General features: G+C 43.8%; 1 protein-coding gene across 1 annotated transcript; it reads left to right on the top strand.

Annotated features, from left to right (window-relative positions):
- Nucleotides 1-13,409: 13,409 nt before the first annotated feature.
- On the top strand, nt 13,410-67,844 carry MRPS31 (mitochondrial ribosomal protein S31). The gene is made up of 7 exons (XM_069972104.1): nt 13,410-13,571; nt 16,196-16,507; nt 17,678-17,836; nt 19,716-19,814; nt 50,855-50,925; nt 61,137-61,280; nt 67,448-67,844. The coding sequence occupies exons 1-7, from the start codon at nt 13,504-13,506 to the stop codon at nt 67,678-67,680; spliced, it is 1,086 nt and encodes a 361-aa protein (XP_069828205.1). The 5' UTR covers nt 13,410-13,503; the 3' UTR covers nt 67,681-67,844.
- Nucleotides 67,845-111,626: the final 43,782 nt, after the last annotated feature.

Raw genomic sequence — 111,626 nt, 5'->3', positions numbered from 1 at the left:
GGTCAGATGCAGGAGGCCCAGGGACCTCAATTCTGGGAAAAGTCATTGGGAAATATTTTATTATAATATATTAAAGGGAACACGTCATCAGTATTATGCTGCCCGAACTATGTGCGGCATGTAACACTAACATGCTCTCTTACTACATTGACATATATTTTGCCCTGAAAGCTTACATATAGTTATACAACAGGCTGGGACCAGGGCTCTAAATTACCAGAGTGGTTTTTCATCTGCTTCTCCTCGTCCCACAGACCCCTACTGATCGCTCCCTGTTTGAGTATAGTGAGAGATCAATCAATCAGGGCCTGGTGGGTGGGGTAAAGCCACTAGGGACCCCCCTGGTGACCCCCCCCCCCCAGATGGCTTTATAACTATGGTTGCCCTGAAATGCTCAGTGTTTCATCTATACAGATCACCCACACGTTCGCACTATACCATACATTGGAACTCATTTACTAAGATTGTCTGGTTTTCAACAACCCAACACAATTTTTTAGTTTCCCCAAATGATAGATAGTAAGTAACTTTGTCGGGTTTTTCACATGACGAAAGTTAAACCCACATATACCACCATACTAAAAGTGGCTCATATTTAGAATGGAAAACCTGACAAATTTGATAAATTTATTGCCAATAGTGGGTTTTAAAGAGAAACGGCCACAACATGTCCACTTTTTTAGTTTTAAAGCACAAAATAACTGGTGTATCGGTTTCTAGAGAGGTTTTTGGCTAGATGGTGAAGTAGATGGTAGTGTCCTTTCCAGCCTTACTACACGTGATGCTCTTTATCCTAAACATCAACATGCACGTCGCCATTTCAGCTATTTTTTATTGGAGCTGCCTACAGGGCAATCATCAGCCTCCTCATCGGCCACCTCATCGGCCACCTCCTCAGGCAAGACAGGGTAATCATCAGCCTCCTCATTGGCCACCTCATCAGGCAAGACAGGGCAATCATTGGCCACCTCCTCAGGCAAGACAGGGCAATCATCGGCCTTCTCATCAGCCACCTCCTCAGGCAAGACAATGTAATCATCAGCCTCCTCATTGGCCACCTCATCAGGCAAGACAGGGCAATCATCAGCCTCCTCATTGGCCACCTCATCAGGCAAGACAGGGCAATCATCAGCCTCCTCATTGGCCACCTCATCAGGCAAGACAGGGCAATCATCAGCCTCCTCATAGGCCACCTCATCAGGCAAGACAGGGCAATCATCAGCCTCCTCATTGGCCACCTCATCAGGCAAGACAGGGCAATCATCAGCCTCCTCATTGGCCACCTCATCAGGCAAGACAGAGCAATCATCAGCCTCCTCATTGACCACACCCTCAGGCAAGACAGGGCAGTCATCGGCCTCCTCATCAGTCAAGACAAGAGTTGAGGATCTTCCATTCAAGACAGGTGTCAGGAACTTACCTTGCCTGGCTCCAGCGGCGTCTCCTTCCTAGCAACCGGGGACGCCGTGGTGTCACGTGACTGTCAGCCGGCCGGCCGGCACGCAGCTGCTGTGTTTTGCACTCAGGCTGAGTGACAGGTCGCCCGGCCACTCAGCCTGCAGTGCACCAGCTGCAGTGAGACTGGACTCAGGAGGCCGGACCAATCAGCCTCTGGTCCGGGCTCCTGGTCCAGTATAAAGTTTCAGTATTGCCAGCAGGTTATCGCTGGCTATTAGTTCTACTAGTCCCAGCTCCCCTGCTCCTTCCCAGCGTTCCCTGTCCTAATTCCCTTCTGCCTGTTTTCTCGTGTTCTTGACCCTCCGCCTGACCTGTGACTATTCTTTGCTTGCCGATTCTGTACTGCGTTGCCCGTGTGGTTTGACCTGGCTTGTTCACTACTCTCTATTGTGTCTTGTCCGTCAGTCGTGTTTTGTGTCCCACGTATTCAGTACAGGGAACGTCTTCGTGGTTGTCCGCGACCGCCTAGGGTCGACTGAGGCAATTAGGCAGGGACAGTGGGTGGATTCAGATTAGGGCCCACTGTCTGGTCGTGTTTGTTTCTGCTGACAGAATAGCCAGCCACCATACTGCCATTTGCCCCATGGACAACAGGACCGCCATGTCCAATATCGTGGACCAAATGCAGCAACTTAACACCATGGTCCAGGAACTTGCTATAAGAGTCCAGGATCAGGAGACGGCATCACGACAGCTTACTGTAACCTCCCCATTACCTCCCGAACCACCCGTCCAGCTCCCCGACAAGTTCTCGGGGGACCGTAGTAAATTCCGTACTTTTCGGGAGGGGTGCAAGTTGTTTTTTAGGTTACGCCCACGTTCCTCAGGAGATGAGGCCCAGAGAGTGGGCATTATCATGTCCCTCCTCCAAGGACCACCGCAGGAATGGGCCTTTTCTCTACCACCTGACTCTCCTAACCTAAGGACCACCGACCAGTTCTTTTATTCACTGGGATTACTGTATGATGACCCGGACAGTGCAGCCAATGCCGAACGTCAGCTAACTGGGTTGAGACAGGGTCGCCGTCCAGTGGAAGAGTACTGCTCTGAGTTCAGGCAGTGGAGCTGTCTCTCCACGTGGAACGACTCAGCCCTCCGATTTCAGTTTCGGGGGGGTCTTAGTGACCGACTGAAGGACATGCTAGTAGCATACCCCACCCCCGACTCGCTCGAAGAGAGCATGACACTAGCGATCAGAGTTGACCGTAGATTAAGGGATCGACAAAAGGAGAAGGGTACCCCTGACCATCACAGAACCCCTATCTCTCCTGTCCCGTCCTCCAAACCTCCCTTTCCTGTCTCACCCACTTTCGAGGAGCCAATGCAGGTAGACTCCGCCGATGCCAAGGCCCGACGAGCCTATCGCCTGCAGAATAAGCTGTGTTTTTACTGTGGGAAGACAGGACACCAGGTTCGGCAGTGTCCCAACAAGCCGGGGTCTCCGACGGAAAACTTCAACGCCTGAGAGACTATCGAGGGGGTCTCTCAGGCGCACAGGTATCCTTCAAAAATAAGCTGTTGTTGCCCATTTCTTTGGTGTTGGGAGATAAAAGTATTAGTGGGTATGCCCAGATCGATTCTGGATCCTCAGCAAATTTCATTAACCCCATGTTTTTTTCAGGCTTAGAGGTATGCCCCTTGCTGCTCCAGCGTCCAGTTAATGTCACTGGAGCAGACTCTGCTTCCTTTGCCCAGGGTGATGTACGGTATAGGACCCCCTCCATGGAGGTTAAAGTAGGGTCTGTCCATGTTGAAAATCTTGATTTTCTTATTATGCATAATCTATCGTCTGCTGTTATCCTGGGGTTACCCTGGCTGGATGCTCATAACCCAGTCTTCGATTGGTCCAATAGGGAACTTGTGCGGTGGGGGCCTGGGTGTGCTTCCCATTGTATCGCTGTTTCCCTTGCAGAATGTTCCCCGGCGGAGGGAGAAATTCCCGAATTCTTGTTGGATTATTCTGATGTATTTGATGAAAAAGCGGTGGACGGGTTGCCACCCCATAGGCTGTATGATTGCGCCATTGATTTAGTTCCCGGTGCCAGATACCCCCGAGGTCGAATATTTAATTTGTCCTGCCCTGAGAGAGAAGCCATGCGAGAATACATAAAGGACAGTTTACGCAAAGGCCACATACGTCCATCCTCTTCTCCTATGGGTGCAGGCTTCTTTTTTGTAGGCAAGAAAGATGGGGGTCTCCGGCCTTGTATCGATTACCGGGAACTAAACAAAATTACTGTTAAAAACCAACACCCCCTACCGTTAATTCCAGACTTGTTTAATCAAATTGTGGGCGCTAAATGGTTTTCCAAGGTTGAATTGCGGGGGGCTTATAATTTAATCAGAATCAGGGAAGGTGACGAGTGGAAGACCGCCTTCAATACCCCAGAGGACCACTTTGAGTACCTCGTTATGCCCTTTGGGTTATGCAATGCCCCGGCGGTCTTCCAACACTTTGTTAATGACATCTTCCGTGAGCACCTTGAACGTTTTCTTGTTGTCTACCTTGATGACATTTTGATCTTCTCCTCAGATTGGTCTTCCCACGTAAAGCAGGTCCGCACGGTAATGGAGCTTCTGAGACAAAATAATCTTTACGCCAAGGTGTCAAAGTGCCAATTCGGTATCCAGGAGGTCTCGTTTTTGGGCTATAACATCACCCCCAATTCTTTTGGTATGGACCCCCTTAAAGTAGTGGCTATTGTAAATTGGGAACGACCTAGTAACCTGAAAGCCTTACAAAGGTTTTTAGGTTTCGCTAATTATTACAGGAAATTTATTAAGGGGTTCTCAGTTATAGCTAAACCTCTCACAGATCTTACCAGAAAAGGGGCGGATCTGGTCCACTGGTCCACAGAGGCAATCATGGCATTTGACATCCTTCGGCAATGTTTTTCAGAGGCTCCAGTACTGGCCCAACCCGACTTCAAGCGCCCATTTATTGTTGAGGTGGACGCGTCCGAGGTGGGTGTGGGAGCGGTTTTATCCCAGGGAACTGACACTCTTACTCATCTTCGGCCAGTTGCGTACTTCTCGAGGAAGTTCTCCCAAGCGGAGCGCAACTACGATATTGGGAATAGGGAATTACTGGCTATAAAAATGGCATTTGATGAGTGGAGGCATTTCTTGGAAGGTGCTAAACATAGAGTCACAGTGTTGACGGATCATAAGAATCTCATTTATCTCGATACTGCCAAACGGCTCTCTCCACGTCAGGCCCGATGGGCCCTATTTTTTACTAGATTTGACTTTGAGATCACATATCGACCTGGCTCTCGTAATATCAAGGCTGATGCCCTCTCTCGCAGCTTTGATTCCGGGAACATTCCTGAGAAACAGGTCGATACGATCTTAAAACCAGGGGTTGTGGTATCCATCCTACAACCACACTTGGTTACTCTTGTTGCTGAATCTCAAGATTTAGCCCCCCATAACACTCCTGATTCCCTCCTATTTGTGCCACCGAACCTTCGCCTCCGGGTCCTGGAGGAAATCCATAGTTCCGTTTTGGCAGGACATCCAGGGATAGCAGGCACTAAATATTTGCTCTCGCGCCATTTCTGGTGGCCAACTTGGGCCCGAGATGTTAAATCATTTGTTGAAGCATGTGAGGTCTGTGCTAGGTCCAAGGTTCCCCGTAGGCCACCGGAGGGATTGTTACATCCCCTGCCGATTCCTACGAGACCTTGGACACATATATCGATGGACTTTATTACCGACTTACCAGTATCTAGGAGTAAGACTGTCATTTGGGTAGTGGTGGATCGGTTTTCCAAAATGTGTCACCTTATTCCACTGCGTAAACTCCCTAGTGCTCGTTTATTGGCCGCGTTATTTATCAATCATATTCTGCGGTTACATGGTGTCCTGGAGAACATTGTTTCCGATAGAGGTGTCCAGTTTGTGGCCAAATTCTGGAGGGAGTTCTGTGGGAAGCTGGGAATCTCTTTGTCCTTCTCGTCGGCTTTCCATCCCCAGACGAATGGACAAACTGAGAGAACCAACCAGTCTTTGGAACAATTTCTGAGATGTTTCGTAGCTGATACGCAGGATAAATGGCGAGATTTCATTTCTCTAGCTGAATTTGCTATTAACAACCATGAACAACGTTCTACTAATATGTCACCTTTTTTTTGTAATTATGGTTTCAATCCCAGGTATTCGTCCGTTCACTCTGCAGAGTCTGTTAATCCCTCAGCTGAGACAATCTTTTCTAAACTGTGCACAGTTTGGGCCCAAGCTCATCAGAGCTTGGTTAAAGCCCAAGAGTCTTACCAAAAATTCGCTAACAAAAGACGCATATCTGGCCATCAATATGTAGTGGGTGATAAGGTCTGGCTCTCTACTCGAAATCTTAAATTAAGGGTACAATCGGGGAAACTGGCGCCCAAATACATTGGGCCGTATACTATAGTAGAAATCATTAATCCGGTTACTTTCAGACTTAAACTGCCTGCATCTTTTAGAATTCATTCTGTGTTTCACAAAGCTCTGTTAAAAAAAATATGTGCCGCCGGTGTTTCCATCACTTTCTCCTGCCCCCCTGGTCGTTCAGGGTGAATTGGAGTATGAGGTGGAGAAAATTCTGGATTCCCGTTGGGTACAGGGATCATTAAAGTACTTGGTCCACTGGAAGGGCTATGGACCAGAGGAGCGTACATGGGTGGCACTTAAGGACGTGCACGCTCCTCAGCTGATCCGACGATACCATACTCAAAACCCGTCTAAGCCCGGTCCAGTGGATAAGGGTCCTGAGGCCCCTCATAAGAGGGGGGGTAATGTCAGGAACTTACCTTGCCCGGCTCCAGCGGCGTCTCCTTCCAGCTCGGCTCCGGCGGTTGGCTCGGGAGCGCGCCATTGCTCCGCCCGCCGGAGCCGAGTGACGTCACGGAGACCCGACGGCGTCCCTAGCAACCGGGGACGCCGTGGTGTCACGTGACTGTCAGCCGGCCGGCCGGCACGCAGCTGCTGTGTTTTGCACTCAGGCTGAGTGACAGGTCGCCCGGCCACTCAGCCTGCAGTGCACCAGCTGCAGTGAGACTGGACTCAGGAGGCCGGACCAATCAGCCTCTGGTCCGGGCTCCTGGTCCAGTATAAAGTTTCAGTATTGCCAGCAGGTTATCGCTGGCTATTAGTTCTACTAGTCCCAGCTCCCCTGCTCCTTCCCAGCGTCCCCTGTCCTAATTCCCTTCTGCCTGTTTTCTAGTGTTCTTGACCCTCCGCCTGACCTGTGACTATTCTTTGCTTGCCGATTCTGTACTGCGTTGCCCGTGTGGTTTGAACTGGCTTGTTCACTACTCTCTATTGTGTCTTGTCCGTCAGTCGTGTTTTGTGTCCCACGTATTCAGTACAGGGAACGTCTTCGTGGTTGTCCGCGACCGCCTAGGGTCGACTGAGGCAATTAGGCAGGGACAGTGGGTGGATTCAGATTAGGGCCCACTGTCTGGTCGTGTTTGTTTCTGCTGACAACAGGTGAGAGTCCTAGGATATAAAGGTATCTATAGGGCATTTGTTTATCTAGGTGGTTGCACATGGCCAACCCTCGGCTCCATTGTAACTAGAGTTAGGATTCCCATTCTTGAGGCTGGTGGACCCTCCTGGTAGGAGATAACTTGGAAAGATGGAAAAACCCCTTTAAGGGCATATAGTACATAGCATAATGGCAGAGGCCCTTAAAGGGGTACTTCAGCGAAAATCTTTTTCTTTCAAACCAACTGGTTTCAGAAATGTATATAGATTTGTAATTGACCTCTATTTACAAATCTCAGGTCTTCTCATACTTATCAGCTGCTGTATGTCCTGCATGAAATGTTTTTTTTTTTTCATTCTGGCACAGTGCTCTCTGCTGACATCTCTGTCCGAGACAGGAACTGTCCAGAGTAGTAGCAAATCCCCATATAAAACATCCACTGTTCCGGACAGTTCCTCTCATGGACAGAGGTGGCAGCAGAGAGCACTGTGTCAAACTAAAGAGAAAAAAAAAATTCCTGCAGGACATACAGCAGCTGATAAGTATGGGAAGTATGGGATTTTTAAATAGAAGTAAATTAAAAATCTATTTAACTTTCTGAAACCAGATCATATGAAAAAAAAGAGTTTTGCTGGACAACCGCTTAAAGACAGTAGGCCTCGCTCAGTTGGTCCAGTCCTATTTCCTATTTGCCACCGGGTGGGAAGAACCTAAGAAGGTCTTGTGTCTATAGTGTCTTGAGTCAGCAAACAAGGGGGTAGATAAATGGCCCAGGAGCCACAGAAAGGGTTAGGAGGAAAAACAAAACAAGTAGCAACCAATCAGATTTCACCTTTCATTTTCCAAAGAGTCTGAGAGGAATGAAAGGTGGAATCTGATTGGTTGCTAGGGGCAACTGAGTCAGTTTCAATTTACACCATGTTTGATAAATCTCCCTCATAGTATTTTAGAAACTTACATGATCCAGTAACACATAATAATGAGTTCACTTACCCCATGCGTATTGGACATATACACGTCTTCAGTCCTGGCAGTGCATTGTACTTGCTCCCTCCTAAAGTGAGAGCTGATAAGAATGCAGGGCTGGCTGGTGGGCGTTCCCAGTAGCACTGTAATATTATATTTAGGTTGGTGAACGGCTCCAGTTTCAACTGTTATACAACTTATGCAACTTTCTCATGAAGGTTGCAGTATATTCCTATGAATAGTAACTGTGGCAATGGCATGGACACTGAAGCCACATTGCATTACAAAAGCATCCCAGCCTTCAGCTTATGTAGTATGATAATATGGCTTACAAATTGTTGCCAATAGCATAAAACTTGGTAATCTACTAGTTGTATAAGGCAGTTAGTCTCCCAGCTGATCCTTGGCTCTGGATCAGCTATCTTGGCGGGACTGGGATAGTTTATTGTAGAATTGCTACTGTTTAAGGGAACCTGTATCATGCTGTCCGAACCATGGGCAGCATGAAACAGGGATAGGTTCTCTTACTCCAGTGATGAATGATTAGTGTAAATGGTGCAGTTTTTTAAAGGAATCAAAATTATAATAGTGACAATGATCATTGTCGTCCTCCCACCACCAGCCTCCACAGATAGATAGATAGATAGATAGATAGGAGATAGATAGATAGATAGATAGGAGATAGATAGATAGATAGATAGATAATAGCAAAAAAGCCACAGCACTCGTGGTAAAATAATATGCAGGTGGGTGCACACCGCGTACCCCGATCCAGGTGTACTCCAATATAAATTCAAATATGCGGCAGCACTCCAACTTGGAGTGCTGCCGCATATTTGAATTTAGATAGATAGATAGATAGATAGATAGGAGATAGATAGATAGATAGATAGATAGATAGATAGATGATAGATAGATAGATAGATAGATAGATAGATAGATAGATAGATAGGAGATAGATAGATAGATAGATAGATAGATAGATAGGAGATAGATAGATAGATAGATAGATAGATAGATAAAAGAGAAAACAAAGGCAGCACTCCTTCAGCAAAATGTGTTGGTGCCCGTAGTGTGCACCCCTGCGACCACAGGTGCTGTGGTAAAAAGTAACGGATTTGCAGTGATTCTGTTACTAGATAGATATGTGGTGCGCACGCCTTGGTCCACCTCCTGTGAAGTGTGACGCCAGTTCTATGGTGGTTGGCAGAGATAAAGCCGGGCCCAGTGATGTTATGTTGTGACGCCAGTGCTGGTTGGGCACACAGGTATGGTGGCACACCTGCTTTTATTTTAAAGGGCCGGCTATACCTTGTTCCCCTGTGGTCAGTGACCAGTGGTTGTTGTGGGGTCCCTTGGGTACTTATCACGGTGGTCTGGAGTGGAATAATGACCCACCCGGACTATTGGCACTACCACTCACAGACAGGGGAGATGACCCAAGGAGTGTGTGTGTACTGTGTCGGTGCATGACGATGAATACTGAGTCTCTTTATCACAAATAAAATCTGGTTTACTCTGAAGATACTTTTATGCAGCAGATCATACAGCTTTGCATTGATAGAATACTTTACGCTTGATACTTGAGGATACAGATCTGTATTGAGAGTAGAAAGAGTGGTACAGTAGTGCGGACTGGGTTGCGTGCTGAGAGGTTTGAAAGAGGATCAGAGGAGTAGAGAGGAGGATGTTGTGACAGTCCCAACCCAAGTAGTGCTGTATTCTGCCAGAACTTCAGAAGTAGAAATAGAAGAATACTTGAGAAGAGACAGAGAATACTTGTGCCTGTGTTTTGACTCTTTTGTCTTTGAAACCACCTATTGCCCTACCAGTGTCGGGGGACCCTTTCTAGTGGGTGACACAAGCCCCAGACCTTGTTACCTGGGATGAGCGGAATGCTGAGGGTTCCCTGCTTACACCCGTGCAGTGAGATAGCAACTTTTCTCTATTGAGATTAGTTCCTTTACTTGCTTTTGGATACTGTCCTGCACTGTCTCTCCTGGTCCACGGCGTGGGTTAGGATGATCTCTGACTTGTCCTCTCTAGTTGAAGCTTAACACTACATAGTGTTGAATGGAGTTACACTATGGACCGCTGTAGAGAACGTACTGGCTGGTGTCCTTCCTCTACAGAGTCTAACAACAAAAAGACCCTACACTTTCTCTAACCATGTGACTTCTTTCCTACAGCCCCTGTAAGGTGTGCTGTGAGTGGGTGAGGAGAGGGCATGTGTAAAGAGAGAGACGATAGCATAGAAGAAGAAAGTACTCTCATTGGCCTACAGATCCATGTGACATACAAATAAACAACAACCCCTTCAGTACTACAGGTGTGCAATAACTGAGCATAAATACTTGAAATAGCGACATCTTGTGGCGAAACCTTGGTACTACTACATCACCACTTACAATGAAAAAGTACAGGCTTTTACAAAGGCTGTAACCAATAGTAACACCCGTGGTGGGACACCATAGATAGATAGACAGACAGACAGACAGACAGACAGACAGACAGATAGATAGATAGATAGATAGATAGATAGATATTCCTGCTTGGCCATAGAGATGGCACATGTGAGGGGATCTTGTCTTGTGTTTTATGCTTTCAGTGGTCGGGTAGTATAAAACTGATGACAAGTTTCCTTTAAGGCCCCTTTAAGACACTCTTTTAGTTGATGTGGCATGTTTGGGTTGCCTGCCATCTTGATTCCGATTTCCCCTCTGATATGGCTCTCGTAATGCAGCCTACATTTCCCATGATCTCACCACTTCGAGTTTTAAGTGAAGCAAATGATAGATCAGGGACATAGAACTTGCTTGTATCCTGGAAACCTCTGGTAAGACATTTTCCTAAAGTAATAAAAAGAAAACATGTATGTAAATGGCGCAGTAATTGTGTAATTAAAAAATCATTGTTTGTGAGCAGCACTTGTCCCTGTACAGATGGGACGGGCTTCTGACAGTAATGTAAGTGACCCATAAACACCATGTGTAAGTTAGCTATTCAACGAGCACTTATTAACTTATATAGTCAATATGCACTCCTATAGGAAAATTTTACGGCAATCTAAAAGGTGCCTAAGTCTAAGTTTGCTAGGAGCTTCCAACAGATGGACCTTGTAATCAGCTTACCATCAGGGGATCATTTCATTTAAAGGGATTTTTGTCTCTCTAAAGTATATGTTAGTTTTACATTTCAATGTCCTTACTGCAATAAAGTCCTTACTGTAATAAAGTTGTACCATAAGGACTCATTTCAGAGCCGAGTTTTTCTTGCAAAGGTGAGCTCTGTGGCTATTATGTTCCATTGACAACAGACTTGCATATCTGTGATATACATTGGGATACTGTATTAATGCATGCCAACTTATGGCATGGTATACCCTTGGTGGGCCTATTTGAATAGACCAAATGTAGTCTACAATGTCTACTAATAGCCATGTTTGGTCTGTTTCTGAACATATATAGTAGAATGAGCTTTAGAGTCCCACAAAAATGAATAAATATTCAAGAGAGAGTCTGAACATATAAGTCCCTTATCGGGTGTATACGGTCATCGGCTGACAGCTGTCTTAATTACACAGACCAATGATCTGCCAAATCGGCCTGATTGGGAAGATTATCGCACTGTGGAACAAGGCCCTTTGATGACAGTGGGCTACCTGAAGGTTGAAGGGTACTATCTAGACACTCAGGTACTCAGCTGTAGGGACTTGAAAGAAGAAGTACCTGCATCCGCGGCTATGGAGATCCGCATAATGCTGTCTGTGGGCAAAGAGTAACACAGAACCAGGAACACAGGCCCCACCTAGTGAGTAAAGCTACCCTAAGGAAATCTAGTACATTGCAGTACAGTTCTCTGCTTTAACTACTCTTACTTAACTGCTGCTGGCCCCTGTCTCAGTTATCAGAAGGTCCCCCAACGTAGATAGGCCTTGATCCGCTTATACAATAGCCTCACTGTGGATTTCACTAGCCCAATATGGCTATGGTGGAGGATACTTGAAATAAAGAATACAGTCCCCACAGATGGGCCCTGGCTGGGGATGGTCCGAACTCTCCGAGGTTCGGGTTTGTATGAACCCGAACGCTCGGCATCAGATTCCCGCTGTCTACCCGCTCCGTGGAGCGGGTAGATACAGCGGGAGGACCGCCTGGAAAACTGGGATACAGCCTATGGCTATGGCTGTATCCCAGTTTTCCAGACGGTCCTCCCGCTGGATCCGCCCGCTGCATGGAGCGGGCAGACAGCGGGAGTCGTTACCGAGAGTTCGGGTTCGTACGAACCCGAACCGAACTCGGTTCGGACCATCCCTAGTCCTGGCCTCTAGGCCAGGCCCTGTAAGGTCTCTTCAGCAGGGATACTCTTGCTTCCTCTCACTAAACCAGGATACTGAACTGAACTCCCTCTCTATTTACTCTACCTCACAATAATTACCCTTTGTGGAGCTGTTTGGTTTGGAAGGGGTGAACACATCAGGAGACACTGAATCACACTTCTGATAGGCTTAAGGAATAGAGGCAGGATGGCCATGAGAGCTCAGTCAGGTTTTCAGTCAGCAGCATACACAGATAAATACATGTCATACATTCTCATTTCTTACTGACTAGGTGAGCAGGCCTGGTAGTCACTTTTTTATTGATTCTTTTCAGCAAAGTAAAGATAAAGAGGTAGCTCTCCCTAATGAAGAGCTCTCCCTGGGCCACATAGTCCAATAGAGAGGGCTGTGTGCATGCACAGCAACCTCTTCTATATGTGGTCGCTATACAATGTCAGATGGGGTCTTGGTGCCAGTGGTGTTAAAGGGAATCTACACCTATTAGGAGAACAATGGGAGTCCCTTATTCCACTAGGCAAGGAGGTTCCTGCATCCAAGCAGAGAATAACTGCTACCTTTATGGTGCGTTCACACCTACAGGATCTGCAGCTGATATTCTGCAGCACATTTCATTTAAATAACTGAACACAGCATCAAATCTGCTGCAGATCCTGTAGGTGTGAACGCACCCTAAAGGGGTTTTCTGGGGAGCAAAACAGGAAAGACCCTTCTGTTCCCCAGGCAACCCTTTTAAAGGGATTCCAAGTTTAAAGTCTGGGGTCCGACCATTGGGACCCCCAGTGACCTCTAAACTTCACTTTCAGTGTATCACTGATGCCAACTCATGACCCTCCAGCTGTTATATATATATATATATATATATATATTTTTTTTTTTTTTTTATTTTTTTTTTTTATTTATTTATTTATTTATATATTGCTGGTGGATTTTTTTTAACCAATTTAAAATGGTTATGCTGATGCATACAACAAGATGACCCTGTTTGGACATCTATTGGGTATTTATGGGCAGGTTTAGCTTCTGCCCCAGGTTCCTGGCAGTATTGGAGAAGAGGGGCCGCCCTACTGGCTGTATCTGCTCCTGACATTGCTGGCATCTCCAATCTCACAGTCTAATCCAGACTTCCCTACAATGCAGGAGGAGATTACAGAGGGAACGCTTTCACACGGTTCCTGTTTCCAGCCGGGACGGTTATAGCAGGGGACACGTGTGCCCTTCGGGTTGTGCTCCCCCAGGTCACGGTCACGTTGTGTAGCAGTAAGGGCTGGAGATGTATCGGCGGGCTGTGCTGTCACTGTATGGAGGCGGCGGCCCCGGCCTGCGGCTGACCGGGAACAGGTAGGTGTCCTGCTATACCATAGGCACCGGCGGGCGGTGATGGCGGCCGCACACGGCAGAGGGCACCTCTGGGGGCAGCACCTAAAGTCCCTGTCACATCCACTTATTCCCGGTCCCTTCATTGTTACACTATGTTACATTGGGGGGACACTTCTTAAATAAGTGGAGTAAATAAAGGGTTAAGTGGGTATTTTCCCTCATTGTATGCTCCTGGGTCATGGTAGTGTTGGGGGGCTGCATTGCCTCCCTACCCCCTGTAAGTGCCCAGTATAGTGTATATGCTGCCCCCTGTCAGTGCCCAGTATAGTGTATATGCTGCCCCCCTGTCAGTGCACAGTGTAGTGTATGTGCTGCCCCCCTGTCAGTGCCCAGTGTAGTGTATGTGCTGCCCCCCTGTCAGTGCCCAGTGTAGTGTATGTGCTGCCCCCCTGTCAGTGCACAGTGTAGTGTATGTGCTGCCCCCCTGTCAGTGCCCAGTATAGTGTATGTGCTGCCCCCCCCTATCAGTGCACAGTGTAGTGTATGTGCTGCCCCCCTGTCAGTGCCCAGTGTAGTGTATGTGCTGCCCCCCTGTCAGTGCCCAGTGTAGTGTATGTGCTGCCCCCCTGTCAGTGCACAGTGTAGTGTATGTGCTGCCCCCCTGTCAGTGCCCAGTATAGTGTATGTGCTGCCCCCCTGTCAGTGCCCAGTGTAGTGTATGTGCTGCCCCCCTGTCAGTGCCCAGTGTAGTGTATGTGCTGCCCCCCTGTCAGTGCACAGTGTAGTGTATGTGCTGCCCCCCTGTCAGTGCACAGTGTAGTGTATGTGCTGCCCCCCTGTCAGTGCACAGTGTAGTGTATGTGCTGCCCCCCTGTCAGTGCCCAGTGTAGTGTATGTGCTGCCCCCCTGTCAGTGCCCAGTGTAGTGTATGTGCTGCCCCCCTGTCAGTGCCCAGTGTAGTGTATGTGCTGCCCCCCTGTCAGTGCCCAGTGTAGTGTATGTGCTGCCCCCTGTCAGTGCACAGTGTAGTGTATATGCTGCCCCCCCTGTCAGTGCACAGTATAGTGTATATGCTGCCCCCCCTGTCAGTGCACAGTGTAGTGTATATGCTGCCCCCCCTGTCAGTGCCCAGTATAGTGTATATGCTGCCCCCCTGTCAGTGCACAGTGTAGTGTATATGCTGCCCCCCTGTCAGTGCCCAGTGTAGTGTATATGCTGCCCCCCCTGTCAGTGCACAGTGTAGTGTGTGATCCCCTGTCAGTGCACAGTGTAGTGTATATGCTGCCCCCCTGTCAGTGCCCAGTGTAGTGTATATGCTGCCCCCCTGTCAGTGCCCAGTGTAGTGTGTGTGCTGCCCCCCCTGTCAGTGCCCAGTGTAGTGTATATGCTGCCCCCCTGTCAGTGCCCAGTGTAGTGTATATGCTGCCCCCCTGTCAGTGCCCAGTATAGTGTATATGCTGCCCCCCTGTCAGTGCCCAGTATAGTGTATATGCTGCCCCCCCTGTCAGTGCCCAGTATAGTGTATATGCTGCCCCCCCCTGTCAGTGCCCAGTATAGTGTATATGCTGCCCCCCCTGTCAGTGCCCAGTATAGTGTATATGCTGCCCTCCCTGTCAGTGCACAGTGTAGTGTATATGCTGCCCTCCCTGTCAGTGCACAGTGTAGTGTATGTGCTGCCCCCCTGTCAGTGCACAGTGTAGTGTATGTGCTGCCCCCCTGTCAGTGCACAGTGTAGTGTATGTGCTGCCCCCCTGTCAGTGCACAGTGTAGTGTATGTGCTGCCCCCCTGTCAGTGCACAGTGTAGTGTATGTGCTGCCCCCTGTCAGTGCACAGTGTAGTGTATGTGCTGCCCCCCTGTCAGTGCACAGTGTAGTGTATGTGCTGCCCCCCTGTCAGTGCACAGTGTAGTGTATGTGCTGCCCCCCTGTCAGTGCACAGTGTAGTGTATGTGCTGCCCCCCCCCCTGTCAGTGCACAGTGTAGTGTATGTGCTGCCCCCTCCTATCAGTGCACAGTGTAGTGTATATGCTGCCCCCTCCTGTCAGTGCCCAGTGTAGTCAATGTGCTGCCCCCCCCCCCGGTCAGTGCACAGTGTAGTGTATATGCTGCCCCCCCTATCAGTGCACAGTGTAGTGTATGTGCTGCCCCCCCCTATCAGTGCACAGTGTAGTGTATGTGCTGCCCCCCTGTCAGTGCACAGTGTAGTGTATATGCTGCCCCCCCTATCAGTGCACAGTGTAGTGTATATGCTGCCCCCTGTCAGTGCACAGTGTAGTGTATATGCTGCCCTCCCCTGTCAGTGCACAGTGTAGTGTATGTGCTGCCCCCCCCTGTCAGTGCACAGTGTAGTGTATATGCTGCCCCCCCCCTATCAGTGCACAGTGTAGTGTATGTGCTGCCCCCCTGTCAGTGCACAGTGTAGTGTATATGCTGCCCCCTCCTGTCAGTGCACAGTGTAGTCAATGTGCTGCCCCCCCCGGTCAGTGCACAGTGTAGTGTATATGCTGCCCCCCCCCTATCAGTGCACAGTGTAGTGTATATGCTTTCCCCGCCTGTGCATAGTTATAGTTCCTGCTTCTTTATTATATATGTAATATAATAGCATGCCACGTGTGATAGTTCTGAGTTCTGTCCTGTTCCTGTAGGCTCGCTGACCTGGTGTGTAGGCGACTCTCTGTAGGCCATGTCCTCTGGTCTGAGACGTCTCCGTCTGATAATGATGGCAAAGGTAAACCATCTGGTGAGAAAGAGGACAAGACACCGCACAAGGAAGAGCCGCCAAAGCAGGATACCTTAGCTGGCTTACTTAGTGGCATGAAAGTTGAAGTGACCTCAAAGAAGACGTTCCAGGCGATGAAAAAGAAAAAGGCAAAACAACAAAGTCAAGAGAGTGCGGACAACATAGAAAGTGCCAGCAGGATGTTCCAGATGGTGGCAGAAGAGAGTCATCCCAATGAGTAAGAAAGCTGTCTTGGTGATTGTTTTGTGATTAGTGTAGATCTAGGTTCACATTAACCTTATATGTTTTATATTATATTAAACACATTGAGTAAACACCCAGAGTGCACAGAGAAACGTATGTGAACCTGTGTGCACACAATGTCCAATAGCTGCGTAGTGCCTCCGCAATATTGTATGTACTGTGCAGCTATTTAACATCACATGTGGGCGCAGTATTGCTTGTTCGTGACGTAGCCTCCTCCTCCCATCCTGTGAAATCTCAAGAAGTGAGTGCCGGGAGCAGAAGGCTACAGCTATCTTCTGCTCCCTGGACAACCCCTTTAAAGGAGACGTCTGGCAAAGTTTTTTTTTAAAGTATTGTATTGTCCCCCAAAAGTTATACAAATCACCAATATACACTTCTTATGGGAGATTCTTATAAAGTGCTTTTTTCCCTGCACTTACTACTGCATCAAGGCTTCACTTTCTGGATAAAATGGTGATGTCACGACCCGACTCCCAGAGCTGTGCAGGCTGTGGCTGCTGGAGAGGATGATGGCAGGGTGATACTGAGGGACACAGGGCACTGGAGGGACACTGAGCATCCCTCTGCCATCATTCTCTCCAGCAGCCACAGCCCACACAGCTCTTCGAGTCAGGTTGTGACATCACCATGTTATCCAGGAAATGACATCACCATTTTATCCAGGAAGTAAGGCTTTGGTAGGGTTTCCCTAGGTTGAACCTGATGGACTCTTGTCTTCTTTCAACCTTATATACTATGTTACTAAGCACTTATGCAAATTAGGCGATAAAGCCTACAGGGTGTTCCCCTGGGTTGCAGAAGCCCAGCAACATTTAACTCCTAACAGTGCTATACCTGAATGTAAACCCTCATTTAAAATTGACAGGCTGATCATTGCTGGGCTTTTGAAACCCAGGGAAACACCCCATAGGCTTTATCTTCTAATTGGCTTAAAACACTGCTGTTATATTTTAATAGTTTTGACAATTTCACGTGTGGTGATACCAACTTTTTCCTTAGACAGGGGCCTTAACTTTTTTTTTTTTTTTTTTTCTTGCAGCTGTAGTTCCTTTGTGTCCTGTATAGAGGAGACATTTAGTTTAGTTTTCACCCCTTGTATAGTGTTGTTTATGATTTGACACTAATCTCTTATCTTTTGTAGGGAGAAGCCGGTGAGCAAAGAACTTGCTGATGCGGCATCTGCAGTGGCATCGACTTATCCTTCCCAGCAAAAACAAGTGGAGTCTGAACTCCTTCGGCAGTTGCGTTTGCACAAGAAAATGGCTGAGGAAATCAGAATGAAAGGAAGTGATAATATAAGGTTAGGAATATTGTATGTTATACACTTAATGTACTGTCATGTGCACTGTATCCTAGGAGGCTGATGTATCCAGATATGCTTGATTTTCTAATGGAATCAATTTAGACACCAGCTTCCTGAATTTTTTTTTTTTTTTTTTTTTAACATTGTGTAGATGGACCTGACATGGTTCATGCACATGGCTGATTTACTAACAAACTGTTAATTTTATGCCTTTATGCTGTTTGTTGTGCCGTTTTTTTCGCGTCAAATTCACTAAGGTGGCGCACGCCCTTTATTGGGTTTTTCACAGAAGAAAATTAAAACCTGACCATCCTGCCCGCCGGACTATAAGCAGCTGATTTTCAGAAAAGAAAACCAGTCAAAAAAATTACAGTTTGCTTTATAAATCTGTCTGTTGTGGCGGGTTTTAAAGGATACACCCATGACACACCCACAACACGCCCATTTGATGAGTTTTTGGCCAAAAATGGCAGGTTTGTCATGTGTTTTGAAAAATTGTACAGCACACTTTCAGTAAATATGTTGTAATGCCAAACTGACAGGGAAATTCCGACAATTTGCCCGGGAACATATTAGTAAATCAGCCCCTATGTGTACTCTATTTACTCTAGGCTACTTTGTCTTTTTGCAATAAACAATGGCTGTGTTTTATTGACAGCAATCAATTACATTAATGTGTATGGAACAGCTAATGTAGTGTGTACACCCTGTATACACTACAGCCGGTGTTCTGTGCGGCCACACAAAATAATTGACAGGTCTATTTTGTGCACCCATTATTCAGTAAACAGTGACTGTACAAAAAAAACTGTGCTCAGAGTGTAAAGTATGGCTCCTGGTCATACTTTCCGTTGTGGTCTATGGCAAATTGGAGCCGGAGCACACCTGAATGTGCCTGCATTCCAATTCAAATCAAAAGATGTTCATCCGACTGATACTGCAGTATCGGCGGGGAACATCTCAGACATTGGCTGTTGTTTAACATGCCTGTGTTAAACAACGGCCGATGTTTTTACACTGTGTGAACATGGCCCTAATATGTATTGGAGACCAATCTAATTCAGAGATGGATGAACTGAAAATAATAAATTCCATTTCCACCACTAGAGGTCAGTGTTGCTCCACCACTATGAAAATTGAAATCAAATTCCGAGTGCAAGGGTTTCCTTTTGTGCTTGTAAATAATACATCTAATGATGAGTGAACATCAGAAAAATATCTGGGTTCGGCTGCGTGGCTGAACACAAACACACAATCTAAATTCCAAATTAAGTTACTAGTACATACTGGTAGAGCTTGTAGTGTGAGGATGGAAACCCACACAAACATGGGGAGAGAACATACATACATACCCTTTGCAAATGTAATGTCTGGTGGGATTCAATCCTAAGACCCCATAATTGCATGGCAACAATGCTGACACTCAGCTGCAATTCACATTCCAAACTGCTGATACTGTTAGATGCTGTTAGGTCAAGGAGACACATGGTACCTTTCATATATCCAGCTGTGCTTCCAAAATATAGTAAAATATCTTTATTATTCAGTGCAAATAGTCAAAAAGGCTCTCCTAAGTTACTGATGTGCTGCAGGCTGTAACACCTCCTTGCCCCCCCTTCTATCTATGCCCCCGCATGATTGACAGTCAAGGCCTATTCTCCAACTGACTGACATTCTAATAGGGCTGGGAAGGGGAGCGAGTTGGTGTCACCGCCCTTAGCACTTCAGGAGCTCGGGAAAGCCTCTTTGAAGATCATTTTTCTAAGTTATGGAAGCACAAACTGATAAATGAAAGGTACCATGTGTCTCCTTGACCTAACAGCTGACAAATTTCTTTTAACTTTTGCTTACGTCTCATTTATTATTTAACTTACAGCAAAGTTATCTCTGGGATGAAAGTTACAAAGCAGCGCTCCAAAACTAGCAAACAGGTTTCGCCTGAGGAGCGAGATTTTATGAAAAATGCCGCCAAAAAGTAAGTAACCCTTAACCTTTCAAAACTTAGCAAATATAATAATTCTGACAAGGACCTGTCCCTAGGACACTAAACCATCAGCCTGTCTGGTGGTTACATTTTTTACCATTTATTTTAATGCCATTGATTATGTGATTTAATGGCGGTGATGAGCAAGTGTGTATTGCATCAAAAAAACTGAGGATCGCACACCCAGCCTCACTATTCACCATACATAAAGGAAAACTGCAAACAAAGCAAGACACCTGTGATATAGAGGGGTCAGCCATAGTGATATAGAGGTCAGGCATAGGCCCTGATTTATCAGCCCCCTGTTGGCGTATGCGTTCCTGAATCATTGTGGCCCCACAGGAACTACCCGTTCAGCCAGTCAGTGGCTGCAGCTGTGTCCTGCCTCACTCAACGATTGGCTGAGCAGGCATTTTTAAGTGGGCCTGTGACATCACAGAATGAGAAGGTTTCATACATTCTTGGCAGTCAAAAATGTAAAGGGATTGTTTTGTAAAGGTGATCCCCGTCCATGCGTGCTATTAGGTGGACTTCAGCCACATTAGTTTTACATTGGCAATTTGTCATCTGCATGGCTTCCGTGTAATGTTAGATGTATTAAAGGAGGGATCCCTGGCCAGCTATGGCTTCCACTAGCAAACCGTTTACTGTGGAACCCCTGAGCATTATGGCATACCGGTACCTCATAATGCAGGACGTCACTGATTTCCATGATACTTCATATTTTGGGAAGGGGTTAAAGTGAATGTAGGTATTAGGTAAATAACTTTTTTTTTTTTTTTTTACATTACTTGGTCAACATCAGCGCGGGGGTACCTGTGGCACATTTTGTTTTTTTTTCTTAAAAACCCTGCCCAGTTCACGTTCTTGATGCCGTTCTCTTCTCGTGCATTGGCCGGGCTACATGCACTGGAGGTGGTCCTGGCGCTCCCCGGCATTCTCCGGTGTATAAGACGATCCCCCAACTTTTTCGGTTAAAATATAGAGTTTGGAACATACTTGCTGAACTACTACCCCTCTTCACACACGCCAAAATTATTTTAAAAAATCAACCCATTAGACTGCAGCGAGAACTGGGAGGTGTAGTAATACGGGTAGGATACAAGGGAAGGCCAGACGGGTGTTTTTCTGGGCACAGCCCCACTCTGCCGGATCTCCCTTTCCATACCCTGGGTGCCTGCAGCTTGCTTTGCCCTTCATATAGTCGCCGCATACGGCGTAGAATCAGCCGTTTTTGAGCTCCCCCCACCTTATGCGGCAACCGCAAATTCTCCAGTCAAATTCCGAAGTTTTTCAGCACCCGCCCTATAAGACGACACCTGGCGTATAAGTCATCTTTTGACTTAAGAAGATTTTCCTGTATTAAAAAGTAGTCTTATACGCAGGAAAATACTAATATATATTATAACACCATTTATAAAAATCTAAATATCCCCCCTTTTCCTATTTTACATATATAAAATAAGAAAAATGTGCATATTGGGTATTGCTGTGGATTTAATTGTCCGATATATTAAACTAAAGTTATTTATACGGTATGGTGAGTGGGGTACGTGGCAATTTTTTTTTTTATAAAATGCTATAAAATGTTTTATAAAAAAAAATCAAAAAGTCCTATTTACACCAGTATGGTACTGTTCAAATTTGACAATTTGAACATTTTTGTTTTGAAAAACAAAAAAAAACATGGGTATCATTATAATCGGACCAACCGGCAGAATCAAGATGACATGTCGGTTTTACTGTAAAGTTAATTGCACTACAGTTTGATGCAAAATTGTATGATGGTGCCCACAATTGTGAATTGTCCACAACCTAAAAAAAATCATGAGGCTGGGGGGGGGGGGTATATACAGTATGTAGCGTTGACATGGCCTGTAGGTGGCAGTCACGTATAACCTGTCTGACAGTCCTGAGCCGGGCCATACTGAAGGTAATTATTTACTCCGGTTAAGTGCAGGAGACAGGATTCTCAGCAGCGGTGGGGATGGTATAATTTTGGGTTGTTTCGGTTCTAACCTGTTGCAGCTTATTATAAGAAACAGTCAGCCTTGTCCTTGGATCTCTTGTGTAGTGTGAGCCGGGAGATAGAGACTGAGTTTACTGTGTTCACACTAGATAGAAAAGTAAATCATTGCAAATGTGGCACAATAATACTCAAGACTGATATTTAAGTCGATGCGAAAACTTTTCTGTCTGGATAAACAAAGAGGTTTTGTTGGAATGATAAGCGTGAACACTTTACAGCTCCGCGATTATGGCAGAGGCTTAACAACAAAGTGCTGCAGCAGAGAGCCAGCTTTGCTTTGTGTGATCCACAGCAGGGAGCCAAGGGGCTTCATCTGCATAAAGATTTAACAATTTAACCCTCCAATAACAAGAATACATAAAAGCTCTGATACCATAAGTCAAGCGCATTGGTTTGTAGTTTAAAGGGAAATCCATTGGTACGCTTCTCCTGTCTAGCGATTAGTAGGAGTCTGCGCACCCAGAGACCCTGCAAGAATTTCAGCATGTCTGTACAGGGGTCCAAAACATATCAGTGCATGTACAATTTAGATGTAGATCTGTGTAATTTTGATATTTATTTATTTTTTTGATTTATCAAACCTGGTGTAAAGTGAAACTGGCTCAGTTGCCCCTAGCAACCAATCAGATTCCTCCTTTCATTTTCCAAAGAGTCTGTGAGGAATGAAAAGTGGGATCTGATTGGTTGCTAGGGGCTACTGGGCCAGTTTTACTTTACACCATTTTTAATAAATTAAAACTATGGGGGAGATCTGTCCCATTGTTCACAGCACTCTGCCATTGACTTGAATGGCGCTTTAGGGTCCTATTCCACAGGCCGAGGGGGGCCCGATCAATAATGTAAATGAGCGCGGGTCTGCTAGATTAGTGCATGTTTACTGGGCCTATTCCACGGCCCAATAATTGTTTAGCGAGGGCTGCAGGGACATAATTACAGATGTCCTTGCAGCCCTAGTTTAAACACTATACATTACCCAACCATGCTGCAGGGCTTCTCCTGCGCTCCTTCTTCCTCCAGGTCCCGCGTGCAGCAGCAGCTTGGGTGCGGCCTGTCTGAGCTGACAGACCGCTCAACCAATCACTGGCCATGGCAGTCCTGGTTAGTGATTGGCTAAATGGTCTGTCAGCTCAGACAGGCGGCACTGAACTTGCTGCGGGATGGGGAGAGAAGGAGCGCAGAAGAAGACCTGCAGCCTGGTTAGGTAAAGTATGGTGTTTGTGAAATCGCCGGTCGCCGACTGCACACCACTATTCCAAATAAAAACACCTAAATAAACGATCGGCTGATGACACCATCATTGGCTGATCGTTGTCTCTATTCCACAGAGCGATAATCAACCGAATCAGCCCGATTTAGCCGATTATCGCTCCGTGGAATAGACCCCTTACTTAGAATGTTGTTTAGTATCAGAAATCTCTAAGCAGTGCCAAAGACTCATAAAGAGAACCTGTCACCACTCCTAAGCTGCAAATACATACCCATGCACTAATATTCTAGATCATCGGCTTTTATAACTTTGTGTTGTGCGTCTGTTGTTCTGAAACTATCCAATCAGAGTGTCGGAGAGCGCAGGGACACGCCCCCTACTGGAAACACCCAGTTGGTCATTAAGGCATATAATTCTAGTAAGAACAGAGGAACATCTCACCGCACAGCTATAAAAACAGGGGACATAGAATTGTTAATTCATGGGGAATACAAGTACCGTATTTTCCGGCGTATAAGACGACTCCCGACTTTTCCAGTTAAAATATAGGATGCGGGATATACTTTCTGTACTACTACCCCTCTTCCAACGCACACCAAATAAAAAATGAATAAAAACCATCAGACAGCAGGGAGATCTGAGAGGCAGAGAAGGAGGTACAGTAATACCAGTAGGATACAAGGGCGGCCAGACGGGGGAAAGAGGTGTGTTTTTCTGGGCACAGCGTGATTCTACCCTATCTCTTTTTTTTTTTTTTCCATAACCCGGATGCCTGCAGCTTGCTCTGCCCTTCATATGGTCGCCGCATACGGCAGGGATGCGGCTGTTTTTGAGCTCCCCCCACTGTATGCCACCACTGCAGATTCTCCAGTCCAGTTCCGAAGTTTTTCAGCACCCGCAGTATAAGACGACACCCGACATATAAGACGACCCCTGACATTTCAGAGGATTTTCCTGGGTTAAGAAGTAGTCTTATACGCAGGAAAATACAGTATTTACTAACACAGACAGGTCAGGACTGCTGACAGGTTTTCTTAAACCATTTAATGACTGCACTGTTTTTAGATTCTCCTTTTTTTTTTTTTTTTTCCTTCTAGGTTTATAAAAGCCTTAAGGCTTATTTTTCCATCAGCAGAGCAGTATGATTTTCGTTTCTTTTTTTTTTTTTAAAGGGCAAAAGGCGTTGGGTACCTCGTAGAGTACTTGAATGTGTGACCCGATAATTGACAATGGTATTGCAGTTAACTGCATGAGCACACAGTGTACTGGCAAAGTGCCTGTCTCCTATTACTCTCTGCCTATGGCTGATTGTAATAGGAGATCTCTCATGGCAGCCATGGAGGCCTTTAGAAAGCTTTTGGCTGCAATGACAACTGATCGTCATGTGTGGGGCCCAATCAGACACATCACTGGACTGTTACCCGACAAATAACCACCTAGATGCCACAGGCACTACTGGCTAAATAGACTACAGATTAAAGTAATTAACCCTATCCTGAATCTTTCTACAATTTGAGTGTTATTTATTTGTGTGTGTTTATGGACCTACAGACATTGGGGAATGATGCTGCAGAATCAGATTATTGTTCATTGCCTTTGCATTCTGTAGATTCTTTCGACTCCTAGACAGGAGGCATGTGTTCACTGTTCAGGTATATGGTCAGTATTCAAGTATATGGTCAGTGTTCAGGTATATGGTCGCCTTCTCTTTAGTGCATTCATTGCATTCAGATCCAGGTGAAAATTTAGTTAACCGCTAGTAATTTTAGCTAAATTGTAGTAACAAGAGCTTTTAATCCTGACTGAAGACATGCAGAGGCGACCATGCCAGCTGTGGGTAGGCAGGAGTGCCTGTGGCACAGCTCACTGATCCCTGTAACCTCACATTGTGCTGGTGGTACAGAAGCCTCTCTCCTGCGCTGAATGCACTGCAGGTGAACTGAACAGAATACATCCACGCTGGAAGTCTCTCCACATCTGTCGTATTGCTGGCATGAGTACAGGGCACAGCTGATGAGATCCCCAGGTGCCAGGCTAAATGCTTTGGCTGATGTTCCGGGTGGACATGTCTCATCTGGCCGATCCATTATTGCAACGTTAAACCATATTTATATTCTGCGTAGTTACTGAGGTGTTCTGCTGGTACGCATTAACCTGGCTATGGACTTGTTTAAGGGTTGTAAATGCAATAGGTAACCTGCATACGTTTTATCATAGACTCTGTTGAACTCAAGAAAAAAGCCAGTGCCATTAACTTATACAGAACAGGAAGAATCAGTCAGCGAGAGTAGATAGCAGCAAATGAAGGCAAATGCTTCTGTCCCCAATAGCAGTACATAAACATTTACCTGGTAGGATATAACCCTGTCCACCGAGTGATTTCTGATCTGTAGTGTTACAGTACCTACAGATAACACATGCTGTGTGTGGGGAGTAAACCAGGCAGAAATCTTCACCTATACCTGCTGTGGAACAGTCCTGCGTGTGGAACGTGTGCATCTCCTGCTGGCTTTATTTAGAGGAGTGCTCCGAATCCAAACAGGTCAATGAGTCTTGATAAATGTCCCCAAGTTTTTTTTCTGCATAGAACAGAAGTAGTTTCCCAGCATTTCAAAGTACCACACCCAGGACCACAGCATTTATTGTTTTAAAGGGGTGCTCTGGAGAAAAAAAAAGTTAAATAATTTTATTTATTTGAAAAGTTTAAAAAAAGAAAACTCTTCCAGTACTTATCAGCTGCTATATGCCCTGCAGGAAGTCGTTTATTCCTTCTAGTCTGCCACAGTGCCCTCTGCTGCCACCTCTGTCCATGTCAGGAACTGCCCAGCAGTAGCAAATTCCCATAGAAAACCACACAAACCTTCATTGTTTTTTAATTTTTTTTCTATTTATACTCTCGGTATAGAAAAAAACATGCAAAGTCAGCTCAGTCTAGAGTTTATGTGTGTTCAAAGAAGTCCGGCCAAAAGTATTTTTTAATATGTTATTACTTATGGAAAGTTAGACAAATTCCTGAAGTAAATTAATTATGGGAAATGCACATACAGGGCTATTTCCCTTAATTTATTAGATCAGGCAGGCTTCAGATTCCCTAAAAAAACGTGGTCACGATTTAGGTGTAATTCCTATGGAGTGTCCAGCAGGGGGCGAACTATATGTAGAAGTTTATGTAGTGTATTGTACAGTCATGGCCAAAAGTTTTGAGAGTGACACAAATCTGATATTTTCACATGATCTGCTGCCCTCTGGTTTTTATGTGTGTTTGTCAGATGTTTTTATCACATACAGAAATATAAGAGCAACCATATTATGAGTAACAAAAGCTTATATTGACAGTTAGAATGAGTTAATGCAGCCAATATTTGCAGTGTTGACCCTTCTTCTTCAGGACCTCTGCAATTCTCCCTGGCTGCTCTCAATCAACTTCTGTACCAAATCCTGACTGATAGCAGTCCATGCACAATCAATGCTTGCATTTTGTCAGAATTTGTTGGGTTTTGTTTGTCCACCTGTCTCTTGATGATTGACCACAAGTTCTCAATGGGATTAAAGGGAACCAATCACCTCAAAAATGCATATATAGCTTTTTAAATGTGCTGTTAGAGCACACAGCACACTTTCCATAGATGTTTCTATATACTCCCTGCCTCCCCCGTGTAGTCCATAAAGTAACTTTATAAAACTGGCGCCCGGTATGCAAATTACATCAGGTAGTCACCTGGGTGGTGTTCAGCTAGATGGAAGTCACAGTCAGTCCGGGTCCCCTGGGCGTTCTTCGGCAGTAATCACGCCCCTCGACGTCACTCGGGAGCGTGCCGTGCACGACGTCTGCGCACCTACGTTCTTACGCCGCCACGCATGTGCAGCCGCTCCCATTCTGACTGTACTGCGCCTGTGCAGAATAGCCTGAAACTCAGTGCGAGCCGGAGTTCGAGGCTATTCTGCACAGGCGCAGTACAGCCAGAATGGGGGCGGCTGTACTGCGCATGCGCGGCGGTGTAAGAACGTAGGCACGGTGCGCTCCCGAGTGACGTCGGAGCTACTGGGTGATTTGAATTACGCCCAGAGGGGCGTGATTACCGCCGAAGAATGCCCAGGGGACCTGGACTGACTGTGACTACCATCTAGCCGAACACCGCCCAGGTGACTACCTGATGTAATTTGGATACCGGGCGCCAGTTTTATAAAGTTACTTTATGGATTACATGGGGGAGGCAGGGAGTATATAGAAACATGTATGGAAAGTGCTGTGTGCACATTTAAAAAGCTATATATGCGTTTTTGAGGTGATTGGTTCCCTTTAAGATCTGGGGAGTTTCCAGGCCATGGACCCAAAATATATGTTTTGTTCCCTGAGCCATTTAGTTATCACCTTTGCTTCATGGCAAGGTGCTCCATGCTGGAAAACGCATTGTTGATCACCAAACTGCTCTTGGACGGTTGGGAGAAGTTGCTCTTGGAGGACATTCTGGTACCATTCTTTATTCATGACTGTGAGAGAGCCAAATCCCTTGGCTGAGAAGCAACCCCACACATGAATGGTTTCAGGATGCTTTACAGTTGGCATGAGACAAGACTGGTGGTAGCGCTCACCTCGTCTTCTCCGAATAAGCTGTTTTCCAGATGTCCCAAACAATTGGAAAGGGGATTCATCAGAGAAAATTACTTTACCCCAGTCCTCAGCAGTCCACTCCCTGTACCTTTTGCAGAATATCAGTCTGTCCCTGATGTTTTTTCTGGAGACAAGTGGCTTCTTTGCTGCCCTCCTTGAGACCAGGCCAAATAAACAACTATATAGGTCATATGTATTTCATGTAAATAACCTAAATACCCCTAAAAAGTTGGTCCAATCTGAGTGTAGCAGTTATTAGATCAAGGTGTTTACAAGTGGAGAGCCTGTTCCAAGATGAGGACTGTAACAGAATATGCATGCTACCATAGTGATTGTAGCAGGAGCCGCTTTCTTTTGGTCTTGCACCCCTTACATCACACAGTACCTGCCTGCACTGCACTTCAGTTTAGGCGCTGACTAAGTATAGCAGGAGCTGATTTCCTTTACACTGGTGGCTGACTCAGCATCATTCACCCTAAACCCTCTCCCCCTAGGAGAATGCGGGCCACTAAAAATATACTGTGAAACCTTGGATTACAAGTAACTTGGTTTGAGAGTGTTTTGCAAGACAAGCTAATAATTATAGTGCTTGAAAATCCCTATATTGTAATCCGTATTCTTCTTCTTCTTCCGTTTCTTCTTCCAGCCATTTTTCTGCGCGTAATACAGCCCGAACCGCTTTGCGCACAGACTCCGTTCAAAGTGCGTTTCGAAGCCCTCGGCGGTGTGTGGTGTGCTATCTATTTTTCGTTTCGATCGGATTTGTCGTTTTTAAGAAATTTACGTTTAAAGACCCCAAATTTCCCATAGAAAATAATGGCCCATTGCAAATAATGGCCACACTCTAACTGGTGACAGCCAATCACAGCACATATGCAAATAGCTGAAATATAGCAGCCAATAGGAACTCTAAGGTCTCGTCATGCATTGTATCACACCATCCACAGTCACATGTCCACTATTGGCCAATAGAAGATGTAATATATGGAAGGTCCTTAACCATTTTGTCTCCCTGACATGAGTAAGATTGTCATGGTAACCGAGCAATGGTCTTTACCATTATAAGTAGCAGAGGTCAGTCAGTAAAATAGCAGAGCTGAGGCAGCCATGTAGCAGGTACGGGATCCAAGCTGCTCTTAAAGGGACGGTAACCAAGCCGCTCTTAAAGGAACGGTACCCAAGTCGCTCTTAAAGGGACCCAAGCCGCTCTAAATGGGTCCCTTTAAGAGCGAACTAAGTACCTATAAGAGCGACCTGGGTCCCTTGAGGGGGTAAATGGGTCCCTTTAAGAGCAAAATATGTCCCTTTAAGAGCGAAATGGGTCCCTTTTAAGAGTGATCTGGGTCCCTTTCAAAGGAAATATTTCGCTCTTAAAGAGACTCGTTTCGCTCGAACTGGGTTCCTTTGAGAGAAATATGTCCCTTTTAAGAGCGACCTGGGTCCCTTTAAGAGCGACCTGGGTCCCTTTAAGAGCGACCTGGGTCCCTTTAAGAGCGACCTGGGTCCCTTTAAGAGCAACCTGGGTCCCTTTAAGAGAGAAATATGTCCCTTTAAGAGCAAAAATTGGTCCCTTTAAGAGTGACCTTGGTCCCTTGAAGAGCGAAATATGTCCCTTTAAAAGCAAAATGGGTCCCTTTAAGACCGACCTGGGTCCATTTAAGAGCAAAATATGTCCCTTTAAGAGATAAATTAGTCCCTTTAAGAGCGACCTTGGTCCCTTTAAGAGCGACCTTGGTCCCTTTAAGAGCGACCTTGGTCCCTTTAACCCCTTAACGACATCGGGCGTAAACTTACGCCCTTGCGCCCTGGTACTTGGCGCATCAGGGCGTAAATTTACGCCCGATGTTTCCCCGATCGCTGCGTGTTCGCACACAGCGATCGGGGAAGATGGCCTGCTATAAATCATAGCAGGCCATCTTAGCTTCACGGCACGGGGGGTGGTTAACACCCCCCGTGCTTACGATCGCCGCTATAGGCTGATCAATTCATTACTCACCTGTCCCGGGCTCCTGATCGGCGTCTTCCAGGTTCGCGGCGTCCTCGTGTTCGTTCGGGTCTTCGGCTTCCTCCGTGACGTCACGTACGGCTTCTCTCGGCTATTTTCAGCTCCAGCGTCGGCTTTTTCCGTATTTTGCGCTCTGCTGCCCTCTAGCGGCTGATATGTGTAATACACTGCTAATCAGCAACTCATCCTTTTTGGCGTAGGGTGGTTTTTTTTTTTTCTATATTCTACTGCCATGGTCTGCTGATAAGTGCCGCACATAAGTGCGGCATTTATCAGCAACTCCTTTGTTGGCGTAGATTTTTTTTTTTATACTTACTGTAATAAAAAACACTACATTACACCACACTACGTTGAATAAAGTTTGACACTACACCACTACATACCCCATATACTAGTCCCCGTATAAAGATGGCCCCCAGGGTGTTTTCGGCGTCAGAGGGATACGTTATTATTGCCTCAGACACCGAAACAGCCAGTGAGGATGAATGGGGGGATCCTTCTTTCCTCCATTCATCCTCATCATCCAGTGACGTGTCTGGGGGTAGCGTAGCGTACGCTGCCTCCCAGACACGTCTTTTCCGCCAGTACCGTCCCAATAAGAGATGACTGTATGGCGTGAAATTCTACACACTCTGTGAGCGTACCTCAGGGTACACTTACAGATTTAGAGTATGTGCACACTGCGGAATGGCGAAGGATAACCCTTTGTGCATTCCGCAGCTGGCACCCGCCGGCGGACTGATGCGGGCGCGTGTCTCCGCCCGTGTCATAGACTCCATTCTATGCACGGGCGGATTCCATCGTCCATCCAAAGAATGAATACGTTGGACGGAGAGCAGAATCCGCCCGGGCATAGAATGGAGTCTATGACACGGACGGAGACGCGCGCCCGCATCAGTCCGCCGGTGGGTGCCAACTGCGGAATGCACGAAGGGTTATCTGTCGCGATTCCGCATTGTGCATGTACCCTTAGAGTGTATGAAGGAAGGGACATCCGAATCCAGCCCCCAGATGCCCCCTCCCCCCCCATCCTCCGAACAAGTGGGAAGATCGTCCGGGAACTGATCTTCCCACTGCTGGATAAAGGTCACCACCTGTACGGGGATAACTTTTATACCAGCACCCCCTCTTCCGGTCCCTCGCTGCCCGAGCTACTGTAGCTTGCGGCACGATACGAAAATATCAGAAGTAGTAATAGAGCCATAATATTTAGCAGCCATGGAGCTGACCCAGCGCTTCTGGATATGAAGGACCCCATATCGCACCAGGACAACATTTTCCAGGTGACGTCCCCCACACTGGAGAAAGGGAGACCCCAGAAGAAGTGCAGAGTGTGGCATAACAGGGGGATCAGGAAGGACACCATTTTCCAGTGTGACACCTGTCCTGATCCCCCCGGCCTCTGCATACTGGATCGCTCCAAGGTGCACCACACGTCATTGGGGTTCTACATTATCTAAATTCTGTCCCTTATTCCTATTTCAGGGGTCACGTTGATCCAGGGATTATTCTGATCGCCATTATGGAGTCGGGAAGGAATTTTTCCCCTGTGATGAGGCTACTGTCGTCTGCCTCACAAGGGTTTTTTGCCTTCCTCTGGATCAACACAGGTTGAATTTGATGGACACCTGTCATTTCCAACCTTATAAACTAATAATTGGCCTAATACCCCCAAATAAATTAGAATTGTCCCTTTTCCCCAGCTAAGTAGGTATGGCTGCCATTCCCATTAGAGGATGCCATGATGCAATTACAAAGCCTCTGTGCGGCCAGGACAGTAGAAACCCCCCACAAGTGACCCCATTCTGGAAACTACACCCCATAAGCAATCTAACAAGGGGGGCAGCGGGGATATGGCCCCCTGGTGACTGCCACATTTGGGACGTGAAAATGAAAAAAATGGTATTTTTTATTTTCTCGGCACATGTTCTACGTAAGTGCCCGTCACCAGTGGGGTCCATATGCTCACTGCACCCCTTGTTAGATTCCTTATGGGGTGTAGTTTCCAGAATGGGGTCACTTGTCAGGGGTGTCTACTGACCTGGCAGCACAGGAGCTTTGTAATTGCGACATGGCCTCCATCCTCCATTCCAGCCTCTAAATGGCGCTCTGTCCCTTTGGTGGCTTGCCCTGTGCCCATATGGCACATTATGTCCACATGTGAGGTATTTTCGTACTCAGGGGAAACTACCCTACACGTTTTGTGTTAATTTTCTTTTTAACCCCTTGTGGAAATGGAAAAAATCAAGGCTAGACCAACATTTAGTGTAATTTTTGTAAAATTTTTACTCTAAATCATTAATCTTGTCATGATTTTTTCATTTTCACAAGGGGCTAAAAGATAAAAAAAAACACTAAATGTGCAGAGCAATTTCCCCTGAGTACGGAAATACCCCACATGTGGACATAAAGCGCCATGCGGGCGCAGGGTAAGTCTCCAAAGGGAAGGAGCGCCATTTGGTTTTTGAAGGCTGGATTTGGATGGAATGGATTTCGAGGGGCCATGTTGCATTCAAAAGGCCTCTGTGTTGCCAAGACAGTTGAAACCCCCCACAAGTGACCCCAATATGGAAACTACACCCCTCAAGGAATGTAACAAGGGGTGTAGTGAGCATATGGACCCCACTGGTGACGGGCACAAATGTGGAACAATGTGGCGTGAAAATGAAATATTAAATTTTTTACACTATAATGTTGGTTTAGCCTTGAATTTATCATTTTCACAAGGGGGTTAAAAGAGGGGAAAAAAAACAAAATGTGTAGAGCAATTTCCCCCGAGTCCGAAAATACCCCACATGTGGACATAAAGCGCCGTGCGCGTGCAGGGCAAGCCTCCGAAGGGAAGGAGCGCCATTTGGATTTTGGAGGTTGGATTTGGCTAGAATGGATGAAGAACGCCATGTCGCATTTACAGAGCCCTCGTGCTGCCAAAACACTGGAAACCCCCCACAAGTGACCCCATTCTGGAAACTGCACCCCTCAGGGAATCTAACAAGGGGTGCAGTGAGGATATGGACCACTTGATGACGGGCACATTTGTGCCATGAAAGTGAAAAAATGAAATTTTTTACTTTTACGTCACATTGTTCCACATTTGTGCCCGTCACCAGTGGGGTCCATATGCTCACTGTACCCCTTGTTAGATTCCTTGAGGGGTGTAGTTTCCAGAATGGGGTCACTTGTGGGGGGTTTCCAGTGTCTTGGCAGCACAAGGGCTCTGTAAATGCGACATGGCCCTTGAAATCCATTCCAGTGAAATCCAGCTTCCAAAAGCCAATTGGCGCTCCTTCCCTTTGGAGGCTCGTCCTGCGCCCCCTTGGCACTTTGTCGCCACATGTGGGGTATTTCCGTACTCGGGAGAAACTGTGTCTTTTTTTTCCTCTTATCCCTTTAAGAAAATGAAAAATTGAAGGCTAGAACAACGTTTTAGTGTAAAAAATAAATTTTTCTTTTTTCACGCCATATTGTTCGGAAAATCTGTGAAGCACCTGTGGGGTCCAAATGCTCACCGCACCCCTTGTTACATTCCTTGAGGGGTGTAGTTTTCTAAATGGTGTCCCTTTAGGGGTGTTTTTTAGGTTTTGGCACCCCAGAGCCTCTGCCAACTTGAAGTGGTACGGTCAGAAATGACCAAATATAACGAAGGCATTGAAATTCACTAGGCGCTCCCTTATATCTGAGGCTTGTGGTTGCGTCAAATAGCGCAATAGGGCCACATATGGGGTATTTCTATAAACTGCAGAAACGGGGGAATCAATATTGGGGTGCATTTCTCTGGTAATAGGTTTATAATTATGAAAAATATTGGATTACAACAAAATCTCTGCACAGAAAATTAAAATTTTCAAATTTCTTACACACTTAGCTTTTATTTCTGTGACTCCCCTAAAGGGTTAAAACACTTTCTGGATGTGCTTTTGCAGAGTGTGGGGGGTGCAGTTTCTGAAATGGGGTGCTTTGTGGGGCTTTCTAACATACAGGCCCCTCAAATACACTTTAAGGCTGGGTTCACACTATGTATATTTGAGGCTGTATTTGGTCCTCATGTCAGGTCCTCATAGCAACCAAAACCAGGAGTGGATTGAAAACACAGAAAGGATCTGTCCACACAATGTTGAAATTGAGTGGATGGCCGCCATATAACTGTAAATAACTTCCATTATTTCAATACAACAGCCGTTGTTTAAAAATAACAGCAAATATTTGCCATTAAATGGCGGCCGTCCACTCAATTTCAACATTGTGAACAGAGCCTTTCTGTGTTTTCAATACACTCCTTGTTTTGGTTGCTATACAGCCTCAAACATACAGCCTCAAATATATGTAGTGTGAACATAGCCTTAACCTGAACAGGTCCCTAAAAATATCTGATTTTGAAATTTTACTGAAAATTTGGAAATTTGCTGCTAATGTTTTAAGCTTCCTATTGTCTAAAAAAAATGAAAGATCTTTTAATAAATGCCGCCAACATAAAGTAGACATGTTGCTAATGCTATTTAATATATAATTTATGTGGTATATCCACTTTCTGTATCCGCAAAAAAGTTTCAAAGTTGGAAAAATGCAGTTTTTCACATTTTTTCACATTATTTGGTTTTTTTTCATAAAGATTCGTTATGAGTATCGACTCCAATTTACCAGAAATGTAAAGTACAATATGTCACGAGAAAACAATCTCAGAATCAGCCGGATAGGTAAAAGCATCCCGAAGTTATTAATGAATAAAGTGACACAGGTCATATTCATAAAATTTGTCTCTGTCATTAAGGCCATTTCAGGCTCTGTCCTTAAGGGGTTAAGAGCGACCTTGGTCCCTTTAAGAGCGACCTTGGTCCCTTTAAGAGCGACCTTGGTCCCTTTAAGAGCGACCTTGGTCCCTTTAAGAGCGACCTTGGTCCCTTTAAGAGCGACCTTGGTCCCTTTAAGAGCGACCTTGGTCCCTTTAAGAGCGACCTTGGTCCCTTTAAGAGCGACCTTGGTCCCTTTAAGAGCGACCTTGGTCCCTTTAAGAGCGACCTTGGTCCCTTTAAGAGCGACCTTGGTCCCTTTAAGAGCGACCTTGGTCCCTTTTAAGAGCGACTTGGATCCCTTTTAAGAGCGACTTGGATCCCTTTTAAGAGCGACTTGGATCCCTTTAAGAGCGACCTGGGTCCCTTTAAGAGCGACCTGGGTCCCTTTAAGAGCGACCTGGGTCCCTCTTAAAGGGAGCCATGTCGCTCTTATAGGGACGGGAGCCATGTCGCTCTTATAGGGACGGGAGCCATGTCGCTCTTATAGGGACGGGAGCCATGTCGCTCTTATAGGGACGGGAGCCATGTCGCTCTTATAGGGACGGGAGCCATGTCGCTCTTATAGGGACGGGAGCCATGTCGCTCTTATAGGGACGGGAGCCATGTCGCTCTTATAGGGACGGGAGCCATGTCGCTCTTATAGGGACGGGAGCCATGTCGCTCTTATAGGGACGGGAGCCATGTCGCTCTTATAGGGACGGGAGCCATGTCGCTCTTATAGGGACGGGAGCCATGTCGCTCTTATAGGGACGGGAGCCATGTCGCTCTTATAGGGACGGGAGCCATGTCGCTCTTATAGGGACGGGAGCCATGTCGCTCTTATAGGGACGGGAGCCATGTCGCTCTTATAGGGACGGGAGCCATGTCGCTCTTATAGGGACGGGAGCCATGTCGCTCTTATAGGGACGGGAGCCATGTCGCTCTTATAGGGACGGGAGCCATGTCGCTCTTATAGGGACGGGAGCCATGTCGCTCTTATAGGGACGGGAGCCATGTCGCTCTTATAGGGACGGGAGCCATGTCGCTCTTATAGGGACGGGAGCCATGTCGCTCTTATAGGGACGGGAGCCATGTCGCTCTTATAGGGACGGGAGCCATGTCGCTCTTATAGGGACGGGAGCCATGTCGCTCTTATAGGGACGGGAGCCATGTCGCTCTTATAGGGACGGGAGCCATGTCGCTCTTATAGGGACGGGAGCCATGTCGCTCTTATAGGGAAGTCACTGGTAAAGGGGCGCTCTTTTCAAGCACTGTATTTTCCTGGAAATGCAAATCTAGTTTTTAAAAATTGTAACTCGGTAAATGAGGAAGATTTCTTAAAGGGGTAGTGCGGCGCTATACTTTAATTCACAAAATAACACAAATTACAAAGTTATGCAACTTTGTAATGTGTGATATGTATGTGAATGGCCCCCTTCCCCATTCCCCCCCCCCCCCCCCCCCCCATGGTAGACCCGGAAGTGTTGGTGCATTATATTTACCGCATTCGTGTCGACCCCCGGCCGCCATCTTGTGACGATGATGTCCTCTTCGGGAGGCCGGCCAGACCGCTCCAGCCGTCCCTCATGCCGGCCCCCCTCTGCCGCGTCATCAGCTGCCAGGGGGGGGGGGCGGCATGAGGGACGGCTAGAGCAGATCGGCTGGCCTCCCGAAGATGTCGTCATTGTCACAAGATGGCGGCCGGAGGTCGACACGAATGTGGGTGGGGGGGAACACAGGGAAGGGGGCCATTCACATACATAGCACACATTACAAAGTTGTATAACTTTGTAATGTGTGTTATTTTGTAAATTAAAGTTTAGCACCACACTACCCGTTTAATTATCTATAATTAAACAATTTTCAAAGGTATAAGTGTTTCTGATACTTGACAGATACAGACTTCAAGACCGAGCCCCTTGATGCACGGATGTCTGGGTCAAATTAATGCAATGTTCCTCCCCGCCTTCTAAGAGCCATATCGCTTTTATTCCACCTACAAGGCTGGTTGGGGTGGCATTTTTTTGCACCATGATTTTTATTATCATATTGGTGTAAAAGAAAAGTTTAGATTGCTTTTTTTTCCCTTTCTGATATATAATTTTTAAAATCTGCAGTCCTGGTGTGTTTTTTTTGTTTTTTGTTTTTTTTTTACTTTTATTGGGGGTTTAATATTTTTAAAAACCTTTTTTTTTTTTTTTTTTTATTTATTTTTTTTTTACTTAAACGTTTTGGGCTTTTTTTTTTTTATTTTACCGTAAAACGTGCAATCATTAGATTGCATATATTCATCTATGCTATGCCATAGCATAGCATAGATCAGTGATATCAGTGATCAGTGATCTGTACATAGTCTGCCTGAGAGCAGACTCTACACATAAAACGCTGATCCGACAGGACAGAGGTAAGTAACTTGCCCTCTGCCCGTCGGCATAAGCCTGATCAGTCAGTGACAGGAGCTTGTCCTGCCACTGACTACCTTAAATTCCTTGATTGCTATTAGAGTTGAGCGAACCTCAAGCATGCTCGAGTCGATCCGAACCCGAACTTTCGGCATTTGATTAGCAGTGGCTGCTGAAGTTGGATAAAGCCCTAAGGCTATGTGGAAAACATGGATATAGTCATTGGCTGTATCCATGTTTTCCAGACAACCTTAGAGCTTTATCCAAATTCTGCAGCCACCGCTAATCAAATGCCGATTGTTCGGGTTCGGATGGACTCGAACCCGAACCCGTTTCGCTCCTCTCTAATTGCTATAGATCACTGCGTTTAAAGGGTTAATGACAGGCAGTTGCCTATCATTATGCTGGGCTCCCGGGACACTGATGTGTCTCACTGCAGCTGTCCCGCACACATCAAACCCCTCACAGTCAGGGATGTATATGCACATTCCTTCTGCACGGGGCATGTGCAGTAGGAACGTATATATACTGATTGCTGACTTGAATGGGTTAATAATCCCTGTGTGCCTGCTTTGTTTTGATAACCTGTTTCCCTTGGTTAGGACCCACTTAGGTGGGCCAGGCATTCTTACCTCAACTGCAGTCTCGAGGAAGCACTGAGGTTGGTCTTCATTTAGCATGGAAGCAAAGAGGGATTGTGAGAAACTGTGTGCACTGTTGCCTGGCAACAGGAGCGGAAACCAGGAAGTGATTAAATTCATGGGGAAGGAAAATGTTACAGTGATCTAAGTTGCTTTACTAACAACGTATATGTATGCAGTACACATCTGTTCTTACCAACTTTGGTTCATTACACAACCCATTTTAGGTTTATGGGGAATTTAATGTGTCACTTAATTTTCTTTTTTGGCGTAACACTTTAAGACTGCATACACAACCAACACATTGGCTTTCCTTCTCTTCTCCCTAAGCCTACTTAAAAGGTTTCTCCTAGAAATAAATATAACTAAAGCTAAAATAGAAAAAGTTATACTAACAGAACTGTGGATGTGCGGACACCTCTGAATACAGCGTGCTAATATTCACTCCGATGTAGTCTCTTTATGCTCTCTTGTGTAGCAGGAGCCCAGGTCTCATGTGGTATTCGGATTCGCTAGCTTTTATAAGTGCCAGTCTGCAAACCAGTTCAGAGCAAGTATACTTTTCACTTTTTAAGTGTATAATATGTATTTATATTATAAAATAAATAATATACATATATTTTTTTTTCTTTTTACATGGTCCTGGCCGCTGAGTGGTTAAGCCGGGCTCTGGAGGGGAGCCCGCACGCTTTAATCCCGGTAGTTGATTTAAGTGCTAGGTGTGAACGCAGACAGTGACACAGCATTATTTCATCTGTCTGGCTACTAGTCGTGTATTTTCCCTGCCATCCTCCACTTCAGTTAAGATGTAAACTGAACTAAAATAGGTCAGAGATGCTGGCATGCTGGCGAATATCTGAAATGGCAGCTGCAACCTTTATGCCAAGTCAGAATCCAAAACAGCGGGGGAAGCAGCGCTAAGGGCAGGGAGGGAACGTGTTGCTGTGGCAACGATAGAATATGTTAGAATGAAAAGTTTCAGTGGAAATGTACAATGACCGTGGAGAGGCAGGACAGGATGTGTGGCTCAAGATATTTGCTTGGGCTTCAAAAGAGAATTTTTTTTTATATATATACTTTATTTTCATTTTTTTTTCCCCTTGACTTTGGTTCCATTCCATTGCCGAAGTGTTAAGGTGGCCCTAGCAAAAAAAAAAAAGTTTCCAAACTACGTAATATGTTTCTTTTCTGTGGACAAAATAATGGATTATGTAAGTGTCCATGTTTGACATCCTGCTTGAACTTTTTAAGTGTTCCTAACAGGAAAAAATGTAATGTAGGGTATGAATATTGACTCTGTACCCATGAGATTTTCATGTAGTCATTGCTTCACATCTGTAAGTGATGACATGAAGGCTAGGGTCACATTGCATATATACATTATGTATGTGTACAGTAAAAAGGAAGAAAATGTTAATACAATCCATTTTCCATTGACTTACATAATAATTTTGATGTGATGGACCACATTTGTACCTCAAAATTAAAAGTAGTGAAATAAACAGAAAAACAGTGTGAGCACAGCCTAACACTTTAAAGGGGTTGTCTGAGCAGCATGTTTTTTTTTTAAATATATATACAGTGGTGCCTTGGATTACGAGCATAATTTATTCCGGGACCGTGCTTGTAATCCAAATCTGCTCTTAAACCAAAGCAAATTTTCCCATAAGATTAAAATTATAGAAGTGCAGACAATTGGTTCCACACCCCAAAAGTAATAATTTATTTTTCTGAATTACATAAAAAACAGATGAAACAAAGATTAAGAAACAGCAGAATATGTGATATCATAAACTACTGTACAGTAATGGAGAGGATGGGAAACACAAGAGCTGAGAGAGACTGCAGGGAGCAGGAAGGAATGAGCAGGGCAGATGTGGGCACATACATGCAGTGCTCTCTGTCCGGGGAGAGAGGGGTTACAGCGATGGAGAGATTACCTCCACAGTCCTGTCCCCTGATGTAAGCCCCAGCCTCAAGTGGATCTGCTATGATTTGGAAGGTGAGGGAGACTTCCTGGGTCAGAGTACAGTGCTGTAGACCCCGCTATGCAGACCATGCCCCTCCTCCACTCGCGCTCCCACACAGAACATGGAACTCTTAAACCAAAGCAATGCTCTTAAACCAAGTCACAATTTTGAAAAACTGTGAGCTCTTAAACCAAAACGCTCTTAAACCAAGTTACTCTTAAACCAAGGTACCACTATATTATATACATAATATATACATACACACACTCTCTTATGGAGGGGGTAAATAGAACCACAAAAACAATTTAACATACTCTTATCTCCTCCTCTCCTGTGCTGCCTCCAGTATTAATACATAGATCTGGTTCCCACTGGGTGGGGCTCCTGGGTTCGGAGATGTGACCATCATTTGGGGACTGGAGTGCTGAAATACTGGTGGAGTGCTGAAATACTGGTGGAAATGAAGAAAGTAAACATTTTTTTTTTTTTTATTCACCTCTTGTATGAAATTATATACATGCTGCCTGGACAACCCTGTGAAGGGAAACTGTCAACAGTAAAAGACATTGCAAACTGCTTACATGGCTACCTAGGTATGCTTTTTATTGCTGCTCGGAAGTGTAGAGGAGTGGGCAGGGGACTTATGTGCCTGGCCACGCCTCTTTGACACTCCTGAGTGGCAATAAAAGCATTCTTATAGATGATTTGTATCCTCAGACAACTATAATAAAGGTATAGATAGTCTTCTTACATTACTCTGTAGACATGAAAGCTCTTTGGGATGTGTTTTGTAGCAGTTTCCTTTTAAGGGGAAAAAAAAAAAAAAACACCAAAACAAATGTACCTAAAATCGACTTCTGCCACATGACTAGAGATTCTTTTATAAGCCATAACTTCATTATATCCGTTTTCTGACTGCAGAGATATACAGCTCCCATGGGGCTTGTCACCAAGTTTTTCCCATACTTCTGAATGGCAGATGCAGCAGTAATATAGCTGTATTACCAGCTTTTCAGATGTTTAGGGAGGCTTTGTTACCACCACAATGTAAGGGTAATTATTTCCTATTATCTTTGGAGAAACAACAACTACAGGTCTGAGGCTGAGATGCAATGTCTGACTCCGCCCACAGAGAAGGGTGGCGCTCTTCCCAATAAATAAACCTCCTTTTTGAGAAATGCCTATAACCTAATGGCACAGAGATGTACAGAAGCATCGCATGTGTATGGCAGGCATTCTGTATACTATGTATATGTGGGTTTTCTACCTGACCAGTTTTATTGAACGTTCTAGATAGACTTTCGTCAGCTTGTGGATGGGTCATACTTGTCACTGCTTTATATCGCAGCGTGATCCGTCTTGGAGGAGACAAGTCTGAACTCTTGGTAATTCAAAAAGCATGTGTGTGTGTTTGATGGGAAATGAAACAAAAGTTGTATTCACGGGCAGCGGAGAGAAAATGAAAACCCTGTTTTGTAATCGGCTTATCCCAAACTGGAAGAATTCCGGCTCTTAGCCGAGACCGGTCACAGAATTTAGCAAGTGCTTCAAATGGCATCTTTAAGCTCTTTGCAGCCAGGGACGCTTAACCCTTCCTGGCCCTGACACCACTGCCCTACTTTTGGTACTCAAGTGGTGGGTGACAAGGTCTGGGCAATATTATTTTTTAACTTGTGCTTTCAGTATTATGGAGCATTTATTGTTACATCAATATCTTGGAAAACTTTGTGAAAAGCGATAAGCTGTTGCTTCTTCTATAGAGTTGTTCTAGTATCCAGAATGGCAGATCTAATACAGTGCAGTTCCAGGCAAAGCCTATACCAAACATATAAAGGTTCTTAAAGGGGTACTCAGGAGAATAAAAATGTTTTTAAAGGGGTACTCTGGCGATTTTCTTTTAAATCAAATGGTTTCAGAAAGTTATATAGGTTTGTAATGTACTTCTACTTAAAAATCTTAAGTCTTCCAGTACTTTTCAGCTGCTGTATGTCCTGCAGGAAATGGTGTTGTCTTTCCAGTCTGACACAGTGCTCTATGGAACTGTCCAGAGCAGGAGAGCTTTTCTGTAGGGATTTGCTACTGCTCTGGACAGTTTTTCTCTTTGACAGAGGTGGCAGCAGAGAGCACTTTCTTAGACTGAAAAGAATACACCACTTCCTGTAGGACGTGCAGCAGCTGATAAGTACTGGACGTTTCGAGATTTTTAAATAGAAGTAAATTACAAATTCTATATAACTTTCTGAACCAGTTGATTTAAAAGAAAAAAAAAGTTTGCCAGAGTATTCCTTTAAACTAGCACCAGAAAGTTATAAAGATTTGTAAATTTCTTCTATCTAAAAAAAAAAAAAATCCCCAGTCTTCCAGTACTTATCAGCTGCTGTATGCCCAGCAGGAAGTGGTGCTTTTTTCCTGTCTGGCACAGTGTTGTCTGCTGACATGACTGTCCAGAGCAGCAGCAAATCCCCAGGAATAAAACCTCTCCTGTTCTGAACTGTTCCCACAGGGACAGATGTGGCAGCAGAGAGCTCTATGGCTGACTTCATGCAGGACAAACAGCAACTGATAAGTACTGGAAAGTTTGAGGGTTTTTTTTTTTTATAGAAGTAATTTACAAATCCATATAACTTTTCAGTACCAGTTAATTTAAAAAAACAATTTATTTCTCTAAAGTTTTCCTTTAAACTTCCACATTTTATATCCTATTTCCTAGTACATTGCAGTTCTACAAGTCACTTTACAAGACTTTATTGGGTTAAAAACGAGCACAACTGAGATTAAATCAGAAAGACAGTGAAAAGTAGAATAAACTGTGCAATAAGTTTGTAGCCAGAGGTGACTGTGCTGGATGTCTTCACTATCGTGTAACGCTCTGTGCTGATACCGCTTATTGCTGGGGCAGCTAGAGCTTCTGATGAAGTACAACTTTTTATTACTTTTTATTGCCCCGTAGGAGAGGCTCCACTGGTGATGGACTGGCTGTTGCTTTTATGGATGTTCTTAAAGGGAACCTGTCACATTGGAAATTCAGTTTAATCTACAGGCAGCATGTTCTAGAGTAGGAGGAGCTGTGCAGAGTGATTATAATTATATATATATATATATATGTATGTTATGTAGGAAAACTTCCAGCATGACTTATTTATTCAATTTATTCAGGTAAAGTTTTGCCTATTCTGGGTTTAGTGGTCATGTTGTTGTTATTATTATTACAAAGTGGCATGGATAGCATTGTAACATTATGGCTTAGGCTGCATGGTGACTTTGGTCACGCAACAGTAACCCTCATCCAAGTCGTGTGACCAAAATATTTTGTGTAACTTGCTGTTGAATGACTTTAGACAGTTGAGTCTTGGTTGTTAACTTCTCGAGTAGGGCTGGGCGATTATGGCCTAAAGCAACATCTCAATTAATAGAACATTATTGAACGATTATTATGCCACTCCCTTTTTTAAACCACACCCATTTGGGCATGCCAAAGCCAAACTGCAGATAACAGAGGAGAGAGGTCAGAATATACATAGCCCCACCCTGGTGCTGTATACATAGGGGAAGGGGAGGCTATATCCATTGTATACATACTATAGAATAACATTCTCCATCAGTTGTCAAACTACAACAGGGATGATGGTTGGGGAATAGAGATGAGCGAACCTGGAGCATGCTCGAGTCGATCCGAACCCGAACTTTCGGCATTTGATTAGCGGTGGCTGCTGAAGTTGGATAAAGCCCTAAGGCTATGTGGAAATCATGGATATAGTCATTGGCTGTATCCATGTTTTCCAGACAACCTTAGAGCTTTATCCAAGTTCAGCAGCCACCGCTAATCAAATACCGAACGATCGGGTTCGGAGGGACTCGAACCCGAACCCGGTTCGCTCATCTCTATTTGGGGAACACTGCTGGAACACTGCTGTACTCTATCTATCTATCCATCTATTTATCAATCTATAGATAAGGAATGTCACGTGACAGGTTAGGTGGTCACTGCTACTTTTTGTACATTGACTGTAAAAAGAAATGTCATGTGACAATTGGGAAAGTGTTATCACAAGGTTATAAATAAACGGTGAATGAGTAAATAATAATAATCATCATGCAAAAGATCAGGTCCGCCTCTGGAAGTCAAGATCTGACGCCGCAGACCAAGTCGCAGTACTTGGATACATTGTACTTTAAATAATCACTGTTTCTATATAAGGTGAAACCCGCCTATCTCAAGCAGTTTTTTCACTGCACATTGGGATTCACATGGACACTATCACGGACTGAAGAGACTTTGTTTGTTTACAAACCTTAACTATGATGGACACTTGAATGAGCCTATCACTGGACACTGTTAATTGAGCACCTGTTATATAAGGAAATGATGTTGTTCACTATTATATGCTTGAGGAGGACGGCGTTGAGGCCGTCGAAACGTCGCACTTACTTTAAACTTGCTGTGCTGCACTATGTTATATTATCACCTTTGGAATAAACACTTTCATTTGGAATTGCAGCCGTGTGCCGTGGAATACATTTTTCTACTTATTGAAAGTCCGTGGTCGGGACTTATCTACAGGCACCGGACTATCTTTGTGACTACAGTAGTGCTGCTCAGATATTATCTTGTGCTATCTATCTATCCATCTATTTATCAATCTATAGATAAGGAATGTCACGTGACAGGTTAGGTGGTCACTGCTACTTTTTGTACATTGACTGTAAAAAGAAATGTCATGTGACAATTGGGAAAGTGTTATCACAAGGTTATATATAAACGGTGAATGAGTAAATAATAATAATCATCATGCAAAAGATCAGGTCGGTTTATCAAGGCCATATTTAGTTTTGGGTGTTTTTTTTTTTCATGATTAATCGCCCAGTCCTAGTCTAGAGCAACTTGCAGTGGTAGCAGTCACATGCACATGCCACTTGCCCTGGAGACTTGGGGGCAGTGGAAGCAGTTTCAATCAAATTTCAACCAAAACTTCCGACCGTACCCAGGTTCCAGCTGTTCACCGCTTCCAGGACCCCATTTCCACACACGGTAAAAGTCGTCAGAGCCATTTTTACTGAGGATCTCTCAAATTAAATATGTTCTTTGGAATACGACTGTCCCTTTTAAGATCACTTTTGGTGCTTAACCCCCTCTTCTTTAGGCTGGGTTCACACTACGTATATTTCAGTCAGTATTGTGGTCCTCATATTGCAACCAAAACCAGGAGTGGATTAAAAACACAGAAAGGATCTGTTCACACAATGTTGAAATTGAGTGGATGGCCGCCATATAACAGTAAATAACGGCCATTATTTCAATATAACAGCCGTTGTTTTAAAATAACAGCAAATATTTGCCATTAAATGGCGGCCATCCACTCAATTTCAACATTGTGTGAACAGAGCCTTTCTGTGTTTTCAATCCACTCCTGGTTTTGGTTGCAATATGAGGACCACAATACTGACTGAGATATACGTAGTGTGAACCCAGCCTTAGGCTTCATTTACACATCCATAGTGTGGCCCGTAAATTCAGATCTGTAGTGCTCCGCAATTAACATCCACTGCATAGAACATAGTCATCGGCACTAGGAACTTTTTTTTTTTTTTGTGGCATGGATCACGGTACTGATGTGTGAACAGGCCCATTGAAATGTATTGGAAGGAGGCCTTGATGTGATCCTCACTATGGCTGCAGGTCCAGGTCCCAGCATGTATCAGAAATGCCTATCTGTGCGGGATAGCATGATACATGTGTGAACGTTGCTTTTCTCTTTGCAGTCTTTTTGTAAAATTTCCAGGTCTTCTGCGCTTTTGTTACATTCCTTGTAAAAAAAAAAAAACAGTAGGGGGCCATATCTTACTATGGAACGGTATGAAGTATCTGTAGATGTAATATTGTGTTTTTAGAACCTACGCTATACCGTTCAAGAAGCTGGTATGTTCTAGCCCTACTTTCATAACAAGAAAGCTTAAAAAACAAAAACCCATCTGTTTATGAGCTTTTCACTCTTTTTTTCCATCCACATCCAGCTAACATCTGCTACATTGTCGCCCCCCTAAAACAGCAGGGTATCCTGGTGTACCTGAATGGGGGGATATATGATGCTAATACCCTGATGTAAACAGTGTTGAGCATCACCCTCCTTCATCTCACCAAACACGAGGCGTTATGAAAGCAGGGAGTGGGTGGATGTATATACAGATGCCAAGAAAATCGTTTTTCACGTGTTTTTTTTTTTTTTTTTTTTTTACCCCTATCGCTTTCCTCTGAATTTTGCAGGGGTGAGGGACACCGCGGGGTTAATCTCGGCGGCTCGCCCCTCCTGTTGTACCCAATTAGCAGCCACCCCATTAGAAGCATTTTCTCCTCTGAGCATTTCAATTACAGGCAATCATATCTGGAGTAATGAGAACTACTCGGAGCTATTTTATGAGACGCATACTGGGAATTGGCCTGCAGAACCTAATTGCAGATATTATACATCAAAGATTCCATTCGAGAACATTTTATATCCTTTCGATTTTGCGTCACAATAATGCAGCGAAACTTGCTCATCTTCTAGGCTGTGTGCCAGGGCGACATGGTTAAATGTTCCCAGTGATCTACAGAATTAGCCCTATGTAAGATTGCTGTAGATGGAAATTGCCTCTTAATCGCGACCTTATAAAACAGTTTTGGCCATGTACATAGACTTTTGGAAGATACATTTAGGGTAAACAGGTACCCACTCTGTGCTTGGGCTTCTGGACCGGTCCTATTTTGGACATCAGAATTTCTTTAATTTTGTCTTAGCTTTCCGAGAGCCAACTTTGGTATCTTCCCATCGCTGTAGCTGTATGAGGCTTGTTTTTTGCTGGATGAGTTGAATTGTTTTCATTGGCCTACTGTCAATATTTGATGTAATAAGTGGAACAAATACAAAGACAATCTAATATGCATCACGACTGTTTAGTGTCACTGTCGTTATAACTTTCTAAATCTAAAACAGTAGATGTGATATAAAGCAAGTTTGCAATTTACATTCATTATTTTTTTATTTTTTTTTTTTATAAAAATTTGTGTCCTGATTTACCCCTTTAAGTGCAATCATTAGATTGCTTATACTGATCGGTGCTATGCTGTTGCAGTGTAATGAGTGCTCTGTTTGTATAGATTGTCTAAGCAGACTGTATTAACAAGTTTACTATAACAGGCTCAAAGGCCTTTAAAGGTTTTGTTTCATGGGTTAAGTTATTATATAAAAGTCCCAGGTCGGCGGTCATGGTTTATAATGTGGTGTCAGATTTTTTTTATTTTTTTTGTCACTAGGCAGAGTTGTCCTCTTCGCCCTTAGGGTCCTATTACACTGAGCAATTTTTAACGACTAACGATTAACGATTGCAAAAGAGTTTGCTTATAGTTAACCTGAAATCGTTCACCATATTACACAGAACGATAATCGTTAGTTATGATCGTTACTATGATCGTTGTTGCGATCGTTACTATGATCGTTTATTCCTTCTGATCCCAGAAAAACAATGAACAATGTGCTATTACACTGAACGATTAGTGAAAAAACGCGGAACTTGAGTGAACGAACGTGGAATTACAGCGAACGATTAATGATAATTTTAGGTTCAGATCTAAATAAATGATCAACGACATACGAACGATTTTACAATCATTTAATGATTTTTCGCACGATAATTGTCCCATGTAATAGGGCCCTTAGTATTGAGCTGCTGGCTCCTCTGGTGAGAGTAGATAAAGCCATTGAGGGCTTTGGGGTGGGGGGGAGGGGTTACAAGGTGTTCCTATACGCCTATTTTTTATATATATAATATATATATTGTATTCCCCCCTTGAGAGTGCTTGGGGAGGGAGAAAAATTTAGATATTTGGGTATAATGGTGTCAAGAAATATCAAAAACTTTATCGATTTATATATCAAGGTAGTTATAGAGGAGGTAGAAAGAAAAAATAAGATTTGGCAGAAATTACCCCTTTCCAGAATGGATAGGATAGTGCTGTTTCGAACAGTTTGTCTCCCTAAGTTTCTTTGTTTTCGGTACAGCTCCAATATGGATTTCAGAGAAAAGTTTAAGAAGGATTGGCATCATTATTAACTCTTTAATATGGGGGAGAAAAAGGGCCCGATTAAAACTGGAGGTTCTGTGTCAGCCAAAAAATAAAGGAGGCCTTGGCTTCCCAGACCTAAAAAAATAATTTCTCGCTTCACAACTCTTTTGGTTGGGAAAAAACAAACAATTTTTTTTCAGTGTGTCGGGGAGGGAACAGGGGCTAGTCCATGCACGATATATGAGTTTTTGGAAGGAGAGTATTGGAGGTCAGGACGCAGAAGGGACTGGCCCATGGTCCAGGCGCTTGGAAAAACGTGGGGGGCGTTAAAGAAAGTGTTGAAATTGAAGTCAGTTTTCGAATTTACTCCAATAGGGTGGGTTCGTACTACAGAATTCTCGCGGATATGTCACTTCTTTCGCCGGATAGCGGAATACACCGGCCCATAGAATGGTGTCTTTGGAGCCGGCGGAAAGGCGTACGGACATACTGCGGAATTCCGCTGACATTATCCGCGATAATTCCGTAGTAAGAAACCACCCATATGAGGCAATAATAGATTTGAGGAGCTGAGTAAGTTGGGAGTAATAAAGAGTCTGGAGAGGAGAGGTATTAGGAATATGGGTGACGTGATTCGTAGAGGTCAGGTTAAGGAATGGGAAGAGAGTAGGGTGGAGTTTGATCTTCCTGGTATATTATGGTTTGATTATTATAGGCTTCGGGTGGTCTTATTGAAAGCCTCAATCCCCAAAAGAGTATTGTTTGATTTAGATTTTCTTATTGATCACCTTATGAAACAGGTAATAGAGAAGAAGCTGATAGCGACTATATACGCCCAACTGAAAAGTAGGTTGGGAAGCTGACGGATAACCAGTGGGAAAAAAATTATGAGGGGATAAACCTGGCTTCTAGGTCAGGGAATCACAGACTGGTGCAGTTTAACATTGTGCACAGGATTTACTTTACACCGGTCCTCCTAAGGCTAGGTTCACACTGCGTTTTCAGCATCCGTTTAACGCATCCGTTTTTTGCAAAAAACGCATGAAAAACGGATTGCAAAAAACGGATTCATTTGTGTGCATCCGTTTTTCCATTGACTTCCATTATAAAAAAAACCGGATCCGTTTTTTTTGGCGGACCAAAACGGACCAAAAAACGTTGCTGACCCTACTTTTCTGGACGTTAAAAAAAACGGATCCGTTAAACGGATGCTGAAAACGCAGTGTGAACCTAGCCTAAAGAAAATAAAAAAATGGCCCCACAGTAATTGCCCCAGATGTGATATGGCAGAGGCGGACTTCATCCACATGATATGGTCGTGTAATGTTGTAATGTGGATCTGATGAAAGTGTGTTATGAGGTTTTTTATTTTTATTTTTTTTTATTGTATTTTTGGAGAGAAGGAAGAAAAGATAAAAAAAAAAAATCATTCCAAAACAGCACTTTCCTATAGATGGATGTTTCTAGCCTGGTTAATATCCTTACTCATATTTCCAAAGGTGTAATTAGCGTTCTATGGGCCCCAGGAAAACCTATAGGATGTTGGCATCCCACATAACTTGTTGTGTGGGCTGCAGTGGTTTTAGAGTCTACTGAACAAAACCATAACAGGGCAAATATTACCAATAATACAGTTTGTATGAAGAACAAAAAGCACTTCATTATTAATTATTTATTAATAAATGCGTTTTCGTTTTTTCCTCCTCCCCTTCTAAGAGCTCTAGCACTTTCCTTTTTTTCTATCTACAGGGCCATGTTTTTTAGGTGTACTTTGTAATGGCGTCTTTCATTCTACCATAACATGTATGATGGAACCCACAAAATATTATTTATGAAAATTGTAAAAAAAAAGAATGCAATATGGTAACTTTTGGGGGGTTCCTGTGTCTACGTAATGCACTATATGGTAAAAGTTACATGATACTATTACTCTATAGGTCAGTCCGAACACAACCATATGAAGGTTTACACAGATTCTCTTATGATAGATATATATATATATATATATATATATAATAATAATAATTATTTTTTTTATGAAATCCTTTTTTTTGCTATAAATAAAATGACCCTATTGTGACGCAAAATTTAAAAAAAAAAAAAGCCTTTAAAAGGCCTCTACCCGTCATGGTAAATGATCAGCACGCTGTGATTGTGTCACAGTGGTGAATTAAACTGCAGTAGTGTTTGAGGCAAGTGTCAACTGGAAGAAATAGCCAGTACTTGCCACCTAAATACTTAGCTCAAGAATATATGTAATGATCGCTGAGCCACCATAAAAATGCATATCGGCAATTAATAGGTTAATAAAAATAGTTTTGTTTTTAGTTTTTTTTTTTAATAGATTTTATTTGATTTTTGTATGCCCACTTGGGGATGTCTTCTGATATACACTTAGTATACCAAAGGCCAAAGCATTATTATCTTTTGTATTAAAGGGATCTATAAAGTTATCTATTAAGATTAATAGACAGGGTAACCCCATAACTGCATCACTGTAGACCACATCGTAGGGGCTGGGATCAGAGTTGTCTCTAATACCAGTCTTAGCAGCAGGTCAGTGGTGGTCGTCACTTATTGCAGATGGTGCAAGTCCAAAAAAAACATGCCGGCCATGGTACCCCACTGCTGCCTGAGGTGGTCCCCAATGTGGCCATGATTAGCTGAGTGGGGACTAATCAGCGTAGCCGCACGGCAGGTGGGTACTGCCTTTTTGTACTTTTCAGTCCAGCCTACCTACTGTTAAATATTTTAAAGGTATCCAGCCTTTGCTTTAATGCAACCTTGTATCACTGGGGTGATTCCGGGTGGTTTCTGTCTGCTTCTCTGTCTTTGAATGATAGATCTACCCCCATACCTAAATGGACATAGATCTCTCTCTCTCAAGGGGCGGGGAGAAGCTGTCGGGGACTGCCTAGGTGACTCATGGTTTAGACTACATCAAAAAGTAATGACAAGTTCCCTTTTTAAAATCACTGGACATCCCCATTAAAAGGAGTCTTACCATGTCTCTTCTTTTTACAACGTCTGGTTTAGGCCTTGGTCTGTGCTGATTAATTTCTGTATTAACATGAGCGTGAATGATGAAAATGCAGTTACTATGGGAAGCCTACATATCACTGTTTGATTACTGAATGTATACAGGTTTATCCTTTACTTTTGCCAATGCAAAAAGCACACAGGGCTCCTAGTGAAAATCTAGCTTTACTTGGTCTTTTGCCTAAAAATCTAGTGATTTGCTATGACCCAGAAGTAGTCTTACCCGATACGTGTGTGAGAGAGCCGCCCGTGATGTAATTGTGAAGCACGTCTCAGTTGCTGTATAGGTGTTGCTAACCTTTGTGTCTTTTTACAGATCACTACATGCCGGAAAACGTCTCAATATATTCCCTGTTGCTGCTCCTTCAGAGGCGCCCATTGGTACAGGTCAGTTTATCCGATACCTGGATTGTCCTATAGAGGCATTTCCATATATGTTGTAGTAAGCCATAAGAGCCTGATCACTGTGCATCCATGGAGTTGAATGGGTTACTACATTCCCCCTGAAGGCACTGCGGACATGTATGACTGTTTTAGCTTTCCCTTGGCGATAACAGCTGATCTCTGGGGTCTTTGAAGCCGGACACTAGATAGTCTGCTGATCTTCCAGTTGATTTCAATTAAGATATAAATCTTGCCTAAGGCAGCTGTATATGTAGTGCGGCCAGAAATATTCTGCATTCATAGAAAGTAAAGGATGGAAGGAAAAAAAAACAAATATAAAAAAAAAAACCTATTTACTCTCAGTGCTCCCTGAATTCGAGTTCACTTTCTGGTATGTTGTAAAAGCTGTCCCGTGTCTGATGTCTACCCTATACTCCTGTTTATGGTGTTTTACTTAGAGCCCTATTACACAGAGCCATAATCTGCCAAATCTAGCCGATGCCCTGACCTAAAATCATGAACCACTGGATGTGTGTAACAGATGAATGTGTAAAGAAAAAATAATAAAACCTATACATACCTCTCTGCGCTCCCTGATGTCCTGCTAACTTCAGCCCGCTGCCGGCAACTGTCCCCGCTCAGCCAATCACTGGCCGCGGCACTGTCCTGGTGATTGGCTGAGCAGCCTGTGACTTCAGACACTGCAGGGAGCGGGCCGAAGTTAGCAGGACATCAGGGAGCACAGAGAGGTATGTATAACTTTTTTATTTTTACTTATTAAGGCAAGGGCTGCACGGACATCGTTAACGCTATATATACCACCCTTTCTGCACAATTATTGAGCCATGTAATAAACTCAGGCAATCCTAACGAAACTCTTCACTACCTTCCTACTGTAAATTAGCTCATCCCTATTAAGGTGGATACTAAACACTTACATGTAAGGGATGTACTGACTGCTGCAAGATGGAGAAGCTGTCGCTGCCCTCTACTGACTTATGGGAAACATAATAATAAGCATAGGTGCACATCTATACAGTGCTGCTCTCACTTCTTTGATGTTCCTCCTCCTTGGTATGAACAATATATATAGATTATAATTTCTAGTGACAAGGACTCTTTAAATAGATTGTCTGCCCTCAGTAGTAAATGATACCTAGGAGTGCTTAGCATTAGGAGTTAGTGTCGGGCTTCCTATAATCCCCTGGGACTCACAGAAGAAAGGTGAGAAAACTCAAGGCGCTTTGTCATTTAGTAAGACAAGATCTAGTTTTTATTGGGCTACATGCCCATCAAGTTAACCAGCGTTGAGCTCATAAAGCCAGGGCTTCGTGTATCAGCCTGTGTGAGGGTTTTATCCCGATGAACACGTTGTTTTATGGCTCCATCTGATCGGGCAGGTAGCGTCACAAGACAGGCTCGGCTTTGCTAAATTCTCATTTTTCACACATCTGTATTAAACACCTCTACGCTTTGTGAAAAGCACCCTTCAATATTGTGACACCCAATACACGTTTCTTCCCGTCAATCATCCCTGAGCGTTACTGGCGGCAAGTTACAACACCTCTGCGCCTGCAGACGACCGTCACTTTTAATTTTTATTTTTAGAGTCTAAGCTCCAGTATATTTATGAGACCTCTGTGTACCTGGTAATGTTGTGCAACTTGACAGGTCGCCAGTGCAGAAGCTTGATCACACCAAAGCAATAAAAAGATATGGTTACTATAGTCAGTGTTTAGGAATGGGACTGGCAGGGAGTGAAGAGGGGCATAGTTATAGTAGGGACTGATAAACAGAAACCATTTGACTCTCGTATCTGTCTTTTGAGGGTGTAGCAAGTTTTCCCAGTCAGATAATATCTAGGGAAAGATCAGTCTGCCATGTTCAGTTTTAGTATGATCCTTTTGTTCTTAGAGGAAATAAGCTGCTGCAATAGGTGTCTGGCAGTGGCTTATTTCCTTTTCCCTTGTGTATCATTCTCAGATAGGGAGATAAAACTAATGATTCCTGTCTCTTAGCTGTTTGTAAAGTTATAAAATGATTGTTTCCTTATAAGCTCAATTACCACATGAGCTCTATCTGTCACCTAGGTGGGGAAGGAGGAGGCACGCATGCTGCAGCTCAGCGATGCTTCTGTGACACTTATGATGCCTTTACACAGAGAGATTTATCTGGCAGATTTTTGAAGCCAAAGCCAGGAACAGACTATAAACAGGGAACAGGTCATATAGGAGAGACTAAGACTTCTCCTCTTATCAAATCTATTCCTGGCTTTGGCTTCCAAAATCTGTCAGATAAATCTTTGTGTAAATGCACCATTAGGTTTGGAAGGAAAACGTGATTTTATAACTTTGCAAGCAGCATCAGCTTTTTATTTTTTTTTTTTTTTTAAATCTCCGCTATCTGCCTATATCTGCAGCACTAAGCATGATATAGAGCTGATAGATTCCCTTTAAAATGTTACTATGTTTTTTTGACACGGGATAGAGAGTTTTTATCAGTCAAGGTCTGGGTGCTGAGACCCCCACCATTTTCTAGAATAAGCAGGGAGAAGCACACAGCCAAGCACTTCTCTGCCGTTTCTCTACACCTTGCAGTAGACAGATTCTTTAAAGTGTATGGAGCCTGGGTCCTGCAGGGAGAGAAGTGCTTCTCCCCCCTAGTTATAGTGATTGGTGGGGGTCACAGAAACCAGTCCCTGACTGACACCTTTCGCATGTCTCCAGTATCTCTGAATGCTAGTAACAGTTAAACAAACAGTTTGCATGTAAAAGGAAAGATGAGAGAAAAAGGTATCAACCCATTTGGTTGACCTCTATTAGAGGCAGGCAGCCAAGGGACAGGAGCGTTCAAGTCACATGCAGTGTGCAAACCACAGCTACCTATGGTGGGCGGGGGAAGCAGAGATGATTGACTGGTAAAAGCCTTATATCATATACAAGAAGCAGCCTAAGGGAACAACAGAATAGACAGGACTAAGAAGATTTGCAGCTTTTTGCCCACTACATTCTTAAGTTATTACTGGCAGTGGCATGCATTGACTAAAGCTGGCCTCTCCCTCTCCGCTTTCAGCCCAGTGCCATTCAGGCTTTGAGTCATTCATTGTGTTTTTGTTATGGATACACTGCTTTTATATGGAATTTGCAGGCATATTGTTGAATAGCTCAGAGATCATGGCTGGTATATACTCTCTCTGCACCCTCACTAGCACCCTGTCATGAAAGGTGACTCGCTAGTAATAGAGATTGGGATCGGACTTGGATGCACTTGCTGGGTGTGAGACGAGGTGCCAGTACAATACACAGTTTCCTATGGAATGTCTTTGGGTGGTTACGAGAAGCCTCCAGTGGCGTCTGTTGCTGTGTTTCTGCACTGGAAGTGGGATTGCAAAATACATCATGTCCACCGAGCAGGAAATACCAAGAGATATTTGATCCCTGACGTCTCCGGCATGATCTCGGCTTTGCTCGCTGTCCCAAAATTAAATATTAGCGTGACACTTCTGAAAATGAAGGCATTTAGCTGGTGCCATAATTGTCGGGAAGGCGGAAAAAGGGTTTTGTTGGCAGCAAGTGTCAGAGAGTGATATGCACACAGCTCCTAGAGTAACGTCTGAAAACACGGTGACCGAATATAGAGGAATGTGACAATATCCATACAATCCATCGGGAATGTAGGGCTGCTCTGTATGTGACAGGTCTTTGGATGATTTCTGCTTCTAGCTAACTTGAAACACTCTGTACCTCAGTGACACAAGTTATAGGTGACCTGCTGGCCGTGCCAATGGTGACTACGTTTACTGTGCTTGGGCAGAAGTCAGAAGTGGTTTAGATCATGGTTAGAAATGAGCGAACTGGGTTCGGGTTCGAGTCCAACCGAACCCGATCGTTCGGCATGTGTTTAGCAGGGGCTGCTGAACTTGGAAAAAGCTCTAAGGTTGTCTGGAAAACATTGATACAGCCAATGACTATATCCATGATTTCCACATAGCCTTAGGGTTTAATCCAAGTTCAGCAGCCACGGCTAATCAAATGCCGAAAGTTCGGGTTCGGATCGACTCGAGCATGCTCCAGGTTCGCTCATCTCTAATCGTGGTTTTCGTTCCGACACATATAAAGTATCCGTCCAGGTAAAGGGACAGGACGAACTCCCAATACGACTATATTCTGTCCATTAAAATTAGCATGTCCGTTGGCATCCCTCTTTGACAGATTTATGACATGGGACCAAAAACAAGGTAGCTGTAGACAGCAATGGCACTGGAACTGATCATCTGCCGTTATAACCCATTCATGCTAAGGCCATGTCACAGAACGGCTGGTGTTACTGATGATCTTCACTTCTTGCACATCGACAACAATGGCCATGATTAATATGAAACTTACGTAGTGGGAACCTAGCCTAAGGAAGGACAAGTGCATTCAGACATGTTCGTTGCCCTGGCTAGTCTAGCACCGATGACTAAGCCTCGATCCAAGATCACATGTGGATTGAGACTGAATCCTGATCTCACTTGGTTTTATGCTTCATTATGGAATTACTTGCCCAGGTAAGCTACAGTGGTGGAAAGGCAGGGGCTCTCTAAAAATAATTGGCCATTGATTTTGTATACATATATAATGTGTGTACTACTTCTATATTAATAGAGGGAAATTGATTTGCAAGGCATATCTGGAAGTGCTAAACAGGTTTCCTTACGGAAGTTATATATCACAGGCAGGAAATTGCGGAAGGACACAAGGAAAGAGCTCCTAAATATAGCAATTGTGCCTTAAAAAGAACATGACCGTCACATATAGATAAAGGGGAAAACCAGCTGTCAGGGTGGATGTGGCTGATTGTGAGACAAAGGGAGATGTATTTTGTACCGCAATCTTTCTGATCTTATTGTCATCATCGGTAATGGATGGACCTACTATCGCCTCTACATGTGCTGACGTCTGTGTTTCCCAGCTCCCCCATAAACATGACTGATCAGCCTGGTTGATTGTCCTTTCCCCAAATATAATAATATTTCTGAAATGTATACATGTGCGTTATTCATGAGGTGTGTGCATATGAATATATTACATATAATTATACTGCATATATTTGTGTGTATGTATGTGTGTGTGTGTGTGTGTATATTTATATATCTATATATATATATATCTATATAGATATATGGTGTACACACACACACACACACACACACACTTAACACTTGTATCTAATGACAGTGATGACTGTTAATGTTCCATTCATGCAAAACAAATATAAAGAAGGTAAAAAATTGCAAAGTGACATTTGAGAATACAGGAAGCGACGCCCTGTATGAGAGGAGGGCGTTAGTTGTGCTTCCATATATCTGAGGGCTCACTTGGTGACCCGTTATAACTTAGGATAGGAGGTAGGGCTGGGCGGTATACCGCAAAAATACCGATACCGTCACTGGCGTCGGTTAACCGACCTCAACTGAGCCAGGACGGTATCTGCGGTATTTTTGTGTTTCCAAAAGAGCTTCTGCACGCAGTCGCGGCCCGGCGTGAGCGCTGCACGTTATGTGCAGGGACGCCGGAATCAGAGCGGGAGGTGGAGGAGCAGCAGGGCCCAGGTGAGAATGCCCGCCCCCGGCACCCGTCCAGTGTGAGCGCCCGCCCTCCCCCTGTCCCGTCCGGCGTCCCTGCACACACAGGACATTAACGTGCAGCGCTCGCCGGGAGGGGGAGTTGGGGGAGCGGCACCAGTCCTGTCCGAGCGCCCTTCTCCTCCGGCCGGCGAGCGCTGCACGTTAATGTCCTGTGTGTGCAGGGACGCCGGTGTGCGCGCGGGAAGTGGAGGAGCAGCAGGGTCCAGGGGAGAATGTTCCTGAGTGATCCTGTCCTGTCCGGCGTCCCTGCACACACAGGACATTAACATGTGCAGCGCTCGCCGGCCGGAGGAGAAGGGCGCTCGGACAGGACTGGTGCCGCTCCCCCAACTCCCCCTCCCGGCGAGCGCTGCACATTAATGTCATGTGTGTGCAGGGACGCCGGTCAGATCTCAAGGTGGAGGAGCATATGCATGCAGCTCCCTGTGTACCCAGCCACCCCTGCCCGCCCCCCTGTGTACCCAGCCACCCCTGCCGGCCCCCTGTGTACCCAGCCACCCCTGCCCGCCCCCCTGTGTACCCAGCCACCCCTGCCCGCCCCCCTGTGTACCCAGCCACCCCTGCCCGCCCCCCTGTGTACCCAGCCACCCCTGCCCGCCCCCCTGTGTACCCATCCACCCCTGCCCGCCCCCCTGTGTACCCATCCACCCCTGCCCGCCCCCCTGTGTACCCAGCCACCCCTGCCCGCCCCCCTGTGTACCCATCCACCCCTGCTGCCCCACTGTGTACCCATCCACCCCTGCCGGCCCCCCTGTGTACCCATCCACCTCTGCCCGCTCCCCTGTGTACCCATACACCCCTGCCCGCCCCCCCCCGTACACCCCTGCCCACCTCCCCGTAGAGAAGATAGATAGATAGGAGATAGATAGATAGGAGATAGATAGGAGATAGATAGATAGATAGATAGATAGGAGATAGATAGATAGATAGATAGATAGATAGATAGATAGATAGATAGATAGATAGATAGATAGATAGATAGATAGGAGATAGATAGATAGATAGATAGATAGGAGATAGATAGATAGATAGATAGGAGATAGATAGATAGATAGATAGATAGGAGATAGATAGATAGATAGATAGATAGATAGGAGATAGATAGATAGATAGATAGGAGATAGATAGATAGATAGATAGATAGATAGATAGATAGATAGGAGATAGATAGATAGATAGATAGATAGGAGATAGATAGATAGATAGATAGATAGATAGATAGGAGATAGATAGATAGATAGATAGATAGGAGATAGATAGATAGATAGATAGGAGATAGATAGATAGATAGATAGATAGGAGATAGATAGATAGGAGATATAGGAGATAGATAGATAGATAGATAGATAGATAGATAGATAGATAGATAGGAGATAGATGATAGATAGATAGATAGATAGGAAATAGATGATAGATAGATAGATAGATAGATAGGAAATAGATGATAGATAGATAGATAGATAGATAGATAGGAGATAGATAGATAGATAGATAGATAGAGAATAGATAGAATAGATAAAGCAGCAAGAGTCCGCAGCACACTAGCATGTAGTGAAGAGTGGTTCATTCCATCAAATAAGGTGCAGGATACGACGTTTCAATTCACTCCAGAATCATTTTCAAGCATGCTTATCTCTTCACTATATGCTGGTGTGCTGCGGACTCTTGCTGCTTTGTATTTTGGGACCCCCTGCCAAAGGCCTTTCTGTGTTCAGCACCCTCTACTTCAGCCTTGGATGTGCGTCTGTCACGAACGATAGATCGATATCTTTACAGCGTGTCAGTGCAGTGCCATCTACAGCCCCCTATAATGTACGTCCCTGTACTGTCACCTGTATATACTATATATATACCCATCATACATACTGTATATACCCATCATATATACTCTGGGTACCTATAGTACATAGCTATATACCTGTATATACACGTCCTGTAGTGTGCACATAGCTGTATACCTGTATATACACGTCCTGTAGTGTGCACATAGCTGTATACCTGTATATACATGTCCTGTAGTGTGTACCTAGCTTGGGTTGCTGCTCATTGAGTTACTGTACTTTTTTTAACTTTATTGAAACAAACTATCCCCAGTTTGGCACGGCCGAGTGGGTGTGGCCTGTAAAAGGGGTGTGGCTTACTAAGGGGGCGTGTCATAGTTATCGTCCAATTATCGTTACCGCAGCTACATATGCGATAAACCGCGATATTGATTTAGGCCAATATCGCCCAGCCCTAATAGGAGGGCATATTACCGAGGAGAACCTCCCTGCCTGGCAGTAGCATCTGTCACACTGCTGGTAAAGGGCTTGGAAGTTTTGTATTTTTAATTTCAGGAAAATTTAAGGAAGACTGCCATTCTAAAATGGAAATAATATTTGACAAAGTATAAATGCCAAAGTCTAGACACATAATTTCTTAGACTGTTCCCTTCTTGCGGAATCTCATGGATCATAACCTTCATGTTCCTTTTTCTCCTGTATTCTCTTTCATACCATGTCATTTTACATCCATGTGCTATTTACACCCCCCCCCCCAATTATGGATTATTGGATGATTTGTTTCCTAGTGACACCTTTAGAGGTCTAATCCCAAATCATGTTGACTTCTATGATGGATAGAGAGGCTTTTGATTCTTCACTGCTATACCTTTTCTTGTTTCTACATGATTTTTTTTTAGCATCCAGGCTGACTTTATGCCTACGGTAGTAGATGGAGCCCATTGTCACTTTAGTAGCTGTTTGTGCTGCTTATGTAAGAGTATGCAAAAACAGCGTCCGTGGAACCTCAGTAATGAGTCTCAGAATAGACAGATATCCCTCCTGGGAAGGAAACCCGTTGCTAAGGGGTGCCCCCCATTGGGGAGATCACCAAACCACCCTGATATGTAAGCCCCTTAAGTCCCACTCAGTTGTGAGTATTAGGACAAATATTGGAAAATACCAGAGTGGCCCCTTTAGCGTCAAAGCCTAGGGGCCCTATTACACGGCACAATGACTTTCTCTAAGCAATTGCTAATCGGCGCTTGCTTGCTGAGTCTATACACTGCCCGATAATCGGGCAGCAAGGACTGCACAGACATCGTTATCAATGTCCGTGCAGCCCTTGTAAAAAGATTTGAAAAAACTCCTACTTACCTCTACATGCTCCCTGATGTCCTTCTAGCTTTGGCCTGCTCCCCCGCAGTGTCTAAAGTCACAGGTTGCTCGGCCAATCACCGGGTAGTGCTGCTTCAATAAAATATAATTTCTTTATACATTAAAGGTGTGCTTGTATATAGTGCTTTCTTTTTCTTCTTTGTTTATATTGTGATCAACTTTGACACTAGAGCACCCTGCTCGAGACTATTGTATGGTGCCCTCCCAAAATTCAATATTACCATGAATTACATTAGCGCAGTGTGTATGAGGCTACCACACTCTTGCCTTGTGTCTGGTATTGCTGTGCATGGTTGAAAAGATTCACTACTGTTTCCCGAATGTGCACGTAAGCGGGGACATCTTTAAAGGGAAACTGTCCTAGGTTAGATTAATCGTACCTGAACCGTAGATGATGGCTCCCTCTAGCACACGGGGCACTGAGGATGAAGGTACGTCTCTTACCTTAATCTTCAGAGCCGTTTCAGTGCAGTTTGTAGTTTAATACTTCGGCTAGTAAGGCAGTTTGGACCACTGGAACAAGGCTACTGCCCCCCAGAGCACTGATCCGGCCAATTATAACCATTAAAAGTGGTGGACCGGCTAGGGGCAGATCAGTGGTCTTGAGGGCTTTAGGCCTGCCCCAGTTGTCCAAACGGCCTTACTAGTTACAGTATGGAAACACCTCCCTCAGCACCTCCAGTTCAATCTCAGCCCCCAGTCTTCTGTTTCTTTTGGCTTTCTGTGTCATCATGACTCGGCAGTAGAGATGAGCGAACCTGGAGCATGCTCGAGTCCATCCGAACCGGAACGTTCGGCATTTGATTAGCGGTGGCTGCTGAACTTGGATAAAGCCCTAAGGCTATGTGGAAAACATGGATATAGTCATTGGCTGTATCCATGTTTTCCAGACAACCATAGCGCTTTATCCAAGTTCAGCAGCCACCGCTAATCAAATGGCGAACGATCGGGTTCGGATGGACTCGAACCCGAAGCTGCTTCGCTCTTCTCTACTTGACAGGAACTCAGCCAGTCAGTGACTGCAGAGATGTTTAGCCTCAGTCACTTATTGGCTGAGGTTGGCTCAGTCACCACCTCCGCTTTCTGTAATTTTTTTACATTTGCTCGGAGTACCCCTTTAATTTTATTTGTCAACTGAAACTTTTGGGCCAAACATAATAAATATTTGTGACCGTCGTACTTATTAGATCTCCTTGTTTTATAGACAAAGAACGGTAGGCTATTGCTTTCCACTCAGAGCAATAAACAAAAAACACTAAGTGGATTTATTGTATGAATTGTATTAATTATATTCATACAATTGTATTCATACAATATGAATTGTATGAATTACATTTTGTTTATCTTTTACGGCTAGATATTTCTTTGTCATATAAATGATTCTATTTAATGAATTGCTGTAAAGCGTCTATATTTACCATTTTCAGAGATGCCACTAACCCTATGGGATCTGGAGCTGGCGAAAGAGATTTCGAACGTCAGTGAACACCCGCCAAGGAATGGGTTTGAGGAGATGATACAGTGGACAAAAGAAGGAAAACTCTGGATGTTTCCAGTTGACAATGAAGCTGGTAAGTTTGGATCACTACATGCCATATAGCGTGTTATAGAGGTAAACAGGCGTTCGGTATTTGAATCCCGGTGGTTGGAGAAGATGGATGCACCCTGTTTTCTCCAGCGGCCAGCATTCAAATACTGAGTATTCGCACACCTCTAGTGTGTTTTATATAGCTGTCTCGATTACTGTAAAGTTTACAGTAATCGCGACAGCTATATAAAACACACTAGAGGTGTGCGAATACTCAGTATTTATGGTTTACAGTGTAAACCATAAATTTTCGTTGGATAGGTATGAACCTGTCCTTACCCAGAATAGACCTCAATGCCTGTGGCAATCTGTATACTGCTTATATATAAGCTGTAGATGCAATTCCCTGTGAAATTAGTTTCCTCAGATGTGAAATTACTGTCGATTTCAGACATGATAAATCTATTAAATGGCATTATCACATTTTCATTATGTATTCATGCGACATTAGCAAATAATTCTGAGCACGCTCACAAGTAAAGTTGAAGGTTAGGCTTTGCTTTTATAGAAATAGAATGACCTTGATGACTAATCAGTTTTTTTTATTTTATTATTATTTTTTAAAAAAACATTAGAAATCCACTTTATTTCTTGCTTTCAATTGATGAATGGAGTTGTAGCCTGCTAGGCCGGCTGTCTCTGCATTCCCAGGCTACTACCATAGAAGATTGTCCTACACTCCATTATGCTGCTGTGCAGACTGCTAGCAAAGAAAAGATCAGTAAGGCTTCAGAATTATAAAGGGCACAACAATCATCAGGAATGTGTGTGTATGTGTGTGGCTGTTTATTACATCCATTCTCTTGGAGCAGCGGGGATCGTTCAGGGTATAAAGCTAGTTCTAGGTCAGTGGTCCACATCCAATTACCAACATGTCAGAAGGCTCATTTGCAGGCTGTACCAATTGGTTCTCGAGGGCCTGGAGAAAGGCAGAGCCTGGGGAGCTTCGTGGTAGGAGACAGCGCGGCAAACAAGAGAGGTTAAAATGACGTGAAAGTTCCCGGCAAGTGACAACAATACAATAAATTAAAGTAACAAGAATTATTTGTGGAAGGAAAAGCTTACAAAGCCGGTAAATGCTCTCTAAGTTTCTATGGAAATGGTGAAAGGAAAATCTGTCCACAACTGGAACCGGTCTGTATTTCTGGGTTTGATTATGATCGTACCGGCCTTGTAGACATGTAAGCAGAATTATTGGCAAAGCTACTTCTCGCAGTGTTTAGAACTAACAAGGTAATGACTGCAAAAATCCATTATTCCTCCAATATATGTTATTGGGATCCTCACTTTACACAGATACGCTCTTCATTTATCTATTGTGCCCCCCTATGTGCATAGCAGCGTTTAATGTATGTGTAAGCTGTTATGTATTCTACTGATTCATATATCTTAAATGGGTTGGCCAGGAAAAAATAACTTGTAGCCTATCCAGCTGCCATTTGGGCCTCAAGCAGTTCCCTGTAGTGGTGATCCCTGATATCTACAGCCTCAGCTCCTATGTACTGTATAGTATATATAAATATGTATGCTTTCTATATATAAAAGCCAAACCATTGCTTTTAGAGCTTTTGGTAACTTAGACAACGAGGGAAAGAGTGGCAAAGCAGGAGAAGGACACAAGTTTTCTGCTAATTGAATATATTTGCAAAACTATTTAACTTGATGAATCCTACCCCTTTAAAAAGGGTGGTCTGAAGTACTAGTATCGGAGGTCAGAACAAAGGAAGAGAGGGGGGAATGATGCTGCAGGTCTCTGGATTTCCTGCGAGAGGAGAATTGGTAAGAGCAAGGGACACAGCACTGACATCACACCATGAAAAACCCACCCACTAAGCATAGTTCTAGAGAGAAGATGTGGATATAAAGAAATAATGTGCCAATACACATCTGCAGAATACACACACATGGGAAGATTTATCAAACATGGTGTAAAGTAAAACTGGCTCAGTTGCCCCCTAGCAACCAATCAGATTCCACCTTTCAGGAGTGAGAAATGAAAGGTGGAATCTACTTGATAAATCTCCTCCATAATCTGGTCTAATCTGCCTGGTCTATGTCTAATACACAGCTGCACAAGGGGCAAATTAGATTTTTTTTTTTTTTTTATTGTTAATAAAAAGTTATCCAAGTACAAAGCAAATTGACAGCTAGCTAGTGATCTAAACATAACCCCAGCCCAGTTCTACTCACATATATTCACTTTATTTTAGGCCTTCATCCTATTGATGTGCCTTTAAATTATTAGACAGTCCTCCATTTAGCATCAGTCACATCCCATTTTTTTTTGTTCCCTTAAGAAGCAAAAGGAAGATGTCTTGGCTGCTTTTGTGCCGGTCCTGATGTGTAGCAGTATAAATATTAAAAGATAAGTTTTCAGAGACTTTTCTCTAATCCTAAATCTTGGCAAAAGATCCGTCATAGCAGATCAGAGGAGCAGAAGTGTTATTATAGTGACCCAACATGACCCAGAATTGCCTTTTGGCATTGGGTGTAGTTACCTTTTAAATGATTGGGCTTACAATGTTAGGAGTTGTTTGGAGGAAGTAGAGAGTGGAATAAAATTGCCTTTGAGGATGTAATGCATCTCATTCTGCTTGTGAGAAGCAGGTGATCCGTCCTCATAAGTGACACGGTCAAAGTCTAAATCCCCAAGGCACAAGTCATGATTAGGATTCAGTGAAAACGGAATGAGATATGTGATTAGTAATGGGATATAAACAGGCTGCTTAGGACTCGGAAATCTGTAGCATTTTGGAGGGACTGCTCACTTGGTATCCCGTTCTTAAAAGGAACTTGTTACTGTGAAAATGATATCTGAATAAGTGGCGTTATAATGGAGAAGAAGCTGAGCAGTCTGATGTATAGTTTTTGTGTAAAAATCTACAGTATAATTTATTGATTTAATTCCTTGATCATTGCGGTCTTAGGAGTTCAGTGGGTGGTCTTACTCGGTGGTTTTAGCCCAGATTTAAAAAAAAAAAATTCAGTTTCTCGATCAGTTGTGCTGTTGACATATGGACAAAAATAAGATTATGCAAATGACACTGAACTGGGGGTGATTGCCAGCGCCAAAGTGCCTCTCTTTACCTGGCCAGCAGCCCCACAAACATCACCCCTCTTTTAAAGGCGTTGTCCAGCGAAAATATTTTTCAAATCAACTGGGGTCAAAAAATTATATAGATTTTGTAATTTACTTCTATTAACCCCTTCGGGACCAGGCTAATTTTCGTTTTTGCGTTTTCGTTTTTTCCTCCTTGTGCTTAAAAGGCCATAGCACTTGCATTTTTACACCTACAGACCCACATGAGCCCTTATTTTTTTGCGTCTCTAATTGTACTTTGCAATGACAGGCCGAATTTTTGCATAAAGTATACTACAAAACCAGAAAAAAATTCAAAGTGTGGTGAAATTGAAAAAAAAAAAACGCATTTCTTTTATTTGGGGGGAATGTGTTTTTACGCCATTCGCCTTGGGGTAAAACTGACTTGTTATATATGTTGCTCAAGTCGTTGCGATTAAAACAATATATAACATGTATAACTTATATTGTATCTGATGGCCTGTAAAAAATTCAAACCATTGTTAACAAATATACGTCACTTAAAATCGCTCCATTCCCAGGCTTATAGCGCTTTTATCCTTTGGTCTATGGGGCTGTGTGAGGTGTCATTTTTTGCGCCATGATGTGATCTTTCTATCGGTACCTTGATTGCGCAAATACGACTTTTTGATCGCTTTTATTACATTTTTTCTGGATTTGATGCGACCAAAAATGCGCAGTTTTGCACTTTGGGATTTTTTTGCGCTGACGCCGTTTACCGTGCGAGATCAGGAATGTGATTCATTTATAGTTCGGGCGATTACGCACACGGCGATAACAAACATGTTTATTTATTTGTTTACTTTTATTTATAACCTGGGAAAAGGGGGGTGATTCTGACTTTTATTAGGGGAGGGGGCTTTTTACTTATAGCAATACTTTTTTTTTTTTACACATATACTAGAAGCCCCCCTAGGGGACTTCTAGTATATATACTTTGATCTCTCATTGAGATCTTTGCTGTATAGATATACAGCAAAGATCAATGAGATCGGCACTCGTTTGTATTCGGCTGCAGCCGAATACAAACGAGTGCCGAGTCGGGGACGGCACCATCTTGGACGAGTCCCCGGCCGGCATCAGACAGCGATCTCCGCCACTAGACACCAGGGAAGTGCTGCAGCCGGTAATCGGATGCAGCTGTCATGTTTGACAGCTGCATCTGATTACTGTATTAGCGGGCACGGCGATCGGACCGTGCCCGCTAATACCGGTGGTCCCGGGCTACAAGCGGCACCCCGGACCGCCGCGCGGCCCCGTTCTGAATGCCCGCGCGAGGACGTACAGTTACGTCCTCGTGCGGGAAAGGGTTAAAAAAATCTCAAGTCTTCCCATACTTATTAGCTACTATATGTCATTCAGGAAATTTTGTTTTATTTTCAGTGTGACACAGTGCTCTCTGCTGACACCTCTGGCTGAGACAGGGACTCTGTTTGTTACTTGAGACAGGAACGTGTTTTGTTACTTTTCACAAACGTTGTTCAACTATTTACATACAGAATTAATGCTAATTAGTGGGAAATCTGGCATTTTCTCTCTTTCACCAGCCCTTTCAAATTAGGTACAAAGGGGGTGACTGCCCTCGTAGTATATAGCCCCCCCCTGTTGCTCCCTCCTGAAGTATATAGCCCCCCTGTGCGCTCCCCCCTGTAGTATATAGCCCCCCTGTGCACTCTCCCCCTCCCATATAGCCCCCCTGTTGTATATAGCCCCCCTGTGCACTCTCCCCCTCCCATATAGCCCCCCTGTTGTATATAGCCCCCCCCTGTGCACTCTCCCCCTCCCATATAGCCCCCCTGTTGTATATAGCCCCCCTATGCACTCTCCCCCTCCCATATAGCCCCCCTGTTGTATATAGCCCCCTATGCACTCTCCCCCTCCCATATAGCCCCCCTGTGTGCTCTCCCCCTCCCATATAGCCCCCTGTATTATATAGCCCCCCTGTGTGCTCTCCCCTGTAGTATATAGCCCCATGTGTGCTCTTCCCCTGTAGTATATAGCCCCCTTGTGTGCTCTCCCCCTCCCATATAGCCCCCTTGTATAAAGCCTCTGTGTGCTCTCCCCCTCCCATATAGCCCCCCTGTGTGCTCTCCCCCTGTAGTATATAGCCCCCCTGTGCGCTCTCCCCAGTAGTATATAGCCCCCCGTGTGATCTCCCCCTGTAGTATATAGCCCCCGTGTGCTCTCCCCAGTAGTATATAGCCCCCCGTGTGATCTCCCCCTGTAGTATATAGCCCCCCTGTGTGCTCTCCCCTTGTAGTATATAGCCCCCTGTGTGCTCTCCCCCTGTAGTATATAGCCCCCTGTGTGCTCTCCCCCTGTAGTATATAGCCTTCCTGTGCGCTCCCCCCCTCCCATATAGCCCTCCCGTGTGCTCTCCCCCTGTAGTATATAGACTCCCTGTGTGCTCTACCCCTATAGATGGCCCCCTTGTACATGTCACCTGGACAAAAAAAAAATAACCACAACTCACCTAGCACCTTGGTGTCCCGCTGCGGCTGTTATCTTCTCTCACCCAGTCGGCCCGGCCCCCGGCTGATACTCGCTCTCTGGAGACGTCCCGGGGATTCCCCAGTTCTGCTGAGGAATCCCCGGGACGTCCCCAGAGAGCGTGTATCAGCCGGGGGCCGGGCCAACACTGCCCCCAGCCCCACAGGCGTACTGAAATCTAAGGGCAGTACGCCTATGGGGCGGGAGGCAGTGCGGTGGGGAGCGGGACATTATTGTCCCGCCATATCCGGGTGGTTGGGAGGTCTGGGGTCCGGACAGCTGGCCTCCGCCAGTTGAGGACCCCTGCTTTATAAGGTACTTTTGAGTTTTATATGTACCTCAAATGTCTGAAATAGTTTAAAACAAGGTTTAATACAAAAAGGTAAAAAAAAAAGACAAACAACTTAACAAAGATATGGTCAATGAAATGCAGAGGGGCAAAACTACTAAATGTGTCTGGTCAACGGATAACTGGTTTTTCCAGGCCAACAAGTGCTGAAACCTGGAGAGAACACCTGGTTAATATTAGGAAACTGAGCTTGATATGGTTTCTGTTGCAGGTCTCGATGAGGAGCAGAAGGTCGAGTTCCACGAGCACATATTCCTGGAAAAGTATTTGGAAGACTTTCCAAAGCAAGGACCAATCAGACATTTTATGGAGCTGGTGATTTGTGGCCTTTCTAAAAACCCATACCTTACCGTCCAGCAGAAGAAAGAACACATAGATTGGTTCCACGATTACTTCCACAAAAAAGAGGATCTTCTGAGAGAATGCGATGTGTACATCAACTAAACAGGAGGCACAGTGGTGGCTTCCATTCTTATTTTCACTGATAGTTGTGCAGAGCTGTTCATAGTTGGACCCAGAGAGAGGGAAGAACTTTCCATCTGATCTATGCCCAGGTGTAATTGCTAATGTGACATATTACTTGTTTAATAATAAAATATATTAGACTATTTGTGTGTATGTTTAGAAAAGAGGATTCCGGGGATTTCCAATATAGGTGGATGTTGTGCTATTCTACCTGCTGGTAAGTGGCTCAAGTTTGTTACAGGTTGGCCTTATTTTATTTTTTTAATAATGCAAAGTAGGAATGAGATACAGGATGTATTTAAAGGGTAAAAGGTGGTGGATAGTGTACAACACAGAAATCCAAATAAAAGGTCTGTAGATAAACGGATTGAGGATTCAGCAATCTGCTTACAGGAAGACATAGAGAAAAGTTAACGTTATCCACATGGCATAGAAGCACATACTGTAGAGTAGTAATTTGGCTGTTTTATATGCAAGTATGGGACAAGTTCATGAAATGCTTTTAAAGGGTACCTGTCATTAGGTTTACTTACCCGATTTAAGTGCAATCACTCCTGCCACTGGAAGTTTGGGTAACTATGGAAATTACCACACTGGATTGGTTCCGTGAAAGGGACTCTCAGTGGGTTTATACTGTCCTATATAAGAGTAGCATAAACTAGTGACAGAGAAGCTAAAGAGAAATATATATTACTTACATTTTTCTGTGCAGCTGATCCAGAGATATTCTCCTGAATAACATGGAAAATAAGTAGTCCTCTCCATAATGTGTGTGAGCTCAGAAGTCCTCCTCATTCATGAGAACCATATAACTCCGCCCACAAGCTGCTGATTGGCAGTTATCTATCCATGCTGTGTATAGGCAGTCATCTGTATATCCGCAGCTGGAGGGCGGGGGAGGGGTGTGGCAACAATGTAGGGCTTGTGCCTTCAACTGATTAAGAGTGGTCATATCCATAGTCACCCTTGTTTTGGCTGTGTAGGAGTAAGAAACACAAGAAAGAAGGTGTAACACTCTTCTTAAAAAATAGGCAGCATTGCCGAGCAAGGGCAAAACCTGCATGGACTTTGTATGTTCTTCCCGAGTTTGTGTGGGCTCCCTCCCACATACTGGTAAAATCAAACTTCCAGGTTAACCTGACCCCCAACAGGGACAAGGACCAAAATGAGTGATGACAATCTCTGTGCAGTGTTTCGGAATATGATGGCACTGTATACCGTATTTTCCAGCATCTAAGACTACCCCCAACTTTTCCAGTTAAAATATAGAGTTTGGGATATACTGTACTTGCCGTATAAAACTACCCCTCTTCCAACACACCAAATAAAAATTAATAAAAAAACATCAGACAGCAGCGAGATCTGAGAGGCAGAGAAGGAGGTACAGTAATACCGGTAGGATGCAAGGGTGGGCCAGACGGGAGAAAGAGGTGTATTTTTCTGGGCACTGCGCCACTGTACCGTATTTAATTTTTCTATATCTCTGATGCCTGCAGCTTGCTCTGCTGTTCACACGGTCGCCGCATATAGTGGTCGTTTTTGTGCTCTCCCCACTATGTGGCGACTGCAAATTCTCCAGTCCGGTTCCGTAGTTTTTTAGCACCCGCCCTTTAAGACAACACCTGGCGTATAAGACGACCCCTGACTTTTTTAAGAAAATTTTTCCTGAGTTAAACAGTATTCTTATATGCAGGAAAATACTGTAAGTATTTTTTTTGTTTGTTTCTTAATGGTGCGTTCACACCTACAGGATCTGCAGCTGATTTTCTGCAGAAGATTTAATTTAAATAACTGAACACCGCATCAAATCTGCTGCAGATCCTGTAGGTGTGAACGCACCCTAAATAAGTTGTATATATTACCATATGGTTAGATCACTACCTTTTAAGCAATACAAGAAATGTAAAAACATAGCAGGCAGACTTCTTAAATTTTCTGATTTATTCAGTCACTTTAGACTTGAGAATGCTTTGGAGTGTGCTGAAATGCCGTGCGGACACACACAGTGAATAAACCAGAAAAATCTTGTTTAAAGTGATGTCTGCATACTTGATTTTTTTTTTTTTTTACATTTCTCTGCGTGAGAAACAACATTACTGGTCAAAAAGACTGGCTTGACTCCTGTGTAACAGAGAGTGGTCAAGACTGTCAAAGATTCATTGGTGGTTAACCATTTAAAGGCATAGCCTAGTCTGGGGCACTGTTGCTTCTATCCATACCCATTGTATTAATAGCCTATTTGTAAATCACCTTATTTACAAATGAATGACAAAATGAATCCTTACCCAGAAAAACAGCTCTAAAGTCTTGCCCACTGGAGGTTTCTCTTCTGTACAATCTGCTGTTCACTGCTTGTTGTCAGGGGAAATCTGTCTCTAGTAACAACTAGATCAGAAATAATTACAGTAATTGGCAATGGGTTTTAGCATATGCTACATGCAGGACAGAGAGTTAGAGAAGGCCTGGGCTCTGTACCTGCAAATCGAACCAGTTAGCCCCTTAGTGTATGTATAAAGATATAGACTGCCTTTGCATCACTGCGTTCCAGTCGTGCATTCCAGTGTAGTTCTGATTCACGTGATTTTACTATTTTTGAATAGTAAAAACACCAGTTATCTGTTTTTCTGTTGAAGCATTCATAGGAGCAGTTTAGTTTTCCTGATCATTTTATACTTTTTAGGAAGTGGGAAGAGCAGAAAATAGCAGTTCTGACAGTTTATTTTATTTTGTTCAATGTACAGGAAAAAGAACACAATAGTTTTATATTTAGGGTTGTTACAGATGCAGCAATACATATTGGGGGACATTTATGAAGACCGACTTAAGAGTACGAGCAGACCCTGCCCCCAATTGCCCTACTGGATTCACTAAGGCTGCATTCCCACGTTCCGTGATCCTGACGGATCACGGACGTGGAATGCATGTACTGGAGTCCCCCCGCGCCCGGACAGCATCTGTAATTAGATACTGGGAGCGGGGGAGACTGTATTCATAAGCGCCGCGCTGTAATGAATCAGCCGCGCGGTGCTGTTACTACACCGCGGCGCTTATGAATACAGTCTCCCCCGCTCCCAGCATCTAATTACAGATGCTGTCCGGGCGCGGGGGGACTCCGGTACATGCATTCCACGTCCGTGATCCGTCAGGATCACGGAACGTGGGAATGCAGCCTAAGGGCCCCATTTCACAGTAACGATAATCGGCCGGATCGGCCCAATTCGGCCGATTATCGTTCGGTGAAATAGAGAGAACGATCAGCCGATGATCGTGTCATCGACTGATCGTTCATTTAGGGCCAGACCTAAAATCATCGTTCCCCCACTGCGCATCGCTACGGTTGAATAGCGGTGCGCAGCGGGTGACCGACGATTTGACAAGCAGCAGCATCATACATTACCTGTCCAGGCTTCTTCTCCGCGCTGTCTTCATCCCCGGGTCCCGCGCGCTCTGTCTTCAGAATGGCCGGTCAGCTGAAGGAGCGGAGTGTGGCCTGTCAGCTGACCGGCCATTCTGAAGATAGAGCGCGTGGGACCCAGGGATGAAGACGGCTCAGAGAAGAAGCCTGGACAGGTAATGTATGATGCTGCAAGGACATCGGTAACTATGTCCCTGCAGCCCTCGCTCAACGATCATCGGGCCGTGGAATAGGCCCAGTAAACGAGCAGTGCTCTAGCAGATTGCCGCTCGTTGATCGGGCCCTCCTCGGCCTGTGGAATAGGACCCTAAGACATGTGCCTCCAGTGAATCCAGCCTGAGCTACGTGCAAGCAGTTGTAAATCAGGTGTGGGACGACATGTCCTTCCCCCCTTGCCGCACCCCCTTGCCCACCTATTAGGCGAGCGGGAAAAACGGCAGGCGTATGCCAGGGAGAAGGGGCGAATCTGCGTCTTCTCAATGGCACACGCCCTGGCCGTAGCCTTCATAAATCTCCCCCCTAATGTCTTGTTTTCATAATAAAACATTTTGTAGGAAAATAAGCTTTTCTTTCTATTTTTCTGTTTTTTGTAATTTTTATATGGGGCTATGTGGCCATACCCTTTCCAAAGTTTTTGCAAAAGACACACAGTTTAGGTATCAAAATGCTGTAACAAAACATTAGAATCATCAGAAAATGTAAATTTAATGGTCCATTTCTTTTTTGCTGCCTTATTATTTGTAAAAAAGCAACCTAGGGAGATAAACAATCAGAGGTTCAGTCTGTCCCAGGTTCAGGCTGGCTCTGGTTCAGGCTGGCTCTGGTTCAGCCGAGGTTAAGGCTGGGCTCTGACACTATAATGCAGCTTGTTGCCCCAATTATTTGCCACTAATGTTTATTCGCAAGTAACTTTTTACTGCTTTTTGAAGATAAAGCCTGTGTACAGTGATAACAAATGTGATGAGTGAATGTTCATCTATTCTGTATAGGTTATGTGTGGCCCGCAAAATAAAATTGATTGGGTGGGTCTAAGAAATCCACGATCACCTTTTTACAACCAAAGAAATGGTGTCACTTCACTAAGATATCTCAGCTGTAATCCATTTCAGTACTCCGTTTGTTTTACATTAGTATTTTGGTATTGCCAGCCACCAAAGTCACATTTTTTGAGCATGACTAATCAATATTTATCTTTGTGTATCAAAAGTTTGGCTGTCACACAGACATTTGGTAAGAATTGACTGTTTATGATAGGTGTCAACAAGAATTGATATGACTTATCTAGAATAACCTCAATGTGATTATACTATGGTCATTAAGGTCCCTTATATGACAGATTGACATCCTTCTTGATTTTACAAATCTTGGCTCCAAGAACTGGCCTTAACATTCCTTTTTAAAGTGGACCTGTTGGCCGCTTTTTACTTTGGTGTGCAATAGGGCTTCTTACCCTGAATCAGGAAGTATAACTCTTATTTCAATCCATTGCTCCAGCACTGAGATATAAGCTTCAGAAGTTTTATGCAAATTAGGAGCCCATGGGGAGGGGCCCTGGACTGCAAAAGCCAGGCAACATATCTCACGCTATGCTTGCATGTAACTTCCCACTCTGTGAACTGTTCTTGACCTTTACAGCCCAGGGTAACTCCGAGGGCTTGATTTCCTAATTTGCATAAAACATCTAAAGATTATTGAGATTTATCAAACATGGTGTAAAGTGAAACTGGATCAGTTACCCCTGGCAACCAACCAAGTTCCACCTTTTATTTTCCAAAGAGGCTGTGAGGAATGAAAGGTGGAATCTGATTGGTTGCTAGGGGCAACTGAGCCAATTCTACTTAACACCAGTTTGATAAATCTCCCCCTATATCTCAGCATTGCATGGCTGTCCTTGTCTTTGAGAAAAATCGCTGCAAATATAAACATGGATGTCCTGTGTTAAGCTGCTTTTCAGAGAGGCCCTCCCTTCTGGTTAATAGAAGGGAGGGGAAGGTGGAGCCCTTTTCCTTAAAGTGACTCTGTACCCACATCTTGACCCCCCCCCCCCCCCCCCCAAACCACTTGTACCTTCGGATAGCTGCTTTTAATCCAAGATCTGTCCTGGGGTCTGTTTGGCAGGTGATGCAGTTATTGTCCTAAAAAACAACTTTTAAACTTGCAGCCCCATGCCAAACGGCCGGGGCTTAGATTGTGTATACATTAGGCTGGCACAGCCTCTCTGTCCCTCCTCATCATTAGGAATGCTTCAGGCAGATTTTTTACTTTTTATCACCGGTGTCAGCACAGCTCATTGGCTGGATCATTAAGGCACCTGTGTAGTTTTCACTGCAAAGGAATAGGAAAGAGGGTGGGGAGGAGGGATGGAGGGGTGGTGCAAAGTTAGGGCACAGACTCTCTAGGCCACGGCCATTGGGCACAGGGTTGCAAGTTTAAAAGTAGTTTTTTAGGACAATAACTGCATCACCTGCTGAATGGACCCCGTTCGGGGGGGGGGGGGGCACAGATTATGGGTACAGATTCTCTTTAAGAATCCTATCTATAATGTCTGAAAAGGAAAGACAGGAATTGTTTTCATGAGGCCTTTTCAGCCAACACTATCTCTTTCCCACTATACCTTCTTCACTATAACCCTGCCAACTACACACACAGGCGTCTTCCTCATTATGGAAGGAAGAAAGAGGGGGAAGAAAGAGGGTTTTTCTTAATTCACAGCTAGAGTGTACATCAGGAACAGGAAGCCAGTTACAGAATGTACACTAGACAGGAAGTGGGACAATGAACACAAAAAGCAGACTCTGCATCAGAAGCAAAAATACCAAAGAAAACACTTAACATATACATCTATGCTGTATCTTTATATACACCAGCCAGACCACTGCTTTAAGAGCAGAGTGGTGGTCCGATACCTTGAGAACAAAATGTCAATAATTAGAGGAAAAGAGCGTCAAGAAGGAGGGGGAAGCAATTTGCAAAAATGTTTAACTTGACGAGCCCTACAAGTATACCTATATTAACTGAGATGGGAATATCCCTTTAATTTTCACTTGCCTTCCAGAAGATAACATTTTCTTTTATTTTTAGATGCGGAAATAATTAAATAAAACGTTGAATGTCATTTGATGTAATTCTGTGCTAATGACTTAGTATTGGAAATGTATCAGCTGTTCTGTGGTTGTTAATGGAGTTGGCGCTGCCGTTCTCTTCCACCATCAGGTCTGATACGTAGGCTAATGCACACTTGTCTGACGACAATGCCCCAACGCTGGGTGTTCTCTGTTGTATCGAATGGGATCCATTTGTATGATATACCACTTACTATTATGTGGGATAGCAGAAAGAGATTAAGAAGGCTAGGGCAACACATTGATCATTGTGCCCCTTATGACAATATTCTACATAGAGCATGGGAGCGTTACATCTTCAATTTGGTATTGCCAATAATTGGTGGGCTTGGTTTTACTTGACTGCATTGCTCATTGTTCGAATCATCACATTGCATCCAGAGTAGTTGCTGTATAAATAGTGCTTGATGGTAGCAGCCATGTTTCACCTAAGGAACCTATGTGGAGTGAGTTTGGGTGCTGGTCTAATATAAATCCAAGCCCCCATGCGCTGCGCTGGATTTACTAAGGCTCTTACTAAATCCCGATAGCCTAAGACAGGTGCAAAAATCTACGTCTCCTCTGAAGCAGGTGAAGATTTTCAATATGATATATGCCTGCTGGTAGGGGTAAATCATAATAAATCATGATGGTATAATAATGTTTGATAAAAGCACCCAGTTTGCAATTATTTTAAAGTATTTGCCTAGGGCAGCATTGTTAAATCTGAGCCGCCATTTGAGGTAATTCAAAAAAGAAAATTGTTTGGGTAAGTCAACAGCTCTCTATATGTTCTTCTGTATAAGGGTCTCACGCTTCATATGGATGGCAGAAAGGGGTGCTTGATATCCTTAAATATGGATGTTATAGAAATCTCCCATATATGGGTGTTATAGAGGGGTGCTTGGTATTCCCCATGTATAGGTATTATAGAGGGGTGCTTGGTATCTCCCATATATGGATGTTATAGTGGGGTGCTTTGTATTCCCCATATACGGGTATTATAGAGGGGTGATTAGTAACTCCCATATATGAGTGTTATAGAGGGGTCCTTGATATCCCCCATATATAGGTCTTATAGAGGGGTCCTTGGTTCCCCCCATATATGGATGTTATAGAGGGGTGCTTGGTATCCCCCATATATGAATGTTTGATGGATGTCTTCACACAACGTAAGAGACCGGCCGTTCCGTGACCGTCCCGTACACTCTGGCCAGGATTCCAAAGAAGTCAAGGCAACGTATCTCCGTAAAAAGTACGGCCGTTGTTGCCAATTGCAACAACGGCCGTACTTTTACAAAAAGAAACATTGTGTGAACATAGCCTTATAGTAATGGAGCAAGTAGAGTAAAGTATTGTAAAATCCAAGTGGCCAAATGGGTTATATTTAGAGATGAGCGAACCTCGAGCATGCTGGAGTCTATCAGAGCCCGAGCATTCGGCATAGCGGGGGCTGCTGAACTTGGATAAGGCTCTTAAGCTGTCCGGAAAACATTAATACATGGATATGTTTTCCACGTAGCCTTAGGGCTTTATCCAAGTTCAGCAGCCCCCGCTATGCCGAATGCTCGGGTTCGGATAGACTCGAGCATGCTCGAGGTTCGCTCATCTCTAGTTATATTCTTATATTTTATTTTCCCATCTTAGTAACAAAATGGTCTGTTAAAAGCCAACCAGGGATCACTAATGTTATTAATGCTTCTACCTAAGTATGGAGGCATCCACAATATGTAAGATACAAAACACATTCTGCAATAAGAGTGACCCAACAAAGAGCACTCAGGCCGATAATGTACAGACAGTGCAATGTTTTCCTGCATACCTGTATACCTCCATCAACTCTTCAGATGAGGGCAACTGCAAGTCATTCCGAAGGAATGTACAATGAGATGAATGACTGTTGCCATCACTCTCTATGCTCAGAATCGTAACACAACAATAAGGGACGTTTTCAGCACAAACATATTTATCTTATGAGAGCGCAGATTGAAGCGCGGCCTTTGTAGGTGAGTCGAAACTTAAACCCATAAAAACAAAAGAGTCTGTGTGGGAAGGCGGTATAGGATGACTTTTAGCAGCCATATTGGTTTAGTAATCAAACATCTTTGTCCAACATTTTTGGAAGATTTAATTATTTTGGGCCATTTTTGACACCTTTTTTCACTTTATTTTGTCACTTTTCTGGCTGTATTTATTCTTTTTGGGGCACAATTGGCTTATAAAAAAAAAAAAAAAGGTCAGTGCACTTAATTTGACAGCTGAGAAATTATTACATGTGCAAAAACAGCTGTTTGAGCTGCCTAACAAAAATAGTTAATAGCATTCCAGTATAAAAACCTTATACCAGCTGATAAATATGTTGGTGGTAATGACTGGCACTGTCAATCCCACTGGTGACAGTCATTTAACCCTGTCATTGCCGAGATGTAAAGCAATCAGGTGTTAAATTGGCATCCCTGCAACGTGATTGTGGGGTGCCGATGGGTCACTTCTGCAGCCAGAGGTCTATACTTTGTCGGAATTACCAATCTGAAGACTGTTTCTTAGAGGTCCCTAGGGAAACCTAAAGGAGAAGTCCAACCATAAAAAAATTGTCAGGTGGCAGGGAAGAAAATGACAATCATTGATTTCTTAGCTCTCCCCACAATGCACTGCCTCACTGATGCGCTGCCTGCTGGAAGCCATTGCCCCCCGAGTTGTGATAAACCTGGCTGATGAACAGCCTGCTCAGCCATTCAGTGACTGAAGCAGCGTCCCGCCTCAGTCACTGACTGACTGAGCGGCCTGTCAATCAGCTGGGTTGTGACGTTTGCTGAGAAGATGATCCCGGAGGAGTGCTGGAGAGGCAGCTCCTGGAGAGGTACAGGGACGGGTGAGTAGTGGTGGTTATTGGGTTCCCCCCTCCCCTACTTTTTCAAAAAAGCATAGCAGCCCCTGACTTCTCCTTTAAAAAAAAAAAAAAAAAAAATGTTTTTATAAATATAAAATCCCAATCCCATAATAAAAACTCAAATCACCCCCTTTTCACCATTTTTTAAATAAAATGTAAAGCAAAATAAACATATTTGATATCACTGTGTACGGAATTGTCCTTTCTATTCAAATATAATGTTATTAATGTCACTTGCGTAATTGGTCAAGTGCGTAAATGGAAAGTAAAAAAAAAAAAGAAAAGCCAACCGCCAAAATTATCTGTTTTTTGGTCACATCATACATCAGAAAAAAAATTATAAAAAGAGATGAAAAACATCCACCTACAGATAAAAACTATGGATCATGGTGCAAAAATTAAGCGCTAAAATATTCCTATAGTTGAATACATAAAAATGTTATAGCGCTTGGAAAAGAGCAATTTTATACATAAAGCAAAAGCTATATAAATTGGGTAATAATGTAATCGCGCTGCACTTACTGCAGAAGGCGACGAGGAAAAAGGAAAACTCAAAAGTAAAAGTAAACCCAGTCTCAAAGGGGTTAAGGTTCATCCACCATGAACTCAATTTGTTTTTCTAGCTGATCCCACAGATTCTCAATTAGACAGAGATCTGAGGAACTTGGAGGCCAAATCAACACTGAACTTTTTTCATGCTGCTTACACTATTCAGAAACAATGTTTCAAGTGTGGCTAGGGCATTATCCTGCTGGGATAGAGGCCACTGCCATTGGGGAATACAGCTGCCATGAATGGGGGACTTTACAATGTTTAGGTAAGTGGCAAATAAAGTAACGTACATGAATTCCAGGACTGCCGCTCTCCCACCGTCCCTAAAATTCCCAGATCTCCAGAGCTAGTGCTTCGGGGTCTGTACGCCAGACCTGCTCAATCAGTAGGACAAAACTGCGGCCACTGATCGGCTGAACCAGTCTGTGCTGTTATGTCTATAGATACAAAAGTGATGTAAAGTCACAGATCTCTGGAATTCTGAAGATGGGGGAGCGAGGAAGGTGAATTAGATTTTTTTTTTAACCCATGCCTCCCTGAGTATAGTATGTACAACCCCTTTAACTTAAAGAACTGACTGATCACTTGCTGCCTTATATATTCCTCCCCTTAAAGGGGTTGGCCACTTTTATAGTAAAATTTTTGAGTGTACAATGTTAGTAACTGTCACTTTATATACTGAAAATCAGACTCCCCTCCTCCAGGCTGTGCTGCCCTGCTCTGTGGTGAGTCTGTACATAAGATGGCCGACGTGGAGGAGCATGTGACCAGGCCCCACCCCCAAGTGTCCACCATAGGCATATACAGGCTCAATGGTGGACACTGGGGGGCGGGCATGGTCACATGCTCCTTAATGGCGGCCATCTTATGGACAGAATAACTACAGAGCAGGACAGCACAAGAGGAGAGGTTACTGATTTTAGCTCTATGAGGTACACAGGGAGCTGCTGTCAGTAAGTGCAGTGACAACACTTATCAATGGTATACACTGAACAATTTTGCTATAAAGTGGCCAACCCCTTTAACAGGTACTATTTCCCAGGATAATCTATGTTATTCCTTTCACCTATGACTGGGTTAAATAGTATAGCTGATAGGTGTGTATGTTGTAATACAGTAATTCCTCATCTGTTACCATGCTAACTGGTGCATCACCCTCTCTACGTGTCCTCACTTTTATCTGTATACCATGGTTACCGTAGCAGCCAGTTGAAAGGGTCAATTATGGAACGTGGAGCTTATGTTACTGAGTGTTTTGTTAATATAATGGAAACCCATTTAATTCTGAAAGTGCATAACTTACATGAGAGATCATGCAGTGCTCAAGGAAGCATTTATAGTAACCTGAGAAAACTGAAATATGCAGACTAACTATACAAAGAGCCCAAAGTGTTTTACCAAACAGCGCTCAAGAGAATGCCAAAGGGTCAAACGCAACCGTTACATGTTTACATGCTATAAAAGACAGTAGATGCGTCATTCTTGTTTACTTACAGCCGGAGAGATTCTATATATACATAACTGTACATAACTGTACATATCTGGACTTATTGCTCAAGAAGAAACAAAAGAGTTAGAAATTAATATTCGCTTTCCCAGGATCCCCACTTCCTCTGTGCTAAGGCCAAACTACAACTATATAATTTAATGTAGAGCTGTAAGAGCCAGACCACTCAATGTTAAAGCGACTCTGCACCCACAATCTTTCCCCCCCAAAACCACTTGTATCTTCAGATAGCGTGCTCACACAGCTGATGAATAAGAAAATACCTGCCTGGAGCATTCCTAATGATGAAGAGGACAGGAAGGATGTACAGAGAGGTTGCAGCCTAATGCACTCTAGGCCACGCCAGTTTGGCACATGGCTGCAAGTTTAAAAGTTGTTTTTTAGGACAATAACTGCATCAGCTGCCGAACGGACCCCAGGATAGATCTTGGATTAAAAGCCACTATCTGAAGGTACAGGCGGTTTGGAGTGGGTAGATTGTGGGTACAGAGTCACTTTAAAGGGTACATCTAGTTTCATGACATTCTTTATATGATGCTTTGAAGAAGAAAAAAAAGCCATACTCACCTACCTGGGTTCCTACAGCTCCTAGTGACTGACTGAGGTGGGACATCTCTGTATACCATAACTGACAGAGTGGGCCATCAAGGTTATTTCAGAAGTAGGAAGCAGAGCAATGAGGCCAGAGGGCATCTCAGTGGAACATGTGGGGAACCAAGGTAAGTGAGTATGACTTATTTTCTATAGCAGCCCAAGCAATAAATAAAAAAAGTTATGTATTTCCATGTAATTTAGTATTGCACATAGTGTCTGAGTTTTGAGCAGGTAGAGGAAGTCGATTACAGGATGTATAGGAAACAGGAAGTGGGGCAATGAAAACAACAGAACAGACAATTAGCGTTTTATAATGATATTGATGGTAATAATATGGTGGAAAGTTTCTTTGTTTACCACCCAGGCACCTATGGCACCTTCATTAGAACCCTCTTTATGCCTGCGACTTTTTCCATCAAGGCGCCCATTACATGTCCCGTCATTGACAGACAGCCACAGCCACCTTAATTTTCACTGATGTCATGAATGAGAAATGAGAGACGGACCAACAGGATCTTAGAGCCGCCTTTTAAAGGATAAGAAAATTGGTTTTAAATTAACTGGTGTCAGAAAGTTATACAGAATTGTAAATGACTTTAAGTTTAACATGTATTTAAATTTTCAAGTCTTCCAGCAGGAAGTGGTGTATTCCAGTCTGACACAGTGCTCTCTGCTGCCACCTCTGTCCCTGTCAGGAACTGTCCAGGGCAGCAGCAAATTCCCATAGAAAACCTGCTCTGGACAGTTCCTGACATGGACAGAAGTGGCAGCAGAGAGCACCGTGTTGGACTGGGGGGAAAATATATAATTCCTGTAGAGCATACAGCAGCCAATAAGTACTGGAAAACTTAACATTTTTAAATAGAAGTAATTTGCAAATCTATCTAACTTTCTGACACACGTTGATTTGAGAAAAAAAAAAAGTTCTGCGGAGTACCCATTTAACCGTACAGTCTTCTCCAATAAACCTTTCCTTTGTTTTAACATATATTATAATTATATCCACACCATCCCAACAACTGTTTTTTTGTGCATTGTGTTAATGCATGTATATTTATTATTTATGGAAAGAGATGTTAACTTTCTAAGGTTTTTAGTTTTATGTACAGTTACAAATAAAAAGTCCTAAAAACAAAAACATTGCCTGCCAGTAGTAGAGATGACAGGGACATGGTGCCGGGAGATGATCATATATAGTCATAAATCATGGACTGGTGTCCAATGGGAGGAGCAGTGTCTGATTCAATGAAGGAATTCACATCTGCTTGGGATGAACCCAAGTATGTAAAAATTCAAGAAGGGAACATGGTGTGAATTTCCACAAATGTTTGGAAAGCTGAACTGGAGGAAGTCCCACCCAGCTCCCATCTGCATTCAATATCAGTGTTTAGTTGCATGTCATATGACACAGCGAGGGGAATAGATAACATTTCTAGCTGCAGAATATAAAGAACAAATCCAGCAGGGTGGAGAGGATTTGTACGTACAAAACAATATACTGCATTCATGTAGAGTAATACCTATAACATGTGAGATACTGGCACAGATTTACTAAGCTAAGCGGGCCAAAAATCAGTCAAACCAGCAAATTGAGAGAATACGTGATGTGACATGTGACAACATGCACCAAACTTTTTTTTTTTTGCATAATGTAGTCAATAAATGGTAATAATAAATTAGCTGTAAAATTATAAAATAATATATACATATATGCACCAAATACATCTCATATACAGGTCCTTCTAAAAAAATTAGCATATAGTGCTAAAGTTCATTATTTTCCATAATGTAATGATAAAAATTAAACTTACATATAGTTTAGAATCATTGCACACCAACTGAAATATTTCAGGTCTTTTATTGTTTTAATACTGATTATTTTGGCATACAGCTCATGAAAACCCAAAAATCCTATCTCAAAAAATTTGCATATTTCATCCGACCAATAAAAGAAAAGTGTTTTTAATAAAAAAAAAAGTCAACCTTCAAATAATTATGTTCAGTTATGCACTCAATACTTGGTCGGGAATCCTTTTGCAGAAATGACTGCTTCAATGTGGTGTGGCATGGAGGCAATCAGCCTGTGGCACTGCTCAGGTGTTATGGAGGCCCAGGATGCTTTGATAGAGTGTTGGGTCTTGCATCTCTCAACTTTCTCTTCACAATATCCCAGATTCTCTATGGGGTTCAGGTCAGGAGAGTTGGCAGGCCAATTGAGCACACTAACACCATGGTCAGTAAACCATTTACCAGTGGTTTTGGCACTGTGAGCAGGTGCCAGGTCATGCTGAAAAATAAAATCTTCATCTCCATAAAGTTTTTCAGCCGATGGAAGCATGAAGTGCTCCAAAATCTCCTGATAGCTAGCTGCATTGACCCTGCCCTTGATAAAACATAGTGGACCAACACCTGCAGCTGACATGGCACCCCAGACCATCACTGACTGTGGGTTCTTGACACTGGACTTCAGGCATTTTGGCATTTCCTTCTCCCCAGTCTTCCTCCAGACTCTGGCACCTTGATTTCCGAATGAGATGCAAAATTTGCTTTCATCAGAAAAAAGTACTTGGGACCACTGAGCAACAGTCCAGTGCTGCTTCTCTGTTGCCCACGTCTGCCGCTGTTCCTGGTTCAAAAGTGGCTTGACCTGGGGAATGTGGCACCTGTAGCCCATTTCCTGCACATGCCTGTGCACGGTGGCTCTGGATGTTTCTACTCCAGACTCGGTCCACTGCTTCCGCAGGTCCATCAAGGTCTGGAATCGGTCCTTCTCCACAATCTTCCTCAGGGTCCGGTCACCTCTTCTCGTTGTGCAGCGTTTTCTGCCACATTTTTTCCTTCCCACAGACTTCCCATTGAGGTGCCTTGATACAGCACTCTGGGAACAGCCTATTTGTTCAGAAATTTCTTTCTGGGTCTTACCCTCTTGCTTGAGGGTGTCAATGATGGCCTATTGGACAGCAGTCAGGTCGGCAGTCTTACCCATGATGGCTGTTTGGAGTAATGAACCAGGCTGGTAGTTTTTAAAAGCCTCAGGTATCTTTTGCAGGTGTTTAGAGTTAATTAGTTGATTCAGATGATTAGGTTAATAGCTGTTTAGGGAACCTTTTCATGATATGCTAATTTTTTGAGATAGGATTTTTGGGTTTTCATGAGCTGTATGTCAAAATCATCAGAATTAAAACAATAAAAGACCTGAAATATTTCAGTTGGTGTGCAATGATTCTAAAATATATGAAAGTTAAATTTTTATCATTACATTATGGAAAATAATAAACTTTAGCACTATATGCAAATTTTTTGCGAAGGACCTGTACATCGTAGGCTGCTGTCATAACAATGGCTGCCTGATGCTAATTATTAGGATTAGTATATCTGCCATATTGTGTACATTGTAGGAAATGGGTAATATACATATATTTTTACTTTGAAAAAGATGAACGTCCTGCTTCAGATAAGCTCTAAAGGAGCCGCATCATAGAGGGGAGGGAATTCCCTCCCACAGGGGGGAGCCTGGCCCGCCTCCAGTGCTTCAACACCGGCCCGGTACCCATGGATAGAACAGCTCCTTACAAGGGAACCAGGCCACAGTTCAAAAACGGACCGTGGCACTGGCTTCCCCGTGACGGTGCCAATCTGTCCATGGGTCATATTAAAGAGGACGTACCTGATGGTACATCCTCTTTAAATACAATTTTGTCAGCATTTAAAGAGGTTGTCCAAGGAAAACGTAAAATTTTTTCTTAACAGGCTCCCCTGACAAGACACAATAAACCAGCCATACTTACCCCCCTCATGCCCCCACTGCTCTCACTCAGTGGTCTTCCGGTCCCAGCTGTGTTCCCATTCTACCAGCTTCCGCTCTCCATTCAGCCAGTCACAGAGCAGGACATCATCAGAAGTTGACAGAATAGGAATCCACCCAGGACCAGAAGATCGTAGAGTGAGAGCAGCAGGATCATAGGGGAGGTAAGTATGATTTGTTTATTGTGTTTTGCCAGGTGGAGATATTTACATTTTCCTTGGAGAACCTCTTAAATTACATTACACCTGTTACTGAAGGAGTTTGGCTGTCAGCAACGACTCTTTCACTGGGGATCTTGGGGATCTTTGTGATAACCATGTATTATTATTTTTTTTTTTTGGAGTATTAGCTCCAGCTGAACACTTTCATATCCGCCAATTGGTTGTATGAGGTTGAATCAAGTCTATATCGTTGATTGGTATTACTGTAGATTTATTGGGCTTCATATGAGCTTAGCATATGGATCCCAATAACTGCTTGTTGCAAATAGACGTAAAGCAGTAGCCAGCTGTAAAATATGGCAGGGAGCACATACGATGTGTGTACGCTCCGGCCGGGATCCCATTGAAAATAAGGCTATGTTCCACCCCTCAAAACTACGGCCGTAGTTCTGCGGCGAAAACTACAGCCGTAGTTTTAGGTAGTGTGAACATACCCTTACAGTGCGGAGGGGGGGGGGGGGTGCACTGGCGGATCGCATACTGTCACAGTCCAGAGTCCGGGGGGATGCTGAGCCAACCCCGATCCTTGCCACTGCACCTGTATGCCAGCAATAGTCACCACAGAATCTTTGTTGTTTGACAGAGCAAGGGACAACCAAAAGTAATGGTCTCCAAGGTATAACAAGCACCCCTAGGACTGCCATAGATCAAATTGTTGTCAGTTATACTCAGGGGCGTAGCTAGGATTCATGGGGCCCCATAGCAAAAAACTGTATGCCCCCCCCCAATGTGTCCCAGGGTGACGGAGGTGCAGCAATGCAATGGGATATACATAAGGGTATTTTATACATGAGAGGGGTATATATGCATATTAGAGATACCCATCTAATAAGTATATAATACCCTCATATTTACCCCTATCAGAAGTTTATAAATTCTTTATATACTGTATATATGAGGATATTACTGTATATACATATGGAATAGGTATATTTGATGGTATTATATGCATACCAGACCTGAGCAACACCACCATACTGTGACTGGATAACACCACCATACCAGGCCTGATACCACCATACTGTGACTGGATAACACCACCACACCAGACCTAATCAATACCACCATACTGTGACTGGATAACACCGCCATACCAGACCTGACCAATACCGCCATACTGTGACTGGATAACACCGCCATACCAGACCTGACCGATACCTCCATACTGTGACTGGATAACACCACCACACCAGACCTGACCAATACTGCCATACTGTAACTGGATAACACCGTCATACCAGACCTGACCCATACCACCATACTGTGACTGAATAACACCCCCATACCAGACCTGACCAATACCACCATACTGTGAATAAATAACACCGCCAGACCAGACCTGACCGATACCTCCATACTGTGACTGGATAACACCACCACACCAGACCTGACCAATACTGCCATACTGTAACTGGATAACACCGTCATACCAGACCTGACCCATACCACCATACTGTGACTGGATAACACCCCCATACCAGACCTGACCAATACCACCATACTGTGACTAAATAACACCGCCACACCAAACCTGACCAATACCACCATACTGTGACTGGATAACACCGCCACACCAGACCTGACCAATACCGCCATACTGTGACTGGATAACACCGTCATACCAGACCTGACCAATACCACCATACTGTGACTGGATAACACTGCCACATCAGACCTGAGCAATACCGCCATACTGTGACTGGATAACACCGCCACACCAGACCTGACCAATACCGCCATACTGTGACTGGATAACACTGTCATACCAGACCTGACCAATACCGCCATACTGTGACTGGATAACACTGCCACACCAGACCTGACCAATACCATCATACTGTGACTGGATAACACCGCCACATCAGACCTTACCAATACCGCCATACTCTAACTGGATAACACCGTCATACCAGACCTGACCCATACCACCATACTGTGACTGGATAACACCCCCATTCCAGACCTGACCAATACCACCATACTGTGACTAAATAACACCGCCACACCAGACCTGACCAATACCACCATACTGTGACTGGATAACACCGCCACACCAGACCTGACCAATACCGCCATACTGTGACTGGATAACACCGTCATACCAGACCTGACCAATACCACCATACTGTGACTGGATAACACCGCCACATCAGACCTGAGCAATACCGCCATACTGTGACTGGATAACACCGCCACACCAGACCTGACCAATACCGCCATACTGTGACTGGATAACACTGTCATACCAGACCTGACCAATACCGCCATACTGTGACTGGATAACACTGCCACACCAGACCTGACCAATACCACCATACTGTGACTGGATAACACCGCCACATCAGACCTTACCAATACCGCCATACTCTAACTGGATAACACCGTCATACCAGACCTGACCAATACCGCCACACTGTGATTGGATAACACCGTCATACCAGACCTGACAAATACCACCATACTGTGACTGGATAACACCGCCAAATCAGACCTTACCAATACCGCTTCACTGTGTGAACTGACAGGTCTTTCTGCGGCCGGAATTCACCGATGGCTTTACTGGTGACTGTGAATTCACTGAATTCCGGCCGCAGAAAACTGACATGTCAGTTTTTTTCCTGCGCCGCATGGGATCACGGTCGGAGCACATACGATGTGTGTACGCTCTAGCCGGGATCCCATTGAAAATAAGGCTATGTTCCACCACTCAAAACTACAGCCATAGTTTTACGTGGTGTGAACATAGCCTTACAGTCCGGAGGGGGGGGGGGCACTGGCGGATCGCATACTGTCACAGTCCAGAGTCCGGGGGGATGCTAGCACATCGCACTGTCACACTTGTTTTCCTGAGGGGGCCCGGGCCCTCTGCTACACCGGGCCCCATAGCGACTGCATTCCCTGCTCCCATGGTAGCTACGCCAGTGGTTATACACTAACCTGCATTTATATGGAACTTACTATGACATGCCTCACCTTAACATTGCCGCAGAGCCAATAGGTGCCTCCATGGCTTAGTGCTATAAGGGGGCCCTACACAATATTAGGGTTGTCCAATATTGTGGAGCACATGTAATCACATGAAGACTACTTTAATGCCGGTAAATTGCAAAATGTTATCACAGAAAACTAAATAATAAACCCAAAGGTGACCGTTCTATTCTACACCATGTCATCTGATCTGGTGGTTGATTTGTGCAAATGTCAAGTCCCCTCAAAACTGCCAACAAGAATTCCGAATGTCCTTTAAGGCGTAATTGCTGCAAATGGAGGATTCTGTCATGAATGTTAAGCCTGACGAATGGTGCAGTCGTATAAGGATGACATTGTCACTCATGGGACTATAATTTCTGGTCCATTTGACGGTACCTTAAATATAAAAAAATAGGCCAATCTTTTAAAAAAAAAAGAAAATACATTTCTTGGTGGTTACAAACAATGCAAACACTTTATCCAGATATTCTACATGTTAGGTCACATATATAAAATCTAAGAAGAAATACCAAAGTATGGCAGGAAAAGTCTGAATGTTTTAATCTGTCATTTTCTTCCTCTTATTAGAAATAATAAAATATTCATGCTGTCATTAAGTAACCATAAAGCACTTATTATGTTGCCAGACAAAGTCTCCAGAGAACGATTTCCTAAGGAAGTAAAACAATTATTAATGGACTGAAAGGCACTTTCGTAGAAAATGTCAGTCCTGCTGGTGCTGTGCGGGGTTATGGGATAACATCTGGGATAAGCACACATGTTACATTTACTATTTCTTGTTGTGTCATGTTGGTTCATTTGTGCGAAAAAAAATGGCAAATATGCTGCGCCCAAAATTTATTTAGAATTTTATACACTTAGGCTGAGTTCACACTCTCTAAATACTGCAGTACCGGACGGATAAAGTCACTTCTTTCCAATTGAAATGCGGGTACATTCTGGTGTGTCCGCACTCCAATTAACCATAAAAGACAATGTAAAGTACGTCCGGAGCCGCACTTTACATTGTCTGGGACAGTCATCTTCGTGTGGCTGCTAATCAATGAAACAGCGACTGCACAAAATTGACATGTCAGTTTTCAGTGCAGCCGCATGAAATCCCGGCTGGAGTGTATTCAGTGTGTATTAACTCTGGTCAGGATTCCATACATCACAATGTCATTTGACAATTACAATAAATAGCGGTCGGTGTTGCAAACTATTGGTGTTGCAAAATATTGAAAAAATACATTGTGTGAACATAACCTTAATATGCATTGTTCAACAGTTTTGAAGACCTTCAAAAAAAAAATACTCCCCTGTTAGAATAATTATTTCATAGCTCAAGTTAAAGGGGTCTTCCCTTCTCATAATAATGGCTGCCTATGTAAAGAGCTGTCAATCACTGATGACTAAAATAGTCAAGAATGTGTATGACAGGTTTCTACATACATAGAGGAAGCTGTCAATCACTGGGTAGCACCGCCCACACGACTATATAGAATGAGCACAGATTTACATAAATAAATGACAAGTTATCCTAGAACTTTTCCCACAAAGCTATATATCATTCTGCTCAGCTCCTCCTGCCTCCTCTATAACATGATAGGTTAGACTGAATGTTATATGTGACAAATCCCCTTTAAGATGGACTAATCTGTTGGAGAAATATCCATTTTATTTTATTTTTTTAATTTATTTGTAGCCGTTTTGATTTGCTTGCATTGTAAATTTCCTTAAAGGGGTTGTTTAGTGAAAATCTTTTTCTTTCAAATCAACTGGTTTCATAAAGTTATGTACATTTGTAATACTTACTATTTCTATTAATATTAATACTTACTTCTATTTAAAAATCTCAAGTCTTCCCATACTAATCCACTGCTGTATGTCCTACCCAAAGTGGTGTATTCTTTGCAGTCTGACACAGTGCTCTCTACTGACATCTCTGTCCGAGACAGGAACTCTTCAGAGCAGGAGAGATTTTCTATGGGAATTTGCTTACTACTCTGGAAAGTTCCTGTCTCAGGCAGAGATGTCAGCAGAGAGCACTGTGTCAGACTGGAAACAATACACCACTTCCTGCAGGACATACAGCAGCTGATAAGTATGAGAAGACTTGAGATAGAAATAAATAGATAAATAGAAGTAAATTACAAATCTATATAACTTTCTGATGACCTCTTTAAATGATTTAGGGGAAAGCACTTACAAGGAACCTGTCAGCCCTGACAGCACGCTACTTTCAGTCCTGTTCCGGATGCCGGTCGTGTTGCTTACAAATTGCCGCCATGCACATTATGCATATGAGTCCGATGACCATGGGTATCATTACTTCAGTCAGACCCTAAAGTAGTTTGTTAGCCATCTTTTAGCCCAAAAAAGCTCAAAAAATGTGCAATATTAATCAAGGCCCATGCTCCTAATGATAATTTTTCCGCATGGACATGTGCAGCATGTAAAAAGTGCGCTAGTTACTGCACAAATTATGACTTTCCCCCTAAATGTGATGATTAAAGGAGAAGTCCGGCGAAAATTTTTATTAAAGTATTGTATTGCCCCTCCAAAAGTTATACAAATCACTAATATACACTTATTACGGGAAATGCTTATAACTTGCTTTTTTCCCTGCACTTCCTACTGCATCAAGGCTTCACTTCCTGGATAACATGGTGATGTCACTTCCTGGATAACATGGTGATGTCACGACCTGACTCCCAGAGCTGTGCGGGCTGTGGCTGCTGGAGAGGATGATGGCAGAGGGACACTGGAGGGACACTGAGCATCCCTCTGCCATCATCCTCTCCAGCAGCCACAGCTCGCACAGCTTTGGGAGTCGGGTCGTGACATCACCATTTTATTTTATTTTTTATTTTACTTGATTCAGTAGTAAGTGCAGGGAAAAAAGCACTTTATAAGCATTTCCCGTAATAAGTTTATATTGGTGATTTGTATCACACTTGGGGGGGCAATACAATACTTAAATAAAAATTTTCAACGGACTTCTCCTTTAATGAATTAATGAGTGAGCACTCAAATGCCTGAGTACTCATTACTCGAGTTAAGAATTTTTCAATGCCTGAGTTCTCTTATTGAGTAACAACAATTGGTGACTGAACAGTGGAGGGTGCCGGTTAACCTGAAATCATACAAAGTGGCAGTCTGGCTCTTAGGGGGTTAAGTGAACCCTTTAGAGGCCAGACTGGGCTCAGTTGGGGGAGACTTATACTTACCACTCTGGTCTTCTATCTTCACTATCGCTGCTCAGCTAATCAGCGGCTAAGGGGGTTTAATCTATGATACCTGGTGGCTAGTACAGATTTATTTAAATGTATAGAATTTTGCTCAAACCATGTGGCTGCGGTTTCTTACAAAGGATCAATGCCATCCCCATGTCCAGATTCATCTTTGGTTGTGCAAGCATGATGGAAATTGTAGTTTTGCAACAGTCGGGTTTCCCTTCCCTGATCCATTCGATCGTAGCCTCAAAGTAGAGGAGCAGACAAACAACTTAGTAAATATATCCAACCATGTCATGTGTCTACATTGATAATGCGGGGGTTAGAATTATTTATTATAGAACGGGCAGGAGGTACATGGGCTCTGTAGTGTGGATATGTAGTGCATTAACACTTTTCTTCTCAGCTTCTTCACATGGTGCTTGAAGGTTTTCGGTAATGTAATCATGCTTGTAAAATCCAATCTGTACATTCTCGACCCACCTGCCAGTGTCTCACATATCACATTGCTGAGCCTCCTAAAAGCTTCCAGCAATTTATTCTTCCACTAGAGAGTTTAGTGCTTCTCGCACCTGTACATCGGTTTTCTACACAGTTACATTGCGGATATGTGCCAGACCTGGAGTCCTGTAATGCAGCCATTAGATGGAGTTGTGAGCTCCTCAATAGCTATGGAAATACAAAAGGTTGCTGCTCTCAACATCTCTCCTCTCCATCACCTATCCAAATTCCTGTATGCTGAACCAGTTCAAATCACACTTTATATATGTTTCTTACCACAAATTAAATAGCTTTCCGCAATGCTTCTTAATTTGTAAAGTGTTGCCGTATCTGGTGCTGTGAAGAGGTAGTTAGTGCTGCACTGCCGTATCTGGTGCTGTGAAGAGGTAGTTAGTGCTGCACTGCCATATCTGGTGCTGTGAAGAGGTAGTTAGTGCTGCACTGCCATATCTGGTGCTGTGAAGAGGTAGTTAGTGCTGCACTGCCATATCTGGTGCTGTGAAGAGGTAGTTAGTGCTGCACTGCCATATCTGGTGCTGTGAAGAGGTAGTTAGTGCTGCACTGCCATATCTGGTGCTGTGAAGAGGTAGTTAGTGCTGCACTGCCATATCTGGTGCTGTGAAGAGGTAGTTAGTGCTGCACTGCCATATCTGGTGCTGTGAAGAGGTAGTTAGTGCTGCACTGCCATATCTGGTGCTGTGAAGAGGTAGTTAGTGCTGCACTGCCATATCTGGTGCTGTGAAGAGGTAGTTAGTGCTGCACTGCCATATCTGGTGCTGTGAAGAGGTAGTTAGTGCTGCACTGCCATATCTGGTGCTGTGAAGAGGTAGTTAGTGCTGCACTGCCATATCTGGTGCTGTGAAGAGGTAGTTAGTGCTGCACTGCCATATCTGGTGCTGTGAAGAGGTAGTTAGTGCTGCACTGCCATATCTGGTGCTGTGAAGAGGTAGTTAGTGCTGCACTGCCATATCTGGTGCTGTGAAGAGGTAGTTAGTGCTGCACTGCCATATCTGGTGCTGTGAAGAGGTAGTTAGTGCTGCACTGCCATATCTGGTGCTGTGAAGAGGTAGTTAGTGCTGCACTGCCATATCTGGTGCTGTGAAGAGGTAGTTAGTGCTGCACTGCCGTATCTGGTGCCGTGGAGAGGTAGTGCTGCACTGCAGTATCTGGAGCTGTGGAGGGGAATGTAGTGCTGCACTGCCGTATCTGGAGCTGTGGAGGGGAATGTAGTGCTGCACTGCCGTATCTGGAGCTGTGGAGGGGAATGTAGTGCTGCACTGCAGTATCTGATGCTGTGGAGAGGTATTTAGTGCTGCACTGCAGTATATGGTGCTGTGGAGAGGTATTTAGTGCTGCACTGACGTATCTGGTGCAGTGGAGAGGTATTTAGTGCTGCACTGCCGTATCTGGTGCAGTGGAGAGGTATTTAGTGCTGCACTGCAGTATATGGTGCTCTGGAGAAGTATTCAGTGCTGCACTGCAGTATCTGATGCCGTGGGGGGGAATGTAGTGCTGCACTGCAGTATCTGGTGCCGTGGAGAGGTATTTAGTGCTGCACTGCAGTATATGGTGCTCTGGAGAAGTATTCAGTGCTGCACTGCAGTATCTGATGCCGTGGGGGGGAATGTAGTGCTGCACTGCAGTATCTGGTGCCGTGGAGAGGTATTTAGTGCTGCACTGCAGTATCTGGTGCTGTGAAGAGGTAGTTAGTGCTGCACTGCAGTATCTGATGCCGTGGAGGGGAATGTAGTGCTGCACTGCAGTATCTGGTGCTGTGGAGAGGTATTTAGTACTGCACTGCATTTTTATTTCTTGGTATTTATTTTTGTACTTCCGTATCTGATGCTGTGGAGAGGTATTTTGTGCTACACTGTGGTATTGAGTTTCCTGGAGAAGTATTTTGGGCTGCACTGAGGTACTTGGGGCAGTTGAAGTATTATGTTGTGGTACCTCAGTTCTCATACTGCTCGCTTCTCAAACTGTATTTTTTAAGGAAAGTTTGCTTTGGTTCTCAAACTCTTGCTCGGTTTTCAAACACTTTTCAGGCACCCAGTCTTGAACTACTCGTGATCTGAACGTTTTTGCAGGCTTGGATGGTGGGTTGTACCAGCGTGAGTTTAGCACTCATGAGGCTTCACATAAAGTACAGTATAAGACTGCTAGAGTGCATATAAAGTATAGTAGTAGTACAGTCAGGGCACCACCATCTCCCATCCTGTACTGTATAAGACTGCTGGAGTGCATATACAGTATAGTAGTAGTACAGTCAGGGCACCACCATCTCCCATCCTGTACTGTATAAGACTGCTGGAGTGCATATAAAGTATAGTAGTAGTACAGTCAGGGCACCACCATCTCCCATCCTGTACTGTATAAGACTGCTGGAGTGCATATACAGTACAGTAGTAGTACAGTCAGTGCACCACCATCTCATATATGTTACAGTGCTGGGATGGGGGGGGGGGGGGGACTCTATACAGTAAAGGATGAGTGAGGAGTTAGTGACTACTGTACTATAATTGCTGGTTTTGTTGAATGTTTCTTGTATATAACGTACTGTACAGTATAGTGCTGCTCTGTAATGTACTATAGGGATTTTACTGGGCACTTTTCAATGTACTGTAGGTAATCATTGGTGGCTGCTGGAACCAATTAAACACATTTTCCTTATTTCCTATGGGAAGACATTGCTAGTGAAGGGATAATCAGGGGGACGGGGGGGGGGGGGGTGCTGATGAGGGGATGGGGGACATGTGGACATGTGGACTAGGGGTGTATGCTTGTGAAGGGATGGGGACTGGGGGTGTATATTTTTGTTATTTAAACTATAAATATGGCAAAATTATGTTTTTTTGTCGCAGTGACACACTATCTGAGTTATGTTTCTTTTTTTTTTTTGCTGAATTTTGACACACCAAGCTGAAAAGGTGGCCCATTACTGCTCTAGGGATTGAGAAACACTTTAGGTCATTGCGCTTTCCAGGGGACCTGGTTATTTCTGTTGTGTTTTTCCAGTCTTTACTACCTATGCATTGAAAAATGTGCTGCTTTCACTGGTTCACGACAGAGTTAATCTCTTGGACAGGAATGGACAAAGCGTATATATATATATATATATATATATATATATATATATATATATATGATATTTGCTCCAACAACTCATTTGAGCACATTTCCAAGAAATTCTGCCTTTCCCATAAAGATCTTTTTCATCTACCTGAGGCTCAGACACTTCCTCACATCTCTGGAATGGCCAATGAGCTGTCCGGCAGCATTGGAAACATTCTGGATATGTAAATTTAGTAGAACTGTTCTATCCCAGCTAAGGAAGTGTGTTTTTATATTTGTGCTGGTCATATTACATTTAAAGGGTGACTCCGCTTTTAAGCAATTTATTGCCGTCCATCTATATAAATCTAAACTTTAAAATCTACATAAGTTATTAGTAACTGTATCACTTATTTATCATCTCTTGTCCTGTATTACTATATATAAGCTATACAAAGTTTTCTAAGGCTCTGTTCAAAATTGTGATAAATCAAAGTAGCAGAGAACAGCGCATTGTGTGCACAGGTTTTATGGCTAAAAAAAATTGTTGCATTCCTCCTATTCAATTTAATGGATAATGACTCTTTTTGCAAGCACTTCATTTTCCTACATAGGTCTTTCAGCATACTGCCTACTAAGATACATCTGTATTTTGGTATGTGATTTGATATGTATTAGCCTTTGTTTAGTCTCAAAGCGACTGCTTTTTGGGGTTTAAAATGAGCGAACATAGCCTAGGTCTTATATCTGACAGTTAGGGCTGTATTTGCCAGTGCAGGTTCCCAACTAGACTACGATCATCATTTGGGAGGAGGGCGGCTCCCCCAGTACTGGCTAGATGATCTTTAGCTCCGCTGAATTCACATACGGGTGCATCCGTGTGTGCCCGCATCTGAATTCCCTGGTGCTCACAATGTGAACTGACAGGTTGTGTGAACTGACAGGATTTTCTGCGACCGCTATTCAGTGAATAGCAGCCGCAGAAAACTGACATGTTAGTTTCTCACAGCGCCGCTAGGAATCCCAGCCGGAGTGTATACTATGTGTAATCCCTCAGCCTTCAGCAAAAATGTAAGTTCCGTACTAATCATGGCCGTTGCAACAACGGAATTACTATGGAACTTACACTGTGTGAACATAGCCTGGGGGTGGTATCCAGTCACAGTATGGTGGTGTTATACAATCACTGTATGGCAGTGTTATCCAGCAACAGTATAGCAGTATAGGGGTGTTATCCAGTTACCGCATGGTGGTGTTATACAGTCACTGTATAGCAGTTTTATCCAGTAACTGTATAGCAGTATAGGGGTGTTATCCAGTCACTGTATGGCAGTGTTATCCAGTAACAGTATAGCAGTATAAGGGTGTTATCCAGTTACTGTATGGCAGTTTTATCCAGTAACTATATAGCATTATAGAGGTGTTATCCAGTTACTGCATGGTGGTGTTATCCAGTCACTGTATGGTATTGTTTTCCTGTCACTGTATGGCAGTTTTATCAAGTAACTATATAGCATTATAGGGGTGTTATCCAGTTACTGCATTGTGGTGTTATCCAGTTACTGCATTGTGGTGTTATCCAGTTACTGCATTGTGGTGTTTTCCTGTCACTGTATGGCAGTTTTATCCAGTAACTATATAGCATTATAGGGGTGTTATCCAGTTACTGCATGGTGGTGTTTTCTTGTCACTGTATGGCAGTTTTATCCAGTAACTGTATAGCATTATAGGGGTGTTATCCAGTTACTGCTTGGTGGTGTTATCCAGTCACTGTATGGTGGTATTATCCAGTTACTGTATGGTGGTGTTATCCAGTAACAGTATAGCAGTATAGGGGTTATCCAGTTATCCAGTTACTGCATGGTGGTGTTTTCCAGTCAATGTATGGCAGTTTTATCCAGTAACTGTATAGCAGTATAGGGGTGTTATCCAGTTACTGCTTGGTGGTGTTATCCAGTCACTGTATGGTGGTATTATCCAGTTACTGTATGGTGGTGTTATCCAGTAACAGTATAGCAGTATAGGGGTTATCCAGTTATCCAGTTACTGCATGGTGGTGTTTTCCAGTCATTGTATGGCAGTTTTATCCAGTAACTGTATAGCAGTATAGGGGTGTTATCCAGTTACTGTATGGTGGTGTTATCCAGTAACTGTATAGCAGTATAGGGGTGGTATTATCCAGTCACCGTATGGTGGTGTTTTCCAGTCAATGTATGGTGGTGTTATCCAGTCACAATATAGTGATGTTATCCAGTCACAATATAGTGGTGTTATCCAGTCACAATATAGTGGTGTTATCTAATCACACTATAGTGGTGTTATCTAGTCACACTATGGTGGTGTTATCCAGTTACAGTATGGTGGTGTGATTTAATCACAGTACGGGGTTGTTACTTATTATTAATTGTGGGTAAGGTAGGTCTAATCTATTCATACAGATTCTCTGTTGTTACCACTCACCAATTTATTACCATTGCTCAAACTAACTAGTCATGACTATAATTGGTGAGTGTGAACGGTCCTTTATTGGTGTGCGTATTCAGGTTTAGTGTCTAGGACAGTGACAACAGAGAGAAACTGTTATCTGTTTCCGTGAGCATCCATGGTCTCTTAGAGTTTCACTTGGTCTGATAGTTGATATAAGCTGTTATCTGTTTCCATTACATAAAAAAAAAAAATGTGTATAAATTTATACCAAGTAACCACGCTTTAAAATTATTTTAATCTTATGCCGAAATGAACTTGGAGCAGAGAAAAAGAGAGACTGTAATGGCCAAGTAATAGTCTGGAAGACAATGAATGTACAATCTGTGAAGCCACTTGTCAGCCAGCAGTATATTCTTCTTCTTCAAATAGGTTTTAATTATCTTAATGTTCTTTTTTTCTTATTCAAATTGTAGACCCCAGAGCCTCTGGGCCTTCCTGCAGTGCACCGCTAGACCTACCTACTGCCTGTCAATAGAATCCACACGTTTTCAATGGGCCATATGAACTTGCACTCTCTTGAGGTCTTAATCCTTCATTTCACAAGAATAATGTGCTCTGCCAGGGAAGAATTAGCTATTGTACTCTGTGGCCTTAACCTGGACTGGGAGTTGAGGATCAGCTGAAGTCTTGGATCTTGCATGATTTTAGCATAGAGTATAGCGTCTGCTGGCAGCGTCCTTCCCAGCTCCTGCACTATTCAGAAGAGAATGTCTATATTCTTAACCTTTCATTATTGGCATTGCTACATATTAATTGCTGGGGTAATAAAGTAGGTAATAAAACACAGCAGGGTGTGTAATTATAGGAAGATAATTGCATGGCTCAATATGTAGCTACTTAGCACCAGCAATTAGTCCTTGACATACCTGAAGTGATTTAGTGAGTGTATTCTATGTAGCAGCGGAAAAAAAAAAAAAAAGATCTCATTGTTAGTAAAGAAACACAGATAATTGAATTCATTCTGTATATAAATGAATCTGCGCTATTAAAATGTAAATCAAGAGATACATGTGAAAGCTGCACCGCCGCCGCTCCAGATTTCTGTATGGAAGAAGATTATTTGAAATATATAGTTTTTTTCAATTAGATTTATTTCAAAGTATTAATGGAGCAGCAAACGGGAGGATTACCCTCCGGGGGTCATTTCTCATAGATGCTCTTCTGAGTTATTTCTAGATTAGGCTCTTAAAGTCATAGAAATGAAACGGAGACAAAGAGGAGCTGTCAGACGGGTGACGGATTGTAGATTTACTTATTTAAGAAAAGTGAAGCTTAGTTGTTTTGTGGTGGTTGTACCATTGACTACTACTGAATGAGAATGGTCTTTAGTTTGGGTTGTCAACATATCCTTGGACGTTAATATGCATCATTCATTACCATACAAAGGCATATACATATATAAAGTAATATATGTATAAATGTAAGTACTATGCAACATAATATGGGATCATATACCAATAGGTTTATAGCAAGGATGGGGAACCTCCGGCCTTCCAGCTGTTGCAAAACTACAATTCCCATCATGCCTGGACAGCCAAAGCTTTAGCTTTGGCTGTCCAGGCATGATGGGAATTGTAGTTTTACAACAGCTGGAGAGCCAAAGGTTTCCCATCGCTGGTTTATAGTGTTGCTGTTGGGTATTGCAAGCCTAAAGTACAGACAGTGTAAGCCACACCAATTTGATACAGGGCTGCAAGTTTAAAAGTTGATTTTTAGGACAATAACTGCATCACCTGCCGAACGGACCCCAGGACAGATCTTGGATTGAAAGCAGCTATCTGACGTGGGTACGTTAGCCAAGTTATTAAAATCAGATGTGTACCTCATACCTTTATGTAAAGGAGAACAAATGTGCTGTTTTTAGTAAAGTAAATTACATCCCTGTACAGTTCTTCTCCCCCATGGATTTAACCACTCCCTTTTTTTTTCTCTCTGAACTGTGACCCTGCTGTTGCCATGCAACAGTGTACACATTTCTAATAACTCCTATCCTGGAGATTGCAGTTGATCATGCCTGGTCCACCTTAGTGGGTCATAAACGAGAGCAAAAGGATATCAAAACAAAGCAGACACATAGGGGGATTAGTAAGTCTAGATTTCTCATACAGGACATATTCAGAAATACTTGTATATTTGAAAACTGTTAAATTCTGGCTCTGCGGCTAGAAGGATCATCCGGCCGGTACTTAAGTACCGGCTGAGATGATCCGGCCAGGGACTGCCCGTTCCATGACCCGGCCGGGGTCACGGAACGGCCGGTCTCTTACGTAGAGTGAACATAGCCTGAAAAGGGAATATTATCATGGAAGAGGGAATATTAGTCTTTTTTTAAACCATCACATAATTTTAGCGTCACTATAGTAACACAATGCTGGAGACATGACGATAATCATTTTGTTAAGTATTAGACAGTCATAAAAGAGATAACAGTTATGGGACACATTGCCTGGATACATTTATTTCTTTAGAAGTAAATTTTAGTACGGAAGGTTAGTGAGGTTTCCATTGGACACATTGGACAAATTTTTATTTCTTTTCTTCTTTTTCAGCTGTAAAAAACATCACAAAAATACTCAAAGAACAGCCAGCAGTTTTTCTAGTGTTTTTATTTATTTTTTTTAGTGTATATTGGTATAGGCATTTTTCCTGACCTTTTTTTTTTCATTAAAAGGCTATGTTCACACAGTGTTTTTTCAGCTCTGTTTAAAATAATGTCAGTCATTTTAAGTCTAAAATGACAGACGACATTTAGTTGTCTGGCCGCCCGTCAGTGCAATTGTGGTGGTCTACCGTGATGATGTTATGACAGGTGGTTGTGTTGTACAGCTCAGCCAAAGATGTAAGTGTTGTGACGCCAGAGCTAGTCCAGCACACAGGTGTGATGTTGGTACCTGCTTTGTGTTGTGGCTGGCTGTGATCCCCGAAATGGTCGGTGACCTGCCAGGTTGTAATAGGTCTCTTGAGCTCTTGTCACAGCAGTCCTGAGTGGCAACTGACCCATCTGGACTATCGGTATCACCACCCACAGAAAAAGGAAAAATGATCCAAGGTGTGTGGCTAGTGTGTATAGGTGCTGGTGTAGAGGAAAGGATGACTGAGTCCCAGTGATGAAAAAATAGAACAGCTTTGCTGTGCAGTCTCTGGATAATACAGAACACTTAGGCAGCAAATAGATAAATCTTTGTACAGGCTTTAGTGCTTAAACTTGGTTGTGCTGTGGAGGTGTAGAAGAGAGTAGAGGTAGTTGCAGCAGTGCTTGAAGAGTTAGAAACAGAATACAAAAATGTAGAGGAGTTGGTCAAGGGAGTCAAACCCAATGTAGTACTGTGCTCTGCCGGAACTTAAAGAGATACATGAGTGTGAGAAGTTTACTTGTACCTGTGTATAGACTATGGTCTGACCACCTTCTGCCCTACAGTGTTGAGGGACTCATCCTAATAGGGTGATACAAGCCCCAGCCTTGGTTATCTGGGTGAAGCCAAGTGTCCGAGGTTTCCCGATTACATGCACTGCGAGATAGAATATGTAGACCTTCTGGTAGCTTTGTTCTATCCAGGCTAGTTCCTCTTGTGTATCAGGATACTGCCCTGCACCTTTAATTCTGGTTCATGGCATGGGCTAGGGTGATCCCCGACTCTTCTGCGCTGTTTGCAATAGACGTCTGAAAATAATTGACATGATTGTTATTTTGACATCCGTGCAGACGTCTGTTATTTTATACACTGTGCACATTGGGCGCCGGTCATTCCATTGACTTCATGCATTGCACTGAAGTCAATCAAATTGCGGCAATAACGGACGTCTTTTTAAATAGAAAAAGATAGAAAAAAATCATGATGTGATTTTGAAGAACTGACAAGGAGCATAAAAATGTAAAAATGCCAAAAACACCAAACATAAAAACACCATGTGGGTATTATGTTACATATCTCCTTAGGCTAGGTTCACACTGCGTTTTCAGCATCCGTTTAACGCATCCGTTTTTTTCAAAAAACGCATGAAAAACGGATTGCAAAAAACGGATTCATTTGTGTGCATCCGTTTTTCCATTGACTTCCATTATAAAAAAAAACGGATCCGTTTTTTTTTGGCGGACCAAAACGGACCAAAAAACCCTATTTTTCTGGACGTTAAAAAAAACGGATCCGTTAAACGGATGCTGAAAACGCAGTGTGAACCTAGCCTTACTGACTCATAGCTAACATCTGTCAACAGTGTTTTTGAGCCACATTTCACCAATTATGTTTTTTTTTTTTTTTTTGCATATTTGGCTAGTGAAGATGAAGATGAACAAATATTAAAAGGGTTATTACAATTTAGCTCCATTCACTTCAATGGAACCGAGCTTTAAAGTCACACCCAAACTGAGGACAAGAGTGGTGCTGTTTCTAAAAGAAAGCAGCCATGTTTTTCTAAGCCTGGATAATACCTTTTAACTTCTAATGATTTGATACAACTAAAAACTTATTGGATACGTTGCCATACCACTGGTTCTATGACCAAATCAATTTAATGCTGAGCTGTTAGCATACCTGGAATGAAGACTGGAGGGGTATGGCTACCATATATTAATCCACTCCACACCATAATCCTGAGAGTAGGACCTGTGTGCTCTTCCCTCAAGAAGACCTCTTAATGGTGTTGGGCTGCAACAACTATTACTTTAGGAATTCATTAATTTACATTACAAAATAAGCGAAGCTCTTCGTTTGCTTGCCAGTCCGCTTATACGCTGGCTGCCTTTGATCTCTGTGCCGCTCTCTGCTGTTCCACCCTGGGTGCCTGGGAAAGCTGGATCCAGTCCTAGGAAACTTCTTCCCGTTTCCCAGGACTTGATCAAGCTTTTCACGGCACCCGGGGTGGAGCGGCAGGAGCCGCACAGAGGTCAGAGGCAGTCGGCGCAAATGTAGAGCTTCAATTCGTATGTAATGTAAATTCGCTCATCTCTACTTATTTATACTTATCTTTTAAGTCTCTCCTATATTCTTCATTGTAGATGACATTGTTCAGAACATATTGTACAAGATGACTTGTTTGATGGGAAGATTTATGGAATACTGCTGTGTCTGGATTTAAAATGCGTTGCTCACTAGACATTTAATAATTGGGATTTACTTAATCCAACAGATACATAAGTGAGGGACCTGCTAGTGAAGAGGAACAGATAAAAAAAACCTCAATGCTTCAATCTGAGTAAAAAATTTCCAGTTTAAAGGGAAAGAAGCATCTAACCTGCGGATACGACCCTATAAGGCACAAGTCACTGAGGATGAAGGTAAGTTTCTTACCTTCATCCTTGGTGCCATTTTAGGGATATTAGCAGTGTATTTAATATGCTAATTAGGTGTTTTAGTGCACTAGGGGTGGGGCTACCACTCTGAGTACACCAATCTGCCGGCCCACCCCTCCTAACTAGTATTCATTAAAAAGGGTGGGCTGGCCAGGGACGATTGTACTGAGGGTGGCAGCCCCATCCCTAGTGCACTAAAACACCTCACTAGCATATTAAATAAACTGCTAATATCCTGAAAACAGCACAGAGGATGAAGAAACACACCTTTGTCCACTATATGGACATATCAGCCAGTTAGATGCTTCTTACCTGCTGTTAGTTTCTCTAATGTGGCGACAGATAAAATAAAAATTTGGTGGAGGTGGAAAATTTTGAAAATGATACTGTCCTTCTGCAGGCCACTATTTTCCCATCTGTGTCCACCTGGAGGACGGCACTTCCTGACCTCTTTTTACTATATTTGTTGACTGGAAAATGATCACTGCTGCAAATGGTAGTGTAAATAAGGTTTGTTGCCTAGTGCAGTTTTTACAGCAGCTGCTGTTAGTTAGCTCTGTACCAAGGGATTCTTCTGGTAGAGGTTACCGTTACCATCAGATCTGCTATTAAGCCATTAACTTAGTAACCTCAGTAGATGGTGTTTCTGGAGTTCTTCATTCCTCTTGACTAGAGATGAGCGAACCTCAAGTATGCGCATGTTCGACCAAACCCAAGCATGAAACATTTCATTACTGGTGGCTGAAGTTGGAGTCCTGGAAAACATGGATACAGTCCATGGCCTAGGGCTGTATCCATGTTTTCCAGGCAGCCTTAGGACTGCATCCAACTTCTTCAGCCACCAGTAATCAAATACCGCACACTTGGGGTTTGGGCAAACCCGAGCGTGCTTGAGGTTAACTCAGCTCTACTCTTGACCCAATGAGGTTTAATGGCCCTTAGTGCCTGTGGTTGCTTTTCACTCTCCATACACTGTCCATACACCTTGTGGGCCAAGCCTGTCAACTTCTACAGTAACGGTCAACTTATATCATCCATCTGCCAAGTTTGCTCTCTTTGGACTAGTTATAAAAGTTGCTTTCTAACAACCACTATGTTACTTAAACAGGTTTAAGAAATATATAAATATATGTATGGCTTAGGGTGGTGTAAAAAAAAAAAAAAAGTGATACTCGCCTACTTTGATTCCCCGCCGCTGCTCTCCCAGTTCTTCCAGGTTTCTTTAACATTGAGGGTCACAACTGCAGATGTGATTGACTGAGTGAGCATTTCCTGTGGGGACAATATGTCACTGAAATCAGGAGAAATCGGTGACAAGGACTAGGACCTAAACAGTGATTGGGATAGGTGAGGATCACTTCTTTTTTAGTTTATGGGTTTGGAAAGAAAACATTTTTACAGTACTGAAAAGATGCCTCTCTCCCGTAGATGGTGCCCCCTTTTTTTATTGTTTATTATGGAAGTTAATGTCAGAGAGAAACAAAGATAAAAGTATCCATCTGTTGAAGTGCACAAACATGGTTTGTACCTATTTTCAGGAAATACAAGATGTATTTATTAAAAAAAAACAAAAAAAACAAAACACTTCTTTCCTTTTTCACTTTCTCTCCTTTTATTAGCACTCTTGGCTTCAGCCAGAATAACTGCATTAAAAACCACATCATAAAGTGCACTGTGTGAACCTGACCTTAGTGAGGCTTTATAATACTGTGTTGGGTTGTGATGTTCACGAGGACACAGCGGTCTGGATTTTGTGCGCAGGCTGTAATAATTTCTTGTAGTTTTTCGAAATGAACTTCATTAGGGAAGTCAATATGTGCAACACATCCTCTAAAAATCTGCAGTGAATTTGCAGTAATTCAGTCTTGTGTGAACATACCCTTATAGTAGAATTACCTCCTAAACCCTCTTTGATTATTTTCAGCTCTATGTACACATTCACGGCTGATGAAGGTTGGATTGGCATTACTTCCACATGGTGTCAGTATAGATTTGTTTTAGCATTTGCATTGTGTGTGACAAGGAGCACACCTATCATGCAAGAGGCATAATGCAAAAGACATTACTCTGTAAGGCTAGACTCTCCAGATCTATCTATCTATCTATACACAAATTTTCTTAAAAAAACCTATCCACACTTTTGAAATACAGGCTGATGACAGGATTGCAGAGATAATGAAGCGCTGTAAATTCGCTCATCTCTAACGCTGACGAACGCATAACAGTTGATTTTTTTTTCTTCATTTTCACTGTGACAGAGGAATGCCTATATACTACTTGTAGAGACCCTTCTGTGCCCCCATGTAGTATATATGTCCCCTGCGCCCCCATGTAGTATATATGTCCCCTATTTGCCCCCATGTAGTATATAGATTCCCTCTGTGCCCCCATGTAGTATATATGTCCCCTGTGCCCCCATGTAGTATATATGTCCCCTATTTGCCCCCATGTAGTATATAGATTCCCTCTGTGCCCCCATGTAGTATATATGTCCCCTGCGCCCCCATGTAGTATATATGTCCCCTATTTGCCCCCATGTAGTATATAGATTCCCTCTGTGCCCCCATGTAGTATATAAGTCCCCTCTGTGCCTCCATGAAGTATATAGGTCCTCTCTGTGCCCCCATGTAGTATATAAGTCCCCTTTGTGCCGCCAGTAGGTCTCCTCTACTGTGTGCCACCATGTAGTACAGGGGTATTCAACAACTTTTAGTGAAAGTCCACTTACTGGGGTCTATTGTCAGTTGAAGGTCCGAGCTGTACATCAGTAGGAAACGTGTTTTGTTAACTTTTCACAAACGTTGTTGAACTATTTACATACAGACTTGATGCTTATTGGTAGGAAAACTGGCATTTTTTCTCTCACCAGCCATTATATAGTCCCCCTGTGCGCTCTCCCGGTAGTATATAGCCCCCTGTGGGCTCCACCAGTAGTATATAGCCCCCCCTCCGTGCACTCCCCCAGTAGTATATAGCCCCCCTGTGCTCCCACTCCCATATAGCATATAACATAAAAACACAAACACTTATACTCACATGGACTGGGGGTCTCCTCTTCTCTTCCCCTCTTGTGGCCACACCCAGCTGTATGGCATTGTGATGCCGTGGCCGGGGCCACATGATTCTTTGTCCGCTCACTGTCAGTGAGCCAGGCATCGGGAAAGGGGAGCAGCACAGCTCAGTATACAGGTATACAGAGCTGCAGCAGGGGTCTGGACAGCTGGCCTCCGTGGTCCGCATTCAGACTGTGGTCTGCCAGTTGAGGACGCCTGATGTAGTATATAGACCTCCTCGGTGCCCACATGTAGTATATAAGTTCCCTTTGTGCCCCCATGTAGTATATAGGTCCCCTCTGTGTCCCCATGTAGTATATAGGTCCCCTCTGTGCCCTCATGTAGTATATAAGTCTACTTTGTGCCCCCATGTAGTATATAGTTCCCCCTTGTGCCCTCATCTTATATACTGTATAGGTCCCTTTTGTGTTCCAATGTAGTATATAGGTCCCCTCTGTGCCCCCATGTAGTGTATAGGTCCCTTTTTTGTCCCTATGTAGTATACACTAAAACTGTAAAATTAGGGTTTTAGTAAATTTGCAAAAAAATCTGCAATGGATTTCAAGTATTTACTACGATATGGATTCCTGTGTGAACAAACCTTAAAAGGTAGAAGTGACATTACGCAGTCACAGCTAGGCCCTGTAATAAATTGTGCACCCGTGTGTTATCCCATGACCAGGACAGATTTTCATCACCTTGAAGTAAACAAGAAACAAAGATTCCTTTTTAATGACAGCAAGTAGAAGTCTTGAAACTATGACGAATTGATGTCAAAAGTTTGTTGGGATATTACATAACTTTTCACTATGCAATGAATGATGTTTTAATAAAGCTGGAATGCTCCTTTAATATTACAATACCTGTTACATTGAAAACACAGTTCAATCTGCAGGCAGCATGTTATAGATCAGGAGGAGCTGAGCCGACTGATGTATGACTGATATAGTGGAATTTTATACTCACCATAAATTCTCTTTCCTGTAGTCCGAAGCAGCAGCACATAATGGGGAAGACTCTATCTTCCTGCAATGATAGGACAGATGGTAACAAGCAATAAAGAGTTAATTGCCTCGCCTATAAGGCCCTATGCTGACCCAGCCTCCTTGTGTACTTCTAACGATCTAGGAAAACATAACCCAAAACACTCAAGGTATGCTGCATAAACTTTTATAGGAAGGGTTAGTTTGTGCTGCTGCTTCGGACTACAGGAAAGAGAATTTACGGTGAGTATAAAATCCCACTTTCCCTTACGTCCTAAGCAGCAGCACATAATGGGGATATAGCAAGATCACATAAAGGGTGGGAGAATCATAAAGCAGCCATGAGAACCGGTTTACCAAGATTGGTTGCCCAGAGGTTCTAATGTCCAAAAGTATAAGAAGACCACAATGCATTTCTGTATATCTGATCAATGGGCATGCACATCTCCTCCACCCAGGATGTAGACATTGCCCTTGCGGTAAGGGCCTTAATGGATTCAGGTACTTGGACTCTCACCTCTTGGTAACACACAGAGTCTGCCGTATCCATCTGGATAAAGTGGCTTTTGAGGACTTACAATCACTGTTCCTTCCTGAAAAAGATACAGATAAAATCTTCTGACTTCTCTGGTTCTCACTAAATAAACTCTCAAGGCTCCGACCACAACCAGAGAGTGCCGGCACAAGGCTCCGCCCACATCCAGAGTGCGCGGTTGTAACGCTTCCTCATTGGAGGAATTTAGGCAAAAACAGGTAACTCAATCTGCTGAGTAATGTTGGATAAGGAAGGAACCTTAAGGGTAAAAGACAAAGTCCTGAAGGATAACAAGATATGGTTCAGTGGCTCCTAATGTCTGAACATACTCCTGCGTTTAGCAGATGTAATAGCTACTAGGAAGCATACCTTGAGGGTCAGGTATTTTAATTCAACTAAAGATAAGAACTCAAAACGGAGCCGTGCAAGGTGATGAAGGACGAGTCCCGGATCCCACCTGGGAGTTGGATCCATTACAGTTGCTTTAATCCTTTGCGTAGCTTTAATAAATCCCTGTATTAGGGATTTATGGTACAGTCAGCTGTCTGGAAGAGCAGAGACATGTACTTTGACGGTCGCAGCTTCAGCCCATTCTCAAACCCATCCTGGAGAAATCGAAGGATCGCCTTTCTAGCCAGTGATATAAGTCCAATTCTTCACACCAGGATAGAAAACCTCCTTCACCCTCAGGGAGGTTCTCTTTGTGGGTTCTGCTCTTAATAGCAGAATCATGTTTACCACCAATTCTAAAAAGCCTCAGCTCATCAGGCCTGTCAATCTTCAGGCTGTCAATCATAGGTGGTCCAGACCCAGACACAATCTGCCCTTCTGTGACAGTAAGTGAGGATTCTGGGGAAGTCTCCAAAATGTCCTTTTGGACAAATGCATCAGGAGAGAACAACCATGCCTTCTTGAGCTATTAGGAGTAATGAGGCATGATTCGGTCTTGTCCTTACAAGACTACTACGGGTTGTCGTCCCTAGCAGTTTTAGGGAGTAAAAACCATGTATTCTGGCGTTATCCGAAATGGCCATTAGGTCCACGTAAGGGTCGCCATAATATCTGGTGATTTGCCAGACATAATCCGTCCTCATGGGGCAGTAGGTGAGGAATCTGGGGAAGTCTCCAAAATGTCCTTTTGGACATATTCATCAGGAGAGGACAACAAATACCACGATGACCTCTTGGGCCAATCTGTGGCTATCAGGATTAAAGAGACTGATCCTGTATTGTCTTTTATTGTTGTCCACAGTAGTTTTTAGGAGTTAAAACCACGCATCCTGGTTTTACCCGAAATGGCCATGGGACCAATGGGTCGCTGTAATATCTGGCGATTCACTAGAACATCTCCTGGTCCAGAGACCATTCTTCTGTCAGGGTAATATAATGGCTTTAGCCTTTTACATTAAGGTATTGTGACTTCCCTTGTTGCTGGATAGATCTCTTGGTCCATGCAAAAACAGCTTCTGCGTTTAACAGTAATGCTACTGGTCACATGCAGCTCTGAAGATGGATATGCACCACTGTAGATGCATTCTTGAGCTTACTCAGATAGCTTCCCCATAGATTGATGTGCTGAAGTGGACTGGAGCTCACTTACCGCACTCATCTCTCACATGTTGGATGACAGCCACTTCTGTTAGGAACAAAGTCTTCTTCGCCTGTCTCACCCTTTGTTAGATAGATCGGTGGTTGCCTCCACCCACTTTGAGGGCGAGATTGGTCTGCCACTGACTGAAGAAAATGTTGAGGCCCTTGTATCTGTGGGTATAAACCATAACCCAATGTAGGCTGTTTATTCTTTGGTTCCATACTGACAGCATCTGCTGCAAGGGGATACATATGCCAACCTGCCTATTCAATTTGTTGCTTGCAGACGTCATGAGACCTGACAATCATCATTGGGTGAAGATACACCGATTGGGGAGTTCTAGGAAACCTGACCCAGGAATGGTTACAGGTAGGTGAAAATATAGTAGTGTAAGTTTTTGAAAATTAACAATCACTCGTGCAGGAAGGAGACAATGGTGATCTTGGATTCTCTCCAGATGGTGACTACAGCCGACATAACATAGAAGAGTGTCCCATCTACTTACCTTCTTATCTTAGGATAGATATATGTCATCCCAGGCCCGGCAGGTAACCTTAGTGAATGTAAAGGGAGCTGAGGTGATTTCAGAAAGATGCAAAGAAATATGCAGTCTTCTCTGTAGTCAGGTATATGCAGGTGTATACAGTCTTCTCTGTAGCCAGGTACATGTAGATATGTGTCTCTCACAACTAGCATGGTTAGTCTCCTTTAGGAGGGGGAACACAGAGCATATGTTCTCCATATGGAACCTTCTTTGCTTAGAACTGTAGATTTATGGACGTTCACCAACAACTTACCTTCTTTGGATCGGAAACTGTCGAGAATATGGCATCATAAGGTAAACCAACGGTTGCTGCCAGAGGAGCTTTTGTCACAAGCTTCTTTGTCCACATCCACAAGACCTCTGAGATGGACGATCCCTTTTAGTGACTGATCCATCATTTCTTCCAGTACCTTCAATGCTGGAAACTTCTATAGAATGGGGAACAAGGGAGGATTTCCTTCTCCTTTTCAGACTGGGGCAGAGATTGTACCTTTCTGTAAGGAAGAGTCCTTCCTCAGAGTGTCCCCAATCCATTCAGGTGGATTCTCATGGTACATAGAGTATTATTAGAAAGAACATCCATCTCTGGCAAAGTCTAATGCTCCGCTCCAAGTGTGGAGGGGCCATGGATCGGAAGCCAAATGTGGAGTGACACGCATACTCAGAAGTAAGCACTATCTGCTTAAGATATAGCATCTTCTGTAATGGTTTACAATGAAGATACAATCTACAAACTAAAAATAAATCCCACTGCCATCTGGATGTGGAATCTTGCAGGATACACATAAGTGACTGAGCTTTCCCAAAGGTTTCCTCACCCTGAAACTTTGGGCATTAGATTCCTGCATTAATTGAGATAAAATGATAATAAACCTGCGCCAGGTAAAGAGGCAACAGACTGCTGTGTAGTACAAGAAAACCAGATACCTCAGAGCAGCTGATACACAACTAGCAATTCTAAGGCTGTGTTCACACACTGCAGCCTCATTGTTTTAATGGATCATTGTTTCAATAGCAGAACTAATGTAAGACAGCCACCAGGTATACTCGGTACACAACTAGAAACTCTAAAGTTGTGATCATACCCTGCAATATCTTCGTTTTACTATTTTAAAAGTAGCAGTACTATACAACTCTAGGCGTGTGTACACACAATGCTGTTTCATAGCTTCAATGCAACATTAAATATCAGTAACTGTGCTAGAAAACCCCCCAGATGCACTCAATACACAACCAGGAACTTTAGGGTTGTGTTCATACAATGCAGTCTCATAACTGCACTGCATCAAACAAAAAGCAGAGCTATAGATGACATTAAGGTGCAATCAATACACCCCTAGCAAACCTAGGGTTGTGGTGTTCACACAAGGAAGTTTCATAACTTTACTGCCTCATTCAATAGCAGTACTGAGAGAAACATCAGGTGTAATAAAAAAAATAGCAACTCTAGGCTTGTGTTCAGACAATGCATCTTTCCACAGCAGAACTAGAGCAAGGAATCAGAGGTCAGGTGCAATAATAGCAACTCTAGGCTTTTGTTCACACAATGCATCCTTCCACAGCAGAACTGGAGCAAGGAATCAATATTCACCTAGCAACTCTGGGCTTGTGTTCACACACTGCAGTCTCACAGCTTCACTGCATCCTTCAATCGCAGTACTAGAGCCAGGAATCACACTCAGGTGTAATGAATCACGCATCAGGTGTCACCAGTGGCGGTCTTTGGCACCAAGCACCCCAAGCGAACGCTTGGGGCCCCCAACATCCAGGGGGGCCCCCAAGCCCCGCTCTTGTGCTCAAGACCGCTGGACAGGGCCGCTGCCCCGCTCGCTGCTGCCATCTGAACTGTAACTATGAGCACTCGTAATGTGCGCTCATAGTTACATGCAGCAGCACTGACAGGGCGGGAGACATTGGCTCCCTTCCTGTCAGTTACTCTTGTGGCCACAGGAAGGGTTTTCCCTGCGGTCACAAGTGGCAGCTTTGTCCTTGTGGTGCCAGCGCTCCAGTGACATCACTGGAGCATCGGCACCAGGACAAGGGGAGTGCGGCCTCTTGTGATCGCAGGGAAAACCTTTCCTGCGGCCACAAGAGTGAAGAGAAGAGGAGACGCCCGGACCCAGGTGAGTATAAGTGTTTGTTTTATTGTGTTATATACTATATGGGAGGGGGAGCACACAGGGGTCTGTTTAACTGGGGGAGCGCACATCGGGGGTCTATAGAAATGGGGGGAGCACACAGGGGGGCTATATAACAGGGGGAGCACACAGGGGGGCTATAGACTACTGGGGCTTCACAGAGGGGTCTATATACTACTGGGGGCAGCACACAGGGGGTCTATATACTACTTGGGCAGCAGAATGGGGTCTATATACAACTTGGAGAGCACACAGGAGGTCTATATCCAAGTGGGGGAGCACACAGGGGGGCTATATACTACTGGGGGAGCACACAGGGGTCTATATATAACTGGAGGAGCACACAGGGGTCTTTATACTACTGGGGCAGCACACAAGGGGTCTATATAATACTGGTGGGGCACACAGGGGGTCTATATACTACTGGGGGAATCACACAGGGGGTTTATATACTACTGGAGGAGCACACAGGGGTCTATATCCAAGTGGGGAAGCACACAGGAGGTCTATATCCAAGTGGGGGAGCACACAGGGGGGCAAAATACCCCTGAGGGAGCACACAGGGGGCAGCGCACAGGGGGTCTATATACAACTGGGGCAGCACACAGGAGGTCTATATACTTCTGGGGGATCACACGGGGGGGCTATATATAAGTGGGGGAACACAAAGGGGTCTATATACTACTGGGGGAAGCAAACAAGGGGTATATACTACTGGGGGGCAGGACACAAGGGGTATATACTATTGGGGGCAGCACACAGCGGTCTATTGTTTTGGAACGCGTCGAGGGGGGGGGCCCCAGACATAACTTCGCTTGGGGCCCCAGAAATGCCAAGACCGCCCCTGGGTATCACCAATACACACCTAGCAAATCTAGGGTTGTGTACACACAATGCAGTTTCATAGCTTCAATGCAACAAGAAAAAGCAGTGCCAGTGTAAGAAAGATACCAGGTGCAATCAATACACAACCAGCAACTAGTGCAAGAAATCAGCAACCAGGTGCACAAACAGCTCAGTGACTGCACAACTAACAGCTCTTATCTAAGGCAGCATTCACATACAGATCCATAGCTTTCACTGTATTATTACATAGTAGGACCCATACCACATGATCACATAGCGGAACTGTCTCACAGAGCTCATACAGGCAAAAAAATAAAAACAAACAAATTATAAACTATTCTAAATCTCATGAAATTTATAGCCATTAGCCTGCACACAGGCCTCCTGCAATACAGGTCAGGCTTCCAGGCAGAGAGCCTGCACAGGCACCATACAAATCCTCACAAAAAAGGCCGTATGACTATGACTTACCTCTCTGAAGAGTGAGGACAGACACCAGGCGAGCGGCGTCCTGTCTGAGCAGCGCCATGGTTAGCAGCCACGTGCAGCCCGGCCATAATACTTACTGACCAGAGCATAGAAGATGAGCGATCACTGAGATGGCGACTGCTTCCA

This window comes from Dendropsophus ebraccatus, chromosome 5, assembly GCF_027789765.1.
Source record: "Dendropsophus ebraccatus isolate aDenEbr1 chromosome 5, aDenEbr1.pat, whole genome shotgun sequence".
NCBI lineage: Eukaryota > Metazoa > Chordata > Amphibia > Anura > Hylidae > Dendropsophus > Dendropsophus ebraccatus.
This window is presented reverse-complemented; position numbering and strand designations above follow the sequence as displayed.

What these genes read in the sequence shown, in the direction of transcription:
- MRPS31 (XM_069972104.1), top strand. Translation starts at nt 13,504, where the DNA reads ATGTATCGGCGGGCTGTGCTGTCACTGTATGGAGGCGGCGGCCCCGGC. An exon ending in AAAGGAAGTGATAATATAAG is followed by an intron (nt 17,837 to 19,715) that starts GTTAGGAATATT and finishes TTTAACTTACAG; the next exon opens with CAAAGTTATCTCTGGGATGA. An exon ending in ATGAAAAATGCCGCCAAAAA is followed by an intron (nt 19,815 to 50,854) that starts GTAAGTAACCCT and finishes GTCTTTTTACAG; the next exon opens with ATCACTACATGCCGGAAAAC.